Below are 126,112 nucleotides of genomic sequence, written 5' to 3'. Positions count from 1 at the left end.
GGGTCGGTGTGTAATAATACACAGGTGGGGGTCGGTGTGTAATAATACACAGGTGGGGGTCGGTGTGTAATAATACACAGGGGGGTCGGTGGTGTAATAATACACAGGTGGGGGTCGGTGTGTAATAATACACAGGGGGGGTCGGTGTGTAATAATACACAGGTGGGGGGGTCGGTGTAATAATACACAGGTGGGGGTCGGTGTGTAATAATACACAGGTAGGGGGTCAGTGTAATAATACACAGGGGGGTCGGTGTGTAATAATACACAGGTAGGGGGTCGTATGTAATAATACCAGGTGGGGTCGGTGTGTAATAATACACAGGGGGGGGTCGGTGTGTAATAATACACAGGTGGGGGGTCGTGTGTAATAATACACAGGTGGGGGTCGGTGTGTAATACACAGGTGGGGGTCGGTGTGTAATAATACACAGGTAGGGGGGGGTCAGTATGTAATAATACACAGGTGGGGGTCGTGTGTAAAATACACAGGTGGGGGTCGGTGTGTAATAATACACAGGTGGGGGTCGGTGTGTAAATACACGGTGGGGGTCGTGTGTAATAATACACAGGTAGGGGGGTCAGTATGTAATAATACACAGGTGGGGGTCGGTGTGTAATAATACACAGGTGGGGGTCGGTGTGTAATAATACACAGGTGGGGGTCGTGTGTATAATACACAGATGGGGGGTCGGTGTGTAATAATACACACAGGTGGGGGTCAGTATGTAATAATACACAGGGGGGGTCAGTGTGTAATAATACACAGGTGGGGGTCAGTGTGTAATAATACACAGGTGGGGTCGGTGTGTAATAATACACACGGGGGGGTTCAGTGTGTAATAATACACAGGTGGGGGGTCGGTGTGTAATAATACACAGGTGGGGGTCGGTGTGTAATAATACACAGGTGGGGGTCGGTGTGTAATAATACACAGGTGGGGGTCGGTGTGTAATAATACACAGGTGGGGGTCAGTGTGTAATAGGATAGCAGTGAGGGGCTTCTCGGCCGGTGTCTCTGCACACAGATTACTGCTCTGGAGCGGGTGCGTTCAGCCTATATGTAGGTCACACACTGAGACGAGCTCTAATGGACGCTTCCCTTCAGAGGACATCATGGGTTCGGGATAAAAGCCTCATTAATCACACGGATGGCGGTCCGGGCTCTCCGCGCACTTGCCTTGTAATAACTCATCGCCCCGGGGTGAACGGCCTCGTTAAGTGCGGCTTATACTCCAGGACGCCGGAGCGGAGACCCTGATCAGTGGCTGGATGTAGTACTCAGGGGTAGGGACAGGGTCTTACTGGGGGTAGTAGTATGCAGTGGTGGGTCTGTATCTGACAGGGACCGGGGTGGCGCTCCTCGCAGGGTCAGGATGGGCCATCACTAGTGGGGACCGGTGGGCGCGCAGGAGTCCCGTGAGTCCCTTGGCTCTAGTTCACACTGCTCTCTGCTGCTGCTGCTCTTACTGTAAAGAATCCTTTCCTCCACACATACCTGACCCAATGAGGACTCCACGTTTTTAGACAGAGGCTCGGGAACGGAACTGTGGGCCCCCGGTGAGAACTGGTGACAAACACCTCGCTGCTACCCCAATCTCCGTGCAGCACAGAAACAAAGCCTTCCTGCAGCAGCTCATGACGCAGCGCCAGCCTGGCATGGCGGATTACATAGGGAAGGTCTGCTATGGCAGCAGCTTCAGTCTGTCTCATCGGAGTTCCCCCGCTGCCCCCGGGATGATTCACTCATCCAATTAGCGGCGCCCCCCCTAACTGGCGGCATACGCCAGGGTCCAATTACCCTGATAAGAGCCCGCTGCGTGCGGGTTATTACACTACTAAGTCACAGGAAGAGCGGCGCGCTCTGCGGCACTGTGCACGTGTGGGGACAATGGCTCGGAGCGGGCAGACGCACTGGCACAATGGGCATTCAGGCGGCACAAAGGCCTCTCCGTCCCCCACGTCTCCTCTGTGATTCTGAAGACGCTGCGTTTTGCATTGATGCCAAAAATAGAGGGCGGACGCCATTCATCAGACAGGTGGCGTATTAATGCCTCAATCAGGGCTTTTATCCGGGTACAGCAGGGCCGAGCGCGCGCCGTCGCATCTGTGCACAGTGCCATTTATTAAAGGGACACAAAGTGTTATAGGGGGGGGGGGGGGATGGTTCAGGATCTGAGCTCCAATCTGGAGCGTGACTGTGGAGGGGAGTAGGGTCATCTGGACCCCAGTGACTGAGGGGTCCCATCGAGCATGTGACACCTAGGGAACCCAATGTGCAAATCTGCAAAGATGTAGCAGAGTCCTGTGGGCGCTAAGCTGTGTACACAAGAGTTGCACGTGACTCCATATTGCGACTAGAGCAGCGATTTGACTGAAATGCACAACTCCCATTAAAGTCAATGGAGGAGAAGTCGTGCGTGACTTGTGACCCAGCATGTCTGGATTTTTTGCGACGGCCTCGTTGTCACATGTCACACTGCGACGCCACTGGCAATCTTACCACGAAATGTCATGTGACAAGTCTCCGCATACCCGTACCCTAAAAGTGTAAGGAGCCGTTAACCCCCGGACGACAGGTACACATACATACTCCCGCAGCAGCTGATGATGATGATGATGTGGCGGTCACAGGGCACGCTGCCACATAATACACGCGGTCAGGTGGGGGATTTCACGTCTGTTCTGTGTCAGCTGCCAAACTGCAACCTGCGGGATCCCCCTTTGCCTCGGAGTTCCCATTAAGGCCGTGATGAATGCGAGGCGGCGGCGGCGGCGTTCCTGGGAGAGCTGCCATTTCCCGGGCAACAGTCGATAAAGGAAACGTCCAGCAGGGAAATAATGGAAGCGCGGGGCGAAAATAGAAACCCATTCCAGGGCATCCTGACACGCAAGGGTTAATGATATGGAGCTCACCAGCACCATCACTCCCAACATCCTCACTGAAGTACTGCCAAGCCAACCTAACTGTACCTATGGTTGCCGGCGCCTCCTGTCTGCTCCTGGCGCTCATATGTCGGTGTCCCCGGCTCACAGCAGGCACAATGCCAAGCGGCAGCTGGAGAGGTGTGAGGCACATCGGGTCGCTAACTAGCAGGCTGGTTCTGGGGGGGCCCTGTGTCGCGTCTTCCCATGTGAGCCCCTGATGAGGTGCCACAGGCCAGTGTCCAGGCTCGTCACCAGTTGACTCGAAAGACGACCCCAGGGCTGGGATTTACTGGGGACTTTTTGTTTTGGGGTAGGGTGTGGGGGGGGGGGGGGGGTGGGGGTGAAGATCTCTACGCGCCAAAAGTATCCAGACCTAAAATACCTGTATACAGACCACAGCCCAGACCCCACTGTATACAGACCTCAGACTAGACCCCCTTCTAGACAGACTCTAGACCAGACCCCACTGCATGCAGACCCCAGAAAGACCCCTATATACAGACCCCAGCCCAGACCCCACGTATACAGACTCCAGACCAGACCCCCCTTCTAGACAGACTCCAGACCAGACCCCACTGCATGCAGACCCCTATATACAGACCCCAGACAGACCCCATTACACAGACTTTAGAGCAATCCCAGACCAGACCCCACTGTATACAGGCCCCAGGCCAGAGCTCACTGTATACAGGCCCCAGGCCAGAGCTCACTGTATACGGGCCCCAGGCCAGACCTCACTGTATACGGGCCCCAGGCCAGACCCCACTGTATACGGGCCCCAGGCCAGACCTCACTGTATACGGGCCCCAGGCCAGACCCCACTGTATACGGGCCCCAGGCCAGACCCCACTGTATACGGGCCCCAGGCCAGACCTCACTGTATACGGGACCCAGGCCAGACCTCACTGTATACGGGACCCAGGCCAGACCTCACTGTATACGGGACCCAGGCCAGACCCCACTGTATACGGGACCCAGGCCAGACCCCACTGTATACGGGACCCAGGCCAGAGCTCACTGTATACGGGCCCCAGGCCAGACCCCACTGTATACGGGCCCCAGGCCAGACCTCACTGTATACGGGCCCCAGGCCAGACCCCACTGTATACGGGCCCTAGGCCAGACCTCACTGTATACAGGCCCCAGGCCAGACCCCACTGTATACAGGCCCCAGGCCAGACCTCACTGTATACAGGCCCCAGGCCAGACCTCACTGTATACAGGCCCCAGGCCAGACCCCACTGTATACAGGCCCCAGGCCAGACCCCACTGTATACAGGCCCCAGGCCAGACCCCACTGTATACAGGCCCCAGGCCAGACCCCACTGTATACAGGCCCCAGGCCAGACCCCACTGTATACAGGCCCCAGGCCAGACCCCACTGTATACAGGCCCCAGGCCAGACCCCACTGTATACAGACCTCAGACCAAACCCCCCTGTATACAGGCCTCAGACCAGACCTTTCCTATTTAGAGACCCCACTGTATAAAAAGCCCAGACTAGTTTTTAATATGGACCTCAGACCAGGGGATGGTGGGAGTTGTGGTCTAATGTTAACTCTCTGGGTATGACTGGTGTATAAGACATGATGTAGTGAGTGAATACAAGTGAACTGTAACATTATATTATCAGGAGAATTGTGAATGCAGCTCTGGATGTGACTGGAGTATAACACATGATGTAGTGAGTGGATACAAGTGGACTGTAAGCCATCATGTTATCAGCAGAATTTTGAATGCAGCTCTGGATATGACTGGTGTATAAGACATGATGTAGTGAATGGATTCCAGTGGACTGTAACACATGATGTTAGCAGAATGATAAATGCAGCTCTGGATGTGACTGCAGAGTAACACATTTGCTGTCCTTCATGTTCCCTCCATCACAGCAGCCGGGGCAGCGACAGATGAGGCTGTTATAATGGACTCAGTGATCATGAACATTGTGATGACGGCGGCGGCGGCGACAAGCAGCGTGAAATGAATCCGCTCGCTCCCTGCGAGGACGGGGCCTCCAATTCTCCGGGGTTAATAAACCATTTACAGACAATTATCCCAGTGTGATTAAACATGGAGCGCTACACTTATCGTGCATCAGTCACCGCCGACCCTCGCCTCACCCCGCACACAATGACACGTAGAAGCGATGACATCATCCGATGCAGGCGGAATGTAAAGCAGCTGCAGTGACATCATCAGGACACAACAGACCATGACATCACAAGAAATTAGCAGAATATGAAAGAGGAGCTGGAACATCCGATGTTCTAGGACAGGCATGGCCAACCTGCGTCTCTCCAGCTGTTGTAAAACTACAACTCCCACCATGCCCTGCTGTAGGCTGACAGCTGTAGATAGTCTAGGCATGCTGGGAGTTGTAGTTTTGCAACAACTGGAGAGCCTCAGGTTGGCTAGGTCCTGAAGCATTAGATGTGCTAAGCCCCGAAGTGTCATAAGTTCTAGGTCCTGGGGTGTCAGAGGTTGTAGCTCCTGGAGCATGCGATGCTCTAGATCCTGGAGCTTCAGAAGTTCCAAGTCCTTGGGCATGAGAAGTTCTAGACCCTGGAGGGCCAGTGATACCCCTTTATGCCCTTGGTGCAGGTACCATGAATCAGGCTGGATTTTTACCTCACAGAGGACTTTGTAGACTGGATACGGATACAATTATAACAAACCCACAGCTGTGAAAAGCTTTAGATCAGGACATATTTCACATTCACTGTCAGCAAGCAGAGATCTTGTCCATTACAAAGTTGCAGAACTGCATGGACACAACTGTGAATCTCTATGTATTCCTCCGCGTTGCAGGAGGGAAGGGGTTAATATTTCCACGCTCCGGCTCATTGTGAGTCTGATGGGCAGATAGAGACGACCGACCGCCCCGCGCAGAACAATGGCGCTTTCCCTCCGCCTGCCGTCCGGAGATAACTCTCATGCGGGAACTCAAATTAAACCCTTCTCAAGTGTTCAAATACAAGGCGATTATCACAAAGCGGGCGAAGAAAAGACTAAAGGAACAAGAAGATCCTCCAGGAATGGAGGGGGGAGAACAGCGATGGGGGAGGCACGAGGCTTGTACTGATCGAGGCATGAGGATGTGATGTAACATGTACCAGACCCTGCACACCGCACAGAGCAGGATGTACACAGCAGAATAATGAGTGCAGCTCTGGAGTATAATACAGGATGTAACTCAGGATCAGTACAGGATAAGTAATGTAATGTATATACACAGTGACATCACCAGCAGAATAGTGAGTGCAGCTCTGGAGTATAATACAGGATGTAACTCAGGATCAGTACAGGATAAGTAATGTATGTACACAGTGACTGCACCAGCAGAATAGTGAGTGCAGCTCTGGAGTATAATACAGGATGTAACTCAGGATCAGTACAGGATAAGTAATGTAATGTATATACACAGTGACATCACCAGCAGAATAGTGAGTGCAGCTCTGGAGTATAATACAGGATGTAACTCCGGATCAGTACAGGATAAGTAATGTATGTACACAGTGACTGCACCAGCAGAATAGTGAGTGCAGCTCTGGAGTATAATACAGGATGTAACTCAGGATCAGTACAGGATAAGTGATGTAATGTACTCAGTGACTGCACCAGCAGAATAGTGAGTGCAGCTCTGGAGTATAATACAGGATGTAACTCAGGATCAGTACAGGATAAGTAATGTATGTACACAGTGACTGCACCAGCAGAATAGTGAGTGCAGCTCTGGAGTATAATACAGGATGTAACTCAGGATCAGTACAGGATAAGTAATGTATGTACACAGTGACTGCACCAGCAGAATAGTGAGTGCAGCTCTGGAGTAAAATACAGGATGTAACTCAGGATCAGTACAGGATAAGTAACGTATGTACACAGTGACTGCACCAGCAGAATAGTGAGTGCAGCTCTGGCATATAATACAGGATGTAACTCAGGATCAGTACAGGATAAGTAATGTAATGTATGTACACAGTGACTGCACCAGCAGAATAGTAAGTGCAGCTCTGGCATATAATACAGGATGTAACTCAGGATCAGTACAGGATAAGTAATGTAATGTATGTACACAGTGACTCCACCAGCAGAATAGTGAGTGCAGCTCTGGAGTATAATACAGGATGTAACTCAGGATCAGTACAGGATAAGTAATGTATGTACACAGTGACTGCACCAGCAGAATAGTGAGTGCAGCTCTGGAGTATAATACAGGATGTAACTCAGGATCAGTACAGGATAAGTAATGTATGTACACAGTGACCCCACCAGCAGAATAGTGAGTGCAGCTCTGGAGTATAATACAGGATGTAACTCAGGATCAGTACAGGATAAGTAATGTATGTACAGTGACTGCACCAGCAGAATAGTGAGTGCAGCTCTGGAGTATAATACAGGATGTAACTCAGGATCAGTACAGGATAAGTAATGTAATGTACACAGTGACTGCACCAGCAGAATAGTGAGTGCAGCTCTGGAGTATAATACAGGATGTAACTCAGGATCAATACAGGATAAGTAATGTAATGTATGTACACAGTGACTGTACCAGCAGAATAGTGAGTGCAGCTCTGGAGTATAATACAGGATGTAACTCAGGATCAGTACAGGATAAGTAATGTATGTACACAGTGACTGCACCAGCAGAATAGTGAGTGCAGCTCTGGAGTATAATACAGGATGTAACTCAGGATCAGTACAGGATAAGTAATGTATGTACACAGTGACTGCACCAGCAGAATAGTGAGTGCAGCTCTGGAGTATAATACAGGATGTAACTCAGGATCAGTACAGGATAAGTAATGTATGTACACAGTGACTGCACCAGCAGAATAGTGAGTGCAGCTCTGGAGTATAATACAGGATGTAACTCAGGATCAGTACAGGATAAGTAATGTAATGTACACAGTGACTGCACCAGCAGAATAGTGAGTGCAGCTCTGGAGTATAATACAGGATGTAACTCAGGATCAATACAGGATAAGTAATGTAATGTATGTACACAGTGACTCCACCAGCAGAATAGTGAGTGCAGCTCTGGAGTATAATACAGGATGGAACTCAGGATCAGTACAGGATAAGTAATGTATGTACACAGTGACTGTACCAGCAGAATAGTGAGTGCAGCTCTGGAGTATAATACAGGATGTAACTCAGGATCAGTACAGGATAAGTAATGTATGTACACAGTGACTCCACCAGCAGAATAGTGAGTGCAGCTCTGGAGTATAATACAGGATGTAACTCAGGATCAGTACAGGATAAGTAATGTATGTACACAGTGACTGCACCAGCAGAATAGTGAGTGCAGCTCTGGAGTATAATACAGGATGTAACTCAGGATCAGTACAGGATAAGTAATGTATGTACACAGTGACTGCACCAGCAGAATAGTGAGTGCAGCTCTGGAGTATAATACAGGATGTAACTCAGGATCAGTAATGTAATGTGGGGTATAACACTAATAATGGTGGACACACGGTGGATCAGCAGCTGTAAACATCTCCGATTCCCATTTTCCCCATGGGATAAATAATTGATCAGTATAGTTAGAATTATTTGGATCTGGGGGAGGGGGGAATAACAACAACAGTATGCTCCTGGGGTGATGGATGATGGGAGTGATACATTGTGCGAGATCAAGAGGTTAGATTGTGAACTCCCGGGGTCAGGAATGATGGGTGTGATTACCCTCTGTGTTGTCACTATATATAGGGGACACAGCGCAGGATTTGCCCGGTTAGTCTCACAGCCCACGGGCAGTCACCCAGCTTTCCAGAGACCCTGCATATCACTGACGTCTGCCTGTACCCCTGCTATACCGAGGCTCAGGAGCGGCCGCTGGACTCGCTGGCCCCTGATCTTTTCTGGGATTGGGAGCACAGACGGGATTTTAACCAATCCGATCTGTTGCTTCCTTAAGCGATGAGCAGCGGCAGGCATGTCTGGCAGCCGCTTATCTACCTCAACCCACTGAATGGGGCTCATGTGTGGATCGACGGCATTACAAACTGCAAGTCCGCAGGGTTATCCTCAGCGGATTCCCTGGTGGATATATCTGATGGACAATTCTGCAGTGTGAATGCGCCCCTACAGCTGCTGATGGTGCCAACATTTTGGCAGACTGAAGATGTAAAAGGGAGGGTCCTATAAGTTTAGGGTTACAGAAAAGTCCTTCAATTTCTCAAAGTAATATGTCCTTCCACCTGTCCGGCTGCAGAGGAGATGTATGTGAGCTCAGTGGAGAAAGAGGCGCTCAGCCCCCGGCCAGAGAAGACGTCAGTATTTGTCGCCTCAGATACAGCACCAGACGTCTGCAGGGGTCAGGGCCCGGTAACTGATTATTCCGTGATGTCTACCCCCGTCCGCCATACTTACAGGCCGATGTAACGCCAACCTAGGCGGCTGAGCGCCTCTTTCACCACTCGGCACCCCCATGTAGCAGCCGGAGGGGGAACACTTACCTTTGGCATTTTGCGCAGGTTTGGAGACAGCTTCAGGCATATGACATGTCCGCGATCGTCCCCGACGATAATCACGGGGTAGACGGGGTTAAACTCAATGTGAGTCAGCTTGGTTTTCTTCTTGGCCACCACGGCCTGCTGGCACAGGGCTTCATACTTGTTGACAGACAAGTCGAACACGTGGACCTGCGGGGCGGACAAGGGAAGAGGTGAGAGGCGGGTAGGACGCTGGTCAAGGACACATCATACAAAACTACGCTGAGGTGCCTTCAGCATGCGGTGCATTACAGGAATTGACCCGTGCTGGTCGCAAGGCATCTAATACTTCAAGGAGCTGCAGGCAGGAGTACTGTCGATGCAGCTCTAGATATGACTGGAGTATAAGACAGGATAGTGTTGAAGATCAGAACAATAAGACAACGCTCAGTTCTTCCACTAGTAGGGTGGACGATAACTGCGGTGGACATGAAGCGGTTAAGGACGTGTGGGCGCAGGGGGATAATCTGCATTATTTCCACATGCTGGAGCTGGATTATCAGGGCAGCCATGATAAGCCGGGATTTTCTGCCTGGAAGCCACCAGATCCTCTACTTATGTAGTTACGGTGTGGGGTGTAGCGGGAGCCTCCCGGATCAGTGGAATCTTATCTGCCGGGTCACCAGGAGGGCGGCGACAAAAGAGGAACTCATTTCAGTCCCAAAAATAATTAGATGAAGGACGGGCGAGACTCATCTAATCGAGCATCACCTGCCGGATATCAGGCGGCCATAACGGACCCCACGCAGTAATTACAGGGTGTGACCCCAAGACCTCGGGTGGTTATCACAGGATGAGGCCCCTCAGAACCCGGGCGGTGATTAGGGTGTGACCCCTCATATACAGGGTGTGAACCCTTGTACCCCAGGCAGCGATTACAGGGTGTGTCTCCTCGGACCACGAGTGGTGAATACAGGGTGTGACCCCTCAGGCGCCAGGCAATGATTACAGGATGTGACCCCTTGGACCCCGGGTGGTGATTACATGGTGTGACCCCTAGGATCGCAGGCAATGATTACAGGGTGTGACCCCCTCATCTCCAAGGTGGTCATTACAGGGTGTGACCCCTCAGACGCGGGAGGTGATTACAGGGTGTAACCCCTCAGATCCAAGGCGGTGATTACTGTGAGTGACCCCTTGGAGCCCGGGTGGTGATTACATGGTGTGACCCCTTGGACGTGGGCGATGATTACAGGGTGTGACCCCTTGGAGCCCGGGTGGTGATTACATGGTGTGACCCCTTGGACGTGGGCGATGATTACAGGGTGTGACCCCTTGGACGTGGGCGATGATTACAGGGTGTGACCCCTTGGACGGGGGCGATGATTACAGGGTGTGACCCCTTGGACGGGGGCGATGATTACAGGGTGTGACCCCTTGGAGCCCGGGTGGTGATTACATGGTGTGACCCCTAGGATCGCAGGCAGTAATTACAGGATGTAGCCCCTCAGATCCTGGGTGATGATTACAGGATGTGACCCCTCAGGCGCCAGGTAATGATTACAGGGTGTGACCCCTTGGAGCCCGGGTGATGATTACAGGGTGTGACCCCTCGGACCCCAGGCAATGATTACAGGGTGTGACCCCTCAGTCCATATGTGGCGATTACAGAGATTTACCCCTTGGACCTCGGGTGGGGATTACAAGGTGTGACCCCTCAGATCCAAGGCGGTAATTACTGTGAGTGACCCCTTGGATGTGGGCGATGATTACAGGGTGTGACCCCTCGGACGCGGGAGGCGATTACAGGGTGTGACCCCCTCGGATCTCGGGCTGTGATTATAAAGTATGACTCCCTCATCTCCAAGGTGGTCATTACTGTGAGTGACCCCTCGGACGCGGGAGGCGATTACAGGGTGTGACCACTCAGATCTCGGACTGTGATTATAGAGTATGACTCCCTCATCTCCAAGGTGGTCATTACTGTGAGTGACCCCTTGGATGTGGGTGATGATTACAGGGTGTGACCCCTCGGACGCGGGCGGTGATTACAGGGTGTGACCCCTCATCTCCAAGGTGGTTATTACTGTGAGTGACCCCTCGGACGCGGGTGATGATTACAGGGTGTGTCCCCCTCGGATCCCGGGCTGTGATTATAGGGCGTGCCCCTCTGATCCTTGTGATTAGGGCCTCTGGGTACCATATGACTGGCATAGGATGGGCTCCAGTGCGAGGCGCATGCCCTGCAGACAATTCCCGGCGCTCACACAGACATATTTGAGGACATATGGTTCGCTGCATGAATTATACACGGCTCTGGGGGATCTGGCGCGCCCTGTGAATCGTGTCGATGTGCACAATGTGACCGTCGCCACATAAACTGGGGATTATGAATATTTAACGCAGCATATCTGAAAGCAACGGGAGGCCAGCCATTAACCCTTCCTCTGCCCGTGTCCTTAGTCATGTCCTGGAAAGCTGGGTGACCACCAATATGGCGGCTCTGTAGTGATATTTGATAGCCGCCCCGGACCCCCTACCAGGGTCTTTTTCAGTGAAGTCTGTGGCGTTATGGAGACAGCCGAGCTTGGCGATGCTGGAAAACCATCAGGGACCCCCATGTACCTGAGAAGTGGGGGTTCTGGAGGTGACTGCTGGATCTGCAGAGCCCTCCTGTGCAGGCACAGTGGGTTGTGGCGGTCCCTATAACCCAATGGCACCCGGTTTACCGCGTCTACCCCAGCACAGTCCGGCAGAGACCAGCCATCTTCCCAGTCAGTCCCTAAATCCTGTAAATTCGCCTTTAGATAAACTCTGCATTTCCTGCACCACTTCCATACTGGACTGGATCCATCGGAAAGCGCTCAGTGTGGGCCGGCGAGCCGACGAAATACCGGAGGCTGCACCTGCGCCGCTGATCATCCGAGGGAAGACACTAATAGAAAAGAAAAGCAGCACATTGAATATTTCACGCAAGACTGCGCTTCAATCTACACGCTCCAGCAAGGATGACTGCTGAATTATGCATCCGCTCGACCTGGGGAACACGACAAATACGTCAGCCTCCGCGGGAACGGCACAAACACCTCCGACCGCCAGCATATGGTACAGGACATGACACACAGCGGCCACAAAATGATAGAATGGAACAGATAAAATAATGCAATACACATAATACACAACGTACAACGATATAACAATCTACTATCATATACAACAGTGCCCATGTCTGGCGGGAAATAATACTACAGTAGGTGTAATAGTAATAAACTAATATGACTAAAAAATATATAAAATTCTACTGCAAATTCAGCACAAATTACTGGGATTATCTAGAAATGGGCCCCATAGCGACAATCGACATCATATCCGGCTGTTGGGAGACTGTATGGGGACGGGGACCCTGTGCAGGTGGATGAGGTTAGAGAGGACCCAGCGCGGTCCGTGTCCCAATGTGCAGGGGCATGCTCACAACTGGTAACACCCAGATACGTCAATTTCTAGTAGGAATGATGGAGGAACGCCACAACGCACAGCCATAAGAATGGATGCTCCAGTATGGTTAGGACACGAGGAATGCATGTAGATACTAAGGCAGGCCGGTCAGGAGGGGGTCCTCTCACCGCTCGCTGCCGGGCACACAGGTGCTGGGTCACACCACAAATTTCCATGATGCAAATCTGCCCTGAACAATGGAGCTGCAGTAATAATTCGGCAAAAGACACAAAGTCGCATGCAAATCGTGTGATGGATATATGACTGGGGAGCAGGAGGGGAGGAGGGGATAGGTACACTGCCGACATGATGAAGCTGGAGGGCCACAGCTTGTAGACCCCAAGACTAGATCATAACCCACCAACCAACCAAACGGAACCCAAGAACAACGGCAAAAGGCTTAAAGAAGAATGAGAGATAAATACACAAAGACCCTGCAGGCACACATAAGGTTGTACAGTGCCCACATAATACTGCCATAAAGTGCCCACATAATACTGCCATAAAGTGCCCACATAATGCTGCCATAAAGTGCCCACATAATGCTGCCATAAAGTGCCCACATAATGCTGCCATAAAGTGCACACATAATGCTGCCATAAAGTGCACACATAATGCTGCCATAAAGTGCCCACATAATGCTGCCATAAAGTGCACACATAATGCTGCCATAAAGTGCACACATAATGCTGCCATAAAGTGCCCACATAATGCTGCCATAAAGTGCCCACATAATACTGCCATAAAGTGCCCACATAATACTGCCATAAAGTGCCCACATAATACTGCCATAAAGTGCCCACATAATACTGCCATAAAGTGCCCACATAATACTGCCATAAAGTGCCCACATAATACTGCCATAAAGTGCCCACATAATGCTGCCATAAAGTGCCCACATAATGCTGCCATAAAGTGCCCACATAATACTGCCATAAAGTGCCCACATAATACTGCCATAAAGTGCCCACATAATACTGCCATAAAGTGCCCACATAATACTGCCACAAAGTGCCCACATAATACTGCCATAAAGTGCCCACATAATACTGCCATAAAGTGCCCACATAATACTGCCATAAAGTGCCCACATAATACTGCCACAAAGTGCCCACATAATACTGCCATAAAGTGCCCACATAATACTGCCACAAAGTGCCCACATAATACTGCCATAAAGTGCCTACATTATACTGCCATAAAGTGACCACATAATACTGCCATGAAGTGCCTACATTATAGTGCCATAAAGTGACCACATAATACTGCCATAAAGTGCCCACATAATACTGCCATAAAGTGCCCACATAATACTGCCATAAAGTTCCCACATAATGCTGCCATAAAGTGCCCACATAATACTGCCATAAAGTGCCCACATAATACTACCATAAAGTGCCCACATAAGGTTATACAGTGCCCACATAATACTGCCATAAAGTGCCCACATAATGATGCCATAAAGTGCCCACATAATACTGCCATAAAGTGCCCACATAATACTGCCATAAAGTGCCCACATAAGGTTATACAGTGCCCACATAATGCTGCCATAAAGTGCCCACATAAGGTTATACAGTGCCCACATAATACTGCCATAAAGTGCCCACATAATGCTGCCATAAAGTGCCCACATAATACTGCCATAAAGTGCCCACATAAGGTTATACAGTGCCCACATAATACTGCCATAAAGTGCCCACATAAGGTTATACAGTGCCCACATAATACTGCCATAAAGTGCCCACATAAGGTTATACAGTGCCCACATAATACTGCCATAAAGTGCCCACATAAGGTTATACAGTGCCCACATAATACTGTCATACAATAAAGCACAGTGCCATACAGTGCCCACATAATACTGTCATACAATAAAGCACAGTGCCATACAGTGCCCACATAATACTGTCATACAATAAAGCACAGTGCCCACATAATACTGTCATACAATAAAGCACAGTGCCATACAGTGCCCACATAATACGGTCATACAATAAAGCACAGTGCCATACAGTGCCCACATAATACTGTCATACAATACAGCACAGTGCCATACAGTGCCCACATAATACTGTCATACAATAAAGCACAGTGCCATACAGTGCCCACATAATACTGTCATACAATAAAGCACAGTGCCATACAGTGCCCACATAATACGGTCATACAATACAGCACAGTGCCATACAGTGCCCACATAATACTGTCATACAATAAAGCACAGTGCCATACAGTGCCCACATAATACTGTCATACAATACAGCACAGTGCCATACAGTGCCCACATAATACGGTCATACAATAAAGCACAGTGCCATACAGTGCCCACATAATACGGTCATACAATAAAGCACAGTGCCATACAGTGCCCACATAATACTGTCATACAATACAGCACAGTGCCATACAGTGCCCACATAATACTGTCATACAATACAGCACAGTGCCATACAGTGCCCACATAATACTGTCATACAATAAAGCACAGTGCCATTCAGTGCCCACATAATACTGTCATACAATACAGCACAGTGCCATACAGTGCCCACATAATACTGTCATACAATACAGCACAGTGCCCTCATAATACAGTCATAAAGTGAACACATAGCACCATGTTATACAGTGAATGGACAATGCCATACAGTGCCCACATAACAGTGCCCTACAGAAAAAGTGCCATCCTATACTTACAGTGCCGTACTGATACCATTGCATATTCTACATAATACAGAACTTATAGTTAACTATATCGTTAATGCACAACACTGCCGTATAGTGCTGACATAATAGTGCCATACAGTCCCACATAAAACCGCGATGAGGTGAAAACATACGTATAAGATCCCGCACCAGAGGGGAGACCAGTCCGTGTACGGTGGGGAGATGGCGGTGATTTTTGCCCGGGCTATAATCTGACACCCAGTGTAACGAAGCTCCATTTTTTTGTGGTCGTAGATTTTATCAATGTGATATCATTACTGGAAGAGAAGGGTTAATGCTCGGTGATCAGGGGAGTGACCACTCATGGGGCCCCATAGCAAAACCTGTAACGGAGCCCCTCTGCACCATGACCACCTTCGCTAGCGCATTCAGAACACGAGCAGCTTATAATTATTTGGTTTCCAAAATGCCTCATGCACACGGCCGTTGTGCGTTTTGCGGTCCGCAAACCGCGGATTCGCAAAACACAGATGGCATCCGTGTGCATTCCGCAATTTGCGGAACGGCACGGACAGCCTTTAATATAACTGTTTATTCTTGTCCGCCAAGCGCGGACAAGAATAGGACATGTTACATTCTTTTGCGGACCACAGAACAGAGCAATGGATGCGGACAGCACACAGAGTGCTGTCCGCATCGTTTGCGGCTCCATTGAAGTGAATGGGTCCGCATCCGAGCCGCAAAAACTGCGGCTCGGATGCGGACCAAAACAATGGCCGTGTGCATGAGGCCTAATGAAGAGGAATAATGCGCACAGTGATGTCACAATAGTGTAATAATGCACACAGTGATGTCACAATAGTGTAATAATGCACACAGTGATGTCACAATAGTGTAATAATGCACACAGTGATGTCACAGTACAGCAATAAGGCTCACAGCGATATCACAGTAGTATGACAACAGGCATGGTACAAAACGAAGTCCGTGATGTCACAGCATAGATATCATCATAGTAATGCGCTCCTCCACTGTCCATATATATCACTAACTGCACATGTCTGAGTGGAGATGGGCCCCCTTAGATATTGGGCCCCCTAGCAGCAGGTATGCCTGCTACCATGCACGGTGTGTGTATAGGGCTTGTGTACAGAGAACGGGGGGGGGGGGGGGGGGGGGGGTCACGTAACTATACCGCTAAGCCTGAGTAATCCTCTTCTAGGCTGGCCTCCAGTGATAACCTCCCACCGGGTTCCATCACTGCTATGTAATGACCAGGATTATAATCCGCACGCTTCACATCACATTCGACGTGCTCATACTTGTGTGGCCCTGGACACAGACGGAGCTAGCTAATCATGGTCACCAACCCTCTGAAGCAGATCCTACATATGACGGATTCCTGAATGCTGATGAACGGGTTAAACTGTCGGGTCCCCCGTCACATTGAAGGTCATATGCGTGGTGAGGAATTTATATCTTGACTCTGTGACCTCAATTTCCAGTATGATTCAACATGGTCTACACTGGTGGAGCACCGCAGAGCCATCCACTGTAACAATCAGTGGGGGTCCCTGCTCAATATGGAGGAGACACATCCATCATACTACATCCCACCGCCATATGATGGCCTGGACCTCCCCAGTCTAAGCTGTGGCACATCCGTGCCATCTTCTTCTTCCTCTTGATGTCGGCGTTCCTCAGGGCTCAGTACTAGGTCCTCAACTCTTCTCCCTCTATACAGCCCCCATCGGACAGACTATCAGTAGATTTGGCTTTCGATACCATCTCTATGCTGACGACACCCAACTGTACACTTCGACCCCTGACATCACCCCTGCTTTACTCCAAAACACCAGTAATTGTCTGGCAGCTGTCTCTACCAGCATGTCCTCTCTGTATCCAAAACTGAACCTCTTACGGTGGAAATAGCAAAAACTCTTGTTGTTGCCTTGATTCGTTCTCGTCTTGACTACTGTAACGCATTACTAATCGGTCTCCCTCTCACTAAACTCTCCCCCCTTCAGTCTGTCCTAAATGCTGCAGCCAGGCTCATCTATCTATCCAACCGCTACACTGATGCCACTAGTCTGTGCCAGTCACTTCACTGGTTGCCCATCCACCACAGAATACAGTTCAAACTTCTCACCCTCACTCACGAAGCTCTCCACAGTGCTGCACCTCCATACATCTCCATCTACCACCCGATTCGTGCTCTCCACAGTGCTGCACCTCCATACATCTCCTCCCTCATCTCCATCTACCACCCTACTCGTGCTCTCCACAGTGCTGCACCTCCATACATCTCCTCCCTCATTTCCATCTACCACCCTACTCGTGCTCTCCACAGTGCTGCACCTCCATACATCTCCTCCCTCATCTCCATCTACCAACATACTCGTGCTCTCCACAGTGCTGCACCTCCATACATCTCCATCTACCACCCAACTCGTGCTCTCCACAGTGCTGCACCTCCATACATCTCCTCCCTCATCTCCATCTACCAACCTACTCGTGCTCTCCACAGTGCTGCACCTCCATACATCTCCATCTACCAACCTACTCGTGCTCTCCACAGTGCTGCACCTCCATACATCTCCTCCCTCATCTCCATCTACCACCCGACTCGTGCTCTCCACAGTGCTGCACCTCCATACATCTCCTCCCTCATCTCCATCTACCACCCGACTCGTGCTCTCCACAGTGCTGCACCTCCATACATCTCCTCCCTCATCTCCATCTACCACCCTACTCGTGCTCTCCACAGTGCTGCACCTCCATACATCTCCATCTACCACCCTACTCGTGCTCTCCACAGTGCTGCACCTCCATACATCTCCATCTACCACCCTACTCGTGCTCTCCGCAGTGCTGCACCTCCATACATCTCCTCCCTCATCTCCATCTACCACCCTACTCGTGCTCTCCACAGTGCTGCACCTCCATACATCTCCATCTACCAACCTACTCGTGCTCTCCACAGTGCTGCACCTCCATACATCTCCATCTACCACCCTACTCGTGCTCTCCACAGTGCTGCACCTCCATACATCTCCATCTACCACCCTACTCGTGCTCTCCACAGTGCTGCACCTCCATACATCTCCTCCCTCATCTCCATCTACCACCCTACTCGTGCTCTCCACAGTGCTGCACCTCCATCTACCACCCTACTCGTGCTCTCCACAGTGCTGCACCTCCATACATCTCCATCTACCACCCTACTCGTGCTCTCCACAGTGCTGCACCTCCATACATCTCCTCCCTCATCTCCATCTACCACCCTACTCGTGCTCTCCACAGTGCTGCACCTCCATACATCTCCCCCTCATCTCCATCTACCACCCTACTCGTGCTCTCCACAGTGCTGCACCTCCATACATCTCCTCCCTCATCTCCATCTACCACCCTACTCGTGCTCTCCACAGTGCTGCACCTCCATACATCTCCTCCCTCATCTCCATCTACCACCCTACTCGTGCTCTCCACAGTGCTGCACCTCCATCTACCACCCAACTCGTGCTCTCCACAGTGCTGCACCTCCATACATCCCCTCCCTCATCTCCATCTACCACCCTACTCGTGCTCTCCACAGTGCTGCACCTCCATACATCTCCTCCCTCATCTCCATCTACCACCCTACTCGTGCTCTCCACAGTGCTGCACCTCCATACATCTCCATCTACCACCCGACTCGTGCTCTCCACAGTGCTGCACCTCCATACATCTCCTCCCTCATCTCCATCTACCAACCTACTCGTGCTCTCCACAGTGCTGCACCTCCATAGATCTCCATCTACCACCCGACTCGTGCTCTCCACAGTGCTGCACCTCCATACATCTCCTCCCTCATCTCCATCTACCAATCTACTCCTGCTCTCCACAGTGCTGCACCTCCATACATCTCCTCCCTCATCTCCATCTACCAACCTACTCGTGCTCTCCACAGTGCTGCACCTCCATCTACCACCCAACTCGTACTCTCCACAGTGCTGCACCTCCATACATCCCCTCCCTCATCTCCATCTACCACCCTACTCGTGCTCTCCACAGTGCTGCACCTCCATACATCTCATCCCTCATCTCTATCTACCACCCTACTCGTGCTCTCCACAGTGCTGCACCTCCATACATCCCCTCCCTCATCTCCATCTACCACCCTACTCGTGCTCTCCACAGTGCTGCACCTCCATACATCTCCATCTACCACCCGACTCGTGCTCTCCACAGTGCTGCACCTCCATACATCTCCTCCCTCATCTCCATCTACCAACCTACTCGTGCTCTCCACAGTGCTGCACCTCCATAGATCTCCATCTACCACCCGACTCGTGCTCTCCACAGTGCTGCACCTCCATACATCTCCTCCCTCATCTCCATCTACCACCCTACTCGTGCTCTCCACAGTGCTGCACCTCCATACATCTCCTCCCTCATCTCTATCTACCACCCTACTCGTGCTCTCCACAGTGCTGCACCTCCATACATCCCCTCCCTCATCTCCATCTACCACCCTACTCGTGCTCTCCACAGTGCTGCACCTCCATACATCTCCATCTACCACCCGACTCGTGCTCTCCACAGTGCTGCACCTCCATACATCCCCTCCCTCATCTCCATCTACCACCCTACTCATGCTCTCCACAGTGCTGCACCTCCATACATCTCCTCCCTCATCTCTATCTACCACCCTACTCGTGCTCTCCACAGTGCTGCACCTCCATACATCCCCTCCCTCATCTCCATCTACCACCCTACTCGTGCTCTCCACAGTGCTGCACCTCCATACATCTCCATCTACCACCCGACTCGTGCTCTCCACAGTGCTGCACCTCCATACATCTCCTCCCTCATCTCCATCTACCAACCTACTCGTGCTCTCCACAGTGCTGCACCTCCATAGATCTCCATCTACCACCCGACTCGTGTTCTCCACAGTGCTGCACCTCCATACATCTCCTCCCTCATCTCCATCTACCAATCTACTCCTGCTCTCCACAGTGCTGCACCTCCATACATCTCCTCCCTCATCTCCATCTACCAACCTACTCGTGCTCTCCACAGTGCTGCACCTCCATACATCTCCTCCCTCATCTCCATCTACCAACCTACTCGTGCTCTCCACAGTGCTGCACCTCCATATATCTCCTCCCTCATCTCCATCTACCACCCTACTCGTGCTCTCCACAGTGCTGCACCTCCATACATCTCCTCCCTCATCTCTATCTACCACCCTACTCGTGCTCTCCACAGTGCTGCACCTCCATACATCTCCTCCCTCATCTCCATCTACCACCCTACTCGTGCTCTCCACAGTGCTGCACCTCCATACATCTCCATCTACCACCCGACTCGTGCTCTCCACAGTGCTGCACCTCCATACATCTCCTCCCTCATCTCCATCTACCAACCTACTCGTGCTCTCCACAGTGCTGCACCTCCATAGATCTCCATCTACCACCCGACTCGTGCTCTCCACAGTGCTGCACCTCCATACATCTCCTCCCTCATCTCCATCTACCAATCTACTCGTGCTCTCCACAGTGCTGCACCTCCATAGATCTCCATCTACCACCCGACTCGTGCGCTCCACAGTGCTGCACCTCCATACATCTCCTCCCTCATCTCCATCTACCAATCTACTCCTGCTCTCCACAGTGCTGCACCTCCATACATCTCCTCCCTCATCTCCATCTACCAACCTACTCGTGCTCTCCACAGTGCTGCACCTCCATACATCTCCTCCCTCATCCATCTACCAACCTACTCGTGCTCTCCACAGTGCTGCACCTCCATATATCTCCTCCCTCATCTCCATCTACCACCCTACTCGTGCTCTCCACAGTGCTGCACCTCCATACATCTCCTCCCTCATCTCCATCTACCAACCTACTCGTGCTCTCCACAGTGCTGCACCTCCATACATCTCCATCTACCACCCAACTCGTGCTCTCCGCAGTGCTGCACCTCCATACATCTCCTCCCTCATCTCCATCTACCACCCTACTCGTGCTCTCCACAGTGCTGCACCTCCATACATCTCCATCTACCACCCTACTCGTGCTCTCCACAGTGCTGCACCTCCATACATCTCCATCTACCACCCTTCTCGTGCTCTCTGTTCTGTTAGCAACCTAAGATTAATAACCTCCATAATTCGTACCTCTCACTCCTGTCTTCAAGACTTTTCTCGAGCTGCACCTACTCTCTGGAATACTCTGCCCCGGAATACTAGGTCAATTTAAAACTTCTCCACCTTCAAACGTGCAAACGTGTAAAAACACATCTTTTCAGGCAGGCTTATCAAGCTACCTAAACTGACTATTCCCCGACTAAACCTCTCCCCCACCAACTCCTCTGGCCTGAACTCGATCCTCTAGTAGTCCCAAACCTGAAGCAGATCGGCCGGCACCACTCTTGTCAGTTAAATAATGGCTCAAATCCTACTTATCACAATCAACTACCTTATGTGTCACCCCCGATTCCTCATAGATTGTAAGCTCTTGCGAGCAGGGCCCTGACTCAGTTGCATATTACCCAGTTACTTTTGTTTTGTATATGAACCCTATGAATTTGTAAAGAGCTGCGGAATATGGTGGCGCTATATAAATAAATTGTATTATTATCCGTGAGGAGCGATGCTACATGATCTAAGACACAGATACCACTGATGGTAGTCGCCATCCCTACGACATTTCTGCCACTCATCATGCTCTAGATGGAGTCTCAGTAGTGGTGAGGATCGAGATGCTGCCTGGAAAACACTAATTAGCTCAGGTTAAGTGTGAGCCTCATCTCGTAACGAGTTCCTCGCTGCGTTGAGCGGGGACTAAAATACTCAGCGCAATTATTCCAGCAACAGAATCCTCTGATTGATTAAAGGGCGGCTCATGGTTCATGCACAATTCCGGATCACGATGAAAGGTCTGACCGGGGAGGTGACGAGAATCACCACTTCACACAACACACCGAGATGTTTAATTATTTCCAGTTCGTTTTCCACTTGATTGTGTTTTTTCATCAGGTAAAGGTCAATCTCATGGCCAGCAGTGGAGTGGTAGCGACCAGTGGCCCCGTATAATAAGGAGCTTGTCTTACAAAGGTTGTGGTATTTCCTGTGTACGGAGATGACCCCTGGTATGTAAGTTTTTGCTGGGGAGGCATAAACAAGGTACAAATCTAGAATAAGAACCTCCATACTGAGGAGGACATGAGTGGAGGACACGTCACTGGTTCCAAAAATGCAAAAATAAGCTGAAGATCATTACAAAGTATAAGTTAAGTTCTACTTATACAAAACGTTGATCAAAAGTTACGGCTCTCATACTGACTGCTGATCCTATACTAGCTTTACATTACCAGCCATAGACCATAACCAAGATCCACACTCAAGTTTTGCACTCTCCTTGACTTTCAGTGACCATTGATCATGACCTATCTGTACATTTCATATAGCAACTGATCATGACCAAGCAGTAAATTCCATGACAAATATACCCAGCACTGAAGTATGAGGGACAACAGTATCCAAGGATCATTACCCAGCTTTAAATTCCACGAGTTTCCCAACCACCACTGATCGTAACCTAGCTCTAAATTCCATGACTTTCATAATGACCATTGATTTTGATCTAGCTGTATATTTCATGTAGCAATTGATCATGAATTGCAAGCTAGAAATTCTATGTCTAACATGCATAGCTCTTAAGTATGATAGCAAACAGTATCCAGGGGCATAGCTATAGGGGGTGCAGAGGTAGCAGTCGCTACCGGTCTCAGGAGCCTGAGGGGGCCCAAAGACCCTTGTGCCGCATGTGAAGACAATGGTATTATAGAAAGTGCATGCTATTTAAGTTACACCTCTGGCTAGAGGTAAGGGGTTAGGTCTGGAATTTGCCATGGGGAGGGGGGGGGGGGAAAGTTTGCCGTTTCAATTTTTGCCTCAGGCAGCACAAAGGTTATGTGCTTCCCTGCCCCTGGCCACAAAGCACTGAGAGAAGGGGGGCCCCAAGCTGAACTCTTGCACCAGGACCCATGAGCCTTTAGCTACGCCCCTGACAGTATCCATGTATCTTGACCTAGCTCTATAGTCAATCAGTTTCCTAATGGCCATTGATCTTGACCCAGCTCTATATTCAATGACTTTCAGAACAATCATCAAATCTTGAGCCAACAGTATCCATGGATTTTGACCCAGCTCTATATTCAATGAGTTTCCCAATGACCTTCGATCTTGACCTAGCTCTATATTCGATGAGCTTCAGGATGACCATCGATCTTGACCTAGCTCTATATTCGATGAGCTTCAGGATGACCATCGATCTTGACCCAGCTCTATATTCGATGAGCTTCAGGATGACCATCGATCTTGACCCAGCTCTATATTCGATGAGCTTTATAATGACTCTCTCTATATTCAATGAGTTTCCTAAGGACCATTGATCTTGACATAGCTCTGTATTCGATGAGTTTCATAATGACCTTCGATCTTGACCTAGCTCTATATTCGATGAGCTTCAGGATGACCATCGAACTTGACCAAGCTCTATATTCGATGAGCTTTATAATGACTCTCTCTCTATATGCAATGGGTTTCCTAAGGACCATTGATCTTGACGTAGCTCTGCGTTTCCGAACATTGGTCGATCTTACCTAGCTATATATTCGATGATAATGGCCACTGATATTTGAGGAGTTTCAGAATGCCCATCAATCTCAACCATGTAATCTATGATGAGTTCCCCAGCAACCATCAAACCTGATCTAGCTCCACATTCAATGACTTCCATACTGCTCATCGGTCTGGACCTAGCTCTAAACTTCATGACTTGCCTACTACTGAAGTATGACAGACTACAGCATTCATGGATTGTGACCTAGCTCTATATTCCATGAATTTCATAAGGACTATAACTCCACCTACCATTCGATGACTTTTATGCCAACTATCGATCATGTCCTAGCTGTACATTCCACGACTTTCGCAGAGACCTACATACCTACCACTGACCTATGAGAGACAACAGTATCCACAGATCATAACCAACCTCTAGCTCTACATTTCATGAATTTCCTGGAGACCAATGATCAGGCCTTTCATACTGACTAAAAGTCATGATGACCGAGCTCCATGTTCCATGAATCATGACCTAGCTGTCTGTTCCAAGACATACATCCCAACCATCGATGGCCTACATTATGTGACTTCAGCACTGATCCTTGAGCATTGCGTTGTTATCTCCTTAGGTGATGGTCAAAACTGGGAAATACTTTACACCCTCTATTGCTCCCAAAAAATGAAAGAGCTTTGCTTTAACACAACCCGCTCAACTAGATGCAGACGATGATCACATAATGAGGCATCCGGCTGGAGTCACAGTGATGAGATCGGTGCTGAAGCCCCCGCTGCGCATTATATGAGAGGGTTGAATGCTCACCTGGATCTGTAATAAGCGTGCTATCATGTGACGCGCTCGGCTTCCTCGGCTCGTTAGTCCTCAGTGGGTATGAAATGGAGGATATACATATTAAAAGTATGGTAATGTGATTGTGCTTGACCTGCGGGAGCCAGACGTACGGTTTGTAATATTTTCCCATGCAGTAAAATGAATTAACCGATGAGGTGATGAAAATTCATGAGCTGTGAGGACGTCTCATCAGAGAGCAGGAAAAATGGCTGACAGAGAGGTGAAGGCGCTCTCTGTACCAATCATAGATGATACATCAATCTCCATGTGTCATCATCAGATGGTCCATCCCTTCACCTCATTGTCTATAGACATGTGGCACCACAGTATCCAATACATCAGCCCATTGATGGACCACTTATATATTCCAGGCGCAAACATTTTACACATTTCCCAGGGCCCGGCGCAGGTCATGTGTTCCCGGCGCAGGTCATGTGTTCCCGGGGCCCGGCGCAGGTCATGTGTTCCCGGGGCCCGGCGCAGGTCATGTGTTCCCGGGGCCCGGCGCAGGTCATGTGTTCCCGGGGCCCGGCGCAGGTCATGGTAATGGAGCCCAAACCCCATGCTGGCTCTCCAATCCTGGACCCCTCCTAGCTGTACAGTTCTGGGCCCCGTACTGGTACAAGCACATTGGCTCCACTGGTTAGACGCTTTCCATGTCACCCTGGTTAGACGCTTTCCATGTCACCCTGGTTAGACGCTTTCCATGTCACCCTGGTTAGACGCTTTCCATGTCACCCTGGTTAGACGCTTTCCATGTCACCCTGGTTAGACGCTTTCCATGTCACCCTGGTTAGACGCTTTCCATCTCACACTGGTTAGACGCTTTCCATCTCACACTGGTTAGACGCTTTCCATGTCACCCTGGTTAGACGCTTTCCATGTCACCCTGGTTAGACGCTTTCCATGTCACCCTGGTTAGACGCTTTCCATGTCACCCTGGTTAGACGCTTTCCATGTCACCCTGGTTAGACGCTTTCCATGTCACCCTGGTTAGACGCTTTCCATGTCACCCTGGTTAGACGCTTTCCATGTCACCCTGGTTAGACGCTTTCCATCTCACACTGGTTAGACGCTTTCCATCTCACACTGGTTAGACGCTTTCCATCTCACACCGGTTAGACGCTTTCCATCTCACACCGGTTAGACGCTTTCCATCTCACACCGGTTAGACGCTTTCCATCTCACACCGGTTAGACGCTTTCCATCTCACACCGGTTAGACGCTTTCCATCTCACACCGGTTAGACGCTTTCCATCTCACCCTGGTTAGACGCTTTCCATCTCACCCTGGTTAGACGCTTTCCATCTCACACTGGTTAGACGCTTTCCATGTCACACTGGTTAGACGCTTTCCATGTCACACTGGTTAGACGCTTTCCATGTCACACTGGTTAGACGCTTTCCATCTCACACCGGTTAGACGCTTTCCATCTCACACTGGTTATACGCTTTCCATCTCACACTGGTTATACGCTTTCCATCTCACACTGGTTATACGCTTTCCATCTCATACTGGTTATACGCTTTCCATCTCACACTGGTTATACGCTTTCCATCTCACACTGGTTATACGCTTTCCATCTCACACTGGTTATACGCTTTCCATCTCACACTGGTTATACGCTTTCCATCTCACACTGGTTATACGCTTTCCATCTCACACTGGTTATACGCTTTCCATCTCACACTGGTTATACGCTTTCCATCTCACACTGGTTATACGCTTTCCATCTCACACTGGTTATACGCTTTCCATCTCACACTGGTTATAGAGTTTCCATCTCACACTGGTTATACGCTTTCCATCTCATACTGGTTATACGCTTTCCATCTCACACTGGTTATAGAGTTTCCATCTCACACTGGTTATAGAGTTTCCATCTCACACTGGTTATAGAGTTTCCATCTCACACTGGTTATAGAGTTTCCATCTCACACTGGTTATACGCTTTCCATCTCACACTGGTTATACGCTTTCCATCTCACACTGGTTATACGCTTTCCATCTCACACTGGTTATACGCTTTCCATCTCACACTGGTTATACGCTTTCCATCTCACACTGGTTATAGAGTTTCCATCTCACACTGGTTATACGCTTTCCATCTCACACTGGTTATACGCTTTCCATCTCACACTGGTTATACGCTTTCCATCTCACACTGGTTATACGCTTTCCATCTCACACTGGTTATACACTATACTATCTATACTACAGCATACACACAAAGCCCTTGGCCCCTCACTGGTTATATTTGGGGCCCTGCATCGTCACATGGTTCAGACTCAGCTCTGGTTATAGGTTTGCTGTGTCCTCGATTTCCCTCTACCCACAAGTGAACATGTGGAGACCACGCTGTATAACTTGGCTCTGATCACAGCCCCCATCATCCACCCGTCACATCCAGCACCGTCTGCTCACAGCTGTACGACCGGAACGTTCTGAACCTGCCGCCACTCCTCCGAGACCCCACTGTTTATAACACTGCGCTGCCAGGATAACAATGCCACCCTTGTGAGGAACCCAGGAGGACATCGAGGGGTTGGAGGCCAAGCACAAGGCACAACGTGGCACACTACAGGAGACTTGTAAGACGCCTCGGCGGACGCTGCTCTCGCTCCACAGCGGAATCCATCAAACATTTGATTACTTCCACTACTCCGCGATTATTATACGGCCTATTTCATCCGTAATATTATGCTGTTAACCCCTTCTTCCCCTGTCGGGAAGGACTGCTGAGGAATTCTAATGGGAAGGGGGCAATTCATCTTCCCTACAGTCCCAAAGGGTTAATCTGCAAATTAACACAGGCAGGAAGGCTTGGTGACAACCCCAGTGGAGCCTGTAATAGCCTCCATACTGGTTGTCACCCAGTTTTTCCATTAAATAAAATTATAGCAATAAAAACCCAAAGTTGTGATGCCTGAATAATAAATCTGCCCCCCTAACACATGCCATTTATACTACTGCCCCTGCAAGTGTCAGTGGTAACTATAGTTCTGTCATTCTATTCATGAACCTGCAGGCCCAGGATGATTTGCTTGTTGGGGTGGCTATATTATATCCGTGCTGCCCTTCCCCCGCCCGTATGCGCTGCTCATCCTCCCCCCTCCATAAACAAATCTACGCTGGGATCTATCAGATTAGATATTTCCCATGATGGAAGGTTTATTGTCGGTAAGTGGTGAAGTGGGGGACGGGATCCCCAGACTATAGGAAGGAGGAGGAGTGAGGAGTCCGCAAAGTATCAGAGAATCACTCCAGAGGCTTCCCCCCGACAACAGGATAGAAGAGCGAGAAAAGATGGGCGTGAAGGAGGGAAGACTGGTGGTAGGAGAATGGGAAGAGGGAAGGAAGCAAGACTGCAAAAAGAGGGTGGTAGGAGAACAGGAAGAGGGAAGGAAGGCAGGGAGGGAAAGAGGAAGGAAGACTGCAAAAGGAGGGGGGTAGGAGAACAGGAAGAGGGAAGGAAGGCAGGGAGGGAAAGAGGAAGGAAGACTGCAAAAGGAGGGGGGTAGGAGAACAGGAAGAGGGAAGGAAGGCAGGGAGGGAAAGAGGAAGGAAGAATGCAAAAAGAGGGTGGTGGGAGAATAAATAGAGCGAAGGAAGGCAGGGAGGGAAAGAGGAAGGAAGGAAGAATGCAAAAAGAGGGTGGTAGGAGAACAGGAAGAGGGAAGGAAGGCAGGGAGGGAAAGAGGAAGGAAGGAAGAATGCAAAAAAAAAAAGAGGGTGGTGGGAGAATAAATAGAGGGAAGGAAGGCAGGGAGGGAAAGAGGAAGGAAGAATGCAAAAAGAGGGTGGTAGGAAAACAGGAAGAGGGAAGGAAGAATGCAAAAAGAGGGTGGTAGGATAATACAAGGAAGGTACGAAGGAAGTAAGACTGCAAAAAGAGGGTGGTGGGAGAACAGGAAAAGGGCAGGAAGGCAGGGAGGGAAAGAGGAAGGAAGAAGGAATGCAAAAAGAGGGTGGTGGGAGAATAAATAGAGGGAAGGAAGGCAGGGAGGGAAAGAGGAAGGAAGAATGCAAAAAGAGGGTGGTAGGAGAACAGGAAGAGGGAAGGAAGGCAGGGAGGGAAAGAGGAAGGAAGAATGCAAAAAGAGGGTGGTAGGATAATACAAGGAAGGTACAAAGGAAGTAAGACTGCAAAAAGAGGGTGGTGGGAGAATAAATAGAGGGAAGGATGGCAGGGAGGGAAAGAGGAAGGAAGAATGCAAAAAGAGAGCGGGAAGGAAAAGGGGGTGACTGCAAAAGGAGGGTGGTGGGAGAAAAAATAGAGGGAAGGAAGGATAGAAAGGAGAGGAGGAAGGAAAAAAGGAAGGGAGGAGGAAAAGAAAGTGAGGGAATTAGAAATGGAAAGCTAAGGAGGGGAAGTACAGGAGGAAAGAAGAAAAGAACTATGCAAAAAGAGGGTGGTAAGAACATCCTCCCCCCTCCATAAACAAATCTACGCTGGGATCTATCAGATTAGATATTTCCCATGATGGAAGGTTTATTGTCGGTAAGTGGTGAAGTGGGGGACGGGATCCCCAGACTATAGGAAGGAGGAGGAGTGAGGAGTCCGCAAAGTATCAGAGAATCACTCCAGAGGCTTCCCCCCGACAACAGGATAGAAGAGCGAGAAAAGATGGGCGTGAAGGAGGGAAGACTGGTGGTAGGAGAATGGGAAGAGGGAAGGAAGCAAGACTGCAAAAAGAGGGTGGTAGGAGAACAGGAAGAGGGAAGGAAGGCAGGGAGGGAAAGAGGAAGGAAGACTGCAAAAAGAGGGGGGTAGGAGAACAGGAAGAGGGAAGGAAGGCAGGGAGGGAAAGAGGAAGGAAGGAAGGAAGAATGCAAAAGAAGAGGGTGGTGGGAGAATAAATAGAGGGAAGGAAGGCAGGGAGGGAAAGAGGAAGGAAGGAAGAATGCAAAAAGAGGGTGGTAGGAGAACAGGAAGAGGGAAGGAAGGCAGGGAGGGAAAGAGGAAGGAAGACTGCAAAAAGAGGGGGGTGGGGTAGGAGAACAGGAAGAGGGAAGGAAGGCAGGGAGGGAAAGAGGAAGGAAGGAAGGAAGAATGCAAAAAGAGGGTGGTGGGAGAATAAATAGAGGGAAGGAAGGCAGGGAGGGAAAGAGGAAGGAAGGAAGGAAGGAAGAATGCAAAAAGAGGGTGGCAGGAGAACAGGAAGAGGGAAGGAAGGCAGGGAGGGAAAGAGGAAGGAAGGAAGAATGCAAAAAAAAAAAGAGGGTGGTGGGAGAATAAATAGAGGGAAGGAAGGCAGGGAGGGAAAGAGGAAGGAAGAATGCAAAAAGAGGGTGGCAGGAGAACAGGAAGAGGGAAGGAAGGCAGGGAGGGAAAGAGGAAGGAAGGAAGAATGCAAAAAAAAAAGAGGGTGGTGGGAGAATAAATAGAGGGAAGGAAGGCAGGGAGGGAAAGAGGAAGGAAGAATGCAAAAAGAGGGTGGTAGGATAATACAAGGAAGGTACAAAGGAAGTAAGACTGCAAAAAGAGGGTGGTGGGAGAATAAATAGAGGGAAGGATGGCAGGGAGGGAAAGAGGAAGGAAGAATGCAAAAAGAGAGCGGGAAGGAAAAGGGGGGTGACTGCAAAAGGAGGGTGGTGGGAGAAAAAATAGAGGGAAGGAAGGATAGAAAGGAGAGGAGGAAGGAAAAAAGGAAGGGAGGAGGAAAAGAAAGTGAGGGAATTAGAAATGGAAAGCTAAGGAGGGGAAGTACAGGAGGGAAGAAGAAAAGAACTATGCAAAAAGAGGGTGGTAAGAACAAAAAAATAGAAAGGAGGGAAGAAAAAGGGAAAAAGAAGTGAGAGTAGGAAAAGGAAGCAAGGAAAGAAGAAAAGAAGTAATAGAACATATACAGTTGCAAGAAAAAGTATGTGAACCCTTTGGAATGATATGGAATTCTGCACAAATTGCTCATAAAATGTGATCTGATCTTTATCTAAGTCACAACAATAGAAAATCACAGTCTGCTTAACCTAATAACACACAAAGAATTAAATGTTACCATGTTTTTATTGAACACACCATGTAAACATTCACAGTGCAGGTGGAAAAAGTATGTGAACCCCTAGACTAACGACATCTCCAAGAGCTAATTGGAGTGAGGTGTCAGCCAACTGGAGTCCAATCAATGAGATGAGGTTGGAGGTGTTGGTTACAGCTGCTCTGCCCTATAAAAAACACACCAGTTCTGGGTTTGCTTTTCACAAGAAGCATTGCCTAATGTGAATGATGCCTCGCGCAAAAGAGCTCTCAGAAGACCTACGATTAAGAATTGTTGAATTGCATAAAGCTGGAAAGGGTTATAAAAGTATTTTCAAAAGCCTTGCTGTTCATCAGTCCACGGTAAGACAAATGGTCTATAAATGGAGAAAGTTCAGCACTGCTGCTACTCTCCCTAGGAGTGGCCGTCCTGTAAAGATGACTGCAAGAGCACAGCGCAGACTGCTCAATGAGGTGAAGAAGAATCCTAGAGTGTCAGCTAAAGACTTACAAAAGTCTCTGGCATATGCTAACATCCCTGTTAGAAAATCTACGATACGTAAAACACTAAACAAGAATGGATTTCATGGGAGGACACCACAGAGGAAGCCACTGCTGTCCAAAAAACACACTGCTGCACGTTTACAGTTTGCACAAGATCACCTGGATGTTCCACAGCAGTACTGGCAAAATATTCTGTGGACAGATTAAACCAAAGTTGAGTTGTTTGGAAGAAACACACAACACTATGTGGAGAAAAAGAGACACAGCACACCAACATCCAAACCTCATCCCAACTGTGAAGTATGGTGGTGGGGGCATCATGGTTTGGGGCTGCTTTGCTGCGTCAGGGTCTGGACGGATTGCTATCATCGAAGGAAAAAATAATTCCCAAGTTTATCAAGACATTTTGCAGGAGAACTTAAGGCCATCTGTCCACCAGCTGAAGCTCAACAGAAGATGGGTGTTGCAACAGGACAACGACCCAAAGCATAGAAGTAAACCAACAACAGAATGGCTTAAACAGAAGAAAATCCGCCTTCTGGAGTGGCCCAGTCAGAGTCCTGACCTCAACCCGATGGAGATGCTGTGGCAGGACCTCAGGAAAGCGATTCACACCAGACATCCCAAGAATATTGCTGAACTGAAACAGTTCTGTAAAGAGGAATGGTCAAGAATTACTCCTGACCGTTGTGCCCGTCTGATCTGCAACTACAGGAAACGTTTGGTTGAAGTTATTGCTGCCAAAGGAGGTTCAACCAGTTATTAAATCCAAGGGTTCACATACTTTTTCCACCTGCACTGTGAATGTTTACATGGTGTGTTCCATAAAAACATGGTAACATGTAACTCTTTGTGTGTTATTAGTTAAGCAGACTGTGATTGTCTATTGTTGTGACTTAGATGAAGATCAGATCACCTTTTATGACCAATTTGTGCAGAAATCCATATCCTTCCAAAGGGTTCACATACTTTTACTTGCAACTATAAAAAAGGAGGGAGAATAAGGAATGAAAATGTAGGAGAGGAAGGAAGGTGTAACTGAAAAGGAGAGAAGAGAGGAAAAGGAAGGGATGAAGGAAGAATAAATATATAACGCTCCAGTGATACAGGTGACCGTCGTGTATAATACGCATATAACGCTGCGATGATACAGGTGACTGTCGTGTATAATACGTATATAACGCTGCGATGATACGCGTGTGTCCGTCGCGAGGGCTGGATGATTCACATGACATGGCAGACGCCGATTCAATTTCATAGAAATAACTGAAGCCCCGGAATTAATAGGATGACGACTCAATGTCTTTCCCCAGGAACACAGCAGCACAGAGGATTTGCAGCTCCGATTGCAGGGTATAAATGGGGAGGAGTAGGAACCCCCAGGGCTCATGCCTAACGCAGCCGAGTCCTACTGCTGATTTTGTTACAGTGTATCAGTGCTGACAACTCTGGGTCTCCCTCCTGTCCTGGACACCAGCTATACTGACACACTGTAACAAGCCCAACAGCTGTGTGAGCGGAGATCTCTGTCTGGCAAGGCAAACTTCAATACTGCAACCAATGAGTGGGATCAGAGACGAGCGTCTTGATGACTGCGCCGCCGCTCGTTATTAGACCATGGAGGAGACATCGCTTACCTTGCCATCGGTAGTGACCGCTGCAAACACGGTGGAAGAATATGGCGCCCACGCGACGTCCCCGACGGCAGAGTTCAAGTCAAAGACGAACATGGGCTTCCTGTGGAGACAGAAGGACCCGTCAGCGGCGCTGTGACAGGATGATCGTAATTTACGGAATGAGGAGCGTCACAGTGTGTCAGTCACAGCCATACACGGCCGGGCGATTGACTGGATATTAGGAATTCAATCAAACGGGACGCACTGTAATCAGGATCGTCCCTCGGAGATGTCAGTGGGGGTCCAGTTCTGAAAACGAAGGGACCAAATGAACCGCCCGCACCCCCCATCATTGGTCAGATCATCTCTGAATGGAAACCTCAGAACGGCACTGATGTTGTCGTACTTCCCTTCTGTCCCAGGCAGGACAGGCCACGGACGCCCCCTAGAGGGCGCGCTTCTATTTAACCCCTGACTGGGATGCATTTTAAGTTCCAATGTGTCACCATTTTCAAGATCTCTGCTTCCTATCAGTGAATAGGATCTTTCTTCTCTACATCCAGAAGCTGAAAAACCCATCCGGACCTAGTGCTGCTTAAACAGCGGAGGGGTTGTTACAATATACGCAGTCCTATGTCAGATGAAGACAGCGGCAGAACAAATCCCTCTCCTGTCCTGGACGTCCGGGTGATAGCTCTTACCTAGAACGATACAGTGTAACAAACTACAGCTGTGTGACCAGGACTAGGTCAGAATGGGTTTATTAGCTTCCGGATGTAAAGAAGAATGCTTACATCAACTGACAGCAAGCAGAGATCTTGAAAATGGAGAGGAGCCTAAATACTAAGTATATGATTTCAGCTCTTTGAAACGATGGCGGAAGGACATACTTTACGCTGTGTTCCCAGATCTTCACCGTCCAGTCAGAGCTGCAGGTGATGAAGACCTTGGGGTGGAATGGATTCCATCGAACAGTGTCCACCGCCATATTGTGAGCGTCAAACGTGTCCAAGAACTGGCTGGAGTACGCCTTCGAGCACTGCGAGAAATAAGAAGACACCAGGTGAGAAAGAAAGCAGATCTAGTGCTGCGCCTATATACTGTACAGGGCGCCCATGGCGCTGCGCCTATATACTGTACAGGGCGCCCATGGCGCTGCGCCTATATACTGTACAGGGCGATGGTGCTGCGCTTATATACTGTACAGGGCGCCCATGGCGCTGCGCCTGTTTACTGGGCGATGGCGCTGCGCCTATATACAGGGTGATGGTGCTGCGCCTGTATACAGGGCGATGGTGCTGCGCCTATATACAGGGCGATGGTGCTGCGCCTATATACAGGGCGATGGTGCTGCGCCTATATACAGGGCGATGGTGCTGCGCCTATATACAGGGCGAAGGTGCTGCGCCTATATACAGGGCGAAGGTGCTGCGCCTATATACAGGGCGATGGTACTGCGCCTATATACAGGGCGATGGCACAGGGCGATGGTGCTGCGCCTATATACAGGGCGAAGGTGCTGCGTCTATATACAGGGCGATGGTGCTGCGCCTATATACTGTACAGGGCGCCCATGGTGCTGCGCCTATATACAGGGCGATGGTGCTGCGCCTATATACAGGGCGATGGTGCTGCGCCTATATACAGGGCGAAGGTGCTGCGCCTATATACAGGGCGAAGGTGCTGCGCCTATATACAGGGCGAAGGTGCTGCGCCTATATACAGGGCGAAGGTGCTGCGCCTATATACAGGGCGAAGGTGCTGCGCCTATATACAGGGCGAAGGTGCTGCGCCTATATACAGGGCGAAGGTGCTGCGCCTATATACAGGGCGAAGGTGCTGCGCCTATATACAGGGCGAAGGTGCTGCGCCTATATACAGGGCGAAGGTGCTGCGCCTATATACAGGGCGAAGGTGCTGCGCCTATATACAGGGCGAAGGTGCTGCACCTATATACAGGGCGATGGTGCTGCGCCTATATACAGGGCGATGGCACAGGGCGATGGTGCTGCGCCTATATACAGGGCGAAGGTGCTGCGCCTATATACAGGGTGAAGGTGCTGCGCCTATATACAGGGCGAAGGTGCTGCGCCTATATACAGGGCGAAGGTGCTGCGCCTATATACAGGGCGAAGGTGCTGCGCCTATATACAGGGCGAAGGTGCTGCGCCTATATACAGGGCGAAGGTGCTGCGCCTATATACAGGGCGAAGGTGCTGCACCTATATACAGGGCGATAGTGCTGCGCCTATATACAGGGCGATGGCACAGGGCGATGGTGCTGCGCCTATATACAGGGCGAAGGTGCTGTGCCTATATACAGGGCGAAGGTGCTGCGCCTATATACAGGGCGATGGCACCGTGCTCCGGTATAACAGTGCCATACATTCCCCTAACAGCAGCCATGTCGTACTGCGCCCTGACCAGTCCTCGCTGCTCTGTGAGGGCATACATGGTGGGCATGGAATGATGGATGCCCATGTGCCCCTCCCACCATGATCTATTGCATATCTCACCATACCTAGCCGATATGCGGCAGCCCGACCATCGCCCTGTAGCAGTCCCATCAGGGGGACATTTCTGTGCCTGCCCCTGGGCTCAGTCACATTAGTGGACGCGATATCACAGGCGGAGGCCGCGGTGCACATGCCAGTGCATTCACAATGACAATCAGGAGTATGCTGGGCAGCCGCCAGCACTCCGCACCCCTACTACAGGGGACGCGCAGAGCAGCACTCATCCCCCTGCTCTTCAAGATGATTATTCTGTGCCCCCCTTCCTACATCAGGACCCCCGGAGCGCTCCTCCACATCCTGTTCCCAGCGATTAGCTGCGCCTCTGCAATTTACAGGAAGGTTTCTGCATCACAACCAAATCCAATTAGACGGATAGAGAAGGGATTATGGCGGCGGCCCCGATGGGTGAGGGGCCGCTAAATGGGATTAGTAGAAGGGGGCAATTTTCTCAAGAATAAGGAAATCCTTAAAGGAGAACTCCGCAGACTGCTCCTCATCCATTTCATGGCGAGTTGCTTTACCTATCTTTGTCCTGGTCACATCCTGAGCTGCATTCACAAATCTGCTGAAAATCGGGAGCTCGGAAGACGTTTACCCAGTCAGGGCGGAGATGTCACAGACTGGAGAGGAACCTCAGCAGAATTCTGAAAGCAGCTCTGGATGTGACTTGAGACATGTGACAAAGCCAACCATTGCTGAAGGTGGTATTACACTATAGCATGACTTCTCAGGGCAGTTGGGACTGTAAGGGGGTACTCCACCCCTCCAGCGCCTGAACCTGTGGATAAGACCACGTATCGGGTCTGTCATCCGTGGTTTCCAGCGGCCATTGAGATGGAGGGTACATTATACAGATGAGCTGGGTCACACCGGGGTATATATGGGCTGGTTTAACTGGTCAGAGGCGTAAAGTGACCCTGAGGTGGTGACCGGGTGCCTGAAGCTGATGCTATTTAGTGGGGTCACTTACCCCAAGGGGCTCCTTTTCCCTTGAGGGCAGGTTTGCCATGGCCACCACCCGTGTGCTCGGTCTGCGTGGTGCGGCATTAGGCTCCTCATCTCTGCTGGTGGCCCCGGTGGTCAGCAAATAGCTGGACTCTTCTGGCCGCAGTGAGGACTCCTTCTGGCCCTGACCATGGCTATTCTCTTCTAGCTCACCCTATTATGTCACAGCCGGACTGCTCTACTGCTCCCTCCAGTCAGTGACCACGACCGGAGAATCTGCTCAGTAAATCCATCTCATTGGGGATGAATGGGAAGCACCTCCGCTCCCGGTACAGCCAGCCGCAAATGGTCGACATCACCGCGAGAAACATCAGGAAATAAGGACAATACGGCCGCCCACCATTACTGTTACCTTGTGGATCTTCCCCTCCTCTGTGCCGACCAGGAAGAGATAATCGATCTGTCTGTGGAAATCGAAGGACGTTCCGCTCCCTGCAGGACACAACATGAATGGAGAGATGTCAGGCAGGAGAGACACCGTACATCTGCCAGGGAGGAGCAGGCAGGACCGTCGCCCAGCTGTACCCACTCTCCTGCTGGCACTAATATCTCCTCCTGGCAGTCCCATCTCCTAGCACTAATATGTCCTCCTTATCTCCTCCTGGCAGTGCCATCTCCCCCATCTCTCCTCCTGGCAGTCCTATCTCCTAGCACTAATATCTCCCCCTTCTCTCCAGCTGGCAGTGCCATCTCCCCCTTCTCTCCAGCTGGCAGTGCCATCTCCCCCTTCTCTCCAGCTGGCAGTGCCATCTCCCCCTTCTCTCCAGCTGGCAGTGCCATCTCCCCCTTCTCTCCAGCTGGCAGTGCCATCTCCCCCTTCTCTCCAGCTGGCAGTGCCATCTCCCCCTTCTCTCCAGCTGGCAGTGCCATCTCCCCCTTCTCTCCAGCTGGCAGTGCCATCTCCCCCTTCTCTCCTCCCGGCAGTGCCAACTCCTTCTGGAGGTCCTATTACCTCCACATTTCCTCTTTAAAGTCCTAGCTCTTCAGTACTCATTTCCTCCTAGCAGCCATATTTCCTCCTTATGACAGGTGCTGTACATATAGTGTCAGTATGTCAGGAGCTGTACATATAGTGTCAGTGTGACAGGCGCTGTACATATAGTGTCAGTGTGACCGGCGCTGTACATATAGTGTCAGTATGACAGGAGCTGTACATATAGTGTCAGTGTGACAGGCGCTGTACATATAGTGTCAGTATGACAGGAGCTGTACATATAGTGTCAGTATGACCGGCGCTGTACATATAGTGTCAGTGTGACAGGCGCTGTACATATAGTGTCAGTATGACCGGCGCTGTACATATAGTGTCAGTATGACAGGAGCTGTACATATAGTGTCAGTGTGTCAGGAGCTGTACATATAGTGTCAGTGTGACAGGTGCTGTACATATAGTGTCAGTATGACCGGCGCTGTACATATAGTGTCAGTATGACCGGCGCTGTACATATAGTGTCAGTATGACAGGAGCTGTACATATAGTGTCAGTATGACAGGAGCTGTACATATAGTGTCAGTATGACAGGAGCTGTACATATAGTGTCAGTATGACCGGCGCTGTACATATAGTGTCAGTATGACAGGAGCTGTACATATAGTGTCAGTATGACCGGCGCTGTACATATAGTATCAGTATGACAGGCGCTGTACATATAGTGTCAGTGTGACCGGCGCTGTACATATAGTGTCAGTGTGACAGGAGCTGTACATATAGTGTCAGTATGACCGGCGCTGTACATATAGTGTCAGTATGACCGGCGCTGTACATATAGTGTCAGTATGACCGGCGCTGTACATATAGTGTCAGTATGACAGGAGCTGTACATATAGTGTCAGTATGACCGGCAGTATACATATAGTGTCAGTATGACCGGCGCTGTACATATAGTGTCAGTATGACAGGAGCTGTACATATAGTGTCAGTATGACCGGCGCTGTACATATAGTGTCAGTATGACAGGCGCTGTACATATAGTGTCAGTATGACAGGCGCTGTACATATAGTGTCAGTATGACCGGAGCTGTACATATAGTGTCAGTATGACCGGCGCTGTACATATAGTGTCAGTATGACAGGAGCTGTACATATAGTGTCAGTATGACCGGAGCTGTACATATAGTGTCAGTGTGACCGGCGCTGTACATATAGTGTCAGTATGAGAAGAGCTGTACATATAGTGTCAGTATGACCGGAGCTGTACATATAGTGTCAGTATGACAGGAGCTGTACATATAGTGTCAGTATGACAGGAGCTGTACATATAGTGTCAGTGTGTCAGGAGCTGTACATATAGTGTCAGTATGACAGGAGCTGTACATATAGTGTCAGTGTGACCGGCGCTGTACATATAGTGTCAGTGTGACCGGCGCTGTACATATAGTGTCAGTATGACCGGAGCTGTACATATAGTGTCAGTATGAGAAGAGCTGTACATATAGTGTCAGTATGACCGGAGCTGTACATATAGTGTCAGTATGAGAAGAGCTGTACATATAGTGTCAGTATGACAGGAGCTGTACATATAGTGTCAGTGTGTCAGGAGCTGTACATATAGTGTCAGTATGACAGGAGCTGTACATATAGTGTCAGTGTGACCGGCGCTGTACATATAGTGTCAGTATGACAGGAGCTGTACATATAGTGTCAGTATGACCGGCGCTGTACATATAGTGTCAGTATGACAGGCGCTGTACATATAGTGTCAGTATGACAGGAGCTGTACATATAGTGTCAGTGTGACCGGCGCTGTACATAGTGTCAGTATGACAGGAGCTGTACATATAGTGTCAGTATGACCGGCAGTATACATATAGTGTCAGTATGACCGGCGCTGTACATATAGTGTCAGTATGACCGGCGCTGTACATATAGTGTCAGTGTGACCGGCGCTGTACATATAGTGTCAGTGTGACCGGCGCTGTACATATAGTGTCAGTATGACAGGAGCTGTACATATAGTGTCAGTATGACAGGAGCTGTACATATAGTGTCAGTATGACCGGCAGTATACATATAGTGTCAGTATGACAGGAGCTGTACATATAGTGTCAGTATGACAGGAGCTGTACATATAGTGTCAGTATGACCGGCAGTATACATATAGTGTCAGTATGACCGGCGCTGTACATATAGTGTCAGTATGACCGGCGCTGTACATATAGTGTCAGTGTGACCGGCGCTGTACATATAGTGTCAGTGTGACCGGCGCTGTACATATAGTGTCAGTATGACAGGAGCTGTACATATAGTGTCAGTATGACAGGAGCTGTACATATAGTGTCAGTATGACCGGCAGTATACATATAGTGTCAGTATGACAGGAGCTGTACATATAGTGTCAGTATGACAGGAGCTGTACATATAGTGTCAGTATGACCGGCGCTGTACATATAGTGTCAGTATGACAGGCGCTGTACATATAGTGTCAGTATGACAGGAGCTGTACATATAGTGTCAGTGTGACCGGCGCTGTACATATAGTGTCAGTGTGACAGGCGCTGTACATATAGTGTCAGTATGACCGGCGCTGTACATATAGTGTCAGTATGACCGGCGCTGTACATATAGTGTCAGTATGACCGGCGCTGTACATATAGTGTCAGTATGACAGGAGCTGTACATATAGTGTCAGTATGACAGGAGCTGTACATATAGTGTCAGTATGACCGGCGCTGTACATATAGTGTCAGTATGACCGGCGCTGTACATATAGTGTCAGTATGACCGGCGCTGTACATATAGTGTCAGTATGACCGGCGCTGTACATATAGTGTCAGTATGACCGGCGCTGTACATATAGTGTCAGTATGACCGGCGCTGTACATATAGTGTCAGTATGACAGGAGCTGTACATATAGTGTCAGTATGACAGGCGCTGTACATATAGTGTCAGTATGACCGGCAGTATACATATAGTGTCAGTATGCCCGGTGCTGTACATATAGTGTCAGTATGCCTGGTGCTGTGCACAGTCAGGGTGATTACCACACAGCCCGGGTGCTCGTACCATGTGTCTGCAGCTGGAGCCCCTCCACACTGTCCTGCATCGATCTTTCCACTGACAACCTGATGACGTCTGTGTGAACCAGCTCATTCTGCGGGCAGAGGACATGACGGTTATTACAGCACTTGGCAGCTTCCTCGCAGCCTGTAAATTATCTCATGTCAGAGTGACACAGCCAACACTGCTCTACTGCACGGCGCAGAGCCCGTCCTCATCTTATCTACACCCCAATGTCACCGCCAATTCTACGTTACATATGAATATAGTGATCTCAGAAACAGAAGCCGCCATAACCGTGCAACCGAATCCACAGCTACATGTCACCCGAGTACAGGAGGAGACATTATAGACATGTTATACTCCAGAGCTGCACTCACTATTCTGCTAGTGCAGTCACTGTGTACATACATTACATTACTTATCCTGTACTGATCCTGAGTTACATCCTGTATTATACTCCAGAGCTGCACTCACTATTCTGCTGGTGCAGTCACTGTGTACATACATTACATTACTTATCCTGTACTGATCCTGAGTTACATCATGTATTATACTCCAGAGCTGCACTCACTATTCTGCTGGTGGAGTCACTGTGTACATACATTACATTACTTATCCTGTACTGATCCTGAGTTACATCCTGTATTATACTCCAGAGCTGCACTCACTATTCTGCTGGTGCAGTCACTGTGTACATACATTACATTACTTATCCTGTACTGATCCCGAGTTACATCCTGTATTATACTCCAGAGCTGCACTCACTATTCTGCTGGTGCAGTCACTGTGTACATACATTGCTAATCCTGTACTGATCCTAAGTTACATCCTGTATTATACTCCAGAGCTGCACTCACTAGTATGCTGGTGCAGTCACTGTGTACATTACATTACTTATCCTGTACTGATCCCGAGTTACATCCTGTATTATACTCCAGAGCTGCACTCACTATTCTGCTGGTGCAGTCACTGTGTACAGACATTACGCATTATGTACAGGGGGTGTCACTGCAGGATCGGGGAGACCGGTCATTAATCACCCACCTTTATCAATGTCCAGGACACCACTCGTCCGTCTGAAGACACAGAGAAGAAGTTCAGGTTCTTGTCCAGGTCGTCTTTCTGCCATTTTACCTAAAAATGAAAAGGTTAAAAGCCATGAGATGACAGTCACACGGCGCGGCGGTGTTATATGGCGCCGTTTTTATATTCACTGTAATATTTTTATGACCAAGTACTGTAACTACAGACGGCAGACGCCACATTCACGGCTGCTCCAGACACCTCCATCAGGAATACATCCATATAACCCTTTGTTTCCCGCCATATAGTCACATCCAGAGCTGCATTCACTGTTCTGCTGGCTGTCACTTGTTGCAGTTTGTAGCAGGTGCAGCATTCTGATCGCAGTGCTGAGCATAGCCCACCGTGCAATGCTTGAGAAGAGTGCACTATGGACAGACACTTAACCAGCAGGGGGCAGCACTGGGATGCATAGGGGAAGTTCAAGATTAGCAAACAGAGGGTTTATGAAGCAACTGTACATTACATGGGGTGGAGGGCAATGTCCAGTGGCTTCTGCCTCCTCCTCTCCCTGACCCAGTGTGATGACCTCTGACCTGCCTCCTCCTCTCCCTGACCCAGTGTGATGACCTCTGACCTGCCTCCTCCTCTCCCTGACCCAGTGTGATGACCCCTGACCTGCCTCCTCCTCTCCCTGACCCAGTCTGATGACCTCTGACCTGCCTCCTCCTCTCCCTGACCCAGTGTGATGACCTCTGACCTGCCTCCTCCTCTCCCTGACCCAGTGTGATGACCCCTGACCTGCCTCCTCCTCTCCCTGACCCAGTGTGATGACCCCTGACCTGCCGCCTCCTCTCCCTGACCCAGTGTGATGACCCCTGACCTGCCTCCTCCTCTCCCTGACCCAGTGTGATGACCTCTGACCTGCCTCCTCCTCTCCCTGACCCAGTGTGATGACCCCTGACCTGCCTCCTCCTCTCCCTGACCCAGTGTGATGACCTCTGACCTGCCTCCTCCTCTCCCTGACCCAGTGTGATGACCTCTGACCTGCCTCCTCCTCTCCCTGACCCAGTGTGAGGACCTCTGACCTGCCTCCTCCTCTCCCTGACCCAGTGTGATGACCCCTGACCTGCCTCCTCCTCTCCCTGACCCAGTGTGATGACCCCTGACCTGCCTCCTCCTCTCCCTGACCCAGTGTGATGACCCCTGACCTGCCTCCTCCTCTCCCTGACCCAGTGTGATGACCTCTGACCTGCCTCCTCCTCTCCCTGACCCAGTCTGATGACCTCTGACCTGCCTCCTCCTCTCCCTGACCCAGTGTGATGACCTCTGACCTGCCTCCTCCTCTCCCTGACCCAGTGTGATGACCTCTGACCTGCCTCCTCCTCTCCCTGACCCAGTCTGATGACCTCTGACCTGCCTCCTCCTCTCCCTGACCCAGTGTGATGACCTCTGACCTTCCTCCCTCTCCCAGTCTGATGACCTCTGACCTGCCTCCTCCTCTCCCTGACCCAGTGTGATGACCTCTGACCTGCCTCCTCCTCTCCCTGACCCAGTGTGATGACCTCTGACCTGCCTCCTCCTCTCCCTGACCCAGTCTGATGACCTCTGACCTGCCTCCTCCTCTCCCTGACCCAGTGTGATGACCTCTGACCTTCCTCCCTCTCCCTGACCCAGTGTGATGACCTCTGACCTGCCTCCTCCTCTCCCTGACCCAGTGTGATGACCTCTGACCTGCCTCCTCCTCTCCCTGACCCAGTGTGATGACCTCTGACCTGCCTCCTCCTCTCCCTGACCCAGTGTGATGACCTCTGACCTGCCTCCTCCTCTCCCTGACCCAGTGTGATGACCTCTGACCTTCCTCCTCCTCTCCCTGACCCAGTGTGATGACCTCTGACCTGCCTCCTCCTCTCCCTGACCCAGTGTGATGACCCCTGACCTGCCTCCTCCTCTCCCTGACCCAGTGTGATGACCTCTGAGCTGCCTCCTCCTCTCCCTGACCCAGTGTGATGACCCCTGACCTTCCTCCTCCTCTCCCTGACCCAGTGTGAGGACCTCTGACCTGCCTCCTCCTCTCCCTGACCCAGTGTGATGACCTCTGACCTGCCTCCTCCTCTCCCTGACCCAGTGTGATGACCTCTGACCTGCCTCCTCCTCTCCCTGACCCAGTCTGATGACCTCTGACCTGCCTCCTCCTCTCCCTGACCCAGTCTGATGACCTCTGACCTGCCTCCTCCTCTCCCTGACCCAGTCTGATGACCTCTGACCTGCCTCCTCCTCTCCCTGACCCAGTGTGATGACCTCTGACCTGCCTGCTCCTCTCCCTGACCCAGTGTGATGACCTCTGACCTTCCTCCTCCTCCTCTCCCTGACCCAGTCTGATGACCTCTGACCTGCCTCCTCCTCTCCCTGACCCAGTCTGATAACCTCTGACCCGCCTCCTCCTCTCCCTGACCCAGTGTGATGACCTCTGACCTGCCTCCTCCTCTCCCTGACCCAGTGTGATGACCTCTGACCTTCCTCCTCCTCCTCTCCCTGACCCAGTCTGATGACCTCTGACCTGCCTCCTCCTCTCCCTGACCCAGTCTGATAACCTCTGACCCGCCTCCTCCTCTCCCTGACCCAGTGTGATGACGTCTGACCTTGACCTTGTCAGTAAGTGGACACGACCCTCCGGTCTCCGGGGAGCGCCCGCCCCGCGGCTCCCGTACGATCCTCCCTCCGCTCCTAGTAATTAATGCTGGGATTTTCAGGCGGACGCTTCATATTTACTCCAGTAATAGGTTTCTGCAGGACGTGCACAAGTCCGGAGGAGGAGGAGGGGGGTCCGTCCAGGGCTGTGCAATTACCGCACTAAGCTGCGGAGGAGGCCGCCGAATGTCAATGAGCCGCTCACGAGCCCGGGGTCTGGATCAGAGCGTCACTGCATGTGCACAGACGTCCCCTCCTCTATCGCTGCATGTGCACAGACGTCCCCCCCCCTCTATCACTGCATGTGCACAGACGTCCCCCCCCTCTATCACTGCATGTGCACAGACGTCCCCCCCTCTATCACTGCATGTGCACAGACGTCCCCCCCCCTCTATCACTGCATGTGCACAGACGTCCCCCCCCTCTATCACTGCATGTGCACAGACGTCCCCTCCTCTATCGCTGCATGTGCACAGACGTCCCCCCCCCTCTATCACTGCATGTGCACAGACGTCCCCCCCCTCTATCACTGCATGTGCACAGACGTCCCCCCCTCTATCACTGCATGTGCACAGATGTCCCCCCTCCATCGCTGCATGTGCACAGATGTCCCCCCTCCATCGCTGCATGTGCACAGACGTCCCCCCCCTCCATCGCTGCATGTGCACAGACGTCCCCCCCCTCCATCGCTGCATGTGCACAGACATCCCCCCCTCCTCCATCGCTGCATGTGTACAGACGTCCCCCCCTCCATCGCTGCATGTGCACAGACATCCCCCCCTCCTCCATCACTGCATGTGCACAGATGTCCCCCCTCCATCGCTGCATGTGCACAGACGTCCCCCCCTCCATCGCTGCATGTGCACAGACGTCCCCCCCTCCATCGCTGCATGTGCACAGACGTCCCCCCCTCCATCGCTGCATGTGCACAGACGTCTCCCCTCCATCGCTGCATGTGCACAGACGTCTCCCCTCCATCGCTGCATGTGCACAGACGTCCCCCCCTCTGTGGCGAAACCAACCTCGCCACTGGGTTTTGGAGAGGGATGTTTAAAAGCCTCTTGCCTCAGGATTATGGCCCATAGTACCTTTAAAGGAGAAGACAGACCGGCCGCACAGCTTAACTCTGTCTGTAGAATTGTATTTTATGTTATTATGCGTTTGGTTAAATTGTATGTTATGTGAGGGCACCTAGATAGCTAATATTATTGTATTCGTGTATTCTGAGTGCCATTCACCTAATGATATGCACTCAGACTTGAGCTATCTGGGGATATGTTAAATGTCTGTGTTTGCTGTGGGGGTGTGCCATTGTGTGTTTAAATGGTGATGTCTGTCCTGTTGTCTCCACATGTGTATTGGCGATCTCCCTTTGTCCTGAGAGATAATTGGATTGCCTTCGGTTGTCTCTGGGACAGAGAGGAGGAAACCATGATGCATTGTGGGGATGTGTTGTATCTGTTCTGTGTCGCAGTCTCCCTTCTGGTCCTCTAGGGGGCGGGAACGATTGGTTGCTGTACTTGCATTGTGTGTTATAAGATACTGATTGGTTGGATTTCAAAACCCTGTGGGCAGTACTATGTATGTTTCTTATGAATAAAAGAGGCTGTATCTGAAGTACAGTCAGACCACTGCTGACCCTCAAGACGAAGCCTTGTCTCGTTATTGGGGGGATTCCCTGTATGCTGTTAGAGACTGATTGCCAGGAGTGTAAGCTGACTGTACGCTTTTCCTGTTCGTCTGTCGGCAGCTATTTGCGAGGTTCCAGTTTGGAGTGCTATTTTGTATCCAGTTCGGGAGTTTGGTGTTTTGCAGTAGCTGTGCCTGACCCCTTGTCTGCTGAAACGGTCCGTTACACCCTCCATCGCTGCATGTGCACAGACGTCCCCCCCTCCATCACTGCATGTGCACAGACGTCCCCCCTCCATCACTGCATGTGCACAGACGTCCCCCCCTCCATCACTGCATGTGCACAGACGTCCCCCCCTCCATCACTGCATGTGCACAGACGTCGTCCCCCAATCACTGCATGTGCACAGACGTCGTCCCCCAATCACTGCATGTGCACAGACGTCCCCCCCAATCACTGCATGTGCACAGACGTCCCCCCCAATCACTGCATGTGCACAGACGTCCCCCCCTCCATCGCTGCATGTGCACAGACGTCCCCCCTCCATCACTGCGTGTGTACAGACGTCCCCCACCTCCTCCATCACTGCATGTGCACAGACGTCCCCCCTCCATCACTGCGTGTGCACAGACGTCCCCCCTCCATCACTGCGTGTGCACAGACGTCCCCCCTCCATCACTGCGTGTGCACAGACGTCCCCCCTCCATCACTGCGTGTGCACAGACGTCCCCCCTCCATCACTGCGTGTGCACAGACGTCCCCCCTCCATCACTGCGTGTGCACAGACGTCCCCCCTCCATCACTGCGTGTGCACAGACGTCCCCCACCTCCATCACTGCGTGTGTACAGACGTCCCCTCCTCCATCACTGCGTGTGTACAGACGTCTCCTCCTCCATCACTGCGTGTGTACAGACGTCCCCCCCCATATACAAGCCTATTCTCCCCCCAACTGAAAACCCTGTCCCCTCACAGGTATAAACCTGTCTTATGCTTTAGTCACAACCAAAGCTGCAAATTGGATTTGAAGTTCCACTAATGAAAAGTGTTGCAACTTTATATTCTCTGCTGTTTTAATGCCGCATTTTCAAGATCTCTGCTTGCTGTTTGTAAATGGGAACATTCTGGCTTAACTGCTAAAGTAGGAAACTCATCCTGACCTTTTCACAGCTGAGAATTTGTTACAGTCGTATCCTGTCCGAACGATCCCCTGTGATCTAAGTACAGCAGCACAAGTCGCTGTCCCGCCCTGTTTGTTACAGTGTGTCAGTCATTGTCTAGCGAGGATACATAGTAGAAAACCCTCAGCCTCTTGGCCGGCACTCCCTGACAGAAAGCAGAGATCTTGAAATGATGAGAACTTTTGGGGATTTAGAGCTTTGTTATATGACATGAGCTCCCACAATGCACTGAACTCAAGAAGGGGATTGTGAATGCAGCTTTGGATGTGAATGGAGCACATCACACTGTCATCAGAGAGAGGTAAATAAAGTGAAATATCTACAATGTCATTGAAGCATTGTTCTAGGGTGGAGCGCCCCTTTAATATCTGAGGGATCTCCCAGTACAGCTTTCCGAACCCCCTGAATGCCACATCTGCCTCATTATTCCCCCCTCCTGCGGGATAATCAAGGAGGTCTGCAGGAATATGGAGAGTCTAGGCGAGGGGCTGGTGGGTATGCTGGCACTAGTAGTTCCACAGGCCAATATCGAGTTCTGCAGTGTATGTGCCCTCCACTGGAATACAGGAATCCTGCTGTATGCACAGAGGTCACCACAAGGGTCAGCTGTAGGGAGAAGCGGCGCCCCGGCCCTGCCGTCAGTGACAGGACAGGTGACGAGCTTCTGTGCAGGTACACTGCGGACGAGCGGCGCCAGACTGGAGCCGCAGCAGTCAATAGCCCCGGCACATGGAGCCGCTAATAGACTTTCCACTGTATAATGACGCGGTCAGAGAGGCACCTCACCAAATGTATCAGGACACACAGTACGGGGGGAGACAGCCAGGGCGGGGGGCTTATACAGAGAGGGGGGGCTATAGACAGAGACTTATACAGAGAGGGGGGGCTATAGACAGAGGCTTATACAGAGAGGGGGCTATAGACAGGGGCTTATACAGAGAGGGGGGCTATAGACAGGGGGGGCTATAGACAGGGGCTTATACAGAGAGAGGGGGGGCTATAGACAGGGGCTTATACAGAGAGAGGGGGGGCTATAGACAGGGGCTTATACAGAGAGAGGGGGGCTATAGACAGGGGCTTATACAGAGAGAGGGGGGGCTATAGACAGGGGCTTATACAGAGAGAGGGGGGGCTATAGACAGGGGCTTATACAGAGAGAGGGGGGCTATAGACAGAGGCTTATACAGAGAGAGGGGGGCTATAGACAGAGGCTTATACAGAGAGGGGGGCTATAGACAGAGGCTTATACAGAGAGGGGGGCTATAGACAGAGGCTTATACAGAGAGGGGGCTATAGACAGAGGCTTATACAGAGAGAGGGCTATAGACAGAGGCTTATACAGAGAGGGGGGCTATAGACAGAGGCTTATACAGAGAGGGGGGGGCTATAGACAGAGGCTTATACAGAGAGGGGGGGGCTATAGACAGAGGCTTATACAGAGAGGGGGGGGGCTATAGACAGAGGCTTATACAGAGAGGGGGCTATAGACAGAGGCTTATACAGAGAGGGGGGCTATAGACAGAGGCTTATACAGAGAGGGGGGCTATAGACAGAGGCTTATACAGAGAGGGGGGCTATAGACAGGGGCTTATACAGAGACAGGGCTACAGACAGGGGCTTATACAGAGAGGGGGGCTATAGACAGAGGCTTATACAGAGAGGGGGGCTATAGACAGGGGCTTATACAGAGAGGGGGGCTATAGACAGGGGCTTATACAGAGAGAGGGGGGCTATAGACAGGGGCTTATACAGAGAGGGGGAGGCTATAGACAGAGGCTTATACAGAGAGGGGGGGGGCTATAGACAGGGGCTTATACAGAGAGGGGGGCTATAGACAGGGGCTTATACAGAGAGGGGGGGCTATAGACAGGGGCTTATACAGAGAGGGGGGCTATAGACAGGGGCTTATACAGAGAGGGGGGGCTATAGACAGGGGCTTATACAGAGAGGGGGGCTATAGACAGAGGCTTATACAGAGAGGGGGGGCTATAGACAGGGGCTCATACAGAGAGGGGGGGGGCTATAGACAGAGGCTTATACAGAGAGGGGGCTATAGACAGAGGCTCATACAGAGAGGGGGGCTATAGACAGGGGCTCATACAGAGAGGGGGCTATAGACAGAGGCTTATACAGAGAGGGGGGCTATAGACAGGGGCTCATACAGAGAGGGGCTATAGACAGGGGCTTATACAGAGAGGGGGGACTATAGACAGAGGCTTAAACAGAGAGATGGCTATAGACAGAGGCTTATACAGAAGAGGGCTATAGACAGGGGGGGGCTATAGACAGAGGCTTATACAGAGAGGGGGGGCTATAGACAGAGGCTTATACAGAGAGGGGGACTATAGACAGAGGCTTATACAGAGAGGGGGGCTATAGACAGGGGCTTATACAGAGAGGGGGGGGGCTATAGACAGGGGGGGCGTATACAGAGAGAGGGGGGGCTATAGACAGGGGCTTATACAGAGAGGGGGGGCTATAGACAGGGGCTTATACAGAGAGGGGGGGCTATAGACAGGGGCTTATACAGAGAGGGGGGGCTATAGACAGGGGCTTATACAGAGAGGGGGGGCTATAGACAGGGCTTATACAGAGAGGGGGGGCTATAGACAGGGGCTTATACAGAGAGAGGGGGGCTATAGACCAGGTGCTTATACAGAGAGAGGGGCTATAGGACAGGGGCTTATACAGAGAGAGGGGGGCTATAGACAGGGCTTATACAGAGAGGGGGGGCTATAGACAGGGGCTTATACAGAGAGGGGGACTATAGACAGAGGCTTATACAGAGAGGGGGGCTATAGACAGGGGCTTATACAGAGAGGGGGCTATAGACAGGGGGGGCTAGAGACAGAGGCTTATACAGAGAGAGGGGGGCTATAGACAGGGGCTTATACAGAGAGAGGGGGGCTATAGACAGGGGCTTATACAGAGAGGGGGGGCTACAGACAGGGGCTTATACAGAGAGGGGGGCTACAGACAGAGGCTTATACAGAGGAGGGGGGCTATAGACAGGGCTTATACAGAGAGGGGGGCTATAGACAGGGGCTTATACAGAGAGGGGGGCTATAGACAGGGGCTTATACAGAGAGGGGGGCTATAGACAGGGGCTTATACAGAGAGGGGGGCTATAGACAGAGGCTTATACAGAGAGGGGGCTATAGACAGAGGCTTATACAGAGAGGGGGGCTATAGACATGGGCTTATACAGAGAGGGGGGCTATAGACAGAGGCTTATACAGAGAGGGGGAGGCTATAGACAGAGGCTTATACAGAGAGGGGGGGGCTATAGACAGGGGCTTATACAGAGAGGGGGGGCTATAGACAGGGGCTTATACAGAGAGAGGGGGGCTATAAACAGGGGCTTATACAGAGAGGGGGGCTATAGACAGAGGCTCATACAGAGAGGGGGGCTATAGACAGGGGCTCATACAGAGAGGGGGCTATAGACAGGGGCTCATACAGAGAGGGGGGGGGCTATAGACAGAGGCTTATACAGAGAGGGGGCTATAGACAGAGGCTCATACAGAGAGGGGGCTATAGACAGGGGCTCATACAGAGAGGGGGCTATAGACAGGGGCTCATACAGAGAGGGGGCTATAGACAGAGGCTTATACAGAGAGGGGGGCTATAGACAGAGGCTTATACAGAGAGGGGGGGCTAATAGACAGGGGCTTATACAGAGAGGGGGCTATAGACAGGGGCTTATACAGAGAGGGGGACTATAGACAGAGGCTTATACAGAGAGAGGGCTATAGACAGAGGCTTATACAGAGAGAGGGCTATAGACAGGGGGGCTATAGACAGAGGCTTATACAGAGAGGGGGGGCTATAGACAGAGGCTAATACAGAGAGGGGGACTATAGACATAGGCTTAGACAGAGAGGGGGGGGGCTATAGACAGGGGCTTATACAGAGAGAGGGGGGGGGGCTATAGACAGGGGCTTATACAGAGAGAGGGGGGCTATAGACAGGGGCTTATACAGAGAGGGGGGGCTATAGACAGGGGCTTATACAGAGAGGGGGGGCTATAGACAGGGGCTTATACAGAGAGGGGGGGCTATAGACAGGGGCTTATACAGAGAGAGGGGGGCTATAGACAGGGGCTTATACAGAGAGGGGGGGCTATAGACAGGGGCTTATACAGAGAGGGGGACTATAGACAGGGCTTATACAGAGAGGGGGGCTATAGACAGGGGCTTATACAGAGAGGGGGGCTATAGACAGGGGGGGCTATAGACAGAGGCTTATACAGAGAGGGGGGGGCTATAGACAGAGGCTTATACAGAGAGGGGGGGCTATAGACAGAGGCTTATACAGAGAGGGGGCTATAGACAGAGGCTTATACAGAGAGGGGGCTATAGACAGAGGCTTATACAGAGAGAGAGGGGGCTATAGACAGGGGCTTATACAGAGAGGGGGGCTATAGACAGGGGCTTATACAGAGAGGGGGGCTATAGACAGAGGCTTATACAGAGAGAGGGGGGCTATAGACAGGGGCTTATACAGAGAGAGGGGGGCTATAGACGGGCTTATACAGAGAGGGGGGCTATAGACAGAGGCTTATACAGAGAGGGGGGGCTATAGACAGAGGCTTATACAGAGAGGGGGGCTATAGACAGGGGCTTATATAGAGAGGGGGGCTATAGACAAAGGCTTATACAGAGAGGGGGGGCTATAGACAGAGGCTTATACAGAGAGGGGGGCTATAGACAAGGGGCTTACACAGAGAGGGGTGCTATAGACAGGGGCTTATACAGAGAGAGGGAGGCTATAACAGGGGCTTACAGAAGAGAGGGTGTGCTATAGACAGGGGCTTATAACAGGAGAGGGGGGCTATAGACAGGGCTTATACAGAGAGAGGGGGCTATAGACAGGGGCTTATACAGAGAGGGGGGCTATAGACAGGGGCTTATACAGAGAGGGGGGCTATAGACAGGGGCTTATACAGAGAGTGGGGGGCTATAGACAGGGGCTTATACAGAGAGTGGGGGGGCTATAGACAGGGGCTTATACAGAGAGGGGGGCTATAGACAGGGGCTTATACAGAGAGAGGGGGGCTATAGACAGAGGCTTTATACAGAGAGGGGGCTATAGACAGAGGCTTATACAGAGAGAGGGGCTATAGACAGAGGCTTATACCAGAGAGGGGGGCTATAGACAGGGCTTATACAGAGAGGGGGGTTGCGTAGTAGACAGGGGCTTATACAGAGAGGGGGGCTATAGACAGAGGCTTATACAGAGAGGGGGGGCTATAGACAGGGCTTATACAGAGAGGGGGCTATAGACAGGGCTTATACAGAGAGTGGGGCTATAGACAGAGGCTTATACAGAGAGAGGGGCTTATAGACAGAGGCTTATCCAGAGAGGGGGGCTATAGACAGGGGCTTATACAGAGAGGGGGGCTATAGACAGGGGCTTATACAGAGAGGGGGGCTATAGACAGGGGCTTATACAGAGAGGGGGGGCTATAGACAGAGGCTTATACAGAGGCTTATACAGAGAGAGGGGCTATAGACAGAGGCTTATACAGAGAGGGGGGCTATAGACAGGGGCTTATACAGAGAGGGGGGCTATAGACAGGGGCTTATACAGAGAGGGGGGCTATAGACAGGGGCTTATACAGAGAGGGGGGCTATAGACAGAGGCTTATACAGAGAGGGGGGGCTATAGACAGGGGCTTATACAGAGAGGGGGGGCTATAGACAGGGGCTTATACAGAGAGTGGGGGGCTATAGACAGGGGCTTATACAGAGAGTGGGGGGGCTATAGACAGGGGCTTATACAGAGAGAGAGGGGGGCTATAGACAGAGGCCTATACAGAGAGGGGGCTATAGACAGAGGCTTATACAGAGAGAGGGGCTATAGACAGAGGCTTATACAGAGAGGGGGCTATAGACAGAGGCTTATACAGAGAGGGGGGCTATAGACAGGTGCTTATACAGAGAGGGGGGCTATAGACAGGGGCTTATACAGAGAGGGGGGCTATAGACAGGGGCTTATACAGAGAGGAGGGCTATAGACAGGGGCTTATACAGAGAGGGGGGCTATAGACAGGGGCTTATACAGAGAGAGGGGCTATAGACAGAGGCTTATACAGAGAGAGGGGGCTATAGACAGAGGCTTATACAGAGAGGGGGGCTATAGACAGAGGCTTATACAGAGAGGGGGGCTATAGACAGGGGCTTATACAGAGAGAGGGGGGGCTATAGACAGAGGCTTATACAGAGAGGGGGGCTATAGACAGGGGCTTATACAGAGAGAGGGGGGGGCTATAGACAGAGGCTTATACAGAGAGAGGGGGGCTATAGACAGAGGCTTATACAGAGAGGGGGGCTATAGACAGGGGCTTATACAGAGAGGGGGGCTATAGACAGGGGCTTATACAGAGAGAGGGGGGGCTATAGACAGAGGCTTATACAGAGAGAGGGGGGGCTATAGACAGAGGCTATACAGAGAGAGGGGGGCTATATACAGAGGCTTATTCAGAGAGGGGGGGCTATAGACAGAGGCTTATACAGAGAGGGGGGGCTATAGACAGAGGCTTATACAGAGAGGGGGGCTATAGACAGGGGCTTATACAGAGAGGGGGGCTATAGACAGGGGCTTATACAGAGAGGGGGGCTATAGACAGGGGCTTATACAGAGAGGGGGGGCTATAGACAGAGGCTTATACAGAGAGGGGGGCTATAGACAGAGGCTTTATACAGAGAGAGGGCTATAGACAGAGGCTTATACAGAGAGAGGGCTATAGACAGAGGCTTATACAGAGAGAGGGGGCTATAGACAGAGGCTTATACAGAGAGGGGGGCTATAGACAGGGGCTTATACAGAGAGGGGGGCTATAGACAGGGGCTTATACAGAGAGAGGGGGGGGCTATAGACAGAGGCTTATACAGAGAGGGGGGGCTATAGACAGGGGCTTATACAGAGAGGGGGCTATAGACAGGGGCTTATACAGAGAGGGGGCTATAGACAGAGGCTTATACAGAGAGGGGGCTATAGACAGAGGCTTATACAGAGAGGGGGGCTATAGACAGAGGCTTATACAGAGAGGGGGCTATAGACAGAGGCTTATACAGAGAGGGGGCTATAGACAGAGGCTTATACAGAGAGGGGGCTATAGACAGAGGCTTATACAGAGAGGGGGCTATAGACAGGCTTATACAGAGAGAGGGGGGCTATAGACAGAGGCTTATACAGAGAGGGGGGCTATAGACAGAGGCTTATACAGAGAGGGGGCTATAGACAGAGGCTTATACAGAGAGGGGGCTATAGACAGAGGCTTATACAGAGAGAGGGGCTATAGACAGAGGCTTATACAGAGAGAGGGGCTATAGACAGGCTTATACAGAGAGGGGGCTATAGACAGAGGCTTATACAGAGAGGGGGCTATAGACAGAGGCTTATACAGAGAGGGGGGCTATAGACAGAGGCTTATACAGAGAGGGGGCTATAGACAGAGGCTTATACAGAAGGGGGGCTATAGACAGAGCTTATACAGAGAGGGGGCTATAGACAGAGGCTTATACAGAGAGGGGGGCTATAGACAGAGGCTTATACAGAGAGGGGGGCTATAGACAGAGGCTTATACAGAGAGGGGGCTATAGACAGAGGCTTATACAGAGAGGGGGCTATAGACAGAGGCTTATACAGAGAGGGGGCTATAGACAGAGGCTTATACAGAGAGGGGGCTATAGACAGAGCTTATACAGAGAGGGGGCTATAGACAGAGGCTTATACAGAAAGGGGGCTATAGACAGAGGCTTATACAGAGAGGGGGGCTATAGACAGAGGCTTATACAGAGAGGGGGCTATAGACAGAGGCTTATACAGAGAGGGGGGCTATAGACAGAGGCTTATACAGAAAGGGGGCTATAGACAGAGGCTTATACAGAGAGGGGGGCTATAGACAGAGGCTTATACAGAAAGGGGGCTATAGACAGAGGCTTATACAGAGAGGGGGGCTATAGACAGAGGCTTATACAGAGGGGGGGGCTATAGACAGAGGTTTATACAGAGAGGGGGCTATAGACAGAGGCTTATACAGAGAGGGGGGCTATAGACAGAGGCTTATACAGAGAGGGGGGCTATAGACAGGCTTATACAGAAAGGGGGCTATAGACAGAGGCTTATACAGAGAGGGGGGCTATAGACAGAGGCTTATACAGAGAGGGGGGCTATAGACAGAGGCTATACAGAGAGGGGGGCTATAGACAGAGGCTTATACAGAGAGGGGGGCTATAGACAGAGGTTTATACAGAGAGGGGGCTATAGACAGAGGCTTATACAGAGAGGGGGGCTATAGACAGAGGCTTATACAGAGAGGGGGCTATAGACAGAGGCTTATACAGAGAGGGGGCTATAGACAGAGGCTTATACAGAGAGGGGGGCTTAGACAGGCTTATACAGAGAGGGGGGCTATAGACAGAGGCTTATACAGAGAGGGGGGCTATAGACAGAGGCTTATACAGGGAGGGGGGCTATAGACAGAGGCTTATACAGGGAGAGGGGCTATAGACAGAGGCTTATACAGATAGGGGCTATAGAGTGAGGCTGATATGAAGATATTGGGGTATATTGATATACAGGGGTAATATAGAGATAAAGGGAGGTATACAGGTATACGGCAGGGGGGGGGGGTATATAGATAATCATGAATATGTGGACATTTGCCCCCCCCGTGCATCCCCCACGCCGCCGCTTCTCATGCTCTGCTGTGACTATAATATTATTACACAGGTGGGAAGGAGGCGCCGTGGTGCGATGATGTCAGCGCCGGCGGCGGCCCCATGGACACAGACGGCGTTATCTCATCCGCCATAAACTGCCTGCACATTAACTGAAATTACCAATCATCCGCTCCGGCTCTGCACCGCGCATATTAACGAGCGCCGCCGCCACGAGCTCCCATCCCCCACACACCGAGGATAACATCCCAGCACTGGCAACACACAGGAACCGTAGGGGCCCCAAAATCTTCCCCTGATGGTTGCGGAGCTGTGTAAAAGTATTCACGCCCTTCCCTCATCACAGATCGGTCACACTGAACGGTTTCTGATGCTCAGACGCAGAGTCACTAGACGGGAGGAGACCCGCGGGATCCCAGGACACGGAGTACGAGCGGTATCCCACCATGTGCAGAAGTAACTGCCCCCCTCCCCAGTAAGGGTATATGGCCACATGTAGCTGCGTCCGCGTGCGGTCACCCATCGCCACCCAGCTTCAGCTATAAGGGGGCACTTTCTTTTGCACATGGGTCCATTAGCCCCTAATAAAGCAGTGGTAGGAACCCATGCGCTGCGCCCTGCGATTCCCTGGGGGCCCCTTTTGTCTTTTACGTCCTGTTTAACCTCTGAGCGTGAGAAATATGTAATAATGGGAAGATCTGGAGGGATGAATACTTTCTCATCAGGATCTGGAATCGGACGGGAGATAATCCAGAAACCAAACCGTCAGCATGTGAGATAATCAGAGCCGGAACCCCCTGAACACGGGTTATATCCCGCACTGACAGAGCCGTGAGCACCGCCCAGGGGCCACTACTGGAACTGCAGCTGTGCGCGCGTTAACCCAGTGTGAACCTGTATTCCTGCTCCAGGGCTGCTTGCTACGTCACACATTTGTGCTGTGTACCTGCGCTGCTCTGTGGGGATGAGGGGGTTAATAAGTGCTATTCCTTATCCCAGTTACCTAGGGTCGTTATCCGATATCCCTTGAGGTCTAGGGGGTTAACACCTAAAATTCCTGGTGGGTCGGGATAGTGAAGGGGTTAATAGGTTGACTATCAATGTGGTTTTTTTTCGATGTAAGTTTTTCACATGTTTTGTCGAAGCGGTTGAGCGCGCATTTTGTTGATGTAGTTTCTCGCGCGTTTTTTGCCCATATCAATGGGAAGTTTGGATGTGGATTCAATGTGGAATCCGCACTAAGAATGAAGACTTCACTTCTATTTTCCACATCACGGTTTTTAAAACTGCGAGAAGAAAAAGAAAAGAAAAAAGCGCCATGTAAATGAACAAGCGGTTTTCCCATTAAAACCAAGGGAGATTCCTTGCAAGCCTTTTTGGTACAGGTCCTGGAGGTGGGATCAGAATCAGTCTCAGAGCCTCTCTCACCATTCCAGCTCCTTCTCCCCGCTCACAGCATGCAGTCTCAGAACAACAGTGACCCTCAGCTGCATCCCCCTCCTCCACCAACGTAGATGGTAAAATGCTAAGGCTGTGTGTACAGTACGGCGCCCCATGTAGTAGGGAGATGTGAATACTGGGGTTCAGGTGTGCCACTCACCTGCCACACGGGGTCGGTGTGCTTTCCTGACTTTGCTGAGCTCATGTACTTTGGCTGAGGAGAGTCGGACTTTAGGTTGAAGATAGCCACGTTCCCATCGTAGAAGCCGACGGCCACCAGGTAGGGGTGATCCTTGTGAATGTCTAGGCACATGATGCCGCTCTCCGTGCTGAAGATGTACTCAGGGTATGAGGGGTTCTTCAGGGTCCAGAGAAGCAGCAGCCCCCGGGTCTGCTTCATGAAGTCATCTGCGGTGACAAAGAATGAAAAGAGAAGTCACGGGAGGGGTTTATATAGAGCTACCTTAATAAACCACGCCCCTGAGGAGCGCCTGCCCTGCTAGATCTGAGAATGGCACAGAAAGGGAGGTTACCCTGATGTTAGTGTAGAGGAGATCACCGGGTACAGTGCAGTGTAGAGGAGATCACCGGGTACAGTGCAGTGTAGAGGAGATCACCGGGTACAGTGCAGTGTAGAGGAGATCACCGGGTACCGTGCAGTGTAGAGGAGATCACCGGGTACAGTGCAGTGTAGAGGAGATCACCGGGTACAGTGCAGTGTAGAGGAGATCACCGGGTACAGTGCAGTGTAGAGGAGATCACCGGGTACAGTGCAGTGTAGAGGAGATCACCGGGTACAGTGCAGAGGAGATCACCGGGTACAGTGCAGTGTAGAGGAGATCACCGGGTACAGTGCAGTGTGGAGGAGATCACCGGGTACAGTGCAGTGTAGAGGAGATCACCGGGTACAGTGCAGTGTAGAGGAGATCACCGGGTACAGTGCAGTGTAGAGGAGATCACCGGGTACAGTGCAGTGTAGAGGAGATCACCGGGTACAGTGCAGTGTAGAGGAGATCACCGGGTACAGTGTAGTGTAGAGGAGATCACCTGGTACAGTGCAGTGTAGAGATCACCGGGTACAGTGCAGTGTAGAGGAGATCACCGGGTACAGTGCAGTGTAGAGGAGATCACCGGGTACAGTGCAGTGTAGAGGAGATCACCGGGTACAGTACAGTGTAGAGGAGATCATCGGGTACAGTACAGTGTAGAGGAGATCATCGGGTACAGTACAGTGTAGAGGAGATCACCGGGTACAGTGCAGTGCAGAGGAGATCACTGGGTACAGTGCAGTGTAGAGATCACCGGGTACAGTGCAGTGTAGAGGAGATCACCGGGTACAGTACAGTGTAGAGGAGATCACCGGGTACAGTACAGTGTAGAGGAGATCACCGGGTACAGTGCAGTGCAGAGGAGATCACCGGGTACAGTGCAGTGTAGAGGAGATCACTGGGTACAGTGCAGTGTAGATGTCAGCACCGGGTACAGTGCAGTGTAGAGGTGATCACTGGGTACAGTGCAGTGTAGAGGAGATCACTGGGTACAGTGCAGTGTAGAGGAGATCACCGGGTACAGTGCAGTGTAGAGGAGATCACCGGGTACAGTGCAGTGTAGATGTCAGCACCGGGTACAGTGCAGTGTAGAGGAGATCACCGGGTACAGTGCAGTGTAGATGTCAGCATCGGGTACAGTGCAGTGTAGAGGAGATCACCGGGTACAGTGCAGTGCAGAGGAGATCACTGGGTACAGTGCAGTGTAGAGATCACCGGGTACAGTGCAGTGTAGAGGAGATCACCGGGTACAGTGCAGTGTAGAGGAGATCACCGGGTACAGTGCAGTGTAGATGTCAGCACCGGGTACAGTGCAGTGTAGAGGAGATCACCGGGTACAGTGCAGTGTAGATGTTAGCACCGGGTACAGTGCAGTGTAGAGGAGATCACCGGGTACAGTGCAGTGTAGAGGAGATCACCGGGTACAGTGCAGTGTAGAGGAGATCACCGGGTACAGTGCAGTGTAGAGGAGATCACCGGGTACAGTGCAGTGTAGAGGCGATCACCGGGTACAGTGCAGTGTAGAGGTGATCACTGGGTACAGTGCAGTGTAGAGGTGATCACTGGGTACAGTGCAGTGTAGAGGAGATCACTGGGTACAGTGCAGTGTAGAGGAGATCACTGGGTACAGTGCAGTGTAGAGGAGATCACTGGGTACAGTGCAGTGTAGAGGAGATCACTGGGTACAGTGCAGTGTAGAGGAGATCACTGGGTACAGTGCAGTGTAGAGGAGATCACCGGGTACAGTGCAGTGTAGAGGAGATCACCGGGTACAGTGCAGTGTAGAGGAGATCACCGGGTACAGTGCAGTGTAGATGTCAGCACCGGGTACAGTGTAGTGTAGAGGAGATCACCGGGTACAGTGCAGAGGAGATCACCGAGTACAGTGCAGTGTAGAGGAGATCACCGGGTACAGTGCAGTGTAGATGTCAGCACCGGGTACAGTGCAGTGTAGATGTCAGCACCGGGTACAGTGCAGTGTGGAGGAGATCACCTGGTACAGTGTACTATAGAGGTCAGCACCGGGTACAGTGCAGTGTAGATGTCAGCATCGGGTACAGTGCAGTGTAGATGACAGCACCGGGTACAGTGCAGTGTAGAGGAGATCACCTGGTACAGTGTACTATAGAGGTGATCACCAGGTACAGTGCAGTGTAGAGGAGATCACCAGGTACAGTGCACTGTAGAGGAGATCACCAGGTACAGTGCAGTGTAGAGGTGATCACCAGGTACAGTGCAGTGTAGAGGTGATCACCAGGTACAGTGCAGTGTAGAGGAGATCACCAGGTACAGTGCAGTGTAGAGGAGATCACCAGGTACAGTGCAGTGTAGAGGAGATCACCAGGTACAGTGCAGTGTAGAGGAGATCACCGGGTACAGTGCAGTGTAGAGGAGATCACCAGGTACAGTGCAGTGTAGAGGAGATCACCAGGTACAGTGCAGTGTAGAGGAGATCACCGGGTACAGTGCAGTGTAGATGTCAGCATCGGGTACAGTGCAGTGTAGATGACAGCACCGGGTACAGTGCAGTGTAGAGGAGATCACCTGGTACAGTGCAGTGTAGAGGTGATCACCAGGTACAGTGCAGTGTAGAGGTGATCACCAGGTACAGTGCAGTGTAGAGGTGATCACCAGGTACAGTGCAGTGTAGAGGAGATCACCTGGTACAGTGTACTATAGAGGTCAGCACCGGGTACAGTGCAGTGTAGAGGAGATCACCAGGTACAGTGCAGTGTAGAGGAGATCACCGGGTAAAGTGCAGTGTAGATGTCAGCACCGGGTACAGAGAAGGACCCTCATTCCTGCAGCATTGCCTCATAGGTAGTAGACAGCTGTAAATTAGAACACATGGTCCAGTATCGACACCCGGTGGTCATTTGTAGGTACTGCACCTGGTTCCCCAGTCCACCCTCCGAGGCGGTGTATACACTAGATATCCTGTGCACCAGGTTACTGCACACAAGGAGAGCGGTGCCTGGATGCATCAGATATAAGGAGCACCGTGCAGCACCCTCCTCTCTAGGAGAAGACGTGGGTCCAGGGCTGGATGTCCCGGGTGCAGAGGACCAGTCCTCGGTCTAATGCTGAGCTGTGAACCGGAGAGTGACCTCGATATGAAGCTGCGGTGTGTGAAGCTGCACAATGACACGCTGCAGAGATGGGCACAATGTGCACGCTCCCTTATTACTAATACTCACAGTGGCCCCTACTGGCACATCTGCTGCTATTCCAGGGGCCACAACCAGCAATAGTGACGGAGTGCTCCATGAATACAGCCAGAAAGAGTGCCCCCTTAATAGTGACCCTAGAACACTGTCCCGAGCTCCTCCAGATTTTATCCCAGGACACGGAGGCTCATATTGCTGTCTCTCTCTTTACTGTGATTCCATAGCAGCAAAGAAAAACACTTTAAACATGCAGAAACTATGGCAACAAGCCCCACCCTGTCACTCCCAGTGTCCATATAACCCCTGGTCACACTGGAGCAGTCCTCTTTCTTTGCTGCTCCAGTTAAGTATACATAGCAGTTTTTCCTTATGCCCTGAGGTGTTCCCTTTTGGGCATTCCTTAGGGCATGGTATCTCATTATCTCATTATTGTAATATATCGTGTGATATCTTCTGTTTGGTAACCTGTGGGTTGTCCTGACTGATATATATATTTTGTTCGTTTGCTTGTAGGTATATATATATATATATATTCTCTATCTGCCCTTTCAGCTTGCCTCTCCTCTCCCCGCCGTTTGCGGTTTTTCTACTCCGGCTGGGGAGGAGTGGACTCTCGGTTCTTCATTCTATTGGTGGGGTTTTACCCTCTTACCCCTCGTTGTTCCCAGGCCTGCGCTGTGAGCCCGCACTGCGGGGAGGAAGCGCCGCCATTTCGCGCGCTTTTTCCCCTTCTTCTTCTCGGTTCTTCTCCTTCTCGCGAGATCTCGTGTGCTAACTGCGGCCGAGGTCTCGCGGGATTTCGTGCGGTGCTTGTTCCGGAGCGATTCTCTGCCTCAGTCGCGTCTCCTGCAGCGCCGGTCCTGGTTCCTTTTACGGTCTGTCTTGCGCCTGCTTTTCTTTCTGCTCCTATAGGGTGACTAACCCTCAGCTGGGCTCACTATGTCACGCCATTCCCGATCCCGGTCCCCTAATGTCGGCCCCCCTCAGAATATGGAGTCCAGGGACCACATGTCTCCTCCACCCAGGCGCTCTAGTGTCCCTACCAGGGACCCTCCTATGGTGGATATTCAGAGCTTAGCCATTCAGCGCTCTATATCAAGCGCTATCATGTCTGCCATGGGCTCCATGTCCACAGCAATTTCACATTCGGTGACAAGCCCTAGCTTCTCAGCCCCCTCATGCCTCCAGAACAACTGTGAATGATGGCACTGTCCCATCCGTTGACAACGCGCTAAGACCGCGTAAAAGAGCCTGTCCGCGCCAGGCAGAACGTGCGCGAGGTTGGAAGTCGGCGCGGTCACAGCCCGAACATGTTTCTGACTCTGATAGAGAGTCTGATGAGGAGGCACAGCGCTACTCCCTGCATGGTTCAGAGGAGGATTTGACTGGAGTCGCAGTCGACCCTGTAGATGTAGATTTGCCGCCGCCCCCTGCTGCGGCGTTCCCGGATGCCCCGTCTGGGTCCGCGGATCCTCTGGTGGATCCGTTGGGGGATCCTATGTTTGATCCCAATGCTTTACACCACCCGCGGTCTTCTGAGTGGCTTCCCGCCACGCATGTAACTCAATACATTGAGTCAATGGCCCGTAAGCCTCTCACAAAGGAGGCACGTACAAAACTGCGGGCTGAATGCCCGAGACCCCTGATCCCGCACAAAGTGTGTGAGACGCCGGTGGTGGACCCGAAGATGGTCCAGTTTTTGACTAAGACAGGGTTTAATCCCCGCAAAGGCCTGGATTCCGCCCTTAGGGCTTGCCAGGATAAAGTTTTGGACATTATGGGGCCACTGGCCAAAATTCTGGATATGGCCGAGGCGGCCAGGGCGGCTGGTAGTCAGGTCGACCCTGAGGAATTGACTGGATGGGCTCAGAGGGCGGTTTGCCTTACGGGCAACGCCAACACCTCGCTAGCTATAGAACGGCGCAAAGCGCTGCTTATGAAAATTGAGCCGAAGCTGGCAAATTTGGCCATTTCTGAGGCGGGCAAGGATGCCCAGGGGCTCCTCTTTGGAGAGCCTTTTATTAAGGAGCTTGGGAAATACGTTGGGGCTTTTACTGCCCTGGATAAGGCGCAAGCGTCCATGCGTAAGGTTTTCCCAAACCGTTTTTCTGCCAGGGCCGGCAGTTTCAGGGGCCGTCTGCCCGGCCGTTCCTCCTCCTATGCCCGTGGTTCGGGCAGAGGCTCCTTTGGCCACAGATCCTCGTTGCAGGACCAGCAACATCAGCCTTTCTTTTTTCCTACCCGGGGCGGCTATAACCGCGGCAGAGGATTCCGTGGACACCCAGGCTCCAGGAGACCATACGGTGAGTCAACTATTCAATGTTCCTCCTATTCCCAATTGTCCGGTGGGGGGAAGACTCCGGTTCTTTTCCCATGCGTGGAGAAAGGTTTCTTCCGACCCGTGGATTCTTTCTACGGTCAGGGGTTTTGTGATCGAGTTAGTGTCAAACCCCGTGGGGCTTGCCCCCCCTTGTGCCCGCATGCCGTCCGGGTCCGCTCGCGTCCTCATAGAGTCGGAGCTCTCAGCTCTTTGGGACAAGGGGGCGATAGAGTTGGCTCCCGGAAACACCTTGGGGGTCTTGAGCAGCATCTTTTTAGTGCAGAAAAAAGGGGGTCAGCTGCGCCCCGTCATCAATCTGAAGGCTCTGAACAGTTTTGTCAGGTACAGCCATTTCAAGATGGAAGGGATTCATCTTTTGAGGGACATGCTCCTTCCAGGAGATTGGATGGCGAAGGTAGATTTGAAAGACGCCTACCTCACGGTGCCGGTGGCACCGGAGTCGAGGGATTTGTTACGCTTTGCCTGGAGAGATCAGGTGTGGCGCTTTACGTGCCTTCCCTTTGGCCTCTCCTCCGCCCCCTGGTGCTTCACCAAGCTATTACGTCCTGTGGTAGCCTGGTTGCGCAGTCGGGGGGTGCGTCTGATAGTTTACCTGGACGACATTTTGTTCATGGCGTCCAGTCCGGCCTCGCTTCTGTCGCACCTTCAGTTGGCCACCTCCCTCATCTCCGGACTGGGGTTCGTCATCAATCAGGAGAAATCTTGTCTGATACCGTCCACCACTATGGAGTTTCTGGGCTTCCAGATCGACTCGGTAGCACAATCCCTCAGTCTACCGCAGTCGAAGGTTCTGAGTATTCGGAAGGAGTTGAGGCACGCTCTGTCGTTACCTCATTTATCCCTGAGACATCTGGCCCGGATAATCGGGCTGCTGGCTTCTTCCATCCAGGCAATCTTTCCGGCGCCCCTCCATTACAGGGCGCTGCAGCGCCTCAAAATTGCTCACCTTCGGGAGGGTGCATCTTATGCCGATACCATCGTGCTGGATACGGAGACCAGGCACGAGTTGAGCTGGTGGATCCACAACCTCTCAATGTGGAACGGCAGAGCCATTTTTGGCCCTCAGCCGGACCTTGTCATCGAGTCGGACGCCAGTCTCCACGGGTGGGGCGCTCATTGCAACGGCGTCTCCACCGGAGGTCCTTGGTCCCGGAGCGAATCCCGGCTCCACATCAATTCCTTGGAACTGCTGGCGGGATCTCTGGCGATCCGCAGCTTTGTCAACAACACGGTCAAGGTTTGTGTCCGACTCCGCATGGACAACGTGTCGGCGGTCCGGTACATCAACTTTATGGGTGGAACGCGCTCGTCTGTGCTCACTCATTTGGCCATGGATTTTTGGGACCAATGTTTCTCCAGGGGGATCATGGTTGTCGCGGAATACCTTCCGGGTCTCCACAATGTGAGAGCAGATTGGAGTTCGCGGTATCTTTCGGATGCCAGCGACTGGAGATTGGATTCAGGGGTCTTCGATGCCGTGTCATCTATATGGGGTCCATTCTCCATCGACCTCTTTGCATCGCGCCTCAACGCTCAGCTGCCCAGATTCTTCAGCTGGCGGCCGGATCCGGAGGCGGAAGCGGTGGACGCTTTCCTCCAGGAGTGGTCGACTCCGGTCCTATACGCGTTCCCTCCGTTTGCTCTAATCCCGAGGGTTCTTCTCCAGATCCGCCGCCAGTCGGCGGAGCTGGTCCTCGTTTTGCCCCTGTGGAAGTCCCAGTCGTGGTTTCCCCACCTTCTGGATCTTCTCATCGCCGAGCCAGTCTTGCTCCCCGCGTTTCCCCACCTGCTCCAGGATCCGGCGGGTCGGTTTCACCCTCTACTCGTCGACGGCACTCTACACCTCCTCGCGTGCCGAGTGTCGGGGGTCCCTGGGAGGTCTCAGGGGTTTCGGAGACGGCTCGCTTCTTGCTGGCAAGCGCTTGGGCACCCGGAACCAGACGAGCTTATCGCTCGGCTTGGGATTCCTGGGCTCGTTGGTGCCTCTCAGGGAATCTGGATCCCACTGAAGCTCCTGTAACGGCTATCTTATCTTTCTTGTCGGCCTTGTTTGATGAGGGCAAGGCATATCGGACTATCAATCTGTATAGGTCTGCCATCTCGTCCAGGCACTTGGGGTTTGACGGTCGTCCGGCGGGCCAGCATCCCCTGGTCTGTAGATTGTTGCGCGGTTCTCGCCTTTCTCGTCCTCCGAGGCCGCGGTTTTCCGCTACTTGGGATGTTTCCATCGTTTTGTCCTTCCTGCAGGATTGGCCCTCTAATGACGTCCTGTCATTAAGGCAGCTCTCGGCGAAGCTGGTCACCCTCTTGTGCTTGATCTCCTGCAAGAGGGTTTCTGACGTCCGGGCCTTGGACCATGACGCCCGCTCTTTCTCGCCGGTGGGCGTGACGTTCAACATCTCCCGGCGTACGAAGACAAACATTCGCTCGGTTTCCTATCCGTATTTTCCGGAGTCTCCGCAGCTTTGTCCTGGCACTTGTCTGCAGGAGTACGAACGTCGTACCGGTCGGTTGCGTGTTCCTGAGTTCCCTCATCTTTTTATCTCCTTCCGTAGACCTTTTCACCCGGTGACCAGTGTTACCCTTTCGCGTTGGGTCAAATGGGTCCTATCTCAGGCGGGTATTGACACCTCCATATTTACGGCTCATTCGGTTCGCAGTGCCTCGGCCACCTCTATGACGGTTTCTGGTGCCCGTTTAGAGGATGTTATGAGGTTAGCAGATTGGTCTAGGGCTTCTACCTTTCGTGAATTTTACTTTAGGCCACCATCTCATGCTTTCTCGTCTGTGGTGGCCCAGCTTTAAACTTGCAATATGAGCCTCCGTGTCCTGGGATAAAATTTCATGATTTTACTATTTCATGACGTAAAGTCATGATTTTATAAAGGACACGGAGGCGAGTATTGCCCTCCCGTTTTTTCCCCTCCCTGGAATATTATTTGTTTTATCTGTCATAAGGATGTGTTGATTTGGTTCAGTTATATGAATCGCTTGATATGTGTCTTCCGGAGTCGGAATTGTATACTACCGTATGTGTTTGCTTGGTTTTTTCCTAGGTTAATGTTCCAGCCAAGATGTCCGGTATTTTCGCGGCTTCGTTGTTCAAGGTTCCTGGCGGGTTGTCCGGAGTGTGCACAGTTTCGTGGGCATGTCGGATCCGAGCCTTCGTTCCAGTTGGTCTGTTCTAGTTCAAGAGACCTGAGGTCTGTTCGTCAGGCGTCCATCAGTTTGCAGTGGGTGGACCATCAAAGAAAGAGGACTGCTCCAGTGTGACCAGGGGTTATATGGACACTGGGAGTGACAGGGTGGGGCTTGTTGCCATAGTTTCTGCATGTTTAAAGTGTTTTTCTTTGCTGCTATGGAATCACAGTAAAGAGAGAGACAGCAATATGAGCCTCCGTGTCCTTTATAAAATCATGACTTTACGTCATGAAATAGTAAAATCATGAAATTTTCAGCCATTTTGCATCCTTCCCTCCATATGTCAGGACAATGCAGTACGGCTGCCAGCGATAGGGGGCGCTCAACACAGACCGCTCCCATCCCCCGTCACATGGCTGGGGAGAACCTAACAGGGCTCCTCCTCTCTGTGGGCCATATAATATTACGGACCATTGGAGGGAAAAAATCAGACTTAGATGGGATAATCTTACAATCATCCCAAAAGATCACAACTGCTGGGGGTTGTAGTTTCACTGCATCAGCCATAAGACTTACATGATCCATGTCCCACAGCAAACAGGTCCTTGTACTTGGGATTCCTGTGAGGACAGAACAGAGATTGGGATGACTGATAGGGTTGTGATGAAAGGGTTAATATCGCCCATAGGCACATGAATAACATTTTCTGCCCCTCTCCTCAGCACTGCCCCCTGCTGGTTCATGGTCCCTATAGACCAGCTATGACACCAACATGGCTGCTCCTCTGGACAATGCAGCCTGGAAGTGGATAGGTCATCAGTATCTGACTGGTGGGGGTCTGATACCTGGGACCCCCGCTGACCAGCCCGTGCTTGCAGCAGTACCGCAGCCTTCTCCCAGCTGTACAGCAGCGGTGCTCAGTATTGCACTCAGGCCCATTCACTTCTATGGGGCTGAGCTGCTCCCAGGTCATGTGACTGATGAACGTGACATCACTGGCCCAGGACAGCTGGAGAAGGCTGAAGCACTATTGCAAGCTTCAATGCTTTCTCAAATTACTGATAGCTGGGGGTCCCAGATGTGAGACCCCCACCGACCAGATACTGATGACCTATCCAGAGGATAGGTCATCCACAAAAAAAACACTTGTAAAACCCCTTAAATTAAAGGTTCTGGGGTCTGAATAAGTTTAGGATTCTGGTCTGAGAAATTGTTGGGGTCTGGTCTAGCGTATGTTTAAGTTTAGGATTCTGGTCAGGAGTCCAATTCATTTTAGGGATTAGTCCTGGGATCTATTTAATGTTGGTCTGGTCTAAGGTTTGTTTAAGTTTAGGGCTCTGGCCTGGGGTCTGAGCGAGTTTAGGGCTCTGGCCTGGGGTCTGAGAGAGTTTAGGGCTCTGGCCTGGGGTCTGAGAGAGTTTAGGGCTCTGGCCTGGGGTCTGAGAGAGTTTAGGGCTCTGGCCTGGGGTCTGAGAGAGTTTAGGGCTCTGGCCTGGGGTCTGAGAGAGTTTAGGGCTCTGGCCTGGGGTCTGAGAGAGTTTAGGGCTCTGGCCTGGGGTCTGAGAGAGTTTAGGGCTCTGGCCTGGGGTCTGAGAGAGTTTAGGGCTCTGGCCTGGGGTCTGAGAGAGTTTAGGGCTCTGGCCTGGGGTCTGAGAGAGTTTAGGGCTCTGGCCTGGGGTCTGAGAGAGTTTAGGGCTCTGGCCTGGGGTCTGAGCGAGTTTAGGGCTCTGAGCGAGTTTAGGGCTCTGGCCTGGGCTCTGAGCGAGTTTAGGGCTCTGGCCTGGGCTCTGAGCGAGTTTAGGGCTCTGGCCTGGGGTCTGAGCGAGTTTAGGGCTCTGGCCTGGGGTCTGAGCGAGTTTAGGGCTCTGGCCTGGGGTCTGAGCGAGTTTAGGGCTCTGGCCTGGGGTCTGAGCGAGTTTAGGGCTCTGGCCTGGGGTCTGAGCGAGTTTAGGGCTCTGGCCTGGGGTCTGAGCGAGTTTAGGGCTCTGGCCTGGGGTCTGAGCGAGTTTAGGGCTCTGGCCTGGGGTCTGAGCGAGTTTAGGGCTCTGGCCTGGGGTCTGAGCGAGTTTAGGGCTCTGGCCTGGGGTCTGAGCGAGTTTAGGGCTCTGGCCTGGGGTCTGAGCGAGTTTAGGGCTCTGGCCTGGGGTCTGAGCGAGTTTAGGGCTCTGAGCGAGTTTAGGGCTCTGAGCGAGTTTAGGGCTCTGGCCTGGGGTCTGAGAGAGTTTAGGGCTCTGGCCTGGGGTCTGAGAGAGTTTAGGGCTCTGGCCTGGGGTCTGAGAGAGTTTAGGGCTCTGGCCTGGGGTCTGAGAGAGTTTAGGGCTCTGGCCTGGGGTCTGAGAGAGTTTAGGGCTCTGGCCTGGGGTCTGAGAGAGTTTAGGGCTCTGGCCTGGGGTCTGAGAGAGTTTAGGGCTCTGGCCTGGGGTCTGAGAGAGTTTAGGGCTCTGGCCTGGGGTCTGAGAGAGTTTAGGGCTCTGGCCTGGGGTCTGAGAGAGTTTAGGGCTCTGGCCTGGGGTCTGAGAGAGTTTAGGGCTCTGGCCTGGGGTCTGAGAGAGTTTAGGGCTCTGGCCTGGGGTCTGAGAGAGTTTAGGGCTCTGGCCTGGGGTCTGAGAGAGTTTAGGGCTCTGGCCTGGGGTCTGAGAGAGTTTAGGGCTCTGGCCTGGGGTCTGAGAGAGTTTAGGGCTCTGGCCTGGGGTCTGAGAGAGTTTAGGGCTCTGGCCTGGGGTCTGAGAGAGTTTAGGGCTCTGGCCTGGGGTCTGAGAGAGTTTAGGGCTCTGGCCTGGGGTCTGAGAGAGTTTAGGGCTCTGGCCTGGGGTCTGAGAGAGTTTAGGGCTCTGGCCTGGGGTCTGAGAGAGTTTAGGGCTCTGGCCTGGGGTCTGAGAGAGTTTAGGGCTCTGGCCTGGGGTCTGAGAGAGTTTAGGGCTCTGGCCTGGGGTCTGAGAGAGTTTAGGGCTCTGGCCTGGGGTCTGAGAGAGTTTAGGGCTCTGGCCTGGGGTCTGAGAGAGTTTAGGGCTCTGGCCTGGGGTCTGAGAGAGTTTAGGGCTCTGGCCTGGGGTCTGAGAGAGTTTAGGGCTCTGGCCTGGGGTCTGAGAGAGTTTAGGGCTCTGGCCTGGGGTCTGAGAGAGTTTAGGGCTCTGGCCTGGGGTCTGAGAGAGTTTAGGGCTCTGGCCTGGGGTCTGAGAGAGTTTAGGGCTCTGGCCTGGGGTCTGAGAGAGTTTAGGGCTCTGGCCTGGGGTCTGAGCGAGTTTAGGGCTCTGATCTGGCTCTGAATGAGTTTAGGGCTCTGATCTGGCTCTGAATGAGTTTAGGGCTCTGATCTGGCTTTCTCACTAACATATTGTTCTCCCAAGTGTGTGACATGTTAACAGATGACGTCTTTACTTTTGCCTTCGGCTTGGACCCTCACCTGATGACAGACCCCCAGTAAGCGGACCTTTACTAAGTCGAGCCGATTACAGACACAAGTCGTGCATCCAGTGATTATATTACGGAGCCTCACAGGTTTCATGTAAATTACTGTTTGTTGCCTGCGTGACTTATGGCTTAGAAATGCCATATGGGCAAAAATGAAAATATGGTAAAACCGCCGGTGGTTCTTGGCTGCATGGCGCACTAATGCTACATGTTTACTGTCATGGGTCCATGACTGCAGCTCCTGAGAGGCAGAAAGATGGCCTCCGCGGTACAGCCTCAGCATATCCTACAGCAGGTTAGCTGTACAGGGTGCGGCTGTCAGCAGACACCAGAGCTGTGAATGCAGCTTTCAGTGTGACTAGAGTACAAGACCTCCTGATCAGTACACAATACACAGTAGTACTTGCAGCATTATATGCAGATTTCAATGTAAAGTTTATTTAAGAGGCTTAAGCCAATTTTGTTTTGTAACTTACTAATACACTCTGTGCTGCAACCCCCCAATTATCAAGATCTCTGCTTGCTTTCAGAGGGTGAGACCCATCCTGACCACGTCCAGCTGACAGACCTGCAGTGCTAGTTATATAAAGAGCTTATAACAGGCCCATCAGCTGTATGCAGGACTAGGGCAGGAGGGGTTCTTAGGCTCTGGGATGTAAAGGTTTCCATTCAGTGACAACAAACATCTGTATAAAGAAAGTATGATTTTAAAACCGAAAATTCTGCAGAACCTCATGATACAGAGCGCAGATGCTGAGGAGCCTCGCAGTACCAGAGAGGTGGGAGGTTCATACCCATTAAGTGATCAGCAGCAATGCTCTGAAGTCACATTTCTTCCTTAAAAAAAAGAGGTTCTGCAGCAGCGTCTGTGTGCGTCGTTGGCGTGACTTTACATCTTGCGGTTATATTGAATTTCTCAAAACTGCAGCAAAAATGCGTTATGGCCGCACCTTGGCATACCTGTACACATACCAGTGCTGTGCGCCAAGAACCACATGGCAAAACCGTGCATGGTTTTTACTGCAAATCACTGTAGGTTTACTGCACGCGGCACAAAATGCTACGCTCAGGGGCACAAAACAGCCTCATGGTCTAGAAACCTATAGGACATGTACCTGGAGGCATTCGGGAACCAGAGAACACTGAGAATCAGCCACAAGACGGGTGTAATACCGGCACTCACCAGCAGACGGCAGTCACTGCCAGCCGTTTGGCCTTCTCATACTGGAACCTCCAGAGCGGCAGCAGCGTGCCCTCCTGCTCCCTGAACTCGTCCGCCACATCCTCAAAGTACTTGAAGTCTAGAGTGAAAAGATGCAAGAAGATAATCGCCATCAGTGGAGCACGAGACTGTGTGTACCATGGATACAAAATCCTGCAGGCGACTACTGATGCACAGATTTACTGCACCACTGGTTGTCGGATTTAATTAAAAGTATCTTTCAATAACCTAAAATAGAGCTGGGATGTGCTGGTATACAGTCCGTGACCGCTGCAGCCTAGCATGGTCCTCAGAGGTTGGCTGCAGCGGTCAGTTGCTGTACACCCGTACGTCACAGCCAATCATTGTCTTTGGTGGTTGGTTGCTGAGGACAGTGATTGGCTGCAGCGGTCATGTGCCACTTCCCAGCACGTCCCCCGAGGCAGACTGAAAATCTGCAACAGCAAAATGGACAGGACAAGGGCCACAGAGAACGGCGCTGGACAAAAGGGCGAGGATAAGGCAACAATTTTTTAAAAATTTTAGGCTATTGCAGGGTTAATGATCGCGGAGAACCCCTTTAACCATTTCTTTGGTTCACAGAACCCTTCATCTTTTTTTTGCAGGGGCTCACCCAGTCCTCTAACCATCGTATAATGAAACCTTCTGCCAGTTTCTGCTTCGATTCCTTGTCATTTTCAAGACCTCTGCTTACGGTCAGTGAATGCGAACATTCTTGCTTACATCCAGCGGCTGAACCCTTTCGTGGTCTAGTCCTGCTCACAGGGCCGAGGACAGGACATAAGAAAGGTTTGTGCTGCTACTGTGTTTCGATACTGACCCATTGTAACAACCCAGTATAAACACTACTACTCCCACTATCCAACACAGAAAATTCTGGAGGTATGTACAATGCAGCCAGAAAGTCTTTCACTTTTTCACATTTTGTTAAGTTGCTCCTTTCAAGTTTCCCTCCATCAATCTGCCCTCAGTCCCCCGTAATGAGGAAGAGAGAACAGAATAGTAGAAATATTTGCAAATGTATTAAAAATGGAAAACTAATATTACAGCTGGACACAAGTATTCCGAGCCTTTGCTATGACACTGGACATTTAGCTCTGGGGCCTCCCAGTTCTCTCCTGTAGTAAATTCAGGTGATTGGAGAAGATTTGGAAGGACGCAGCCTGGTCTATATAAGGTCTAACAGCAGATCAAAGCAAAGACCGAGCCATGAGGAGCAGAGAACAGCCTGTAGAGCTCAGAGACAGGATTGTGTGAAGGCAGAGATCTGGAGAAGGGGACAAAAAAGGTCAACTGCACTAAAAGGTCTAAAAGCACAGTGTCCTCCATAATTCTTACATGGAAGAAGAATCACCAGGAATCTTCCTAGAGCGGGCCACCCCACCAAACTGAGTAATTGGGGGAGAAGGGGCTTGGTAAGAGAGGTGAGCAAGAACTCAATGGTCACTCTCGCTGAGCTCTAAAGATACTGTGTATAGATGGCATATACACACATAGATACCACTAACATGGGCTTTATGCCAGAGTGGCCGGAACGAAGCCTCTTTTCAGTAAGAGACACATGAAAGCCGCCTGGAGTTTGCAACAACAACAAAAAAAAACGAGAAAGAAGATTCTCTGGTCCAATGGAACCAAGACTAAACTTTTTGGTCTCAATTCTAAGCATTGTCTTGAGGAAACCAGGCCCTGCTCATCACCTGCCCAATACCATCCCTACAGTGAAGCATAGTGATGGCAGCATCATCCTGGGGGGACAGGGAGACTGGTCAGGGTGGGGGGAAAGCTGAATGGAGCAAAGTACAGAGATATTCTTAGTGAAGACCTGATCCAGAGCTCTGGACATCAGACTGGGCTGAAGGTTCTCCTTCCAACAAGACAATGACCTAAAGCACACGGCCAGAACACAGGAGAGGCTTAGGGACAACTCTGGGAATGTCCTTGAGTGGCCCAGAGTCCTGAACCCAATGGAACATCTCTGGAAAGACCTGAAAATGGCCGTCCACCGATGGCCCCCATCCAACCTGCCAGAGCTGGAGAGGATCTGCAGAGAAGAAGAAAATCCCCAAATCCAGGTGTAAACCTTGTGGCCTCATCTCCAAGAAGACTGGAGGCTGGAATCACTGCCAGAGGGGCTGAAGACTTACGTCCCGGGTAAAGGGGCTGAAGACTTACGTCCCGGGTAAAGGGGCTGAAGATTTACGTCCCGGGTAAAGGGGCTGAAGACTTAAGTCCCGGGTAAAGGGGCTGAAGACTTAAGTCCCGGGTAAAGGGGCTGAAGACTTAAGTCCCGGGTAAAGGGGCTGAAGATTTACGTCCCGGGTAAAGGGGCTGAAGACTTACGTCCTGGGTAAAGGGGCTGAAGACTTACGTCCCGGGTAAAGGGGCTGAAGACTTACGTCCCGGGTAAAGGGGCTGAAGACTTACGTCCCGGGTAAAGGGGCTGAAGACTTACGTCCCGGGTAAAGGGGCTGAAGACTTACGTCCCGGGTAAAGGGGCTGAAGACTTACGTCCATGCAACAATTACATTTTCCTTTTCAATAAATTAGTGAAGATTTCTGCCTCACTCCCTTTCTCATTATGGGGGACTGAGGGCAGAATAATGGGGGAATTTGTAGCACAAGGAGCAAGAAAACAAAATGTGAGGAAAGTGAAGGGGCTGAAGACTTTCCCAATGTATAGATTTACTATAGAGGCACTATAGCAGATTTGTCGCGGTTTTGTGTGTTATTACAGTCTACTGTGAAGACAGTGTATTACGCACCAGTACTGTACGTGATGTATTGTGCACTCCATACCTTGTGTGACGTCATCAAATGTGTTCTGATTCACCATACGCTCCATTATCTTACTGGATTTTTCCACCCTGGTGATGTCATCGCTCTACTCCGTGATAAGAGAAAGAGACTTTAGTACATTATGGTGCAGGGGTATAACGTGCGCAGGTCAGGTCCTCAGGTTGTACATACCCAGCTAGGACTTAGGGGTATTTCACCACTGGACTGTCTACCCCTATTCTAGTCTATAGGACTATACAACATGTCGATCTGACACTGCGTTATTGACAATGGGTGGACATCAGAAGGCAGGCCCAGCGTATCAAGGTATCCCCTCTACCCACGTGTGCTGTGGGGGTCCCGTGTCTCACCTGAGACTCTGAGGCTGGCACCTTCCTCCTGGACTGGAGCTCGTCCTCCTTCTTAGAGACAGGAGCTTTCTGCTTCTCCTTGAGCTTCTCCTGTTTCTGCAGCTCCTCAATGTAAGCATCATAGATGTCCCACTGAAAGATGGAGGGGCGACATAAGGGAGGGCAGCACCCACCTGACACCATGTATACTGATCTACAGACTAGTGGTATATCACTGTACCTGATTGGCGGTGCTGGAGAACGTGGCTCGCGGAGGAGGTTCTGTCTGGGAGGCTCTTTCCTGGGACAGAACACATAACTTATTACTGAGCAGACCCTCTATGGTGACCCCTGGGGCGCTTTATCCTGCCCTCCATCAGACATGAGACACACAGGACGTGGCACTTACTCTCAGGGGGTTGTTGTACGTCTGTGAGGCTCTCTCGCTGAAGTTGAACTGGTTGGTCAGTTTACACTCCTTTCTGGTTTTGGCGGAAAGTTCTTCACCCTCAGTCCCATCATCACCGGTGCCCTGAGGACATCATTATATAGACAATACTGAGGCATCTGGAAATGTGTGCCCGCCATCACCATGCACACAAGAAGAGATCTGTACTGGGTATTATATATATATATATAGCATAAAGTTCTGCAGCAGCTGAGGCGTGTATTCTGAGGTTCTGCAGCAGCTGAGGCGTGTATTCTGAGGTTCTGCAGCAGCTGAGGCGTGTATTCTGAGGTTCTGCAGCAGCTCAGGCGTGCATTAGGAGGTTCTGCAGCAGCTCAGGTGTGCATTAGGAGGTTCTGCAGCAGTTGAAGTGTGCATTAGGAGGTTCTGCAGCAGCTGAAGTGTGCATTAGGAGGTTCTGCAGCAGCTCAGGCGTGCATTAGGAGGTTCTGCAGCAGCTCAGGCGTGCATTAGGAGGTTCTGCAGCAGCTCAGGCGTGCATTAGGAGGTTCTGCAGCAGCTCAGGCGTGCATTAGGAGGTTCTGCAGCAGCTCAGGCGTGCATTAGGAGGTTCTGCAGCAGCTCAGGCGTGCATTAGGAGGTTCTGCAGCAGCTCAGGTGTGCATTAGGAGGTTCTGCAGCAGCTGAAGTGTGCATTAGGAGGTTCTGCAGCAGCTGAAGTGTGCGTTAGGAGGTTCTGCAGCAGCTGAAGTGTGTGTTAGGAGGTTCTGCAGCAGCTCAGGTGTGCATTAGGAGGTTCTGCAGCAGCTCAGGTGTGCATTAGGAGGTTCTGCAGCAGCTCAGGCGTGCATTAGGCGGTTCTGCAGCAGCTCAGGTGTGCATTAGGAGGTTCTGCAGCAGCTCAGGTGTGCTTTAGGAGGTTCTGCAGCAGCTCAGGTGTGCATTAGGAGGTTCTGCAGCAGCTCAGGTGTGCATTAGGAGGTTCTGCAGCAGCTCAGGCGTGCATTAGGCGGTTCTGCAGCAGCTCAGGTGTGCATTAGGAGGTTCTGCAGCAGCTCAGGTGTGCATTAGGAGGTTCTGCAGCAGCTCAGGTGTGCATTAGGAGGTTCTGCAGCAGCTCAGGTGTGCATTAGGAGGTTCTGCAGCAGCTCAGGTGTGCATTAGGAGGTTCTGCAGCAGCTCAGGTGTGCATTAGGAGGTTCTGCAGCAGCTCAGGTGGTGTGGACAGATAGAAGTATACAGTACCACAGACTCAGCTCTCGTGTCCTTGATGGTTTCTCTGTCTCCAGCCTCAGCGGAGTCACTCGGCAGCGTCTCTGTGGAAGGCAGGAGAATACAATCTACCTCTAATAATGAGCAGATCCCATCATATCAGGTACAAGACAATACGGGATTATATCCTAGAGGAGCAGGAGGCGCGATCAGATATCAGTGCTGCCCCCTACAGGTCCTACACATATACTGGTGCTGTGCATGTGGACATCATAGAGGGGGCCTCCTGCTCAGGACCTCTATGACTGTACGTGTGGGGGTATGAGATGCCCATGGATCACACTGTAGTGCACCGTCCACTGCTTCTCTCATCAGCTATGTGGCGGGTGTATGAGGAGCCGGATCGGCAGCAATGAGACGTCCATCTTCCCCACAGAGACCAGAAGCTCCTGCAGTATGTGCAGTGGACACCCCCATCCTTACCATCAATGACCCCCATCCTCGCCCGCTGTCTCCGCGCCTCATCTGAGTCTTTATGTAACATGTTCCCGTCCAGGGAGAAGTGCACGGCCAGCTGGTCCACGATGCTGATGGGTTTGTAGGCCCGATCCTGCACAGAATGAAGCCGCAGGTTACCGTACATATACTATATACTGTATACAGTAAGGAGGGGGCAGGGAGACCGCGCTCTATACGATAGGGTGCCGATGACCGGACGCTACATCCATTACACCGTATCCGCAGGTTACCGTATACACCCTATATACTGTATACAGTGATGAGGGGGCAGGGAGATCACACTGTATACGATAGGGTGCCGATGACCGGACGCTACATCCATTACACCGTATCCGCAGGTTACCGTATACACCCTATATACTGTATACAGTGAGGAGGGGGCAGGGAGATCACGCTGTATATGATAGGGTGCCGATGACCGGACGTTACTTCCATTACACCGTATCCACAGGTTACCGTATACACCCTATATACTGTATACAGTGAGGAGGGGGCAGGGAGATCGCGCTGTATATGATAGGGTGCCGATGACCGGACGCTACATCCATTACACCGTATCCGCAGGTTACCGTATATACCCTATATACTGTATACAGTGAGGAGGGGGCAGGGAGATCGCGCTCTATACGATAGGGTGCCGATGACCGGACGCTACATCCATTACACCGTATCCGCAGGTTACCGTATACATCCTATATACTGTATACAGTGAGGAGGGGGCAGGGAGATCACACTGTATACGATAGGGTGCCGGATGACCGGACGCTACATCCATTACACCGTATCCGCAGGTTACCGTATACAGTGAGGAGGGGGCAGGGAGATCACGCTGTATACGATAGGGTGCCGATGACCGGACGCTACATCCATTACACCGTATCCGCAGGTTACCGTATACACCCTATATACTGTATACAGTGAGGAGGGGGCAGGGAGATCACGCTGTATACGATGGGGTGCCGGATGACCGGACGCTACATCCATTACACCGTATCCGCAGGTTACCGTACATATACTATATACTGTATACAGTGAGGAGGGGGCAGGGAGATCACACTGTATACGATAGGGTGCCGATGACCGGACGTTACATCCATTACACCGTATCCGCAGGTTACCGTATACATCTCATATAGTGTATACAGTGAGGAGGGGGCAGGGAGATCACGCTGTATACGATGGGGTGCCGGATGACCGGACGCTACATCCATTACACCGTATCCGCAGGTTACCGTACATATACTATATACTGTATACAGTGAGGAGGGGGCAGGGAGATCACACTGTATACGATAGGGTGCCGATGACCGGACGTTACATCCATTACACCGTATCCGCAGGTTACCGTACACATCTCATATAGTGTATACAGTGAGGAGGGGGCAGTGAGATCACGCTGTATACGATAGGGTGCCGATGACCGGACGCTACATCCATTACACCGTATCCGCAGGTTACCGTATACACCCTATATACTGTATACAGTGAGGAGGGGGCAGGGAGATCGCGCTCTATACGATAGGGTGCCGATGACCGGACGCTACATCCATTACACCGTATCCGCAGGTTACCGTACATATACTATATACTGTATACAGTGAGGAGGGGGCAGGGAGATCACACTGTATACGATAGGGTGCCGGATGACCGGACGCTACATCCATTACACCGTATCCGCAGGTTACCGTATACACCCTATATACTGTATACAGTGAGGAGGGGGCAGGGAGATCACGCTGTATACGATGGGGTGCCGGATGACCGGACGCTACATCCATTACACCGTATCCGCAGGTTACCGTACATATACTATATACTGTATACAGTGAGGAGGGGGCAAGGAGATCACACTGTATACGATAGGGTGCCGGATGACCGGACGCTACATCCATTACACCGTATCCGCAGGTTACCGTACACATCTCATATAGTGTATACAGTGAGGAGGGGGCAGTGAGATCACGCTGTATACGATAGGGTGCCGATGACCGGACGCTACATCCATTACACCGTATCCGCAGGTTACCGTATACACCCTATATACTGTATACAGTGAGGAGGGGGCAGGGAGATCACACTGTATACGATAGGGTGCCGATGACCGGACGCTACATCCATTACACCGTATCCGCAGGTTACCGTATACACCCTATATACTGTATACAGTGAGGAGGGGGCAGGGAGATCGCGCTCTATACGATAGGGTGCCGATGACCGGACGCTACATCCATTACACCGTATCCGCAGGTTACCGTACATATACTATATACTGTATACAGTGAGGAGGGGGCAGGGAGATCACACTGTATATGATAGGGTGCCGGATGACCGGACGCTACATCCATTACACCGTATCCGCAGGTTACCGCCACTCACCTTGAAGCTGTATCTGACGATGTTCTGCGGAGCGTGCGGATTATTGGCGGTCAGGATACGAGTGAACTCTTCCTTCATCTCCTGTGAAGATACAGAGCTCCTGATAAGTGGGGGGGGGGGGCGCGCTGTTCTAGAGCGGCGTCCAGCGGAGAACACTGAATAATTCACAGAACTCATCTGCTCTATAACTAGAAGAGAAGCGCGAACCCCTGGGGGACAATCCCGCCACGCTGCTCTCTCCTGATGGGGAAGGTGTATACAGTATACATGGAGCAGGGCGAACAATCGCCCGCACATTTGCCCTCTGCCTCCTGGATGTCTCCACACTTCTACACTCTCTGTTCCTTTGGCTTTCAGGAGTCTCTGGTCGCTGGGGTTCCTCAGGCTGCAGTGCTGTCTATTAGAGGTCCCTACTGCTGTCAGTCGTCTGTCCCTACTGCCTGCCACATGTCTCAGCTGTCTACTGACAGTAAATGCTGACTGTCGATCAGTGGTCTGCGTTTGTGATCAGATGTCTCTGCTCCCATCTGGTAGTCTCTACTGGTAGTCAGATGTCTTTACTGTCTGTCTCTGAACTGTATTGGATTCAGACCCTAGCCCTGATCATTTCTTCCGGACTACTGCACTCATCGGATGCCCCCCAGACTACTGCACTCATCAGGACCCACCCCAGACTACTGCATTAATCAGGAGCCCCCCCCTAGACTACTGCACTCATGGGGAGCCCCCCCAGACTACTGCACTCATGGGGAGCCCCCCCAGACTACTGCACTCATCGGGAGCCCCCCCCTAGACTACTGCACTCATCGGGAGCCCCCCCAGACTACTGCACTCATCAGGACCCACCCCAGACTACTGCACTCATCAGGAGCCCCCCCCCTAGACTACTGCACTCATCAGGAGCCCCCCCCCCTAGACTACTGCACTCATCAAGAGCCCCCCCCCTAGACTACTGCACTCATCAGGAGCCCCCCCCCTAGACTACTGCACTCATCAGGAGCCCCCCCACTAGACTACTGCACTCATCAGGAGCCCCCCCCCCACTAGACTACTGCACTCATCAGGAGCCCCCCCCCCTAGACTACTGCACTCATCGGGAGCCCCCCTAGACTACTGCACTCATCGGGAGCCCCCCCCCTCCAGACTACTGCACTCATTGGGAGCCCCCCCCCCTCCAGACTACTGCACTCATTGGGAGCCCACCCTCCCCCTCCAGACTACTGCACTCATTGGGAGCCCCCCCTCCAGACTACTGCACTCATTGGGAGCCCCCCTCCAGACTACTGCACTCATTGGGAGCCCCCCTCCAGACTACTGCACTCATTGGGAGCCCCCCCTCCAGACTACTGCACTCATTGGGAGCCCCCCCTCCAGACTACTGCACTCATCGGGAGCCCCCCCCCCTCTAGACTACTGCACTCATCGGGAGCCCCCCCCCCCCTCAGATGAGCTTGTGACGTCTCCTCTCCAGCAGGCTGCAGTATATATACTGTATACACCCGGCTTCTAGTCGCCACCGCCACCTCTACAGTAAGGGTCATACTCACGGCCTCGGATAACTCCAGCTGGTCGGGTGGCTTCACCAGGGTCTTGGCCTGCGTCCACTCATCAGCTCCGTCTCCCATGTCTGTGGAGTCATCTTCATCCTGACATATGAAGGCATCATCAATGGAGGACAGTGAGATGAAGAGTGCAGAGCAGGACAGGGGACACAGACTGTATACAGCTCTGGTGGTCAATACTGCATCCAGATGAGAGGGGGCAAGCGCCACCCCTGTCCACAGGTTGTGCTGGGTATGGCAGACCAGTCTTATTCACTTCAATGGAGCTGGAACTGCAATACCACCTTATATCCTCATTGATCACACTCTTATGTTGTGTAGAACAACCACACGCTCAGTACAGCAGCACCCAGGACTACACCACCATGTCCTCACCCTTCTCCTGGTAATGGCCTTCAGCGGCTTGGAGACGGGAGCAACACCCTAAAGAGGCAGGAAACAGTCAAGAGTCACTAGGTAGGTAGTATGGGGGGGGGGGGGGATACACATGGGTGATGGTCTACATGTGGATTAAAGTTATTAATGAAAGTTGGGGGCTTCTGGGTGGGTGCAAGCAGGGACTGGTACACACTGGCCCTTACCTGTTTGGCTCTGGTCGGCATGGTAACTGTCTGTCTCTGTACGGACAATGAACCTAAATAGAAGATAAAAGAGAAAAACTGAGGATCCATTGAAATAATTTGTCAAAAAAAAAAAAAAAGGTACTTCTGAGAAGATTTCACACTCTCACACCACGTGTCCCACATTTACCTGAAGATTTCAGGGAGTCTCATGAGGTTCTGGAAAACTGCAGTTTCCTCTGATATTGTATACGGTGGTATACATATAGTAGGGGCTGTATACGGGGTAGACATATAGTAGGGGCTGTATACGGGGGTATACATATAGTAGGGGCTGTATACGGGGTATACATATAGTAGGGGCTGTATACGGGGGTATACATATAGTAGGGGCTGTATACGGGGTATGCATATAGTAGGGGCTGTATACGGGGGTATACATATAGTAGGGGCTGTATACGGGGTAGACATATAGTAGGGGCTGTATACGGGGGTATACATATAGTAGGGGCTGTATACGGGGTATACATATAGTAGGGGCTGTATACGGGGGTATACATATAGTAGGGGCTGTATACGGGGTATACATATAGTAGGGGCTGTATACGGGGTATACATATAGTAGGGGCTGTATACGGGGTATACATATAGTAGGGGCTGTATACGGGGTAGACATATAGTAGGGGCTGTATACGGGGGTATACATATAGTAGGGGCTGTATACGGGGTATACATATAGTAGGGGCTGTATACGGGGGTATACATATAGTAGGGGCTGTATACGGGGTATGCATATAGTAGGGGCTGTATACGGGGGTATACATATAGTAGGGGCTGTATACGGGGTAGACATATAGTAGGGGCTGTATACGGGGGTATACATATAGTAGGGGCTGTATACGGGGTATACATATAGTAGGGGCTGTATACGGGGGTATACATATAGTAGGGGCTGTATACGGGGGTATACATATAGTAGGGGCTGTATACGGGGGTATACATATAGTAGGGGCTGTATACGGGGGTATACATATAGTAGGGGCTGTATACGGGGTAGACATATAGTAGGGGCTGTATACGGGGGTATACATATAGTAGGGGCTATATACGGGGGTATACATATAGTAGGGGCTATATACGGGGGTATACATATAGTAGGGGCTGTATACGGGGTAGACATATAGTAGGGGCTGTATAGGGGGTAGACATATAGTAGGGGCTGTATAGGGGGTAGACATATAGTAGGGGCTGTATAGGGGGTATACATATAGTAGGGGCTGTATAGGGGGTATACATATAGTAGGGGCTGTATACGGGGTAGACATATAGTAGGGGCTGTATACGGGGTATACATATAGTAGGGGCTGTATACGGGGTATACATATAGTAGGGGCTGTATACGGGGTATACATATAGTAGGGGCTGTATACGGGGGTATACATATAGTAGGGGCTGTATACGGGGGTATACATATAGTAGGGGCTGTATACGGGGTATACATATAGTAGGGGCTGTATACGGGGTATACATATAGTAGGGGCTGTATACGGGGGTATACATATAGTAGGGGCTGTATACGGGGTAGACATATAGTAGGGGCTGTATACGGGGGTATACATACAGTAGGGGCTGTATACGGGGGTAGACATACAGTAGGGGCTGTATACGGGGTAGACATACAGTAGGGGCTGTATACGGGGGTAGACATACAGTAGGGGCTGTATACGGGGTAGACATACAGTAGGGGCTGTATACGGGGTATACATACAGTAGGGGCTGTATACGGGGGTATACATACAGTAGGGGCTGTATACGGGGGTATACATACAGTAGGGGCCTGTATACGGGGGTATACATACAGTAGGGGCTGTAATACGGGGGTATACATACAGTAGGGCTGTATACGGGGGTATACATACAGTAGGGGCTGTATACGGGGGTATACATACAGTAGGGGCTGTATACGGGGGTATACATACAGTAGGGGCTGTGCTGTATACGGGGGTATACATACAGTAGGGGCTGTATACGGGGGTATACATACAGTAGGGGCTGTATACGGGGGTATACATACAGTAGGGGCTGTATACGGGGGTATACATACAGTAGGGGCTGTATACGGGGGTATACATACAGTAGGGGCTGTATACGGGGGTATACATACAGTAGGGGCTGTATACGGGGGTATACATACAGTAGGGGCTGTATACGGGGGTATACATACAGTAGGGGCTGTATACGGGGGTATACATACAGTAGGGGCTGTATACGGGGGTATACATACAGTAGGGGCTGTATACGGGGGTATACATACAGTAGGGGCTGTATACGGGGGTATACATACAGTAGGGGCTGTACGGGGGTATACATACAGTAGGGGCTGTATACGGGGGTATACATACAGTAGGGGCTGTATACGGGGGTATACATACAGTAGGGGCTGTATACGGGGGTATACATACAGTAGGGGCTGTATACGGGGGTATACATACAGTAGGGGCTGTATACGGGGGTATACATACAGTAGGGGCTGTATACGGGGGTATACATACAGTAGGGGCTGTATACGGGGGTATACATACAGTAGGGGCTGTATACGGGGGTATACATACAGTAGGGGCTGTATACGGGGGTATACATACAGTAGGGGCTGTATACGGGGGTATACATACAGTAGGGGCTGTATACGGGGGTATACATACAGTAGGGGCTGTATACGGGGGTATACATACAGTAGGGGCTGTATACGGGGGTATACATACAGTAGGGGCTGTATACGGGGGTATACATACAGTAGGGGCTGTATACGGGGGTATACATACAGTAGGGGCTGTATACGGGGGTATACATACAGTAGGGGCTGTATACGGGGGTATACATACAGTAGGGGCTGTATACGGGGGTATACATACAGTAGGGGCTGTATACGGGGGTATACATACAGTAGGGGCTGTATACGGGGGTATACATACAGTAGGGGCTGTATACGGGGGTATACATACAGTAGGGGCTGTATACGGGGGTATACATACAGTAGGGGCTGTATACGGGGGTATACATACAGTAGGGGCTGTATACGGGGTATACATACAGTAGGGGCTGTATACGGGGTATACATACAGTAGGGGCTGTATACGGGGGTATACATACAGTAGGGGCTGTATACGGGGGTATACATACAGTAGGGGCTGTATACGGGGGTATACATACAGTAGGGCTGTATACGGGGTATACATACAGTAGGGCTGTATACGGGTATACATACAGTAGGGTGTATACGGGGTATACATACAGTAGGGCTGTATACGGGGGTATACATACAGTAGGGGCTGTATACGGGGGTATACATACAGTAGGGGCTGTATACGGGGTATACATACAGTAGGGGCTGTATACGGGGGTATACATACAGTAGGGCTGTATACGGGGGTATACATACAGTAGGGGCTGTATACGGGGTATACATACAGTAGGGGCTGTATACGGGGGTATACATACAGTAGGGGCTGTATACGGGGTATACATACAGTAGGGGCTGTATACGGGGTATACATACAGTAGGGGCTGTATACGGGGTATACATACAGTAGGGGCTGTATACGGGGTATACATACAGTAGGGGCTGTATACGGGGGTATACATACAGTAGGGGCTGTATACGGGGGTATACATACAGTAGGGGCTGTATACGGGGTAGACATACAGTAGGGGGCTGTATACGGGGTAGACATACAGTAGGGGCTGTATACGGGGTAGACATACAGTAGGGGCTGTATACGGGGTATACATACAGTAGGGGCTGTATACGGGGTATACCATACAGTAGGGGCTTGTATACGTAGGGGGTATACATACAGTAGGGGCTGTATACGGGGTATACATACAGTAGGGGCTGTATACGGGGTATACATATAGTAGGGGCTGTATACGGGGTATACATATAGTAGGGGCTGTATACGGGGTATACATATAGTAGGGGCTGTATACGGGGTATACATATAGTAGGGGCTGTATACGGGGTATACATATAGTAGGGGCTGTATACGGGGTATACATATAGTAGGGGCTGTATACGGGGTATACATATAGTAGGGGCTGTATACGGGGTATACATATAGTAGGGGCTGTATACAGGGTATGCATATAGTAGGGGCTGTATAGGGGGTATACATATAGTAGGGGCTGTATACGGGGTATACATATAGTAGGGGCTGTATACGGGGTATACATATAGTAGGGGCTGTATACAGGGTATGCATATAGTAGGGGCTGTATAGGGGGTATACATATAGTAGGGGTTGTATACGGGGTATACATATAGTAGGGGCTGTATACGGGGGTATACATATAGTAGGGGCTGTATACGGGGGTATACATATAGTAGGGGCTGTATACGGGGGTATACATATAGTAGGGGCTGTATACGGGGGTATACATATAGTAGGGGCTGTATACAGGGTATGCATATAGTAGGGGCTGTATACGGGGGTATACATATAGTAGGGGCTGTATACGGGGGTATACATATAGTAGGGGCTGTATACGGGGGTATACATACAGTAGGGGCTGTATACGGGGTATGCATATAGTAGGGGCTGTATAGGGGGTATGCATATAGTAGGGGCTGTATACGGGGTTATCAATATATTAGGGGCTGTATACGGGGGTATACATACAGTAGGGGCTGTATACGGGGTATGCATATAGTAGGGGCTGTATACGGGGTATGCATATAGTAGGGGCTGTATAGGGGGTATGAATATAGTAGGGGCTGTATACGGGGGTATACATATAGTAGGGGCTGTATACGGGGGTATACATACAGTAGGGGCTGTATACGGGGTATGCATATAGTAGGGGCTGTATAGGGGGTATGCATATAGTAGGGGCTGTATACGGGGGTATACATATAGTAGGGGCTGTATAGGGGGTATGCATATAGTAGGGGCTGTATACGGGGGTATACATATAGTAGGGGCTGTATACGGGGGTATACATATAGTAGGGGCTGTATACGGGGGTATACATATAGTAGGGGCTGTATACAGGGTATGCATATAGTAGGGGCTGTATAGGGGGTATGCATATAGTAGGGGCTGTATACGGGGGTATACATATAGTAGGGCTGTATACGGGGGTATACATACAGTAGGGGCTGTATACGGGGTATGCATATAGTAGGGGCTGTATACGGGGTATACATATAGTAGGGGCTGTATACGGGGGTATACATATAGTAGGGGCTGTATACGGGGTATACATATAGTAGGGACTGTATACGGGGTATACATATAGTAGGGGCTGTATACGGGGTATACATACAGTAGGGGCTGTATGCGGGGGTATGCAGATTCTAGGTGACAGGCGCTGTATATGCACTGGTGATGCACACAGAATACACGTGTAGCACAGGTGACACGCGAGGCCCCGCACATATAACACAGAAGATACAATGGAACATTTTATAATAACCTAGAAAAGAATAATTTACCTGCGAACGCGCTGTCCCCGACCGGAAGTTGATATGTGGTTGCTAGGACACAGCGCGCTCGTTCAACATGTGACCGGAAGTCTATATCTAGTTGCTAGGAAACAGCGAAGCGCAGAACTGCCAGTAACACTAGATGAAGGCGGAACGTGGGTGGAGCTCTGATCATATGATGAGAAATGACGGACGTGATTGGTCAGAGCGGTTACCGTGGAGACCGCGTTACACGCTCACACAGAGTCTGCCTGTAGTCACCTGTAACCCCATACACCCTCGTGTTCCATGTTCCATATCTGTTTCAATGGCGCAGAAATAATAGGGGGAGTTTTAATATTTTATGATTCTTCTCCTTTCCATGTTGTTATAATTAGGATATTAAAGGGAGTCTGTCACCACTTTTTTGCATGTTAGACCATTAAAATAGGGTTATTTGATCCAGCCAGAACATAAAAACGGTACCTTTGTGGTAGAAAACGGACTTTTCAATTTGCAGAAAACGAACTTATAAGATTATTTTCGGAGCCCTCTCAAGTGCCCAGGGCGGTCTCTCAATCCTCGGAGCCCCTGGCTGGCACCTCCTAAACGGCTGATAACTCCGCCCTCCGTGCGCCTCTGCCCGCCCGTTTACTCCCCTCCCCTGTCCCTTTCCACTGCGGCTGTGCGGTCCAAATCGTAGCGGGCGCATGCGCAATGCGATGCCCGCTCCTGGCAGGGCATCGCAATACCTATTGCGCATGCGCCCGCTACGATTTGGACCGCACAGCCGCAGTGGAAAGGGACAGGGGAGGGGAGTAAACGGGCGGGCAGAGGCGCACGGAGGGCGGAGTTATCAGCCGTTTAGGAGGTGCCAGCCAGGGGCTCCGAGGATTGAGAGACCGCCCTGGGCACTTGAGAGGGCTCCGAAAATAATCTTATAAGTTCGTTTTCTGCAAATTGAAAAGTCCGTTTTCTACCACAAAGGTACCGTTTTTATGTTCTGGCTGGATCAAATAACCCTATTTTAATGGTCTAACATGCAAAAAAGTGGTGACAGACTCCCTTTAAGAAGGTCAACTTCGGGCCCCCTCCTTCCATAACAGGGCCCAAGGTCCGAGTAAGTCTGGTGAAGGCCCCTGGAAGGTGCATGTCTCCAGTGGAGTCCACCAACCTGGTAGTGAAGGGAGCTGGATACTGCCACACTGCTACCATTGAAGTCAATGGGAGTAGCGCTGCAGTGACAAGCTCAGATGGAGCTGTCAGATCCCCACCAATCGGCCTGTGATGGCCTATCCTGAGGACCGAAGGTGGACAACTCCAGTACGGCCGGGGCGGGCAGGGCTCCATGGTGATCCTGACTGCAGCACCCCTCACTACCAGAGGCTGGGGCTCTAATAATGTACTGAGCTTGATTATTTCTGTTATTGCAGTGTCCCACTCCGTGATGGTCGTGGGGCCCTGTATAACTTTGGGCATATGCATTCCCCATGTCAATGTATTCAAGAGAATGCCAAGAGTGTGCAAAGCAGTAATCAAAGCAAAAGGTGGCTACTTTGAAGAACCTAGAATACGACATATTTTCAGTTGTTTCACACTTTTTTGTTATGTATATAATTCCACATGTGTTAATTCATAGTTTTGATGCCTTCAGTGTGAATCTACAATGTTCATAGTCATGAAAATAAAGAAAACTCTTTGAATGAGAAGGTGTGTCCAAACTTTTGGTCTGTACTGTATATATATATAATTAAATAATTAGAGAGGCTCCACCAGCAGACTACTGGAGCTCAGCCTTTCAGTTACCAGCTGAAAGAAAAGGAATAAATCAATAGTAATATAGGCTGGCTCACAGTATTTTTGCATAAAATTTTTATTAATGCACTAAATCGGACAAACTAACTTGATGTCAGCATATCAGCATACATACAAGAAATGTGTAAAAATAGGTATATAAGTGCAGAGCTCTCGCACAAACCTGAACAACTGGAGTACTCCTTAGAAATAAGACCTGATGGCTATAGTGAGGCTGCAAAAAGTTATTCAATTAGACCGCTCGAAAGTCCATACATTAAATGCCGATTTACCAAATAGTTGGAACCGGAGAGGTTCAAAAGCGTCCTTGCTATAATCTCCCACAAGGGAAACTCAGTATTCAAGTGTCGTCTGGCAAATAATCACCGCACCTCCTCCGATCAACAGTGCTCCACTTACTTGTTGCTGCGCAGCAAAAAACTTCAGACCCGTTACCTCAGCGTCCCACGTGTCCAGCTAGACAGTCAATCGCTGGTTAGTGACGTAGGCGCTTGGAACCGTCGGGCTGGCGGAAGCTGATGAAGCTGAGTTGGTAGTTGCCTGAACCTGTCGGGCCAGCGGAAATGGACACAGCAGAGTTTGCCTTGTGTTTTCGGTAACGTTGAATATATCAACATAGATTTAGTCCACTTTGTAAATGGTTGGTAGATGGAATCTTTTGGATCGGTATAGGACGTCTTCCAATGGTTGAAGAAAATCGAAAGGTTGGATTAACAAAAATCCTCTTCTTGCATATTTATAAAAACCGCACCGATAGCCAGGTCTTTGTACACACTAGACGCGTTTCGGAAACAAGTTCCTTCCTCAGTAGATAATTATAGAATGCTGAATGAAGACACAAGTCATGTCTTTAAATACCCTTTTTGGGTTTGATATAAAATACGGATCGGATTGCGGACTGTGCTAGGTGCACAGTCTAAATCTTCACCTTATATGGCATAGATAATCAGTAGCCACCAATATATATCTTACACTATCACATTACACAAATACATGTTAAAAATACATACTAAAAATATAATAAAACAATTAGAATTGTATCACATGGTGGGATGACTGGATTGTGGCATTAGGGAGATTTGATGTAAAATATGGATCGGATTGCAGACTGTGCTATCTGCACAGTCTTAATCTTCACCCTATATACCATAGGTGATCATTAAACACCAGTACATTGCACCAAACGTCTTACAATGTTGCATTACACAAATATATGTATATGTTGACGTTAGATACTAGAAAATAAATAAAAATAAATATAAAAATAGAAATAAAAACAATTAATATTAAAATGACTATTGCATAAAATCACATGCTGGGATGGCTGGAGTGTGGCTTTGAGGGGAGAAGGGAAGGGATGCAGGAGGGGTCAATGCGCTGATAAACAGCCCGGCATTGACTCCCCGACCCATCTCTCCTATAGGAACCCAAAAATTTCAATCTCCGAATTCAGACCTTGAGGCATCAAGGACCCAAACTCGAATATTTTCTTGGATTCCTGTCTGGACATTTTGGCCACAAAGTCTCCTCCTCTCCAGTCTTGTTTGACCGATTGAATAGCCATAAAGCTCATATTACTGGGATCCCCTGCATGGTGTAATTTAAAATGTTTGGATAAAGGATGCGTTTCAGATTGTTTCTTGATGTTGTTAATGTGTTCTGCTATTCTGGTCTTGAATACCCTTTTTGTACGACCAATGTACTGTTTTGGGCATGGGCATTGGATAATGTAAATGACCGCTTTGCTATTACATGACAGAATTTCTTTGATTTCCCATTTGAAATTGTTGGACGTTGATGTTATCTGTTTTATGTTTCTATCAAAGTGTGTCTGTCTACAATTTTGACAGCAACCACACCTGTGGAAACCCTTTAGATTAGCCCATGGGGTTGTCAATGATTTTGTTTGATTCTTTCTTATAGTAGGAGCCACTTGGAGTCCCAAATTGGGGGCCCGAGTATATACTATTGGCGGATGTGCATATCAAAGCAAGCAGGCCTTGATAGAGGCAAGAAGAGAGTTTGGGGAGTGGGCAACAAAGAGAGAGTTTTTATCAATCTCAATGGGAGTTAGAGCTCCATAAATATGGGAACAAGGCAGGAAAGCTATTAGCTAACCTAGCTAAAGGACGTAGGTTAGCGAAACCTATTTACCAATTGCAGAGCCCCGAAGGGGATCTGAAATCCACCTCCCAGAAAATTTTGAAGATATTTAACCCCTTAAGGACTCAGGGCGTACCGGTACGTCTTAACTTTAAATGGATATTCCGGCGCCGCCGGGGTTAATCGCAACGGGATGCCGGCTGAAATCATTCAGCCGGCATCCTGTCACAACACCAGGGGGGGTCATGTGACCCCCCCCGTATCGGCGATCGCCGCAAACCGCAGGTCAATTCAGACCTGCGGTTTGCTGCGATTTCTGCAGTTTCTGAGGACCGCGGGGATTAGAAACTTTAAAATGCCCAAAATGTCTATGTTGCACCCCCCCTGCACCCCTGCATGATTTATGTGGGTGGGAGGTGCAGGGGGGTGTCGGAGGCGGTGCGGCAGTTGCGGGAGGTGGGTGATGCAGCAGGCGGGAACGCAATCCCCCGCCCGCCCTCCCCTTGAAAATTCGTTGGTGTCTAGTGGTTATACCAGGGTGTCAGCACATTGCTGACACCCTGGTATAAACGGCTGACATCTGTGCAGATGTCAGCCGTTAAACCCTTTCCATACCGCGGTCCGTACGGACCGCTGTATGGAAAAGGTTAACTGTAATACGTCAGGGAGCTCCCTCTCCCATCGGGGGGCTGCTGTGCCTTTGCAGCCCCCCGATGGAGAGGGAGAGAGCCCGCCGACAGCCCCCTCAGCCCCGTGCTCACCCTTCCCCGTCTGCGAAGTTGTGGCAGACGGTGAAGGTTCCCATGACAACAGGACGCCTGCTCAGGCGTCCTGCTGTCCATGGTGCTGAACAGATCTATGCTAAAAGCATAGATCTGTTCAGTGTAAGTAAAATACAGTACAGAACCCTATATGGTGTACTGTACTGCACGGACGGTAAGTATACTGCTCCCCCGCTCCCCACTACACTTTACCATGGCTGCCAGGACTTTAGCGTCCTTGCAGCCATGGTAACCATTCAGAAAAAGCTAAACGTCGGGTCCGGAAATGCGCCGAAACGACGTTTAGCTTAAGGCCGGATCCGGATCAATGCCTTTCAATGGGCATTCATTCCGGATCCGGCCTTGCGGCAAGTCTTCAGGATTTTTGGCCGGAGCAAAAAGCGCAGCATGCTGCGGTATTTTCTCCGGCCAAAAAACGTTCCGTTCCGGAACTGAAGACATCCTGATGCATCCTGAACGGATTTCTCTCCATTCAGAATGCATTAGGATAAAACTGATCAGGATTCTTCCGGCATAGAGCCCCGACGACGGAACTCTATGCCGGATCCGGACAACGCAAGTGTGAAAGGGCCCTTACATAAATAAAAAAAATTGTATACATATTAGGTATCACCGCGTCCGTGACAACCTGTTCTATGAAATTACCACATGATCTAACCTGTCAGATGAATGTTGTAAATAACAACAAAAAAAAGTGCCAAAAAGCTATTTCTTGTTACCTTGCCGCACTAAAAGTGTAATATAGAGCAACCGAAAATCATATGTACCCTAAACTAGTACCAACAAAACTGCCACCCTATCCGTAGTTTCTAAAATGGGGTAACTTTTTTGGAGTTTCTACTCTAGGGATGCATCAGGGGGGCTTCAAATGGGACATGGTGTCAAAAAAATCAGTCCAGCAAAATCTGCCTTCCAAAAACCGTATGGCATTCCTTTCCTTCTGCGCCCCGCCGTGTGCCCGTACAGCGGTTTACAACCACATATGGGGTGTTTCTGTAAACTAAAGAATTAGGGCCATAAATAATGAGTTTTGTTTGGCTGTTATCCCTTGCTTTGTAACTGGAAAAAAAATATTAAAATGGAAAATCTGCCAAAAAAGTTAAATTTTGAAATTGTATCTCTATTTTCCATTAAATCTTTTGCAACACCTAAAGGGTTAACAAAGTTTGTCAAATCAGTTTTGAATACCTTGAGGGGTTTCTTAGATGGGGTCACTTTTATGGCGTTTCTACTCTAGGGGTGCATCAGGGGGGCTTTAAATGGGACATGGTGTCAAAAAAACCAGTAAACCAGTCCAGCAAAATCTGCCTTCCAAAAACCAAACGGTGCACCTTTCACTCTACGCCCCGCTGTGTGGCCGTACAGTAGTTTACAATAAAGATACAGTCTTGTTTGGCTGTTAACCCTTGCTTTGTTAGTGGAAAAAATGGGTTAAAATGGAAAATTAGGCAAAAAAATGAAATTCTCAAATTTCATCCCCATTTGCCAATAACTCTTGTGCAACACCTAAAGGGTTAAAAAAAAGTTTGTAAAATCAGTTTTGAATACCTTGAGGGGTGTAGTTTATAGAATGGGGTCATTTTTGGGCGGTTTCTATTATGTAAGCCTCGCAAAGGGACTTCAGAGCTGTAGTGGTCCCTAAAAATTGGGTTTTTGTAAATTTCTGAAAAATTTCAAGATTTGCTTCTAAACTTCTAAGCCTTGTAACATCCCCAAAAAATAAAATATCATTCCCAAAATAATTCAAACATGAAGTAGACATATGGGGAATGTAAAGTCATCACAATTTTTGGAGGTATTACTATGTATTACAGAAGTAGAGAAACTGAAACTTTGAAATTTGCAAATTTTTCCAAATTTTATGTAAATTAGTTTTTTTTTTTATGCAAAAAAAAAAATTTTTTTTTACTTCATTTTACCAATGTCATGAAGTACAATATGTGACAAAAAAAAACAATCTCAGAATGGCCTAGGTAAGTCAAAGTGTTTTAAAGTTATCAGCACTTAAAGTGACACTGGTCAGATTTGCAAAAAATGGCCAAGTCCTTAAGGTGAAATAGGGCTGAGTCCTTAAGGGGTTAAAGACTTCTACACCTCTCTATACTCCAAACCCAAGGATTGTAGGGACGGTGAATCAGTCTTTTTAGAGGAAACACGACTGCCCATAGTATCTCTAGAACAGTTGGCTAATCTAAACAAACCCTTCACTGCAGAAGAAATACAGTCCACAATCACCAGTTTACCGAGTGACAAAGCTCCGGGACCTGACGGGTATTCGGGGGACTTTTAAAAAATTGTAAAGAATAACAGAATGTTGGGTGAGCACTCTACATCTGGTGTGTAAAAGTTTAATTAAACACAATAAAATTATTATAATAAAATTCACAAATATATGACACAAAATACAAGTAAATATAAGCTATGCAAAAATCGAACAATTTGCATGAATACACTGATAGGGGGGATTTTCTTGTGTCCACAATCACTTTACTAAAGGTTCTCTATTACTGCGCAATAGTGAAGTACTCTGCAGCTTGACGGACTTTCAATCTGTGTGTGTATTGTGTATACACCCAATTTCCGTAGTCTAGTCTCCAGTCAGTAACCAGTATTAGATAATGATGTCCATTCACACAATGTTGCGCATATATTCCGATTGTTTGTAATAGCTGACACACTGGTGTCGTGTACAGTCCTATGCTTATACAATTCCGATTTTGTCGTACAGGTAATATCGCCAGTCTTTATAAGGTTTATAATGGTGATTTCACCTTACCTTCCTCGTTTTGGTTGCAAGCCTTTCTCTCGTTTGGCGAGGGCAACGCGGGACACAATCGGCGTCTCTCTGCGTGCTCCTTCAGCCGACTCACCCAAATTCTCGCGGGAGTTGGGGCTCTGTTCCGGCTCTGCCTGGCTCACGTGACTTGTGTCCAGCACAACGTGAAGTAAGGAAACAAAGTCTGTCTTGATTCCAGGTGTTAGTTGTAGTTATTGTAGTTTTCGCACGGCCATGCTAGTTATTGCGGAGATATTCCTTCTGTAGTACGTGCGATCCAACCCAGACGCGTTTCGGGAACTCTCCTTCCCTTCATCACTGATTTGAAAGGGCTCATTGGATCATTATTCTGGTATTTATGGCATTATTTATCAAGTATATTACAATTTATTGTCCATGTACATTGTATTTCATGCACTTTGCACTTTAATAAGTATGTACTGAATTTGGCTCCAATATTTTGTTCATGGTTGGCGAGGTCATTTATATATGTCCCCCACTGGGGTATTTATTTATTATCTAGTACCTCTCTGGCCTTATCCAACATATATTTATTCTATGCTATACCTTGTATATTTGTGATCCCTCCACCCTGTGTGTTATCCGCCATTTTTCTGTATTATTTGTCATTGCATTTTATTGGATTTTCCGCTCTGGGAACCATAATAAAGTTTATATATATTGTTAGTCATGCTGTGCTTGTTTTCTCTTTTGGTGTTGATTATCTGAATAATGCAGACATTTCCGGATGGCCTCAAACCGGGGGCGTGTCATGGCCATACTGTAGAGTGGGGTCTGGTACAGGACGTCCCCACTCCAGTATTGCCTGACACTGGGTTTTTGCACTAGACCCATATGCAGCACGGGGCCCCAAAATGTCCTCATCTCGGCTGCACTGACCGGCGTCCAGCCACCGGGTCTAGCCAAAAATGAGCCCGGGTGCTGAGCAACGAACTGTTGGGCGTACAGGTTCGTCTGCTCCACCATCAGATTCACAAATAGGCTACTAAGAAAAAAAACTAAAAAGTCAATTTCAGTGAAGCCCACTGTGGGAATCTGGATTCCTGGATTGCCAACAAAATCCGGAATCTCGGGCTCAAAGTCCACTGGGGGACACCAGCTAAGTTCACTGGTAGGTGGCTCCGGTGGGCTTATTTGGTGGGCTGGGAAACCAGTACGAACCCCAGGGCGGCTCGTACTAGGGTGGGCCACAGGATCCCTAGCATGTGGGGCCCCTGGCTCCGCCTGGCCATGTCTCCGCCGCCTTGGGGGCTCATCGTCATCAGATGATGATGAGGAGGATGCGGATGACAAAAGGTGGGGGGGGCTGGTGGTGGTGGGGGGATAGGGGGGGCAAGTGGCAGGGGGGGTCTGAAAGCTGAAACAAAAAAGTTTAGATAAAATTTTATTTTTTTTCCTAACTAACTTTTCCCTTCTATCCCTGCCTAACGGTGCCTCTCCCTTACAGACCCTAACCTACCTGGAGGGCGATGGGTGCAGGAGGGTGATGGATGGCGATTAGGGGGACTCAGGAGTTGGTGCTGCAGGGTGCTCGTGCAGAACAGGAAGAGGAGGGGAGAGAGGAGCGCAGGAAGTTTGAATCTCACGCCTCTCTCCCCTGCACCAATCAGCACCCTGGACAGCAGCATTCAGCACCAGGGCCAGCACCGCCTCTTCAAATCTTCGGACTGTGATTGGTGGTGTGTAATCACGCCACCGATCGCAGTCTTTTTCAGGTTCATCGGGTCACCGGAGACCCGAATGGACCAGAAGCGCAGCAAACCGCAGGTTCGAATTGACCTGCGGTTTTCTGCGATCGCCGATACGGGGGGATCAAATGACCCCCCCCCCCGGCGTTGTTACAGGATGCCGGCTGAATGATTTCAGCCGGAATCCTGTTCCGATTAACCTCCGCGGCGCCGGAATCGCGATTTAAAGCCATGACGTACCGGTACGTCATGTGTCCTTAAGGGGTTAAGCGCAGGTAAAAGTAGGCAGTACAGAGAACAAAAATGTGGAATTAAGGGGTGATTGAATACACAGTGAAAAGTTAAAATAGGGCCACCAAGGTGATATTAATCACCACAATCCAATACTCAAAAAAATATACTGTATATATGACAGTTCTCCTGCAAAATATCTTGATAAACTTCATTTTTCCTTCGATGATAGCAATCCGTCCAGGCCCTGACGCAGCAAAGCAGCCCCAAACCATGATGCCCCCACCGCCATACTTCACAGTTGGGATGAGGTTTTGATGTTGGTGTGCTGTGCCTTTTTCTCCACACATAGTGTTGTGTGTTTCTTCCAAACAACTCAACTTTGGTTTCATCTGTCCACAGAATATTTTGCCAGTACTGCTGTGGAACATCCAGCTGCTCTTGTGCAAACTGTAAACGTGCAGCAATGGTTTTGTTGGACAGCAGTGGCTTCCTCTGTGGTATCCTCCCATGAAATCCATTCTTGTTTAGTGTTTTACGTATCGTAGATTCGCTAACAGGGATGTAGACATATGCCAGAGACTTTTGTAAGTCTTTAGCTGACACTCTAGGATTCTTCTTCACCTCATTGAGCAGTCTGGGCTGTGCTCTTGCAGTCATCTTTACAGGACGGCCACTCCTAGGGAGAGTAGCAGCAGTGCTGAACTTCCTCCATTTATAGACAATTTGTCTTACCGTGGACTGATGAGCAGCAAGGCTTTTGGAGATAGTTTTATAACCCTTTCCAGCTTTATGCAAGTCAACAATTCTTAATCGTAGGTCTTCTGAGAGCTCTTTTGTGCGAGGCATCATTCACATCAGGCAAAGCTTCTTGTGAAAAGCAAACCCAGAACTGGTGTGTGTTTTTTATAGGACAGGGCAGCTGTAACCAACACCTCCAATCTCATCTCATTGATTGGACTCCAGTTGGCTGACACCTCACTCCAATTAGCTCTTGGAGATGTCATTAGTCTAGGGGTTCACATACTTTTTCCACCTGCACTGTGAATGTTTACATGGAGTGTTTAATAAAAACATGGTAACATGTAATTATTTGTGTGTTATTAGGTTAAGCAGACGGTGATTGTCTATTGTTGTGACTTAGATGAAGATCAGATCACATTTTATGACCAATTTGTGCAGAAATCCATATCATTCCAAAGGGTTCACATACTTTTTCTTGCAACTGTATATATATATATATATATATATATATATATATATGAGCAAGAGAGAAAAAAATAAATAAATGAACCAGCACCTCTAGGTGGATAAGTTAAAAGCAGGTGTAAGCTACCAAGGCTATTATATATGTGGAACTACAAGTAGCAGTACACCACTATATGCACTAAGACACAAGTAAAGGGTGAATATGTAAAAAAAGATGAAATGCATGACTGACGATTGGTAGATGGGCCCGACCATATTTTTGATCAATAATATGCGCTAAAAGCTTCTACTTTGTCTAATAGTAAGTATAGCAGTCATGCATTTTACCTTTTTTACATAATCACCCTTTACTTGTGTCTTACAGTGCATATAGTGGTGTGCTGATATATATATGGTATATAAGTGTTAGTGTAGTGTACAGTATATGTGCAGTATATAGGTGAGGTATACGTATACAGTTCCTGTGTATATATATATATATATATGTGTGTGTATAGTATATAGGTGAGGTATATGTATACAGTTTGTGTGTGTATGTGTCTATGTATATATATATAGTATATAGGTGAGGTATATGTATACAGTTTGTGTATGTATGATATATATATATATATATATATACTGTATATATATATATATCATACATACATACATACACAAACCGTATACATATACCTCACCTATATACTATATATATACATAGACACATACACACACAAACTGTATACATATACCTCACCTATATACTATACACACACATATATATATACACAGGAACTGTATACGTATACCTCACCTATATACTGCACATGATTCGAGCTTTGTGACATGGTGCATTATCCTGCTGGAAGTAGCCATCAGAGGATGGGTACATGGTGGTCATGAAGGGATGGACATGGTCAGAAACAATGCTCAGGTAGCCCGTGGCATTTAAACGATGGCCAATTGGCACTAAGGGGCCTAAAGTGTGCCCAGAAAACATCCCCCACACCATTACACCACCACCACCAGCCTGCACAGTGGTAACAAGGCATGATGGATACACGTTCTCATTCTGTTTACGCCAAATTCGGACTCTACCATTTGAATGTCTCAACAGAAATCGAGACTCATCAGACCAGGCAACATTTTTCCAGTCTTCAACAGTCCAATTTTGGTGAGTTAATGCAAATTGTAGCCTCTTTTTCCTATTTGTAGTGGAGATGAGTGGTACCCGGTGGGGTCTTCTGCTGTTGTAGCCCACCTTTCTTTCCCATTCTGACATTCAGTTTGGAGTTCAGGAGATTGTCTTGACCAGGACCACAACCCTACATGCATTGAAGCAACTGCCATGTGATTGGTTGACTAGATAATCGCATTAATGAGAAATAGAACAGGTGTTCCTAATAATTCTTTAGGTGAGTGTATATATAGCTCCTGTGTGTGTGTGTGTGTGTGTGTGTGTGTGTGTGTGTGTGTATATATTTATATATATATATATATATATATATATATATACACACAGTATATTTGTCACCACCAGACATCTGAGAAGCTCTGACAGACGTTCTTCAGAACCTCCTGCTTGAGGTTCTTTTGTTTTGCTTTCGTTTTTTCATCTCGTTAGCCTCTCTCAGCTGTCATGTAGTTGCACTGATTGCATCCCTTTAAATCCCCTCCCATACTGCATCACTTTGCGGTTTATACAACTTCCTGGAGTGTGTACATGCTGGATGCTACAACTGATTCTTCTACAGATAAGTCTGTTCATTGATTTGTGTTTTCCTGTTTGCTTGATCCTAGGTGACCCTGACTCCCTCCGTATTAAGTGTAGGGAGCCGGTGGTCGTGTCCCCTCACTATTATAGGGTGTTCAGGTGTCATACTGTCGAGGCACGAGGGCATGCAATTTTCTATCATAGAGATCTTTGCATAGGCTGAGAAGACAGGGAGAGTTTCAGGGCTTAAATAGGGGTCACCCTTTTGTTCCTTAGTTTCGGATCAAGTCAGTCGGATCCTTCTTTGTAACTTCTTGTTTTCTGTTACACCATCCGTGACATTATAAACCGCCAAAACCGTCTCAAGCATGGATCCGGTTTCACTTTTGACTGAACACATGCAGGGTCTTTCATTGGAGGTAGCAGATCTCCGTAAAACTGTTTCTCAGTTTCAGGTGACCGGTTCAGCTTTCGTTCATGGAGTTTGTTCTGAGCCTAAGATCTCGCTCCCGGATACGTTCTCCGGGGTAGTGAGAATTTTGTTCGTTTTAGAGAGGCTTGCAAACTCCATTTTCGCCTACTTCCCCATTCCTCTGGTGATGAGGAACGGAGGGTGGGGATCATCATCTCGCTGCTCAGGGATAACGCTCAGTCTTGGGCCTTTTCGCTGCCGGTGGGGGCACGGCCCCTCCGTTCAGTGGATGAATTTTTTTTAGCCCTGGGTCAGATATATGATGATCCGGATCGTATTGCTTTGGCTGAGTCTAGACTACGTCTTTTATGCCAGGGTAAACAGTCCGCAGAGATATACTGTTCAGAATTTCGGAGATGGGCAGCTGATACTGGTTGGAATGATGCTGCACTCCAAAGTCAATTTTGCCATGGTCTTTCAGAGGGATTGAAAGATGCATTTGCCTTTCATGAGAGACCTACCTCCTTGGACACTGCCATGTCTCGGGCCGTTCATATTGTCAGGCGTCTTAGAGAGAGAGGAGAGATCACTCCTTCCTGTCATATTCAGTCCAAGGACAGTGCAGCGGTCTCATTCAGTGCGCAAGGGTCTCAGTCTCTCTCAATTCCCTCTGAGCAGGAGCCCAGACAGCTGGGTTTGCTTGCCTCTGACAATAGAAGATTCAGCCCGCATGGGAAGGTTTGTTTTTGTTGTGGAGGTATAAATCATTTGGCAGATTTTTGTCCCTCTAGGAGATTCAGGCAGTTTTTTGAGAGGAATAAAGAAACAAAAAGAAAAAAATCCCCTAAAAGCCTTCCATCTGTTACTATTGGCAAGGTTGATGCGGAAATTGAAGGTTTTCCGTTTGCTTGTAGTTCCCGTTTTGTCCTGCCTGCCAGGGTGGCGCTAGAGAGCAAGAACATTTTTGGTGAGATTTTTGTAGATAGTGGAGCAGCTGTCAATCTCATTGATAATCAATTTGCTATAACACATGGTTTCCAGGTATGCACTTTGGGAAAGGATATTCCTGTTTTTGCTATTGATTCCGCTCCACTTTCTCAGAAATCATTAAAGGGCATAGTTCACAATATCCGTTTGATTGTGAGTGATGCTCATGTTGAGGATGTGTCATGTTTCGTCCTTAGCGGTTTGCCTACTCCTCTAGTGTTGGGGCTACCCTGGCTCACTAAACATAACCCCACCATTGATTGGCAAGCGAGGCAAATAAATGGTTGGAGTGACTTTTGCAGAGAGAATTGCCTCACGACATCTGTTTCTGAGGTTGCTACTAAGACTGTACCATCTTTTCTCTCTGAATTTTCGGATGTGTTTTCTGAGAGTGGAGTTCAGGATTTGCCCCCGCACAGGGAGTACGATTGCCCTATTAATCTCACCCCAGGCGCCAAGCTGCCTAAATCTCGTTTATACAATCTCTCCCAACCTGAAAGGGTCGCTATGCGTACTTATATCTCGGAGAGTCTGAGAAAGGGACACATACTACCCTTGAAGTCACCTGTTGCCGCTGGTTTTTTCTTTGTTAAGAAAAAAGATGGTTCTTTAAGACTTAGTCTGGATTTCAGAGAGCTGAACAGTATCACTATTCGTGACCCTTATCCGCTTCCTCTGATCCCGGACCTGTTTAACCAGATTGTTGGGGCTAAAGTTTTTTCCAAGTTGGATCTAAGGCCTCTTTCACACTTGCGTTGTCCGGATCCGTTGTGTACTCCACTTGCTGGAATTACACGCCGGATCCGGAAAAACGCAAGTGAACTGAAAGCATTTGAAGACGGATCCGTCTTCAAAATGTGTTCAGTGTTACTATGGCAGCCAGGACGCTATTAAAGTCCTGGTTGCCATAGTAGTAGTGGAGAGCGGGGGAGCAGTATACTTACAGTCCGTGCGGCTCCCGGGGCGCTCCAGAATGACGTCATCCATGCACGTGGGGCGCCTTGACGTCACTCTGAAGCGCCCCGGGAGCCGCACGGACGGTAAGTATGCTGCTCCCCGCTCCCCACTACACTTTACCATGGCTGCCAGGACTTTAGCGTCCCGGCAGCCATGGTAACCATTCAGAAAAAGCTAAACGTCGGATCAATGCCTTTCAATGGGCATTCATTCCGGATCCGGCCTTGCGGCAAGTGTTCAGGATTTTTGGCCGGAGCAAAAAGCGCAGCATGCTGCGGTATTTTCTCCGGCCAAAAAACGTTCCGGTCCGGAACTGAAGACATCCTGAATGGATTTCACTCCATTCAGAATGCATTAGGATAAAACTGATCAGGATTCTTCCGGCATAGAGCCCCGACGACGGAACTCTATGCCGGAAGAAAAGAACGCAAGTGTGAAAGAGCCCTTAGAGGGGCATACAACCTGGTCAGGGTCAGAGAAGGAGACGAATAGAAGACGGCCTTCAATACCCCTGAGGGCCATTTTGAGAATTTGGTCATGCCTTTTAGTTTGATGAATGCTCCAGCCGTCTTTCAGCATTTTGTGAACAGCATTTTTTTATCATTTAATGGGGAAATTTGTATTAGTGTATCTAGATGACATTTTGATTTTTTCTCCTGATTTCAAAACTCATAAGGAACACTTATGTCAGGTCTTGCTCATCCTGCGGGAGAATAAATTGTACGCTAAACTGGAAAAATGTGTGTTTGCGGTTCCAGAAATTCAATTTCTGGGGTTTCTTCTCTCCGCTTCTGGTTTTCGCATGGACCCCGAGAAGGTCCGCGCTGTGCTTGAGTGGGAGCTTCCTGAGAATCAGAAAGCGCTGATGCGTTTTTTGGGTTTTGCCAATTATTACAGAAAGTTTATTTTGAATTATTCCTCTGTTGTTAAACCACTCACTGATATGACTAGAAAGGGGGTAGATTTTTCCTCCTGGTCGGTAGAGGCGCGTAAGGCTTTTCTAGTATCAAGGAGAGTTTTGCTTCCGCTCCCATCTTGGTACAACCTGATATCTCTCTGCCCTTCATAGTTGAGGTGGACGCTTCTGAGGTGGGTGTGGGTGCGGTCTTGTCTCAGGGTCCCTCTCCTGCCAAATGGCGACCGTGTGCCTGTTTCTCGAAGAAACTCTCCTCCGCAGAGAGAAATTACGATGTGGGAGATAGGGAGTTGTTGGCCATCAAGTTAGCTTTTGAGGAATGGTGCCATTGGCTAGAGGGAGCCAGACACCCTATTACCTTGTTTACCGACCATAAGAATCTGGCCTACTTGGAGTCAGCCAAGCGTCTGAACCCGAGACAGGCCAGATGGTCTTTGTTCTTTTCTAGGTTTAATTTTGTTGTCACGTTCCGCCCTGGGGTTAAGAATGTGAAGGCGGATGCCCTGTCACGTTGTTTTCCGGGAGGTGGGAATTTTGAAGACCCGGGTCCCATTTTGGCTGAAGGTGTGGTGGTCTCTGCTCTTTATCCTGAATTGGAGGCAGAGGTTAAGGCAGCCCAGGCAGAGGCTCCTGATCTTTGTCCTCCTGGGAGGTTGTTTGTGCTTCTCGCTTTAAGACACAAGGTTTTTAAGGAGCACCACGATACTGTCCTTGCTGGGCACCCGGGGGGTAGAGCCACAGTGGATCTCATCGCTCGGAGATTCTGGTGGCCGGCGCTTCGTAAGTCGGTTGAGGGTTTTGTGGCAGCCTGCGAGACCTGCGCTCGTGCCAAAGTCCATCATTCACGGTCATCAGGTTCTCTCCTTCCGTTACCCATTCCTTCCCGTCCTTGGACACATCTTTCCATGGACTTCATTACAGACCTGCCTCGTTCCTCGGGGAAGACTGTGATTCTGGTGGTGGTGGACCGTTTTAGCAAAATGGTGCATTTCATTCCTTTTCCTGGCTTGCTCAATGCTAAGACGCTGGCGCAGGCATTTATTGATCACATTGTCAAATTTATGGTATTCCTTCAAACATAGTCTCTGATAAGGGCACGCAGTTTGTTTCCAGATTCTGGAAGGCTTTCTGTTCTCGCTTGGGGGTTCGGTTGTCATTCTCTTCTGCTTTCCACCCGCAGTCGAATGGTCAGACAGAGCGCGTCAATCAGAATCTGGAGACATATCTGCGCTGTTTTGTGGCGGAGAATCAGGAGGATTGGTGTTCTTTTTTGTCCCTTGCTGAGTTTGCTTTAAATAACCGTCATCAGGAGTCCTCTGATAAGTCACCATTTTTTGGTGCATATGGGTTTCATCCGCAGTTTGGGACATTCTCTGGAGAGGGGTCTTCTGGTTTACCTGATGAGGACAGATTCTTCTCGTCTTTGTCATCTATTTGGCAAAAGATTCAGGATAATCTAAAGAGCATGAGTGAGAGATATAAGCGCGTGGCGGATAAGAGACGTGTGCCTGGTCCGGACCTGAATGTTGGTGATCTGGTGTGGTTGTCTACTAAGAATATCAAATTGAAGGTTCCCTCCTGGAAGTTGGGTCCTAAGTTTATTGGGCCTTACAAAATCTTGTTGCCTACCGTCTTGATCTTCCTCAGACTTGGAAGATCCATAATGTTTTTCATAAGTCCTTATTAAAGCCTTATATCCAACCCATTGTACCCTCGTCTTTGCCTCCTCCTCCGATTATGGTTGATGGTAATCTTGAATTTCAGGTCTCTAGGATTGTGGATTCTCGTGTTGTCCGCGGTTCTCTCCAGTACCTCGTTCATTGGGAGGGTTATGGTCCTGAGGAGAGGATGTGGGTCCCAGTGACGGACATTAAGGCCACTCGTCTCATCAGGGCTTTCCATAGGTCCCATCCTGAGAAGGTGGGCTCTGAGTGTCCGGAGTCCACTCGTAGAAGGAGGGGTACTGTCACCACCAGACATCTGAGAAGCTCTGACAGACGTTCTTCAGAACCTCCTGCTTGAGGTTCTTTTGTTTTGCTTTCGTTTTGTCATCTAGTTAGCCTCTCTCAGCTGTCATGTAGTTGCACTGATTGCATCCCTTTAAATCCCTTCCCATACTGCATCACTTTGCGGTTTATACAACTTCCTGGAGTGTGTACATGCTGGATGCTACATCTGATCCTTCTACAGATAGGTCTTTTCATTGATTTGTGTTTTCCCGTTGGCTTGATCCTAGGTGACCCTGACTCCCTCCGTATTAAGTGTAGGGAGCCGGTGGTCGTGTCCCCTCACTATTATAGGGTGTTCAGGTGTCATACAGTCGAGGCACGAGGGCATGCAATTTTCTATCATAGAGATCTTTGCATGGGATGAGAAGACAGGGAGAGTTTCAGGGCTTAAGTAGGGGTCACCCTTTTGTTCCTTAGTTTCGGATCAAGCCAGTCGGATCCTTATTTGTAACTTCTTGTTTTCTGTTACACCATCCGTGACAATATTGGGCTGACTAGATGGGCCAAATGGTTCTCATCTGCTGACACATTCTATGTTTCTAGTAGGGATTAGCTCTGGTAGGCAGAATAGCGAACGCAGTACAGAGGCAAAAACAAAGTCTTAAACAGTGCAGTGTTTATTCACACATAAACAAAAATGTTTGTCGTCTTGGTACATTCACCTGGTCAGCGGTTTTCTCAGCAGCAGTCCCCAACAGGCTTTATGGCCTGCTTACCAGCAATGCAGTTCTCAGCCCTTTAGTACGGCACACATCATGCAGATCTCAAACCACAGCGACTCCACAGATCAACTGTGAAATGGAGGATAATCCACACTAGGCCTGCACGATTAATCGAAATTATAATCGAATCGCGGTTTTTGCGTTTTGCGATATGGCGATTTGAAAATCATAAAAATGCTGCGATTATATTACTTACAACAAGTAATAGCCAGGTGACACTGACAGGGCTTCTGTGGCGTCAGCGGCTCCTACGGTGGCGGTGGCGGCATGGATGCCTGTGACGTCGCCTTGGGCTCCGTTGGCGCCAACGAGCGTTTCTGTGGCGGCGGATGATGATTGGAGCAGCAGTCCACCTGACTACGCTCCCCCAATGTGATTGGCGGCGGCAGCTTACGTATGCTCGCGCGCACCTAGTCCTGGGAGGAAAGCCCCACCCACCCTGCTGAACGGAGCCCCGAGGAAGAAGGACAGGGCGAAGTGAGGACTGAGCAGAAGCCCGGCCATTACAATTGTGTGCGCAGCGCACGAAGCAGCAGCAGCAGCAGGTCCCCCACGGTACAACATGGAATGAGGGAGTGATTTAGTCTCTCATTTCATATCCAGTCCCCTTCATTTGATGTTGTCAATGAACATGAAGGTGGCTGGCATATGAGAGGGGGAAGGGAACCTACCTGGCTCTGGCTGGCATATGAGGGGGGAGGGGTGGTTAACCTACCTGGCTCTGGCTGGCATATGAGGGGGGGATTAACCTACCTGGCGCCGCTGCTGGCATATGAGGGGGCATTAACCTACCTGGCTGCTGGCATATGAGGGGGGATTAACCTACCTGGCTGATGGCATATGAGGGGGGGATTAACCTACCTGGCTGATGGCATATGAGGGGGGATTAACCTACCTGGCTGATGGCATATGAGGGGGGGGGGACCTACCTGGCTCTGACTGGCATATGAGGGGGGAGGGGTGGTTAACCTACCTGGCGCCGCTGCTGGCATATGAGGGGGGATTAACCTACCTGGCTGCGCTGGCATATATGGGGGGATTAACCTACCTGGCTGCGCTGGCATATGAGGGGGGATTAACCTACCTGGCTGCGCTGGCATATGAGGGGGGATTAACCTACCTGGCTGCTGGCATATGAGGGGGGATTAACCTACCTGGCTGCGCTGGCATATGAGGGGGGATTAACCTACCTGGCTGCTGGCATATGAGGGGGGGATTAAACTACCTGGCTGCTGGCATATGAGGGGGGGATTAACCTACCTGGCTGCTGGCATATGAGGGGGGGGGATTAACCTACCTGGCTGCTGGCATATGAGGGGGGGGAGGGACCTACCTGGCTCTGACTGGCATATGAGGGGGGATTAACCTACCTGTCTGCTGGCATATGAGGGGGGGGGGTTTACCTAGTACCTGGCTGCTGGCATATGAGGGGGGGTTTACCTACCTGGCTGCTGGCATATGAGGGGGGGTGGGAAACCTACCTGGCTCTGACTGGCGGCATATGAGGGGGACATTGCTGGCATATGAGGAGTGGACCTTGCTGGAATATGAGGGTGGGGGAACTGGCATGGCATTATGAAGGGGATGGGAATCTCAGGCTAGGGAGGGGGGGGGGGGGTTAGACTGCTAGATTCTTCTCATCCCGTTACCTGGCTGGCGCTGCCTCAAATAGGTAACAACTTGACAGTTTTTCCTTTTTTCAGTGGCACAGAGTAAGAAAACCGGAAGAGCTAAGCGACGCTCCGAGTCCAACCTCAGATTTGTCACCAACACGTGGTTCTTCCCTTCCTTACATTTGTCAAAGAAAAAGGTACTGGTTCCAAATGACCAATTAAGGGCTAGGTTCTTCTTACCCCTGTGTTGCTTAGCTCTCAATTTTTTTTTACTGTCAGTGTCTTTGTGTCTTGTCTGTCTACTAGGTGTCACTGGCAAAACAAGAGTAAAAAAAAAAAAAAAAGGAAGAGCTAAGCGACGCTCCGAGTCCAACCTCAGATTTGTCAACGACGCGTGGTTCCCTTTCTTACATTTGTCAAAGAAAAAAGGTACTGGTTCCAAATGACCAATTAAGGGCTAGGTTCTTCTTACCCCTGTGTTGCTTAGCTCTCAAATTTTTTTTGCTGTCTTTGTGTCTTGTCTGTCTACTAGGTGTCACTGGCAAAACAAGAGTAAAAAACAAAAAAAGGAAGAGCTAAGCGACGCTCCGAGTCCAACCTCAGATTTGTCAACGACGCGTGGTTCCCTTCCTTAGATTTGTCAAAGAAAAAGGTACTGGTTCCAAATGACCAATTAAGGGCTAGGTTCTTCTTACCCCTGTGTTGCTTAGCTCTGTCTCAACATTTTTTTACTGTCTTGTCTGTCTACTAGGTGTCACTGGCAAAACAAGAGTAAAAAAAAAAACGGAAGAGGTAAGCGACGCTCCAACCTCAGATTTGTCAACGACACGTGGTTCCCTTCCTTACATTGGGCATTTGGGCAACAGTGTTTACTCTTTCCAGGTGACAAAACAAGTTATCAAACTGGACAAGCCAAACTCAAGCAGTACAACGGCAGCAGACTTATCATTGTGGTTCCCCTATATTTGGAAAACAAAAAGGTACCAATGCCATAATTATTGGGTAATGTTCTTAACACAATTGCTTGGCTTAGAATCAGATTTTGACAGTTTTTAATTTTTTATAGGTGGCGAAAAAAAGAGGAAGAGAACCGTAGAAGACGTGCAAACCACAGATTTATTCACCTACATTTGGCAAGGATTAGGAAACAGGTATTTGTGGTTTGTGCCAATTCAGAATTTCTTATATTCTGTGCTCTTCCCCTCTCAACAGGTCTGTCAGACTCAGTAGTACTGTCTCATTCTTGTTAATATGACTTTAGAATGGCTAAGAATTAGGAATAGTTAATAATCATCATGTTTAACTTTCCTTTCAGTCCACTTGTTCTGCAAAGTGAAGAAGACCAGGCACTGAAGATGGATGCAGTTGCCAGCGAGACAGACACTGAATTTTTTAATTTTGTCCCCCAAAAAAATGCTACCTCTGTCATATGGCGCTATTTTGGCTTTACGAGAACCGACACTGAGCAAAAAGAGGTACACTGCAAAACTTGCAAAGTCAGAGTTGCTACGTCACGTGGCAACACAACAAATTTATACCAGCACCTAAAACAGCATGGAGAAAAGTATAAAGAATGCATGACACTGAAAGGCCAGAGTAAAGACACAGCGGCTGCCGCTCTACAAAACAAAGAACAACCCAGCCGAACAAGCCAGAGCATAATTACAGATGTATTTGCGAGTATCACGCCATATGCCAAGTCTTCACAGCGACATAAAGAAATCACTGACGCCATAACCCAATGCTTGTCAAGAGACATGATGCCATTATACACAGTTAGCAAAGTGGGATTTCAGAAACTGATCCACACTCTGGACAAGAGGTATCAGCTGCCCTCACGAAACTACTTCTCTCAAACAGCTATCCCCGAGCTTTACAGCAAATGCCGTGATGCAGTTCAACAGGAAATGGCTGGGGTGAAATTCTTTTCCACCACTACGGACTTGTGGTCAAGCAGAACAACTGAACCATATATTAGTCTAACTGTGCACTTTGTCAATGAGGAGTTTCAACTGAAAAGCCGTTGCCTGCAAACATCCTATTTTCCTGATGACCACACAGGAGAGAACATAGCCTTGGGCTTGAAGGAGGCATTGGCTGCATGGAACCTCTGTGAAGATCATCAGGTCGCTATCACAACAGACAATGGAACGAATATAGTAAAAGCTGTGGAGCTTAATCAGTGGACAAGATTTCAGTGCTTTGGGCATAGACTTCATCTGGCCATTGGTAAGTACATTTTTTGTCTTGTTGTGTTTTCTACTGTTACTGTAACTATTACTGTACTGCCCTGTTTGGAGGACTCTGAGCAGCAATTTATTCATTGGGTTTGGGGTAGCTGTACCATCTATTTAACATTCTTAAATAATATGGTACAAGTTACAACTACACCCAAAGTCCCAAACTCTATGGTTAACTACTGCTGTCATTTCCTCCTAACTAAAATTGGGAATTTGGGATTACTTGTTTTAAATTTAATATATTATTGTGATCTTATCATTCACAGGAAATGCCATGAAGAATAGTGCGCATGCACAATGTATCAGCAGGGCTCTTGGGATATGCAGGAAGTTGGTGGGCCACTTCTCCCATAGCTGGAAGAAGAGGGTGGCCTTGAGGGAGGCACAAAGAGAACTCGACCTTCCAGAACATGCTATGGTGACCGACTGCTCAACAAGATGGGGTTCCACTCAGAAAATGATAGCACGAGTCATAGAGCAGCAAAATGCTCTGTCCAAGATTCTCTCCACAGACCGTAAAGTGAGACACCTACTGCCCTCATGGCAGGACCTGGAGGTTTTGGAATCTGTTAACAAGGCCCTCAGTCCACTACAAGATTTCACAGATGCCCTATCAGGTGAAAGTTATGTAAGCATTTCCTGTGTCAAGCCTGCTCTCAATCTCCTGAACACTTCTGTGTTGGCTGAAGAAGAAGAGGACACTGAGCTAACCAAGTCACTAAAATCAAGAATTCTACAGTACCTTAATGAGAAATATGAAGTCACCCAAGACCTGTTAAACATGGCATCTTTTATGGACCCACGGTTCAGAACACAGTACCTGTCAGCCGATGAGACCCAGAGCATCAAAGATCGAGTCATCGCTGAGTTGCAGGTAAGTGAAACCGGTCTGCTCAACTGGTTAGAATTTCATGTAACATATTTCTAAAACATGCATTTTTATGTCATTTATTTCAGGAACTTCAGCAGCATCAGCCTGAACCCCAAAGCACTGCAGCGATGGAGGGGGATAGTCATGTGGGAAACCCACCTGCTGCGAAAACCAAGAAGAAAAGTCTTGCAAGTTTTTTCAAGGAATCTACACGTGCAGCAGCAGCACCACTGTCAGGCAACACTGCATTTGATCCCATAGAACAGTTTAGAGAAGCAGTGGCTGCAGAACTCAATATTTACATTTATATGCCACTTATAGATCATGGAGAAGATCCTTTGAAATGGTGGAAGTTTCACAAGATCAACTTCCCTAGGCTATGCAAATTAGCACAAAAATATCTGTGTATCCAAGCAACAAGCTCTGCGTCAGAGAGGGCTTTTAGCAGCAGTGGTAATATTGTATCTAACCATCGGTCCTGTCTGAAACCAGACAAGGTGGATATGCTGGTGTTTTTGTCAAAGAACCTCTCAGCAAGTGTTTCAAAATAGGATTTAGGAAGTACTTATAAAAAAAGCTTGTGGATTTAGAAATTCTGCAGGCCCAGAGTACAATTGTTTCAGGGTGCAGGACGGTCCAGGACCAAAAACTGCTTCATTAAAGGGTTTCACTTTATGTCCCCACTCCCCAGGAAGGGATAGTTCTCTTATCTTTGTTTGTAAGGATGCATCATGCTAGACAGATGTCCCGCAGGGTGTGCGCTGTCTGCGGGGGAATAGTCTTGTCACAAGTCCCCCTCTTGGGGGCGTGTGGCCTTTGTGATCTCCCCGCACCAACCGCACACCTATGCGATTGCATAATGTATGGGCACTTCTTGTTATGATTAGTTTTCTTTTTATGGCACTTTTATGTTTTTGTAACACTCTTACTGTCTTTTGGTTGTTGGCCTACTGGCTTTTTTTGGCTTTAGACGTGCACTGCGTGGGACGTCGCTGGTACTCCCGCCGGCGTCGCTCGTCCCGCCCATCTGGATATTATATACATTTTTATTTATTTTTATTTTTCACATTTTAAAAAAATAGGAAGAAACTAAGTTGCATCAAGTAGAGTATTACACAAGCATTGAAGAGGAGGACCTTTCATTACCGTCAAAAAATCTAAAATATACAGACATGGAGAGTGGTGCCCAGGGATCTCCCTGCACTTACTATTATCTCTGGGCAGTGGGCACCGCTCCGTTCTCCCGGTATAGGCTCCGGTATCTTCAGATTTTAGGCTCAACTGGGAGGAGTCTGCCCTTGTTCTCCCGGGTGTCTCCTTCTCCCACTCTGCCCGGGAGAACAAGGGCAGACTCCTCCCAGTTGAGCCTAAAATCTGAAGAGAATGGAGTCTATACCGGGAGAACGGAGCGGCACGCCCAGGGATAATAGTAACTAGATCCCTGCGCGCCGCTCTACATGTTGACATACTTAGTTCAGATTTTTTATGGTAGTGAAAGCAAGGTCATCTTTAATGATTGATGGTTCTCAAATTCTCTGATATAACTGTCCCACAAAAAAGCATATATTACAGAATACAACATATGCTTTTTGGTGGGACACTAATATCAGAGAATTTGAAAAACAATCAATCATTAATGCTTTTGTAATCCACTATTTGATGCAAGTTTCTAGTTTCAAAATGTGAAAAATAAAGAGATTTAAAAAATAAATTATGTCCCCGACTTTCCGGGGCTTGTGCCTTGTACTAAAACAAAGCTTATGCATACCTCCCTCCCTCGGGCTCTGATATTAGGGTGTCCCATCTGTTGCCAGTCCACTTACTTGGCTTCTCTGGATTGCAGATTGTAGCAGCTGCAGCTGACCTAGCTCACAATGCCACTCTGCCAACCACTGACTGTGGTCGCATGTGACACCGCTGTGGCCAGAGATTGGCAGACTGGCACTGTGACCTGTGTCAGCTGCTGATGCTACGATGATCTGACAGCAATCAAGAGAAGCCAAAGTGCTTGCAGCCTCTGACAGGATTCCCTAATATCAAGGCCCAGCAGGGAGTGAAGGAGGTACATATTACATAGGCTTATATTACTAATTTACTAGCCTGGGCAGTGGGCACATAACTTTTAGAAAACCATTTTAAGATAATAATCTTGTATTGCTGCTGAGCTGACTTTGGTGTTCTTTAAAAAGTTCCTGTTTGGTCAGTGTTTGGAAAATCTTGAACACATGTTCTTATCTATTTTATTTATGTCAGTGCTATTAAGAAAATGGCAAGTTTTGTACTTTTGCACTTGCAGTAATGCAAATATGTTATTTAATTTAGTAAAAGATGTTTTATTTTGAAAAAAAACCACAGCATTTCAGTTCTTGAGTTAAAAATAAGTTCATTTCAGCATTATCAGTAATTTGTGTGCACTTTTGCCTTGAAAATCCAAGCAAATAGACCTCTAGCACAATTCCCTTTAAATATCGCATCGCATATCGTTATCGCAATTTTTAGGGCCCTAATCGCAATCGCACAAAATTCCAATATCGTGCAGCCCTAATCCACACCCAGCTGAGACTGCTGGCTGGGTTTTATATCCCTAGCCAAAACCCGGCCTGGAACGTGGGGAACAGCCACCCACCCTGCACTTTGGATGCTCCCAGTAAGAGCCGGCCCGGATCGGCTTTACAGCCACACTAAATAACCAATAGTGTCAGTCAGCGCTAGCTGCCGCTGACACTTAAAATTACCGCTCTTACCTCACCGAGGCCAGGAACCTCAGTGACACATATCTTCCATCAATGACGGCTCCTTGCGCTTTTCTACTATATATATATATATATATGTGTGTGCCTGCAAGTCTCTTCATATCCCAACTGCCATACACACGGTCAAATGTCCCTTATCAGCCAATAGAAGCTCGCAGGTCCTTAGTCTACACATACACACAGTTTTACTCTAGGTTTCCATAACAACCCAGCCATTTTTCTTCACTGCTGTAGGTCAGCTTTAGGCTAGGGCTACACGACGGCATGTGTCGGGCGACAATAAGTCACACGACACATAGGGCACAACTACACTGCTACATATGTCGCGCAACAATTTTTATAATGATAGTCTATGGTGTTGCACTGCGACATGTGACATGCTGCGACTGCAACATGACAGTCACAGAAAAATACATCTTGGATGGATTGTTTGCAACTGTCGAGTCGCAGTCGCAGCATGTCACATGTCGCAGTGCAACACCATAGACTATCATTATAAAGATTGTTGAGACAAACTGTCGCCCGACACATGTCGCTGTGTAGCCCTAGCATTAAAGGGGCAGGGCGCTGTGGAGGTCACTGTTGAAGGGGCTGGCACTGTGGAGGTCACTGTTAAAGAAACGTTCACTGTGGATGTTACTGTTAAGGGGGGAGGGTCCACTATTAAAGGGGCAGGGCGCTGTGGAGGTCACTGTTAAAGAGGCGTTCACTGTGGATGTTACTGTTAAGGGGCAGGCCGCTGTGGAGGTCACTGTTAAAGGGGAAGAGTCCACTATTAAAGGGGCAGCTGCTGTGGAAGTCACTGTTAAGGCAGCGGGGTACTGTGGAGGTCATTGTTAAGGGGCAGGGGCCACTATTAAAGGGGCAACTGCTGTGGAGGTCACTGTTAAAGGGGCAGGCCCCAGAGGAGGTCACTGTTAAGGCAGCGGGGTACTGTGGAGGTCAAAGTTATAAATATATACAGTACAGACCAAAAGTTTGGACACACCTTCTCATTCAAAGAGTTTTCTTTATTTTCATGACTATGAAAATTGTAGATTCACACTGAAGGCATCAAAACTATGAATTAACACATGTGGAATTATATACATAGCAAAAAAGTGTAAAACAACTGAAAGTATGTCATATTCTAGGTTCTTCAAAGTAGCCACCTTTTGCTTTGATTACTGCTTTGCACACTCTTGGCATTCTCTTGATGAGCTTCAGGAGGTAGTCACCTGAAATGGTCTTCACTTCACAGGTGTGCCCTGTCAGGTTTAATAAGTGGGATTTCTTGCCTTATAAATGGGGTTGGGACCATCAGTTGCGTTGTGGAGAAGTCAGGTGGATACACAGCTGATAGTCCTACTGAATAGACTGTTAGAATTTGTATTATGGCAAGAAAAAAGCAGCTAAGTAAAGAAAAACGAGTGGCCATTATTACTTTAAGAAATGAAGGTCAGTCAGTCAGCCGAAAAATTGGGAAAACTTTGAAAGTAAGGGCTATTTGACAATGAAGGAGAGTGATGGGGTGCTGCGCCAGATGACCTGGCCTCCACAGTCACCGGACCTGAACCCAATCGAGATGGTTTGGGGTGAGCTGGACCGCAGAGTGAAGGCAAAAGGGCCAACAAGTGCTAAGCATCTCTGGGAACTCCTTCAAGACTGTTGGAAGACCATTTCAGGTGACTACCTCTTGAAGCTCATCAAGAGAATGCCAAGAGTGTGCAAAGCAGTAGTCAAAGCAAAAGGTGGCTACTTTGAAGAACCTAGAATATGACATATTTTCAGTAGTTTCACACTTTTTTGTTATGTATATAATTCCACATGTGTTAACTCATAGTTTTGATGCCTTCAGTGTGAATCTACAATTTTCATAGTCATGAAAATAAAGAAAACTTTTTGAATGAGAAGGTGTCTCCAAACTTTTGGTCTGTACTGTATATATATATAGAGAGAGAGATGAGGTGTATATATCTATATAGAGGTGAGGTGTATATATATATATATATATAGAGGTGAGGTATATATATAGATAGATAGAGGTGAGGTATATATATACAGAGGTGAGGTATATATATATATATATACAGAGGTGAGGTGTATATATATATACAGAGGTTAGGTATATGTGTATATAGAGGTGAGGTATATATATATATATATATAGAGGTGAGGTATATGTGTATATAGAGGTGAGGTATATGTATATATAGAGGTGAGGTATATGTATGTATATACAGAGGTGAGGTATATATATATATATATATATATATATATATATATACAGAGGTGAGGTATATATATATATATAGGTGAGGTATATGTATGTATATATAGATGTGAGGTATATGTATGTATATATAGAGGTGAGGTATATGTGTATATAGAGGTGAGGTATATGTGTGTATATATATATAGAGGTGAGGTATATGTATATATATATATATATATATATAGAGGTGAGGTATATGTATATATAGAGGTGAGGTATATGTGTATATAGAGGTGAGGTATATGTGTATATATAGGTGAGGTATATGTGTATATAGAGGTGAGGTATATATATATATATAGAGGTGAGGTATATATATATACAGAGGTGAGGTATATATATAGAGGTGAGGTATATGTATGTATAGAGGTGAGGTATATGTGTATATAGAGGTGAGGTATATGTATGTATATATAGAGGTGAGGTATATGTGTGTATATATAGAGGTGAGGTATATGTGTATATAGAGGTGAGGTATATGTATGTATATATAGAGGTGAGGTATATGTGTGTATATATAGAGGTGAGGTATATGTGTGTATATATAGAGGTGAGGTATATGTATATATATATATATAGAGGTGAGGTATATGTATATATATATACAGAGGTGAGGTATATGTATATATATACAGAGGTGAGGTATATGTGTGTATATATAGAGGTGAGGTATATGTATATATATATATATATACACAGAGGTGAGGTATATGTGTGTATATATAGAGGTGAGGTATATGTATATACAGAGGTGAGGTATATGTGTGTATATATATATAGAGGTCAGTTATATAGGTGAGGTATATATATACAGAGGTGAGGTATATATACAGAGGTGAGGTATATGTATATACAGAGGTGAGGTATATAGGTGAGGTATATGTATATATAGAGGTGAGGTATATATATATATATAGAGGTGAGGTATATAGGTGAGGACCAGGTATATATATACAGAGGTGAGGTATATATATATATATAGAGGTGAGGTATATATACAGAGGTGAGGTATATATATAGAGGTGAGGTATATGTATATACAGAGGTGATGTATATGTGTATATAGAGGTGAGGTATATGTGTATATATATATATACAGAGGTGAGGTATATGTATATATAGAGGTGAGGTATATAGGTGAGGACCAGGTATATATATACAGAGGTGAGGTATGTATATATAGAGGTGAGGTATATGTGTATATATATATACAGAGGTGAGGTATATGTGTATATAGAGGTGAGGTATATATATATACAGAGATGATGTATATGTGTATATAGAGGTGAGGTATATGTGTGTATATATATATACAGAGGTGAGGTATATGTATATACAGAGGTGAGGTATATAGGTGAGGTATATATATATATATACAGAGGTGAGGTATATAGGTGAGGTATATGTATATATAGAGGTGAGGTATATATAGAGGTGAGGTATATGTATATACAGAGGTGAGGTATATATATAGAGGTGAGGTATATGTATATATAGAGGTGAGGTATATGTATATATAGAGGTGAGGTATATGTATATACAGAGGTGAGGTATATGTGTATATAGAGGTGAGGTATATATATATACAGAGGTGATGTATATGTGTATATAGAGGTGAGGTATATGTGTGTATATATATATACAGAGGTGAGGTATATGTATATACAGAGGTGAGGTATATAGGTGAGGTATATATATATATATACAGAGGTGAGGTATATAGGTGAGGTATATGTATATATAGAGGTGAGGTATATATAGAGGTGAGGTATATGTATATACAGAGGTGAGGTATATATATAGAGGTGAGGTATATGTATATATAGAGGTGAGGTATATGTATATATAGAGGTGAGGTATATGTATATACAGAGGTGAGGTATATATACAGAGGTGAGGTATATGTATATATAGAGGTGAGGTATATATATATACAGAGGTGAGGTATATGTATATATAGAGGTGAGGTATATATATATACAGAGGTGAGGTATATGTGTATATAGAGGTGAGGTATATGTTTACGCCTCCTGTGCCCTTGTTCTGGATTTCGCCCTGGTCACGTGAGCTGGCGCTGTATTTACAGCTCTGAGGCCACGCCCCCGGCGGTCACAATGGCCTCCTCTGTCCCCTTGCTCTGCGGTTGTGATGGAGGGGGCACTGATTTCCCGCACAGCTGTGAGCCCCGCTGACCGCTCACGGACCGGCTGCCGGTTATCCTCCACGGTACCGCAATCTCATCTCACTCAGGCCATGGCAACAGCGGCTTGCGACGTCATAGACGTGCCTTTTATTGACTGTCAGTCTGACCCCACCCCCGCCGCACCCGCTAATTCATATTCAGGAGCAGGTGCGCAGCTGTCACTGTTGGCTCCTCCCGTCTACTAAATATTCATCGTGAGCTCCTCCTACCCCGCGATTTGGCGTTGACTTTCCCGTCTGTATCCATGACCCCGCCTTCCTGGCTCCTAAATATTAAGCAGCAGGCCACGCCCATCTGTTGAATAATTTAGCGGGGCTCCGGAGCCGGAAGCAGAGCTGTTGAGTCCGTGCGAGGGGCGGAGCCAGACGGAGCCTCCGCCTCCTCCGCTGCCGCCCGCCTCCTCCACCGTCCTCCTGCTCCTCAGCCTCAGCACCAGCCGCAGAGCCCGGCCCTCCGCTCCGGCACCATGATGGAGGAGATAGACCGATTCCAGGTGCCTACCGTGCACTCCGAAATGCAGCCATTGGTGAGCCACCCGGTCACTACCACCACCATCATCATCACCACCACCATCATCGTCCTCCTCCTCCCCCCGTGTATGTCATGTGACAGGGGTATTATGGGTGCAGTGATGATGGGGGTGGTAGTGCCAGAGGTGCAGAGACATGGTGGAATAATGGAGGTTATACTGACGGGGAGCTTATGGGATCGCTGTTGACGATGGGGGTTGTAGTATCGGAGGTTCATGGAGATGATGAAATCAGGGTAATGGTATCAGAGGAAACATTATGATGATGGGGGTTATAGTAACATGTACTGGGACATGAGACTATTCTTGGCAAAATGATGGGGGTTGTAGTATCATGGGTGTGATGTTATGTAAGATCCTTATGTATTCCAGAACCTCCGAGCGCTGCTGATATGGATGCTGACACCGGGGGGCGCTGCAGGTGCTGGGGGGTCACTGCTTGGATAGGATGATGGGAGTTGTGATCAGTGGTGTCATGTGTGTGTCACGTCTTACGCCCGGCGTCGTGTGTGTCACGTCTTACGCCCGGCGTCGTGTGTGTCACGTCTTACGCCCGGCGTCGTGTGTGTCACGTCTTACGCCCGGCGTCGTGTGTGTCACGTCTTACGCCCGGCGTCGTGTGTGTCACGTCTTACGCCCGGCGTCGTGTGTGTCACGTCTTACGCCCGGCGTCGTGTGTGTCACGTCTTCTGCCCGGTGGTCTGTGTGTCGCATCTTCTGCCCGGTGGTCTCTGTGGCACCTCTTCTGCCCGGTGGTCTCTGTGGCGCCTCTTCTGCCCGGTGGTCTGTGTGTCGCCTCTTCTGCCCGGTGGTCTGTGTGTCACCTCTTCTGCCCGGTGGTCTGTGTGTCGCCTCTTCTGCCCGGTGGTCTGTGTGTCGCCTCTTCTGCCCGGTGGTCTGTGTGTCGCCTCTTCTGCCCGGTGGTCTCTGTGTCGCCTCTTCTGCCCGGTGGTCTCTGTGTCGCCTCTTCTGCTCGGTGGTCTCTGTGTCGCCTCTTCTGCCCGGTGGTCTCTGTGTCGCCTCTTCTGCCCGGTGGTCTCTGTGTCGCCTCTTCTGCCCGGTGGTCTCTGTGTCGCCTCTTCTGCCCGGTGGTCTCTGTGTCGCCTCTTCTGCCCGGTGGTCTCTGTGTCGCCTCTTCTGCCCGGTGGTCTCTGTGTCGCCTCTTCTGCCCGGTGGTCTCTGTGTCGCCTCTTCTGCCCGGTGGTCTCTGTGTCACCTCTTGCGCCCGGTGGTTTCTGTGTCACGTCTTACGCCCGGCGGTCTGTGTGTGTCACGTCTTACGCCCGACGGTCTGTGTGTGTCACCTCTTACGCCCGGCGGTCTGTGTGTGTCACCTCTTACGCCCGGTGGTCTGTCTGTGTGTGTCACCTCTTACGCCCCGTGGTCTGTCTGTGTGTGTCACCTCTTACGCCCGGCGGTGTCTGTGTCACCTCTTACGCCCGGCGGTGTCTGTGTCACGTCTTACGCCCGGCGGTGTCTGTGTGTGTGTGACCTCTTACACCCGGTGGTCTGTGTGTGTGTGTGACCTCTTACACCCGGTGGTCTGCGTGTGTCACCTCTTACGCCCGGCGGTGTCTGTGTGTGTGTGTCACCTCTTACACCCGGTGGTCTGTGTGTGTGACCTCTTACGCCCGGTCTTGTTTTCGGCTCTCCTGGGTGTGGTGTGTGGATGGAGCGCTCCTCCTGGAGGTTCAGGGGTTAATCCCCGGGAGACACCGGCTCTTTTCTTCTTCATTGACTCCATTATAATGGCCGCCTGTGAGTCAGCTGCTGCTCGGCCTGTGCCTTGTGCTCACTACACGGCTGTGCCCCGGGCCCCCGAGGACTGAGCCGGGCCTGTGGGTGGGGGCAGGGCCCGGCCGGCATATTATACCGCTACATGTGATGAAATAGTGTGCAAGATAATGTGTACAATCCGACAACCGCCCAATCAGATTGTCTCTAATTATACTGTATTGTGGGGTCCGGGCTGTAGATTATACATCACACGGGGTGCAGTGATATTTCTACCGTATTGTGGGGTCCGGGCTGTAGATTATACATCACGCGGGGTGGAGTGATATTTCTACCGTATTGTGGGGTCCGGGCTGTAGATTATACATCACACGGGGTGCAGTGATATTTCTACCGTATTGTGGGGTCCGGGCTGTAGATTATACATCACACGGGGTGCAGTGATATTTATACCGTATTGTGGGGTCCCGGCTGTAGATTATACATTACACGGGGTGGAGTGATATTTATACCGTATTGTGGGGTCCCGGCTGTAGATTATACATCACACGGGGTGCAGTGATATTTATACCGTATTGTGGGATGTAGATATTTATACCGTATTGTGGGGTCCCGGCTGTAGATTATACATCACGCGGGGTGCAGTGATATTTATACCGTATTGTGGGGTCCCGGCTGTAGATTATACATCACACGGGGTGCAGTGATATTTATACTGTATTGTGGGGTCCGGACTGTAGATTATACATCACACGGGGTGCAGTGATATTTATACTGTATTGTGGGGTCCGGGCTGTAGATTATACATCACACGGGGTGCAGTGATATTTATACTGTATTGTGGGGTCCGGGCTGTAGATTATACATCACACGGGGTGCAGTGATATTTCTACCGTATTGTGGGGTCCCGGCTGTAGATTATACATCACGCGGGGTGGAGTGATATTTATACCGTATTGTGGGGTCCCGGCTGTAGATTATACATCACACGGGGTGCAGTGATATTTATACCGTATTGTGGGGTCCCGGCTGTAGATTATACATCACACGGGGTGCAGTGATATTTATACTGTATTGTGGGGTCCGGGCTGTAGATTATACATCACACGGGGTGCAGTGATATTTATACTGTATTGTGGGGTCCGGGCTGTAGATTATACATCACACGGGGTGCAGTGATATTTATACTGTATTGTGGGGTCCGGGCTGTAGATTATACATCACACGGGGTGCAGTGATATTTCTACCGTATTGTGGGGTCCCGGCTGTAGATTATACATCACGCGGGGTGCAGTGATATTTATACCGTATATATACTAGAAGAAGGACTCTGTTTCGCACGGATATATTTTATTTAATGTTTGTGTGTCGTTAAAAGATATCGACAGTATCCCCCATAACAGTGACATCCACAGCTGCCGCCCCTTTATTAGTGACCTCCACAGTAGCCCGCCCCCTTGACAGTGACCTCCACAGTAGCCCGCCCCCTTGACAGTGACCTCCACAGTAGCCCGCCCCCTTGACAGTGACCTCCACAGTAGCCCGCCCCCTTGACAGTGACCTCCACAGTAGCCCGCCCCCTTGACAGTGACCTCCACAGTAGCCCGCCCCCTTGACAGTGACCTCCACAGTAGCCCGCCCCCTTGACAGTGACCTCCACAGTAGCCCGCCCCCTTGACAGTGACCTCCACAGTAGCCCGCCCCCTTGACAGTGACCTCCACAGTAGCCCGCCCCCTTGACAGTGACCTCCACAGTAGCCCGCCCCCTTGACAGTGACCTCCACAGTAGCCCGCCCCCTTGACAGTGACCTCCACAGTAGCCCGCCCCCTTGACAGTGACCTCCACAGTAGCCCGCCCCCTTAACTGTGACCTCGACAGTAGCCTGCCCTTAGGGTGGCCAGAGGTCCGGTTTCAGACTCCCTGTCCTCCGTCCTGGACGGACACAGGGATGTTCATTTGAGCAGCTCACACTCAGACAGCAGCACTGTGCTGTCTGAGCGTGAGCTGCAGGCAGAAAGTCACCCTCCCTCCCACCCCTGCAGCTGACAGAAGTTGATTTTTACCTTCATTTTTACAATCCCCATTGACTGCGGAGTTGGAGGGGACTAACATGGTCGGGGGCGTGGCTTAGCAGGAACTGGGGGGCGGGTTTTTTAAGTCCATATTTTGAGAGTGGCCTGAATGCCCACCCTACCTGCCCCTGAACTGTGACCTCCACAGCACTCCGCTCCCTTAACAGCGTCATCCACAGCGCCCTGCCCCATTAAAGCTAACCTGTAGCAGTGAAGAAAAATGGCTGGGTTGTTATGGAAACCTGGTGTAAAACTGTGTGTATGGGGAGACTAAGGGCCTGCGAGCTTCTATTGGCTGATAAGGGTCATGTGACCAGGAATCTATTGGCTATTGCATTTTTTGGGAATATCTCAGGAACGGTACGTCCTAGAGAGATGAGACTGGTCTATAACCTCCCCGGACACCTGATGTACCTGTGTGCCAAATTTGGGGATTGTAAATGCGACGGTGCGGACACACACACTCAGCTTTATATAGTAGATTGTGGGGTCCGGGGTGTTTATGACTAGTGATGAGCGAACTTCTGTTTTAAGTTCGGCGTCTAAAGTTCGGCTTCCGGTTAGCGGAGAATCCAGATATGGTTCCCGATATGGATTCCGACTTCCGTTGTGGTCCGTGGTAGCGGAATCAATAATGGCCGATTATTGATTCCGCTACCACGGACCACAACGGAAGTCGGAATCCATATCGGGAACCATATCGGGATTCTCCGCTAACCGGAAGCCGAACTTTAGACGCCGAACTTAAAACAGAAGTTCGCTCATCACTATTTATGACCTGTTCACCTGTGATGTCATATGTCTTGTGACGCCCCAGAGTGCTGTGATGTCATCGTATATCCATCCTGCGGTACGTGTGATATCACCGCCGTCCCTATCTATCAGGAGGTTAAGATTTCCAGCGAGCGTCTCCCCAGCGTGTTCTTCAAGGTGTCTTCAGCTCCTACACATGGTCTGTGGTGGGGCCCCTGACATCGGGGCCCTTGTGCTTAGTAGGACTACAGGTCTACAGAGCCCCTGCTGTTTCCCGGAGTGCCGGCTGAGGAGCTCGCTGCTCACCAGGGTGCGGTCACTTCCACAGGAAACCCCTGGACGCTGCGCTTTATAATCACACCCTGCTACACGGAGAGCACATCTGTAGCTTTCTAATAGCCTGGCAACAACTCTGCTTGCTGTCAATGAATGGAAACATTTATTCTCTGCATCCAGGGGCAGAGAACCTTAATCTGCTTTGGCAGCGAATGACCCCCATACATTGTAACAGTGGAGGGGACCATTACTGAATCTAAGGTAGTACATATGTAGTCTCCACTGAAACATTGTAACAAGCCCCTCATTCTAGTACATACTGTAGGAGCAGTATTATAGTAGTTATATTATTGTATATAGGAGGCAGTATTATAGTAGTTATATTCTTGTACATAGGAGGCAGTATTATACTAGATATATTCTTGTACATAGGAGGCAGTATTATACTAGATATATTCTTGTACATAGGAGGCAGTATTATAGTAGTTATATTCTTGTACATAGGAGCAGTATTATAGTAGTTATATTCCTGTACATAGGCGCAGTATTATAGTAGTTATATTCTTGTACATAGGAGGCAGTATTATAGTAGTTATATTCTTGTATATAGGAGTCAGTATTATAGCAGTTATATTCTTGTACATAGGAGCAGTATTATAGCAGTTATATTCTTGTACATAGGAGGCAGTATTATAGGAGTTATATTCTTGTACATAGGAGGCAGTATTATAGTAGTTATATTCTTGTACATAGGAGCAGTATTATAGTAGATATATTCTTGTACATAGGAGCAGTATTATAGTAGTTATATTCTTGTACATAGGAGCAGTATTATAGTAGTTATATTCTTGTACATAGGTGCAGTATTATGTAGTTATATTCTTGTACATAGTGCAGTATTATAGTAGTTATATTCTTGTATATAGGAGACAGTATTATATTAGATAGATTCTTGTACATAGGAGCAGTATTATAGTAGTTATATTCTTGTACATAGGAGCAGTATTATAGTAGTTATATTCTTGTACATAGGAGTCAGTATTATAGCAGTTATATTCTTGTACATAGGAGCAGTATTATAGTAGTTATATTCTTGTACATAGGAGCAGTATTATAGGAGTTATATTCTTGTACATAGGAGGCAGTATTATAGGAGTTATATTCTTGTACATAGGAGCAGTATTATAGCAGTTATATTCTTGTACATAGGAGCAGTATTATAGCAGTTATATTCTTGTACATAGGAGCAGTATTATAGTAGTTATATTCTTGTACATAGGAGCAGTATTATAGTAGTTATATTCTTGTACATAGGAGCAGTATTATAGTAGATATTCCTGTACATAGGAGCAGTATTAGAGTAGTTATATTCTTGTACATAGGAGCAGTATTATAGTAGTTATATTCTTGTACATAGGAGCAGTATTATAGTAGTTATATTCTTGTACATAGGAGGCAGTATTATAGTAGTTACATTCCTGTACATAGGAGGCAGTATTATAGTAGTTATATTCTTGTACATAGGAGCAGTATTATAGTAGTTATATTCCTGTACATAGGAGCAGTATTATAGTAGTTATATTCTTGTACATAGGAGCAGTATTATAGTAGATATATTCCTGTACATAGGAGCAGTATTATAGTAGTTATATTCTTGTACATAGGAGGCAGTATTATAGTAGTTATATTCTTGTACATAGGAGGCATTACTATAGTAGTTATATTCTTGTATATAGGAGTCAGTATTATAGCAGTTATATTCTTGTACATAGGAGCAGTATTATAGCAGTTATATTCTTGTACATAGGAGGCAGTATTATAGGAGTTATATTCTTGTACATAGGAGGCAGTATTATAGTAGTTATATTCTTGTACATAGGAGCAGTATTATAGTAGATATATTCTTGTACATAGGAGCAGTATTATAGTAGTTATATTCTTGTACATAGGAGCAGTATTATAGTAGTTATATTCTTGTACATAGGTGCAGTATTATAGTAGTTATATTCTTGTACATAGGTGCAGTATTATAGTAGTTATATTCTTGTATATAGGAGACAGTATTATATTAGATATATTCTTGTACATAGGAGCAGTATTATAGTAGTTATATTCTTGTACATAGGAGCAGTATTATAGTAGTTATATTCTTGTACATAGGAGTCAGTATTATAGCAGTTATATTCTTGTACATAGGAGCAGTATTATAGTAGTTATATTCTTGTACATAGGAGCAGTATTATAGGAGTTATATTCTTGTACATAGGAGGCAGTATTATAGGAGTTATATTCTTGTACATAGGAGCAGTATTATAGCAGTTATATTCTTGTACATAGGAGCAGTATTATAGCAGTTATATTCTTGTACATAGGAGCAGTATTATAGTAGTTATATTCTTGTACATAGGAGCAGTATTATAGTAGTTATATTCTTGTACATAGGAGCAGTATTATAGTAGATATATTCCTGTACATAGGAGCAGTATTATAGTAGTTATATTCTTGTACATAGGAGCAGTATTATAGTAGTTATATTCTTGTACATAGGAGCAGTATTATAGTAGTTATATTCTTGTACATAGGAGGCAGTATTATAGTAGTTACATTCCTGTACATAGGAGGCAGTATTATAGTAGTTATATTCTTGTACATAGGAGCAGTATTATAGTAGTTATATTCCTGTACATAGGAGCAGTATTATAGTAGTTATATTCTTGTACATAGGAGCAGTATTATAGTAGATATATTCCTGTACATAGGAGCAGTATTATAGTAGTTATATTCTTGTACATAGGAGGCAGTATTATAGTAGTTATATTCTTGTACATAGGAGGCAGTATTATAGTAGTTATATTCTTGTACATAGGAGCGGTATTATAGTAGTTACCGTATTTTTCGCCCTATAGGACGCACCGGCCCATAAGACGCACCTAGGTTTTTGGGGAGGAAAATAAGAAAAAAATTATTTTTAACCAAAAGGTGTGCTTTTGGTGGGTTTGGAACTAATGGTGGTCTGTGGGTGGCACTATTACTGGGGATCTGTGGCTGACGGACACTGTTATGGGGGGATCTGTGGATGACGGACACTGTTATGGGGGATCTGTGGATGACGGACACTGTTATGGGGGGATCTGTGGATGACGGACACTGTTATGGGGGGATCTGTGGATGACGGACACTGTTATGGGGGGGGATCTGTGGATGACGGACACTGTTATGGGGGGGGATCTGTGGATGACTGACACACTGTTACAGGGGGGGATCTGTGGATGGCACTGTTACAGGGGGGGGGGGATCTGTGGATAGCACTGTTACAGGGGGGATCTGTGGATGGCACTGTTACAGGGGGATCTGTGGGTGGCACTGTTACATATGTGCCATCCACAGACCCCCCCACCCCATAACAGTGCCATCCACAGCCCCCCAGCCCATGACAGTGCCATCCACAGCCCCCCAGCCCATAACAGTGGCATCCACAGACCCCCCCCCCCCCCTTAACTGTGCCATCAGCTCGATCATCCAAAAGAGCCCACTATCCCCCGACCCCCCCCCCCCCCGCCGCAGCCGCCGCAGCCGCATGTATACTTATATTAATTGTCTTATTTAATTAAATTGCATTAGATATGCCCCCTCACTCCTATATTGCTAATCGAACCTTAAATCCTCATCCTAGGTGCTGTAATGCAGGCCGGGCGGCCGGCGCGTCACTCGCTGACGTCACTTGCCTGCGCCGCCTGCTTCATTCATAAAGTAGGCGGCGCAGGCACGTGACATCGGAGTTACGCTGCCGCCCGCCCAGCCTGCATTACAGCACCTAGGAATAGGATTTAAGGTACGATTATCAATATAGGAGTGAGGGGGCATATATAATACATTTTAATCGACTAAGACATTTAATATTAGTATACTGGAGCGGCGGGGCGGTGCTATACTACACTGATTGCACCGCCCCGTCGCTATTCCCGGCCCCCAGCTCCTCCTCCCAGTCCCTCCCCCGGCCCCAGCTCACGCTACATCGCATCCAGCGATGTTAAATTGTCAGCATTCGCCCCATAAGACGCAGGGGCATTTCCCCCCGATTTTTTTTGGGGGAAAAGTGCGTCTTATGGGGCGAAAAATACGGTATATTATTGTACATAGGAGCAGTATTATAGTACATATATT

The 126,112-nt window shown here is 49.2% G+C and overlaps 2 protein-coding genes across 2 annotated transcripts; one reads left to right on the top strand and one right to left on the bottom strand.

Annotated features, from left to right (window-relative positions):
* Nucleotides 1-8,761: 8,761 nt before the first annotated feature.
* LOC122930753 (dynein axonemal intermediate chain 1-like) lies at nt 8,762-86,395 on the bottom strand. The gene is made up of 21 exons (XM_044284327.1): nt 86,356-86,395; nt 80,886-80,938; nt 80,680-80,727; nt 80,290-80,388; nt 78,743-78,823; nt 76,331-76,457; nt 75,881-75,951; nt 74,636-74,758; nt 74,468-74,527; nt 74,248-74,379; nt 73,898-73,982; nt 71,063-71,180; nt 67,045-67,088; nt 57,432-57,679; nt 41,666-41,755; nt 40,625-40,712; nt 36,973-37,052; nt 33,990-34,138; nt 33,121-33,220; nt 9,398-9,583; nt 8,762-8,800 (listed from the first exon to the last, which is right to left on the bottom strand). The coding sequence occupies exons 2-21, from the start codon at nt 80,904-80,906 to the stop codon at nt 8,762-8,764; spliced, it is 1,989 nt and encodes a 662-aa protein (XP_044140262.1). The 5' UTR covers nt 80,907-80,938; nt 86,356-86,395.
* Nucleotides 86,396-109,281: 22,886 nt separating this feature from the next.
* LOC122930743 (E3 SUMO-protein ligase ZBED1-like) lies at nt 109,282-109,924 on the top strand. Its single transcript, XM_044284320.1, has 2 exons — nt 109,282-109,376; nt 109,460-109,924. The coding sequence occupies exons 1-2, from the start codon at nt 109,284-109,286 to the stop codon at nt 109,922-109,924; spliced, it is 558 nt and encodes a 185-aa protein (XP_044140255.1). The 5' UTR covers nt 109,282-109,283.
* The last annotated feature ends 16,188 nt before the right edge of the window (nt 109,925-126,112 follow it).

Source organism: Bufo gargarizans, chromosome 1 (assembly GCF_014858855.1).
Source record: "Bufo gargarizans isolate SCDJY-AF-19 chromosome 1, ASM1485885v1, whole genome shotgun sequence".
NCBI classification, from domain to species: domain Eukaryota; kingdom Metazoa; phylum Chordata; class Amphibia; order Anura; family Bufonidae; genus Bufo; species Bufo gargarizans.
Note: the sequence above shows the minus strand (reverse complement) of the source record. Positions and strands in the feature narration are given on the sequence as shown.

Excerpts from the sequence above, each read along its gene's own strand:
- LOC122930753 (XM_044284327.1), bottom strand. The coding sequence starts at position 80,906 with ATGCCGACCAGAGCCAAACAG. Across the intron at positions 71,181-73,897 it reads ATTTGATGACGTCACACAAG|ACTTCAAGTACTTTGAGGAT; the intron begins GTATGGAGTGCA and ends TTTTCACTCTAG. Across the intron at positions 8,801-9,397 it reads ACCTGCGCAAAATGCCAAAG|AAAAGATCAGGGGCCAGCGA; the intron begins GTAAGTGTTCCC and ends TCCCAATCCCAG.
- LOC122930743 (XM_044284320.1), top strand. The coding sequence starts at position 109,284 with ATGGCATCTTTTATGGACCCACGGTTCAGAACACAGTACCTGTCAGCC. Across the intron at positions 109,377-109,459 it reads GAGTCATCGCTGAGTTGCAG|GAACTTCAGCAGCATCAGCC; the intron begins GTAAGTGAAACC and ends CATTTATTTCAG.